Source organism: Artemia sp. Qi Xiang Cuo, chromosome 14 (assembly GCF_049724085.1).
Source record: "Artemia sp. Qi Xiang Cuo chromosome 14, ASM4972408v1, whole genome shotgun sequence".
NCBI classification, from domain to species: Eukaryota; Metazoa; Arthropoda; class Branchiopoda; order Anostraca; family Artemiidae; genus Artemia; species Artemia sp. Qi Xiang Cuo.
Genome location: NC_142807.1, coordinates 157,968 through 270,590, shown reverse-complemented (window position 1 = coordinate 270,590; position 112,623 = coordinate 157,968). Strand labels below are relative to the sequence as shown.

The 112,623-nt window shown below is 36.6% G+C and overlaps 2 protein-coding genes and 1 long non-coding RNA gene across 3 annotated transcripts in view; all 3 read left to right on the top strand.

Moving 5' to 3' along the window:
• Positions 1-5,084, top strand: part of LOC148944024 (uncharacterized) — a 16,262-nt gene extending 11,178 nt beyond the window's left edge. The window contains exon 3 of the long non-coding RNA XR_016142858.1: positions 3,307-5,084. This is a non-coding gene — a long non-coding RNA (uncharacterized LOC148944024). The remainder of the gene's footprint in view (positions 1-3,306) is intronic.
• Positions 5,085-29,280: 24,196 nt separating this feature from the next.
• Positions 29,281-82,355, top strand: LOC148944022 (uncharacterized). The gene is made up of 5 exons (XM_089099706.1): positions 29,281-29,348; positions 60,359-60,477; positions 72,295-72,465; positions 73,473-73,643; positions 78,262-82,355. The coding sequence occupies exons 2-5, from the start codon at positions 60,432-60,434 to the stop codon at positions 79,113-79,115; spliced, it is 1,242 nt and encodes a 413-aa protein (XP_088955832.1). The 5' UTR covers positions 29,281-29,348; positions 60,359-60,431; the 3' UTR covers positions 79,116-82,355.
• Positions 40,657-41,154, top strand: LOC148944023 (protein CFDP2-like). The gene has a single exon (XM_089100573.1). The coding sequence runs from the start codon at positions 40,657-40,659 to the stop codon at positions 41,152-41,154; it is 498 nt and encodes a 165-aa protein (XP_088956699.1).
• Positions 82,356-112,623: the final 30,268 nt, after the last annotated feature.

Below are 112,623 nucleotides of genomic sequence, written 5' to 3'. Positions count from 1 at the left end.
TATTGATTGTTTTTTTTTGCTTTTTTAGATTCCTAAAAAGTCTTCTTGTATTAAAAACTGGTTTTTAATAACAATTTTAAAAAAATGAATTTTAAAGTTTTTTTTGCTTCTTTATAGAATATATGTCATGTAGGCTAAGGCTGAACTGCTGCTTTTTCATTACTTTTGGCTGCTCTTTTGGATATTATTCATTTTTTCTTTTTTGCATTCATTACAAATTATAAACTGATAAATACCTAATATAAGTCAAATTATAAACTGAATCTAAAGGGAGTAGATTTATCAAATTGAAAAAATACATGATGAACACTTCGCATGAGAACACTTAAATTACAATAACACAAAAAACACTTAATAGTTTATTCGCTATGAAGAAGAATTAAGTGTCAGCTATTTTCTTAGGTAACAAATACAAAGCTCATACGTTTTAAGTGTAATTAAATAAAATAATATGCAGAATGAAGTAGCTCCAGGAAGATGCTGAAATTTTCATCCTAGTTCGTCACTTTTAATCCAAGCAAAATGTTAGGACACTTAGTATCAGTTATTGAGTTTAAGCTTTGATTTCCAAATGCTCACAAGAATTGCCAAATTTAAGAAAGTCGCAACAATAAGTCACCTGTGGTCAAAATACGAGTACTCAGACTCCTCTTTGATCCCCACCCAGACTCAAAGCTTCTGCTATGGTCATTTCCATGGAAATCTCCAAAGAGTTTCTTTTTAAAATAGCTTCCAAGCGTAGTTAGGCGTATTTAGACTTTTTTGCTTTTCTTCAAAGCTTTGAAAAAAGTGTTATAATATTCCAAATGTTACATTTGTGCATATTTTTGGTAATCATTTGTGGGGTGATCGAATTATCTAAACCACTGTAGATACGTAAGAACGTTGCAACATCTAGTACCCTGAGGTCATAAGACTATCAAAGAACTTCCCTCCTTGAACTTCCCAAATTGAAAGCTTTTATTATGACCTGGCCTTTTAATGTAACTTGGGCACTGGACCAAGGGCGCCATTGTTACTCTAGCGCAACGTTAGGTGGGGATGTCGATATCGCTTTCGTCACACCAATTCGTTTTATTGTGAATCTACCTGGTACATATGAATGAATGTTTTCAAAGTAAACCCGTTTCATCAATAGGAAAAAAAACCGGATTGGACGCATATGTCCCTTTCCCATTGGACCATAAAACCATGCAATTGCTGTATCAAGTACAACTCACGAAAATCTTGTTAATTTTGTCAAGTTTTCAACTTTTTGGAATCCCTGCTTTCAATAGAAAAAAAAATCAAGGTACTATCACTTAAATATAATAACTCCCTATCACCCCCTGCTGGTGCCCAGCTTCATAGGCGACCGTCTCTTCTTTAAATAAAAAAATAATTACCTTATTGTCACCCCTGCTCTCAAAAAAATATATATTATCATTTAAACATTATCTCTCCATACCCCCTCCCCCCTTCTGGATAACACATTGATATGAGGCCTTATCTTATTTAAATTAAAAAATATCAACTGTTTTGGATCAATGATATAAATAAAAAAAATTTAGAGCTATTATCATTTAAATATAATACCCCCCCACCTCTGGATACCACCTTGATAGGATACCGTCTCAGCTTTCATTAGAAAAATAATTTAGTTGATAAATAACTAGGTCACTATACAGTTCAAACTACCACGCAAAATAACGTTAAACAGCTTAGTGTTCCTTGAAAAAAAAATTGAGGCCATAAGTAAAGGGGTACAAAGACAACAACAAAAAAGTCGAAATTATTTAGATATACCTCAAATTTTTTGCAAAATGAGTGAGAGATTCGCCATGGCATTCAATAAGATACAAAGAATCTTATAAAACGCGAGCACACACCACCGTCGAATACGGCCAGTAGCCTATGAGAAATTGCAAACTACCCCCCACACGGACCACGGCCCAATGGGGGGGGGCCCTGGGTCTATCAAAATATTTCAATGGTTTCCCAGGTTGATATGTTGGTTCAATGATTGATATAATTTTCTTCTGTCTCCACTTTAAATGAAAAAAATAATTATCTTTTTGGCACACCTGCTTTCAATAAAAAAAATGAGATATTATCATTTAAAAATGATATCCCCCTACCCCCCCCCCCCGGTTGGCAAAAAATTAAAATTTATTTATTAATAAAATTTTTGGGGAAAATGCCGTGTAAATATTTAAGTACCCTCCCTTTTACATAGCTTTTTCTTTAGATAATTTTTTTCTCAGCCGAAGGTTGTTTTTGTTTTTTTTTGGGGGGGGGGGAGGGGTTAAAAAATTTAAAGAAATAATATTTTATTTTTTATAAGGCGTTAAATAAGTTATTATTAAAAATTAAGAAAATATTATCTAAAAACAGCAAAAAAAAAAAAAAAAAAAATATATGCAAAATTAAAATTAAGCTTTATAAAAAAAATGTCGGCTATCAATTTCAAAATCCAACAAAAGGCTGAAGCTGTATAGTAGTGAATGCGTTCTATAATTCTATTCAACTTGAAAATAAAATTCTTCACTACAAATGATGTAAGAAATAGCGAATGGGAAACTACATTCAAAATGATTTAAACTCATTTCATAAAGACGATACTTTTTTGTCAACATATGAAGAACTGTGTATATTGCAATATTTGTAATAGCATATTGCATCTGTCTGGTTTTTATGCAAAGTAATAAAAGAGACGAAAATTAATGAACAAGAGAGTAGTAAAGAATTAGGGTATGCAAAGTAATATTTGACAGAGAAAATCACTGGTGATAAATCATTAGGGGTGGCACCGTGATGGCGTGATTTTCGGAGATTCGGGGAACCAATTTTTTTTCGGGGCGACGCATAGATTTTCGGGGAAATGCCCGAAAATTCGGGGATAGTGCAAGCTCTGCTTGATTTCTAATCAGGAAAATCGAAATACTAAACCACACGAGAAGGAAAAGCTCCGAGTTTGCGGTTGACGCATTAAAGAATTGCCGCAAAAATAATTTAAAGTCGACCGAACGCCGCCGCCTCTGCCGGCGGTGGCGTGCCTGCGGCGCGGTGGCGGCGTTCGACCAGGCCTCTCGTCGGCGGCGTTCGGTCGATCTGTCGGCGTGGCGCCTGGGTCTCTATATATATATATATATATATATATATATATATATATATATATATATATATATATATATATATATATATATATATATATATATATATATATATATATATATATATATATATATATATATATATATATATATATATATATATATTATATATATATATATATTCTATTAATTATTTTTGTTATTATCGTTCTAGATGATCAAACAGAGTCGTTTATTTTGCGATCATTCTTTGCAAGATTTGGAAGCTTGTAGGCCAAATATTTGTGCAAACAAATCTGTAAAATTAAAGTGTGTGACTTCGGAGAAACGATACGGCTGTGAAACATGCTGTAAGAGCTTTTCCTGTAAGTCCGGTTTGACTACTCATCAAAGAATTCATACTGGCCAGAAACCATACGTTTGTGAAATTTGCAGAAAGAGCTTTTCTCAGAGCTCACATCTGAATGTACATAGTAGAATCCATTCTGGTCAGAAATCATACCAGTGTGATAATTGCGGGAAGCTTTTTTCTATTAAAGCAACATTGGATGTACATTTGAGAAGACACGCCGATGAGAAACCGTACCGCTGTGAGATTTGCAACAAAATATTTTCTAATAAGTCATCAATGAATAGTCACGAAAGAAGGCATACTGGTGAGAAACCATTTCACTGTTATATATGCAAAAAAAGTTTTTCTGAAAAGACAGTTTTACGTAAACATGAACGAAGCCATAGTGATGAGAGACCATTCCAATGCAAAATATGCGAGAAAAGTTTTTCTTTTAAGTCAGTTTTGTCCTTACATCAAAGAATACATTCAGATGAGAAACCATACCAGTGTGAAACATGTGACAAGACTTTTCTTCCAATCAACAGTTGGATGTGCATAAAAGAATCCATTCAGGTGAGAAGCCATACCATTGTCAAATATGCAGAAAGAGTTTTTCTCAAAAACCGCATTTGTTGGCACATCAGTTACTTCATACTGGTGAGAAGCCTTACAAGTGTGTATTGTGCAGTAAGAGTTTTACTGCTCAATCAAATCTGATTACTCATAGAAAGATCCACAATACCAAAAAAGCTATGTTAAATTGAAACATTTATTCAAGCATTACTGCAAAACACTGTCACAAACCGAGCGTAAAAATGAGTCAGTTTTGGGTACACCTACCCATTCTTCAATAGATTTGCAGGGAAAGTTTTGTGAGAAGTTTTAATTAATAGAAATATATTAGAGTATATTCTCTTGGTAAGCGAAATTACAGTGGGAAAACGATTGTTTGCGTATGAAAGCATGGCCATTTTGCGGTTTTCATTAGTATTTTGCTACCTAACAAACTCCTTTTTTCCGCCCTATTTGTGTATTTCAGCCCATCACTTTTTCTTAAAAAAAATTTTGATGTGATGACAAAAAATGTTTTGGGGGTTGCTGTACACCATTTTCTGGGCACTAGTGCTCATACGTTTATTATAAATATAAACATGCCTCTTTGACATATCCCATTTGGATTTCAAAATATCCTGTTTTGGTACTGTTTTGGTATTAATATTTTAATAGGCTGGGAGAGCGTGTGTCTGAATTTACGACAGGGTAAAATTATTTTCCACCATGCATCGCCACCCCTCATCAAACTGAATCAAAGTAGGCTGTAACATTAATAACTTGCAGTAATTACTCTAGGCTCAAACAGAAATAAAAAGTGTTACAGATAAAGTAAAGATAGTTTCTTAAAATGCTAGCCAATAAAATAAAAGCTAAATGTAAATACGTTGAAACTTCAAGCTATCAATCAGTTTGCTATCAAGCTATCAATCAAGCTATTGATCAAAGCGGCTCAAAAATGCACTGCTTTTTTTTTAATGAAGGTTTTTTCTTATGGGCCTATGGAGTAAATAAATAACGATTTAATTTTCAAACGCCATAAAACGGTCATGCCGATCAGTGACAGTTCTTGTCATAATAAGGCACTAAACATATAAAGCATATGAAAATCACAGCCATATCCATTCATCATGCAAATTAAACATTGATTTCAAATATCACAGATTCAAACTAAACAGAGTCAAAAGAATAAAAGAATAATGAAATAAAGAAACTAAATATATGCAATTATTGACGAGCGGGTGCAGAATTAAAAAACTTGACAAACGAGGGAACAAAACTACTTGCATACGGCATATGCCGTGCTGGTACCGGCTGGGCTACATGTCGCGGGAGCCTTTGGTGCAAAAGGAGATGCTCAGGGGGAGGATTTCACGAAGCCGCGGATTTTTCAAAATACCGACACGAAATTTAAAACACAATTCTTCACGGCGTGTTGGAAGAGTGTACGAGCACACAGTGTACGAGCTTGTAGCACTGGTAAACACTACAGACTTCATGCTCCGAGCTCTTAAAAGCAGTTCGGAGTGGTTTATAAACTGAACTGAAAAAAATTAATATTCAGATCCAAAGAGGCAATAGCAATCACTCGAATAGAACTTGTTGACAAATTTTCAAGGTAATCAGCTTCGATACAGCGTGGACGCAAACTTTGAATCTGGAAGGAAAAGTCAAAGAAAATTGAAAAAATGCTTTTATTTTGTTTGTCAACTGTAAACAAATTTAATCTTAGAATATATAAACTTCAGAAGGCTTAACTTGAAGTAAATACTTTCATTACCTGTGTAGGTCAAAATATACATGAAAAAGGGTTGATGTATAATTGGAGATTTGACCATTTTTGTCTACTGTTATTGTGTCAGGAGCAAGAGTATAATTAAAACTTATTCTTTGAAAAAAAACACTTTGCGCCGAAACAAGTCTCGATTTAGATAAAACAGTTAAATATTAGTCATTCCTTTAAAAATTGAAAAAAAAGTTCAAACGAAACTAAAGAGTTACATTAAATTCAAAAGAAACAGAAATTATTCTCTCATAGACCCTTCTCTGAAAGGAGATGAGAAATTTATATCAGCCAGAAAAAATTCCTTCAAAATTTATCCGAAGTCTCATGGAGAGTTAAAAATTTGTGCGTAAAAATACACTTTGGGGTTTTTGTGCATACAACCCCCATTCCATAACTTCAATAAGTTACATCGCTGTGTAAAATTTCCTCCAACTTAATCAAATGAAGTTCTAAAATAAATATCTATTAGCCATTTATCGTGTATGGGCCGCGTGCATCTTTGGGAGCGAGTTTCTCCACCGGGTGGCAATACTGCCTCTGAAATTAGGAAGCTCAATATTTGTCTTTTCGATAATCTTGAATCTATTGGCTGTCTTACAATTTTCAATCAATAGTACTTTTTCCCTCTTTTCTGCCAAAAAATGGCCGACAACGTTACTTGGTTGTGGCGCAATATATTTTCCCCAGAAAAGGAGGTGTAATAAATTGAATATTGTTATATTCACCAGGTGTGGTAGAGTCGATATTATATGACCCCTAGAGGGGGTAAGTCTTTAGGGGGACTATTAAGTATGGTAGCGTCCTAATTCAGGGTTTTCCTTAACTAATTATTGGAGACGACTCCTACTGGGCATGTTCGAGAAGTCCGATATAAATTATTGATTACTTCTAATGAACTGAAACAACAACAGTACAAAGTCTGAGTACTTGTCAAAACTAGGTACCAGGAATCTTGTATCAACAGATTTAAAAGCGCAAGATAAAACTTAAAACTAAGTAATTACGGACACTTACAATATTCAAAGCTATCCAAAGATTTGGCAAAGACCAGTGGTCAAAAACATATCTGGAAAAACAAGAGCAACTGTTGATTTTATAGGATAGGCCCTACCACACTTGTCCAGACCACACCTGTGCTTATGCCAGGATGTGGGTATTTCTCGATTTCCTACTCTAACGTACATATATCCTGGATTCCAAGATATATGGTTATGTTGTGGTTGTTTTCCAAACTCTTATCTTATTAAAAAGTGGTAAATTCAAAACTTCGTAATTTGTATTTTGCGTCTTAATATTTTATTTTACTAAAATTGATTTCTGACTTGATTGGTCAGCTTACTACAGACGACTAAAACTTCTACTTTCTTTTCGAATTACCCTTTTCTCAAATTTCTAGGATTGTTCTTTCGATATGGTCACCCTTGGGGATGAAACAAACAAATAAAGATGCCTCTGTAACCATTCTTTTTCTTCTTCAAGAAACGGGCTTGAAACCTATATGGTAGTCCTTTACCTGTTATCCCAAATAGGTATATTTGATTTGATGGTGTAACTTCCATCAAGATCAATCGTCCATTTCATGGTGTTTGGTATGATTCTGCTTATATATATATGATAAAGATTTAAACATGCTTATATACATAATAATTATTCAAAATTCAGTTGGCCAAAGATCTTATTCTGCATATATGGCAAAATAATGTATCTGAGCAATCAATGATGCAATCAAATGTGCTTATCTTATTGCTGCGCATCCAAGTTAAACATGATAGCAACAGAAAGTCGAAATTGTAGTTTCTGGGTGGAACAATATAGTTTGGACGACATTGGCGCTCACCGGGATGACGGAGAAATGAACGTTCTACATTCTTCTGAGTCAGCTGCTTCTGGAGAACATATGTATTGGGCTTTGCTAGCAAAACAGATTGAAATTGTGAACAAAAGTTTACTAAGAGCCAATGATTCTAACTATGTTGGAAATAAAATTTCATAGACGAATCAGGCAGTACCGATAAAACCATCGTTTTCTAAAACCTTCTATCACATTCTATATAGCAAAAATTGCAAAGCAAAATTAATGGCGTTTACTGGAATGGCACCTACTCTATTGCAGGTTGAACAAACAACACACAAGAGATTTTGCCTGTAAGCTCTTCTTTCATCATATCCAATTTCCAGCATAAAACCTGGTTCAAAAGAAGCAATAGAATTGGCTCAAGTTGACGTTATACTTATGGATGAGGTACCGATTTTCCCAAAGTATGATTTACAAAATATGAGTCAGTTGGTCTACTGCAAATCCAAAATTGCCATTTGAAGGGAGAATTTTAGTTTCTGTGAGAGGATTTCCGTCAGTGCTTACCTGTTCAGTTTCAATGCAACCGTGGTGAAATACTTGACTTCTCGATAAAAAAAAATCATCTCTAGAAGTATTTCAAAACATTTCGTTAGAGAAAATATGCGTGCCTATCCTCAACAGGGCTTAATCGCAAAGTATATCCTGGAACCAGGAAATAAAAATCTTCCCAAAAAAAATTCTCCACATCAATGAAATTGAATTGGCGTAGGATGCGATTTCCTGTAGTAATTTATTTGAGGAAGTATTTGGAATTTACCTTGCTAATCAAAATTTCAATAGAATGAAAGAACGCGTAATTTTAGCGCCCTCAACAAAGAAGTAAATAAAAAAATGCAAAGATTGTCACTTGCCTCCCTGGAGGGTACAAATCCTCTAAAAGTTATCAGTCTATGAAGAGTAAACAGGAAGGAGGGAGGTGTTTAACTCCCGCTAGAATTTGAATATTGAAGTTGAAATGCTGATATACAACCCCATGCCTTAAAATAAAGGAACAGTACGATTATTATGCTTAGGCGTAATTTAGATATTTAAGAAGGTGTGTGTAATGTAACACGTCTGGTTGTTGCTGAATTATGTAATAATGTAACTAAGGCAAAAATAATTACTGGGGGAAAAGCTGAAAAAGAAGTTCACATTGCTAGACTCCAGGAATGGTCTTTATGAATGTACAACACAATAATTTCCACTTCTACTACAGTTTTTGATAATAAATCACAAACATAAATCACAAACTCGCGAATTTGTAGGTGCCGACCTCCCTAAACCCTTCTTTGATCACAGTATGTTGTACGTAGCATTTCCCCGTGTTATACGACAATATAGCTTAAAAATTATACTACCACTTGAAAATAAACTTAGAACCTATAATTTTTTGTTTAAGGACGCATTGAACTCTCCCCAAGAAATCCCTTGTAATTAATATTTTACAAATTTTATTAATTAAACGAGCTATAATTGTGTGTATAAATGTATACATTTTTAAAGATAATTTCTTAAACCACATTGGCCTGACATAACACAGAATTCCTTGTTCGTATGGTCTTTGGTATATCGGAAGAACTGATCAGCAGCTTACGGATAGATTAACTCAGCACTCTACGTCAATTAATAATACACTTAAAAAGCGGAAAAAAAACAAAAAATTTTGACTCTGCCGTTAAAGAGCACATTTTTGAAAACCCAGACCATACTATTTTGTTTAATCAAGCTAGCCTAATTTCGCATGACAAAGGTATTGTGCAGCACTACGGAAAAGGTGTTGAAATTTGAAAAGAAAAAGCAAAACTGGCAAGAAAAACAAATACAAACGGAAAGAACTACATAATAACATAACTATTCGAGAGGGTGGGCCCACTCGTGATCCAGAAGCTCTAGTTTTTTCACGTAAATCTGAATACCTCCTCCACGGCACTCAGAGGCTCAACAATTCCATATTTCGCAACAATATGGCGGTTTCTAACAAAAGGCGGCACTTGAAGAAGATATCGGGCATATTTGAAAAATACCGAGCTTATGTCTTTCTTGTTTCGTGCACCCGGGAGCTTCCAAAAAGGAGACAGGTACAAGACATGAGGCAAAGCTACTGCATTATAAAGACGAGCCAAATATTTACGGCTTGAATTGTGACGGGTAGTGACAACACCCGCATAGGCAATGTGCACTTTTTTTTATAAAGGTGCTCAATAAGCAAAGACTGGGTCTTTCGAAGATTACGACCAATCGGCAGGCCAAGGTACGAAATGTGACTAGACGGTGTTACGGTACTTCCACCAAGCCTGACTGTAGCATTATCTTCAGGGCAATTAAAAAAAAAACAGCAGACTTTTCTAAATTAAACTGCAAACCAATATCAGCATAACTTTTTTCAAGACGCGAGAAATTATTTTCTAATGAAGAAAGCAGCCGAGACAGATTTAAAAGATCATACCCAGAATTGAACCCAGAGAACCCAGAATTGACAAGTCAATATGCTTGCAAATGTAACTCGGAGAGATAACCTGTTGCGCATCATTATCACTGTTATTATACAAAGTAGGAGTCGTTATAACCCCTTGATTAATTACCTTGTATACTGATATCTCCCGACTAAGCTCACCATCTTGCAAACGAACACGAAGCTTGAGGTTACTATACATATCACGTAGTGACCTTACAATAGAAGAATTTATAAACACCAACATTTACGTCTAGCTTTGAAAAAGGATTCAGGTGATTTAAGAATAAATGAGTCGTATTCCGGTTTTCTCAAAAGAGAAGCCGATACTTGAATAGTCCCATATATAAACCTTGTAACACTTGCCCAATCACTTAATCAGACACGTCAACAACATCTTAAGTCTCAAAGAGTTTCTGCAAGGAATACAATTATTAAAATTAGGAGTCAGATGACACAGCCTTCCAACTGATTCAATGCTGTTTCGTTTTGGTTTGAGTGAATGAATGTTTTTCTTTTATTTCTCAGTTATTCGCTAGTACCCGTCGATGGCGGTTTAATTTTAAATTTCTTTGCAAATCACGGATACTGGTGAATGACTCACTTTTATTGTTCATAGGTATTTGGTTTTAATTCTTACAATTTTTTTTTTATTTTTTTTTATTATTTTTTTTATTATTACAATTTTTATTTTTTTTATTATTTTTTAATCATTGGGATTTTCTCACATTCACATTGACTTTCCGCATTTTATTTGTTGGTTTACTCTTCGGCACTCGCATTGATTATATTTTTTCTTTTCGCGCTAAAGAAGAGAGGCGTTTGTCCCCTCGAAATATTCGCTTTGTTGTGTTTTTTCAGTATTTTCATTTGACCTTTTAAAACCCCATTTTTGTTTGTTTTCTTTCGTTACGGTATATATTTTTTCTCAGAAACACCTGGATAATACTTTCTTAAAATTGGTACGCTGACGTATTTTGGCCTTAAAGACGATCTAGATAGGTTATGACTTTGAAGGATAAAAAGTTTTCTCCCAGGGTGATCGTTTCGAATCTTTGATGACGTCATAAATTAATGCAGAATTCACAGTAAAAATGATGGCTCATCCTTTATAGCAATCAATTTTCACAATATTTGTAGCTTTAAAGCAGCTGGATAAGTTTAAGACAAAATGAGTACAGGGACAGCGAAAATAATAGTTGTGCAAGCCTTCCGCGTAGGCAGGCCTAACCTATACTAGTACGAGGAACCTAGCGAAGCTCGGTCTCTTGTGATCGCTTCCCAAGATAATACAAACCCTTAAAAGTTATGATTATATGAATATAGGAGGGTAAAGGTAAAGGATGCGGCACTAGACCCTTAAGGTCCAAACCGGCGGTGCTGATCTCCGTTTCGTGGCCCTTCAGCCAGGAAGTGCAATGGGGGGCTGGGGGCCAGCCAACCTATGCTTTCGCAAACCATTTCTGTTTACCTTCCCCAGATTTCTCCAGGTACCCATTTAGAGCTGGGTTGACTCTGGCTAAGCTTACAGGGTCACACCACTGACCCGCGTCCCAAACTAAGAAACTGACCACACCAGGGATCGAACCCGAATTCTCGGATTCTCAGCCCAGCGCGCGTCCACTTAGCCAGAACTTCTTATATATGAATATAAGATGTGATTAAATAAAAAAAAAATCAAATGATAGTAAAGAGCAACATTTAAACTCAAAACCTACATAAATTATTCCGTTTATGAAGGGATTGCCCCCTTCCTCAATACCTTGCTCCTTATTCTAAAGTTTTTCGAACTTTGAAAGAAGTTTCTTGTTCTAATTAAACGGTCCTCGTGTTTCAGGAGTCGTTTTAAAAAAAATTGGGACAAACAGTCAAACTTTAGCGTAAAGAGCAAGGTAATGAGAAGGGGGGCAACCCCTCCATATACGGAATAGCTTCTGTTCGTTTTGTGGTTTAAGGCTGCTCCTTACTTTCAGTTGAAAAAACGTGTTGTTTTTTGTTTGTTTTTTCATTTGATTTCAGACCATTTATCAAATAATGTTGGTAAATCTGGCTCACATTCCACCAAAAATTCCCTCCCTTCACTGGAAACTTCTTCGTTGAAAGTACCTCCCACGTAAAGTACACCCCCTCATAATTCTTTCGGGAAAATTCCATCCTCGCCGAAAATTCCCCCCTTCCTCCATAAAATTTCTTGCAGAAGTTTTTTCCTGAAAAAATCTTCTTAGCACACTTTCACGCTGACAATTTCTCCGGAAGATCTCCACGTGCAAAATTGAGTAGGCAGAGAGAAAGTAAGACAAATAAAAAGAATTTTGTACAGGAATTCCGTCAAATCCCCTAGTGTAAAATTCTCCTGGGAAGTTCATCTCCTGAAATTTCCCTCCAGACGGAAAATTATTCCCGTGGAAACTCACTCAAGTCACAAAATGCCCCTGCCCCCAGTGTCTGTATACTTCCCAATAACAAATATTATACGTAAACAATTGGCAAATTTTAAATTTAATACGTATCCCAGGGACTGGGATGACCATGTTCCATGTTCCATCTCCAAAGGCATAGTTTTGGGACTTTTCAACTATGGCTATTTCAAAATTTTGATGGGACCATTTTGGGGAAAAAAGGGTGTGGGAAAGGGGCTAGTTGCCCTCTAGTCTTTTTGGTCACTTAAAAAGGACGCTAGAACTTTTAATTTCTGTTTAATTGAGGTCCCCCTGGACGTTCTAGGACCATTAGTTCGATTTGATCACCCTGGAAAAAAAATAAATTAACGCATCCGTAGTATTTCTTCTGAAAAAAAAAATACAAAATTCTACATTTTTGTAGATATGAGCTTGAAACCTCTACAAAAGGGTTATCTGGTACGCTGAATCTGATTGTACGATTTTCATTTAGATTCATTGAATTATGGTTTCCACCCTGCAAAGAGACATCATTCTGAATATTAGGCAGGGATAGTTTCCTTGTCAATCGCTCGCTAGAGTTTGACTTTAGTGGGGACTTTTATGGTAAAGTTGGCTTTAGCATAACTTAGCTCTTTCTGCTAAAGTCTGACTTTTTGTCCCTATTCTTTCAGATCTGTAAAGGCAAACACAAGAAACGTTGAATTCAAATAAGAAGTGCATGTATTTTTAGAGCACTATAGCGCTTTAGCTTAAAGATTAGGGGATTGAGGAGAGGGTACCCCCCCCCCACCACCTGATGTTCGGAATGACTGCTGTTCGTTTCAAGTTCTAGTGTCGCGTCTTTATTTTATTCAAGAAAAGTTGTTTTTTAATTTAAAAAGAGTCCATAAATAAATGAGTATCAAAAATTAAGTCTTAGCTATTATTGTTGGTGTTGATGCGTTTTAACATTTGCTTTTCTACTTTAGCATGTTCTACGGAAACAGATTTTCTGTGCTCAATATTGTCATTGAGCTTGTACTAACTGTATAATTAGGATTTTTAGATTGGATTTAAGGAAAACTACTTATAGTGGAACACAACTCTAGCATGGGTGCCCATAAGGGGGGCTCCAGCCCCCCCTGGCTGAATCACGATGCCTTATATTTTTATATTTTTGTTCTGAGATTTCTACTATTATTAGTTGTATTATTTATTTAAAATCCGTCTTTGTTTAAAAAGAAAATGAGTGAGTACTACATAGAGAGAGAGAGAGAAAAAAATAATCAAAATATCACTATACAACTATAACAAGGTAAGTATAGTTGAAGACGTTGGCTCTAAGCATATTTTGAAATCCCGCGGTTGGGTTTCTCCATAAGTTTAGGAACAGCTGTAATAGGATCTGCTATGTGAAGACTGTTGATGAGCTTTGAATTGCGTGTCTAAGTTGAATATCTCAGTAGGTATTTTGCGAAACGATAAAAAGTGGAGTGGATTTTTAATTTATCAACATTTGTAAGAATCTTCCAGAAGGGTGCAATATAGAGGATGTGGGGAAAGCAACAGTATTGTACAGCGTTGCGAGCTAACGGCGATGGAAATGAAGCTTAGCAGAGACTATGGAGGCATAGGAAGCTGATATGCGGCGTTTGATGACTTCTGTTCGGAGATGACGAGTATTAGAAATGGTATTTCCAATGGGAATACCAAGATAAACTATTGGTTCAGACGGGCAGATCTTTGAACTCTCAAGTTCAGTTTGTGGGCCTTTCCAGTTAAAAAGCACGACGTCGGACTTTGCAGCCTTAAATTCAAGACCAGATTTTAAATATTCTGCTTGCAGTTTTTGAAAAGTTTCAAAAATTTTGTCCAAAGTTAGGCTAGTGTTAAAAATGTCATCAGCTTAAGTGACTAAGGAGATATTGAGGACAGAGAGAACACAAGACATCTCACACTGGTCCTGAGCTTTGAGGACATAATTACTGAAATAACAAGGTGAGGCAATTGCACCTTGCCTGGCTCCTCTCTTAACTGGTATAGACCTATCCAGTGGCCTGCCATTTAATCTTGCTTAAGAGGGATTTTAAGACGGACTCGTAGCTTAGCAAACATATCTCTTTGAGACCTAGTGATAGCTGGATTTACTCCTGTTTTAACAGCCCTTAAAAGCATAAGGGTATAGATCAAGGGAGTCAAAGGCGTGGCGATCACCATGAACCGCCAAGGCGAGTGAACTACCTTTACAAGAAGCATCAAGCAGAGCATTAGCAACAACTGCAAGGGCGTCTGCACATCCAAAGCCTTATTGAAAGCCAAATTTATGTGGAGATGTGTAAGATTCAAGCTTTTCAAGCTCTTTTATGAACAGTAGTTCATAAAGCTTTTATAAACTGGTTGATATAGTTACGGGCCTGAAAGATGAGTAATTGATTGGAGGTTTTTTGCTTTTTTGGAATATATGACTAGCCCCAGGCGTCGTGTCGATAAGGAAATGTTGGCGGCAATGGGGGTAAAAATTGCAGCAGTAGCGTGCCGCTGGCATGATCATTGTTGACTGCAAACATTTTTGTTTAGATCAGTCCTTTCCAAAGCTCATCAGAGGACCATCAACCATCCAGAAGAAATTTGAAAGGTATATTCACTTTCAATCTAAATTGTTTTGATAATGAAGATCTGTGCTCTTAAATAAAGACCAACCAAATGTTTGTTAGCCCATGAAGCTGGTGGCAAATTGCCAAGTTCATCAGAGGTTCTAACTCCAACCCCATCCCTTCCTGCACTGCCATCCTCTCACCCAATGATTTCAGTAAGCCCTGTGCGTTGAAACAGTTATGGGCCTGAAAGATGAGTATTGATTGGAGGTTTTTTGCTTTTTTGGAATATACAACTAGACCCCGGCGCCGTGCGGATAAGGAAAAGTCGGCAGTGATGGGGGTAAAAATTGCAGCAGCGGTGCGCCGCTGGCACTATCGTTGCTGACCGCCAACATTTTTGTTTGATCAGTCTTTCTCAAATCCCAGCTTTAATTTACATCAGATTTGGGCTTATTCACGAGTTAGAAACTTCGTGAGTCGCTGGCTGGACGCTGGTCTTCTTCTTTATTCATCAAGAGAAGTCAAAAACGAAAAAAAATCCGGAAAGAAGAGAGAAAGGAGTATAATACAAGTTAGTGAAAAAAAAAATATAGATTATAATGCAAATACTTCGGTCAAAACCTTTCCTTGACCGTCCTCAGTGCACAATATTAAAAAAAAAGAAAAAATACGGATAAAGAGCCAAAGATAATATAAAAACCTCGAACGAGGACAATAATGGAGGTGTTGTCAAATAAAATGAAATGGTGTGGATTGTCATAGACATGTTGAGCCAAGGCGGAAGCAAAAGTCTCAGGTTTTTGGCGTAGTCCCATAACTTTGGGGATTGAGGACCTGTGTTTCTACAACCTCTCCCCCAACTGTTGGTGAGTTCTTCAAATATAGAAACAACCGCAAGAACAGGGAACCCTATACCACTGCTCAGTTTCATTTTACTTGGCAACACCCCCATTATTGCCCCCGTTAAAGGTCTCATACAAGTATTCAGGGAGACAGTTGAGACAAAAAAGTATATTCATCGAAAGGTAGCTCTCAATAGAGACACTGGAGAAACCTATTTAAGCCCCATTTATAATGAACTACTTATTCTGATCGTTTTTTATATAAATCAAGAAAATACTATTTTGTAACCTAACAGAATCTGTGATAATATCTTACATGGGAAGCAATTGGCTTTCAATTATGCTCTGCATAAATTAAAAAATTGAACTGCCATTCTGTTGTTTTTTTTTCAGTTGTCCTTTCACCGTTACTTTGAAAGGGTCTTCATATTTTATTTTTTTGCGTTTGTTTTAAGGTTTTTTTTATGTTATCTTTGGATTTTTATCAGTATTATATATTTTTTCAATATTGTGCACTGAGAACGTTCAAACAGAGGTCTTGACTGAAATATTTGCATTATTATACACGTTTTTCACTGGCTTGTATTATCCTCGTTTCTCTCTTCTTTACGGTTTACGGTCTTTACGCCATTGTGGTCTCAGAAATTCTTTATCAAAAGAAGCAGAAATCTGGTAGCAACGAAATGGCTGTGGCATTATAGAACTCTTGCATAATAATTGAAATACATAACAGCTATGTATTCCTAACAGAATTAATTATCAAAATTAGTAGTATTTTTTTTTTCATCCAGCAACCGACACCATCGAGAAGAACTGTCACCATTTACAACACAGCTGAGTTAGTAGGAAAATCTTTCTTCTTATCCTCCATACCATCAAACGTCCAGAAGGAATTTGAAAGGTATATCCACTTTCAATCCAGGTTGTTTTGATAATGAAGATCTGTGCTCTTAAATAGAGACCAACCAAACGTTTTTTAGCCCATGAAGCTGGTGGCAAATTGCCAAGCTCATCAGAGGTTCTAACTTCAACCCCGTCCCTGCCTGCACTACCATTCTCTCACCCAATGATTTCAGTAAGCCCTGGGATTTTGCAGCCACTGTGAAATAGGATAGTCACATCTGAACTAGTACAACTACATCTCAGCACCATCAAGAAATCAAAATGCTTCAAGGAAGAAAGGAGTGCAGAGCCAAAGTGTTCACTGATGCATCAGTGAAAGCCAGGATTGAAGCTGTCTTTGCTACAAGGAAGGCAAAGAAGGGGTCGAGAAGAAAAAATTTAAGCAACAAAAGCAAGAAAAACAAAGAAGTAGGCTGTGAAGAGATTTGATGAGAAGACAGCACTGAGGGTGAAAATGAAACTAAAAAGGTTCAAAGAGTGACTGTTGATAACAACTCGGACAGTTCCTTGGGTAAGATAGTGAAAAGGAATGCGAACTTATTTTTCATTTTGGTTGCAGTTGGCAACTTAGTAAAAGTCATCTATGAGGTCCATTAGGAAGAAGGTAGAACCTACTGCAGAGGTCAATGTGACGACTATGAGTGGTGAGAGAGGTAATGTGTGAAAGTGACTGGAACAGGCAGATCATATTTACTACATGAAAGAGGATTTAGGGTAAAGACCCCAGTACTTGGACAGTGTGTGACCTCGTTTGGTAGGGGAGGACGTCATAAAAAAGGATTTAAAGGAAATGGGAATTTCGTGGGAGGGTGTGAAAAGGGAGGCTTAGAATAGATTGGGTTGGAAGAGGAGCGTGTGCAGGCCTCAGGCGGCTTGGTGCTGTGGTGAGTTGTTAGTAGTAGGGGTACTAGTAGTAGTAGTTCGATCTTGGACAAGTGTTTTGACTGAAATGTATCTTCTCTAAATAACGACAGCAGGTTCATAGTCAAGGACCTGATGCAGATAATTGGGACTTGTTACATCTGCATGGATTTATTATGATAAGAACTAATAAATGGGTCAGTAAATGAATATTGTAGTTCTAAACTTTTAAACATGAGATCAAAATGTGTAATCAAGTTTCAATTCACAAAAGTTTTTCTTCGTGGAGGTTTCTCTTTCGATGAAAGTACAAAGTAAAGGTATTATTTCATTGAAATTATATAATATGTATTTTCGAAATCTACAAAGAGGTGGAGGGAATTAGGCATTAATCAGAATATTTAAATCATCTGTAGACCATATTTCGATCATCTACAGAATAGTCATTTTTATCATCTTGGCTCTATAATTTGATTTAAGGTAAGCAATAAATTGTTTGCCAAGCTTTATTGAATTTTATACTTTTATAATCTTTAAAACCGTCAACTAGCCTTTCATTGAACTAATTTTTAAAGCATTTAATATAAGACAAAGTTTGCAGCTAAATTGTCATGCATCTTCCTGGGTCCTAGTTTAGGCTTTCAGTATGAGAAGCTGGCCCGGCAGAAAAAGGGGAACGCTTCTCTTTGGACTCCGACATCTTATCAAAAAATCCGGCCTCACTTATCCGGGAGCCTTTCTGTTTTCTTGTGCTGTCTGCTGAATATTAATTTTTTATTAGATGCCAGGAAAGACACCAATATTTTATTTTTAAGTGTTATTTTACAATCACAATTTGAAATAAAAATAGGCTAAGGATTGTCACTTTTGTTTGATCTATATTATTTTATGTAAGGCAAGGGGGTGTCCTTTTATCCCTATAATCCTGAATTAAGAAAAATGCAGATTAAATTTTAAATATCTTAGCAACGTTAGCTTTTTGTGTGTGTGTGTGTCTGGGGGGAGGGGGTATGTTTATATGGTACAAACATTCTATAAGGCGGTTGCATATAAGGATTTTCATTATACCATATTATGAGGGAATTATTTTGGATTGATTCTTTTTTAACTTTAAACTTATGCTAGCAGAACCTATGTTATACTGTAGAAGCTTTGTTAGATAAAATCTTAAAGATGAAGTGACTGTTATTTTCATTTTTTGGACATGTTTCGAAAAAGTAAAATATTGTTTTTGTAATATAGAAGATATATTGAATATCTTGTTATAAAATTGTGTTTAATCCAAAAGGACCTTTTTTTAGCCTCAATTTACTTTATTGTATTAGTCAAAAATATTTTCGAAAATAGATGAATTAAAAAAAACCATCAATATATGTTCCAAACTATTAGTATAAATATCAAACCCAAAAACTAGAAGATTTTTTTGATGAATGTGGCAACACAAAAAAACGTATGAGAAAAAAAGTAAGGGTTCTTATGTGACAACACAAACAATTATGTGTGGAAAAAAGCAAGGGTATGTATCCTTCTATGGATTGAAAAATAGAAGTTCGCAGAGTTTTATTTAGGTTGCGTCGTCCGATGTAGCTCAGTTGAACAGCACGTGGAAAATTCCCTATTTCTATTTTTACAAATCCGAAGTATACCCGCAACGACCCTGATATTTTCGCCTGTTGATTCCTCCCCTCCCCCTGTGGTTACTAAAACCTTTTAATTCAGTTTTTTCTTCTACGTTATCAGCACGAATGCATATGGAGGGATCTTGGGGCCTCCCCCAGGCAATTCAGCGTGTTCCCAGGTGGCGATAGGGGAACGCCCCACAGATATGTAGGGTACCTCCATAGGAGGCACGGACCAAGGGGGGACCTTGTCCCTGGGGGTCCATAATAGAAACTGGGGCACCCTCGCCCGGGGTCATAAATACAGGCGGAGGAGGAGGAAGGCCCCTCAAATGTACACTCAAAAGGGCAAACTGGTTTGTCCACAAGTCCCAGGAATTACAAACCTTCTCCCAGTAATGGGTTAAATTGCATGGTAATGCAGAACACCATCGCGGGAGGATCTTCTATAGGAGGACAACTGCGGCAGGGCGTAAGATCCAGGTCTATGGACAACGGCCTCTGCAAAGGGCTGCCTCAACCTTTTTTGGGTACCTGCAATACTAGGGATTTTGTACTCAATTCCAGTTCCGCCGAGAAAGTGGCGCCCTTCATTAAAATTAATGCCTAATGGACGACTTAGCCTTCCCATAAAACTCTGATTAATTGACATTTCATCTAGTATTCATATGCTTTAGCAGCTGTCGTTTGGTGGAAAAACCGCCTCCAGGCTGATTTATCTATTATGGGCTGCCTCCCCATAGTAGCATAATGTTTGTAGGCATGAATATATAATGAGTCGGAGGTAATAGGCTTGAGATTGTCTGTGCAGGATTTCGACTCTTGTTGTTAGAAGAGCATCGCCAAGTGCTGAAAACCATGTTGTGACCAAGATGGGCCCAGGATTGCACAAAGCCTCTATTCATGGAGGTCCCAGGGACTTCTTGATGTCCGGTTCTAAGCCGGCTTAAGGACTTCGGTGTAGGCTTGAGAAGATATGTGATCCCCGTCCTGCACTGGTATCCGGGATCGTTGCTTTTCCTGAGGCGAAAATAATTTCAATCATTTAAAGAACATAAAAATTGGAACTTGGAATGTTACGACGATAAAAATGACTATCGTATCGACATTTTGACTGACGAATTCAGAAGATTTGAACTGGATTTAATAGGAGTTTCAGAAACTCATATCCCAGGGGTAGGAAGTATGAAATTAGGTAATATATATTTTATTTACTCTGGTAGGAAGGATGGGGGTATATCGGCAGGGAGTAGGGCTCATAATGAATAGGAAGCTACCAAGTCTTGTATAGGTTGGGAAGGTATTAATAATAGAATACTAATCGCTCATTTTATGACTAAAAAGTTCAGAGTATCAGTCATAGTATTATATGCCCCTTTATGACCGACTGACGGAGATACTAGTGACTCAGATGAATTTTACTTACAGTTACAGGAGCGAATAGACAGGGTCCCAGGTAGAAATACGATGTTTTTACTGGGAGATTTTAACGCCCGGGTTGGTAGAAATAGGGATAGATGGTACCCTAGCCTAGGTAAATTTGGTGTTGGAAAAGAAAACAGTAATGGATACAGACTTTTGCAATTTTGTAGCTATAACAATATAGTTATAACCAATACGGTGTTCGGTCATAAAATTGCTCATGAGTTAACATGGTATTCACGTGATGGTAAGACAGCAAACCATCTTGATTATGTTATTGTAAACAAAAGACTGGCGGGACCATACTAGATACTAGGATATATAGGAGTGCCGTTATTGATATTAAAAGTAAAGATAACCATCTAGTAGTGTCAAGAGTTAGTTTAAAGCTGAAATATTGGAAGGGTAACTACCTTCTAGAAAATTGAGACGCTGGTAGACTCCAGGATAGGAATTTGACAGAAACTTTCCAGGAACAGTTGAATATTATACTTGAGACTTTAAAATTTGATAATGTGGAATAAGGTTGGAATAATTTTAGAAAAATAATTTGTCAAGTTGCTGAAGGTGTCTTAGGGAAGAAAGCTAGAACTGCAGCTAAGAATATTAGTGAAAAAGCCTAATATTGGACAGATAGGAGAAAGTATTTGTACAAGAATTACCTTAGTGATGCATTACATGAAAACAAATGGAATATAAATAAATTGAAGAAAACATTAAAATATGAATCAAGGGGATTTGAAATGGAGGCCATGGATAAAATTGCCGAGGATCTGGAATATGCAGCTAGACGGCATAATAGTAAAATATTGTACTGGCATGTTAACAAATTGAGAGGCATTGGTCAATGCGGACTTGGTCCAGTTAAAGATAGTAATGGGGCCGCAATTAGCGATAAGGAAAAAACTAAAGAGAAATGGGCCGAACATTTTGAGAATTGGCTTAACTGAGATAGAGTTGAAGGAAGAGATATAGAGGAAAATGAAAAAGTTTGTAATACCTTGGATGTGAAGGAAGATGTGTTTTGTGAGGAGGAATTAGCGACAGTACTAAAAGGACTAAAAAATAATAAGGCTCCAGGTGCTGATAGGGTGGTAAATGAGTTTTTTAAATATGGTGGCTCTGAGGTTAGAAATAAGTTCCTGAAGATTATGAATATGATTTTTGAAAAAGGGGAAGTACCTAACGATTTTAGGAAAACCTTAATTAAGCCACTTTATAAGAAAGGTGATAAAAGTGAGTGTGGTAATTATCGAGATATTAGTCTGGTCTCTGTAGGTAGTAAATTACTTAGTAACATGATACTTTTTAGACTGAGGGATTCCGTAGACAAATTTTTAAGAGAAGAACAGTGCGGTTTTAGAAAAGGTAGAGGATGTGTCGACCAAATTTTCACTCTTAGCTTAATAATTGAGAAGTGCCTGGGTTTTCAAACACCTTTGGTCCTCAGTTTTATAGATTATGAGCAAGCGTTCGATTCTGTTGATAGAAGAGCTTTAGTAAAGGTTTTATCCTTGTCTGGTATACCAGACAAATACATTAAAATGATTAGTTCTATGTACGAGAATAACACTGCTGCTGTTAAGGTAGGAAATAAGGTTAGCAGCTGGTTTCGTATTAAATCAGTAGTTAAGCAGGGTTGTGTTCTATCCCCCTTTATATGGATCATTTTGATGGACTATGTCTTAAGGAGCACAGGAAAAGCAATGGGAGACTACGGGATCAAATGGGGAGGAAAAAGTCTCCTGAACTTAGATTATGCTGATAATTTAAGGATCCTAGATGAAAGTGTGAGAAAAATGAATGAAGTTTTAGAGGTTTTGCGAGTTCAGGGTACTAGAATAGGTTTGAAAATTAATGTTAAGAAGACTAAGTCACTAAGGCTAGGAATAAGTGAAGATGAAAAGGTGGAGTTGGGTAATGAAAAGATTGATCAGGTGGACAGCTTCACTTACCTTGGTAGTATTATTAGTAAAGATGGTTGGAGCAGTGAAGATGTCAAAAGTAGAATAGCCAAGGCTCAGGGTGATTTTTCACAGTTAAAAAAAGTTTGAAAAAATAGGAGATCGTGCCTACGAAATAAAAATAGAATCTGAACAGCCGCGATGCTGACAGCAGTCAAGTAAGATTCGAATATATACGTGCCCAGAACGACGATTGAGGGTCCGCTAAATGTTTTCAAGAAGACGTACTTACGGATGGCTCAGTTCACATAACCGACCGTTTACAATCCAATGAGCGAACTATGCGAAAAATTTGGTTCAATACCGCTCTCTAGGGCTATAATGAAAGAAAGGTTGAGGTGGCTAGGGCATGTTTTGCGGTTCAAGGATGACAGATTGCGGAAGACTGTTCTTTTCGGCAACCGTCTAGGACTAATCGGATAGCAGGTCGTTCTCGTCTGGGGTGGGAGGACGTTATAAAGAAAGATTTAAAGGAAATGGAAACTTCATGGGCGGGCGTAAAAAGGGAGGCTTTGAATAGATTGGGATGGAGGAGGAGCTTGCGTAGCTGTGTTGGACTCAGGCGGCTAAGTGCTGTGGTGAGTTGTTAGTAGTAGTAGTAGTAGTATTAAATGTCTGTGTATTTAAAATAGTTACCATCGTATGTGGGTGAAATATTCAAACTAATGAAATACCTATTATGAAAATTTAGACAGACTTAGTAGAGAAAAATAAATTTTTCAGGTTGTATAAAAGATATAACTATTGAGATGGTGATTAGGGAGACCTATATATGTAGTTTCCTTCCCATTCCTTTCTGTCGATGTCTGAAATAGGTCCCCGTCCTCTAATTAACACCTCCTAGTGTGCTCCTAGTATTAAACCTACAGTGATTTTATGACAGATAAGGAAACACATTACTTGTCTTCGATGTTAAATTCAAAATCTAACAGTTAGGAGCTTGAGAATTTTCAGAACTTACCGTTTCAAGTAATGCTGCTTTGTCACTTAATCAAAACCTCAGTATTTATAAACACCTGCCTACGGCAAGGACTTTAAAAATGTTGATTTTTTTATATACCAAGGTGTCTTGAAATAGAGAGGTCCTTAAATCTCAAGTTTCTACCTGGAATTTAAGTTGGTGTCTCTTGGAAAGACAATTGTCTATTCAATAGATGTGCTGCAACAACTAGTGCTGAATAAAAACTCAGCCTGGAAGCATAAGAAATTTTTGCAAACTATTTGTGTGCGTACTTGATTGTTAAATTTTGAAAACCACACTTGATTTCTAAGCAGGAAAGTCAAAATCTGTATCCACCCCAAAACAAGAAAAGTTCTAAGATTGAGGTTGACTTAGTAAAGAATTGGCTCAAATTAATTCAAAGTCAGCGTAACACCTCCACCTCGGCCGGCAGTGGGGCGCCGGTGGCGTTACAACACTTCGGTGGCAGTCAATCGGGCCTCTCGTCGGTGGCGTTTGATGCATGCACCGGGGAGGCACCGGGGTCCATATCCAACATTGGAAGTGCCGATTAGACCAGATAAGCCACCCCCTAAAATCCAGCTTATGGGCGCCCGTGAACTCTGGTGGTTGGGTTTAATGATTTTAATGGCAAGTATTTCTAAGACATAGTAGTTTACAATATAGATCTCCAGTTCTTCTTTTCCAGTGTTCACTAGCTCTGTAAGCAACAAGCTGCGCTTGAATCAGCTAAGCGCAAACTAACATTTTTTTTTATATGAAATCAAGCTTCTTATATTTTCCTTGTTTATTTTTATAAGAGCCTTCTTCTCAACACCAAGCTGGTACTTAACAATGCTAGAAACAATTTTCCTATGACAAAGGATAAAGACCTATTAGTTAACAAAAATTGTTTACTCTCAATTATTGAATGAGAAAAATAAAAAACATCAAGCTTAGAAATAAACTTGAAAATTTCAAAGACTCTGTAATAATCATGAAAACTCTATTAACGTTAGAGTCATTAGAACTAGTCCTTTTTAATTGCTCTATTATTTGTTTTTTGAACATTATGCTTGAAATTCTGCGAAAATTTTCTTCAACGATGATTCGATTTGTTAGACTCTGAAAATGTTAGCCAACAGTATCTTTTTGGATGACGGAAAAGAACCTGGAGCCTGATTGTAGACCTATAGCCCGTTCAGAGACATGCGTAAACAGTTGAAAACCGATAAGTACCATAGGAAAACAGATCGGTTTAAATTACTTCGTCATCTGTAGCTACGGTTACAGATGGTCTTTAACTCTGGTCTTGTTCCACATTTATTTTGTAGGGGGGTAATTACACCGATACTAAAAAAGGGGAAAAATCCATCTGAATGTTTATCGTACTGTCCTATAACCGTGTCACCAGTTTTATGTAAATTAATGTAACTACTTGTAGTGGATCTGCTCATAGATAAGTGTTCTACTCCCGACTCCCAGTTTGGTTTCAAAAAGGGGGTTAGCCGTGAGAATGTACATTATATTCTTGCTAATGTAATGGCAGAAGCACATGACTTAAATGAAAGATTTATACTCGCAAGTCACGACGTGCGCCGGGCTTTTGATTCGGGGATTCATTCCCAGCTACCCCTGTCGGCTCTTAAGTGCGGGGTTGACCAGTCTGTGATATTAGCATTTAGAAATATGTATAAAAATCTTCAAATACCAATTAATATACCTTCAAATGAGGGTCCAGTTTTATCTTCCCAAATAGTCCAAGTGAAGAAGGGTATTAGGCAGGGTGCAATATCATCACTTTATAATAACAGCATTACAGAAGCGCAAAAGTATGTTAAACCAAGTTTTATATTTCGTGGTGTAGATATAACGTTATTAAAGACGATATCAAACAGTTCGTGGTAACGAACTGTAAGTAAGGAGCGACCCGGCTCAATGGTAGCCGAAACTCTAGAAAACGGGTTTTTGATACCAATAGATACGAGTACATCGACCCATACATCAAAAGAATCAGATTTCATTGCTGATTTCAAATATATAACTTTCATCAAGTTTAGTGCTACCCATCAAAAGTTAAGCTTCTGAGAAAATTTGGCTGATTTTCAAAAAAAGGGGGAAAGACCCCCTAAAAGTTATAGAACCTTACTGTAAATCACACCATCATATTCAGCGTATCAGAGAACCCAACTGTAGAGGTTTCAAGCTCTTATCTACAAAAATGTGGAATTTTGCATTTTTTGCCAGAAGAAAGACATAGATGCGTGTTTATTTGTTTTTTTTTTTTTTTTTTTTTTTCCCCAGGGGTGCTCGTATCGACCCAGTGGTCCTAGAATATCGTGGGAGGGCTCATTGGAACGGAAATTAAAAGTTCTAGTGACATTTTTAAGGGACCAAAAAAATGGAGGGCAACTAGGCCCCCTCCCACGCTCATTTTTTTCCAAAGTCACCCGATCAAAATTTTGAGATAGCCATTTTGTTCAGCATGGTCGAAAATATGATAACTATGTTATTTAGGATGACTTAATCCCCCGAAGTCCCCGGGGGAAGGGATAAAAGTTATGAACTTTACCCAATGTTAACATATATTATTGGTTATTGGGAAGTATACAGAGATAAAATCCTTTTTAATAGACAGTGTATAATAAATTTCACAAAAAATACCAGATATTTCGGTAACATATACAGTGACCGTCACCAGTAGTAAAACTAAACTAAAACAATTTAAAACAGAAGTTTATATACTAAATCAAATAAAACTACATATTGTTTAAATCTCTAATTCTTTTCAAAGCAAAGGGGGAAGCTAGCCTCTTTGACCTTCTTGGATTCGGTTCATTAGCGTTCAATGATATAAAATTTGGACAGAGGTCAACTACATTGGGTGAATTGAACTTTACTCTGTCAGATTTTAATAAATTATCATAGATAGAGTTTAGCCCATTTTCACCTGTATCCCGATTCAAAGCAATATTCTTGAATAAGATTTTCTTTATTTCAAGAGCTTTACGAAAATTTTGCTTTAAACCCTGATCCCTAGAAATCAAAGAGACATTCTCGAACAAAATAAAATGGTCTGGAAAATTAAATTTATGTTCTGAAAGGGCTGAAGTAAAATTTTCAGACTTAGAATCTTGCTTTAAAGCCGAAGAAATAGAATCTTTATGTTGTAATAATCTAATTTCCAAACTCTGGTTAGTACGTCCCAGATATGAGCTTCCGCAAGTACATGGGATCTGATAAGCCCCACTTTGTCGCCCCAATGAAGCTGTTAAGAAATTTGGATTTGATTAGTGGCAAAACAGATTTGGAAGTTTCTGTAATTATGTATTTAGTAAGGTTGTGCAATACAAAAAACAAAAAACATCCTTCTCCCGAGTTGTCTCCAAGACTTCCTTAGAGATCTCTAGAAACCTTTTTCTTCTTTTTGAAAAAGTCTGGTATTCGGGATACATGCTGCTTATTAGTATTTTCCTTAGAAAAGACAACCCCTTAACAAATTTTGGAGAGCAAATACTAAAGATTTGATCAGTTAAAGAAATTATCAAACCAATTTTTACTTGGCAAGCGTGACCGGAACTATAAGACAAAAATCTATTGTTATTTTTCGGTTTTCTGTAAATTTTAAAATCCAGACTATTTTGATTTTTCAAAAGAAGAACATTAAGAAAAGGAAGTTTCCCATTCTCTTCCAATTGAACAGTAAACTTTAAATCCCACCCCCCAAAAAAATTAAGATGTTCCAAAAATCCTTTTAATTCTTCCTCCCCATAATCCCATACTGAAATAATGTCATCCATATACCGGCCCCAGAAAACATGTCTAAAGAATTATGAATCCAAGGCAATTATTATAATACTCTTCATAAGGATATTATCTAACAAATTGGGTACATGGGCTATCATATGTAAACCCTTTATCTGTCCGAAACACAAAACCCTGGATTGAAAAAAAAATAAGAGAACATATTGAGAAATAACAATAAATTCATTACTACAGAAACATTCAAGTCGGTTTTGACGCTAATCAAATCCAAATTTATGAACAGCTTTCTTTCTAGAAGAGTTTCAGCTGCTTCTACGTCAATATTTGTGTACATTGATACAATGTCGAAGCTTGAAAGCAAAGAATTCGAAGAAATTTATACTTTTTTCAGTTTTTCAACCAAATTCGAAGAATTCTTAATATACAAAATTTGTGTAGACAAAAGTGGTTTACAGATTGACACTAACCATTTGCTCAAAACACTTGTTGGTGACCTTGTACATGACACAGTTGGTCGTAATGGTAGGTTAGACTTATGAATTTTGGCAAGTCCATATAATTTAGGGCACAAGGAACTGCGTGGCAGGCATTTGTAATAAAGTTGAGGTGTAATTTTTTCTTAATCCTTTAAGCACTTCATTCCGTTCTTAAACTTATTTGTAAAAGAGTCTGTTGGATTATACGATAGCTTCTTGTATGTTTTTTCATCATTTAGTAAACTTCTTAATTTTGATTTGTAGTCCTCAGTATTCATCACAACTAAAGTGTTACTCTTATCTGCTTTTGTAAAAGTAATTGTACCATCCTTTTTCAAGTTTTTAGGAATTATTATGTCTTTGAAGATCGTACTAGGAAATTCCGGTTTCAATACAAAATTAGACAGGGTTTTACGGTAGAAGCTCTTACTAAGCTAACATCTTTTATTAGATTTGCGTTTTTATGCAAAGATGTTTCTATTGAAGAGATAATGTCTTCCACGGGGACTTTATCCGGTTTAAAACAAAATTTCGGACCCTTTTCAAGCACTGATTGTTCTTGTATCGTTAAAGTTCTTGATGAAAAATTAACCGCACCTGGTCCAAGAATTGACGGAGGTATTACCGCATTATTTGTTGATAATTTCGAAAACTTTTTTAGCAATCTTTCTCTGGAAAGGCGAAAGTCATGATTGAAGTAATTTTTTCCTGTTTGTTGAATAAAACAAAAGTCACTTACACTAACCTTTTTGATATAAAATTTCCCAGGGAAAGTTTATCTCTCACTATTAAAGCTCTTTTTCGACTTTTATCCTTAATAATGTGACTTAAAGTCTTGAAATTTAAGCTTCGTTTAAACTTTTCTTCCTTGAAAGTTCCCAAATGTAAATTGAATTTTAGTGATGGTCGCAAAATTCTCATCTTCTTACATCGCAGCAAAAAATCCTGCTGGTTGATAATATGTGCGTGTTTTTTCTGAGTGTTTATATATTTGTCAACATTTTTGGTCAAATCATCCCCATAGATATGACGTAGATAATATCGGAGACCACACTGCCTTTCCATGACGATAAAATAAAAGTTCAAAATAGGGATAAAATCCTTTTTAATAGACAGTGTATAATAAATTTCACAAAAAACGATTACGAGGGAAAAAAGATACCTGGCACGCTTTTAAATTTTCTCCCAAACTTTTGGCCTCAGAAAACGTGCACAAGCACATGTTATCGGTAAAATCTTTTATTTTTCAATTATTTTCTTGTACTTTCGATCAAGCACTTTTTGGAGAAATCTTGCACTTGTTGTTTGAAGTTTGAACACTTTTCCTCCGTACTGATCGATTTTTCTCTATTTGTTTCCCTTTGCGTCTAAACGAGCTGTTAGGCTAACTTTAAATTTGGGAATTGTAAGGATAGATGGCTTGCTCTGAGTTAATTTTCAAAATATGTACGTGACGTTAATCAAATCGATTAAATATTGACTATTTGGCTATTTACATTCAATGAATATATGGACAAGGTAGGTTTTACGGCTAATAATTTTTTAAGAATTCATTACACTAGCTTATGTCGCTAAACTCTATTCTCTTAAACTTCATCTGACCAGTATATGATTCAGGCTAGGCCTTAGAAGCTGCTAAATGAATTTCTTGTTTTTTTGTTATTTTTTCCAGTGATACAGTCTGTCCACTCTTCTCTTATTAATAAAAAAAGCCACATTTTTTTAGCAAATCAATGCATTACAATCTTACTTATTTTGACAGAAAACAATTTATAGAAGTTCTGAAGACTCTGATCCTACCTGTTAGGCCATTTTTTTATAACATCTTTCTTTGTTCTACTCTGATCAGTGGTGGAGAAGTTTGATGCAGTTTTTGTCAAAGTTCTTTCATCAGTTTTCTGTTTAGAAGAAGTATTTGGATTTTTGATAAGATCACTGAGCTGTAAGATCATAGCACTTCCATGAAGCCAAAAAAAACAGGCTACTGTTTGACAGGCAGCCTAGTGGCATTCCATAGGTTATAAATAGAAGCAACTTTGCTGGCAATGTCATTGGTTTAGGCTAGCCTTCATTTAGATATCAAATAAAGAAAAGGAGGCAAATTTGGAGAAAACTCATTAGCTATTTTAGCTACTTTTACTCATTTAGCTACATTAGGCTGCTTACAAAAGGACAAGGTGAATATCCTTATGTGGTGGACTGCTCATACATTTACAACCATAATTTAGTGGGTAAATTTCTCGTGGGCTATATAATTTATCTAAGATGAAAATGAAAATGTCATTTGATGCCTTTTTTATGCTCTTTCATAATATGTTAACCAGGATTATTATGCATATTATGAAGTAAGAATTGTTTTTCTTAACATTTCTCCTTATGACCAGTACTGATTGTAAATTTATACCATTTAAAGCCCTTAAACAGACCCTAAAGTAACACCTAATTCCTCTTACTACCAAACAATTATAGTGACAGCAAAAACAGTGTATTTACATTGCTTATTTTAAGCTTATTTTCAGTGTAATAGCTTTAGCTCTGACAGTACAACCTGTCCCTTCCTGCTAGCTCTATATATAACACTAATCAAACATAAGCCTATCTTTATTGTTTATTACCTTAAATTGCATTGTCCAGCAAATAAAGAATTATCCTGTTGGTGCTGGTTAGTGAAGATCTTGAGTCAATGCATTAGCTGCATCCCATTCTTGAAGCCATGGGTTGCATGACCAATCTTTGTCCACAGCTCCCTTGAATACCTCCACATTTGGGGCTGATTCATTAAAACTACTCCAAGATATTTCAGTGCAACTTTTTTAATTAAGTGTCACTTTAGGGTCCAGCTAATGACTTTAGTTTTATATTTGTATGTGAGATGCCCATTATATTTAGAAAGAGCATTAAAGGCATCAAGTAGTCTGACTTGCCTCTATCTAAGTAATGCAATATTTCCTAAAATTACCAAAACAAATACCTATATTCCATTTTATTCTCTATTCAGTGCTCTTTCCAAATTTAATAACATCTGCCATCACAATTGCACCCAACCCTCCCCTTAATGAGGCCAGGTACAGGCTATGCATGTAAGTTTACTGATTTTATTTCTCTTTTCTTTAAATTCACTTCATTTAGCACTGCCAGCCAACATGCATATATAAACTTAGAGTAGGCTAGGCTATTAACACCAATTAAGTAAATTTTATGGTAACTCCAGAGGAGAATTCTTCTGAAGGAAAAATGTCATTAAAATAAAAATAGTAGCATTATATTCATCAGTTTGTGCTCCTTTGCAATAAAATAGTTATAACACTGACAATGGACATCTCCCTGTTGGTTCCATATAGCGCCCTAATAATATATTTCTCCATTCATTCAATCTAGTTGAATCTCTTTTAAGAAGTGGATACTTAATGGAAAGAAACATGATAATTTGATGGATAGAAATATGCTGTATATTGTAAAGTAAGAATTTTGTTGTTTTTGTGTTTTCTTCTAGTTTTATATACCCTTGAGCTATATCTGGGACTAGCAGGAAGGGAGGGGGGAACACCATCATGGTAACAACTATATTGAAAAGGCTCATAAAATAAGGACTTTAAGGAAATACAACATGTTTCTGCTAATTATATGATTATATTTTCTTCAGTTGTTATGATCCTTCAAACATTATTTCAAATAGTATTTGTAGTTCACAATTAAATTTTTCTCACTTGGGCAAAACTAAATATAACTTGCATCTTTAAACAAGCAACTGTGTATGTATTTATGTATTAATTTAAAGAAAAATCAGAAAAATATGTTTTTCAAAGAAAAGTAAAGACCATATTAAACTTCAGATCAGCAGATAAAAATTCCTGTTAAAATTCAAACTAGAAACAACAAGAAATTACTATTAAAGAATAAGTGAAACCCAAAGCAAACTTAAATTAAATAAAACAATCATGGCAAAAAAACATACAATAGCTACTTATATAAATGAATAAATTACAGGAAATTACTATTAAAGAATAAATGAAACCCAAATGAACAGAAATTAAATAAACAATCATGGCAAATAAACATAAAATAGGTACTAATATAAATGAAAAAATAAATCTTCAAACAATTAAAACTTAAATTGAGTATGCAAATCAAGCTTGAAATAAAAAAAATCACTGCAAGCAAGAGTTTGTGTTTTAATATAAATGAATAAATAAATGAATTTAGTACTAATATAAATGAATAAATTACAAGAGATTACTATTAAAGAATAAATGAAACCCAAAACAAACAGAAATTAAATAAACAATCATAGCAAAAAAACATACAATAGGTACTTATATAAATGAATAAATAAACCTTAAATGAGTAAAACAAACAAAAATCACAGCAAACAAGAGTTTGGGTTTTAATATAAATGAATTTAGTACTAATATAAATGAATATTGAATAAACTACAAGAAGATACTTTCATAGGCAGTGCAATAACACTGCCTAAGTAAAGAACAATGTTGGCATAATCTATTATTTTTTTTTTCTTTATACCAGGGCACTTTGTATCAAAGGAGTTTTTTGTAGAAACTTTGAAAAGGGCTCATTAGATTGGAAATTGGAGTGGCCTGTGCCCTTTTTAATATTCAAAAGTGATTGGAAGGTAACTAACACCACTTCTATGCCCAATATTTCCCCAAACACATCTAATCAAAATTTTGAGATAGCCATTTTGCTCAGCATAGTTAATTTCCATATAGAAATTATGTTTTTGAGGAGGACACTCCCCCACAACCCTCAGGGCAAGGGTTGTAAGTTATGCCCTGGGGGCATATAAGATTTTATAGAAAGCATTATCCTAGAAACTTCAAAAAGAGCTCATTCGATTGGAAATTCAAAGGGCCAGTGCCCTTTTTAATAGTCAAAAGTAATTGGAGGGCAACTACCCCCCCCCCTCACACCCACCTTTTCCCCAAACACATCCAATCAAAATTTTGAGATAGTCATTTTGTTCAACGTAGTTGAAAATTCTGAAAATTAGGTCTTTGAGGATGACAACGCCCCCACAGCCCTCAGGGTAAGGGTTATAAATTATGCCCTGGAGACATATAAGGTATTCATAGAAAGCATTGTTGTAGAAACATCAAAATGGGCTCATTCAATTGGTAATTGAAATGGCTAGTGCCGTTTTTAATAGTTGAAAGTAATTGGAAGGCAACTAACGCCCCTTCCATGCCCACCATTTCCCCAAACACATCCAATCAAAGTTTTTAGGTAACCATTTTGTTCAGTGTAGTTGAAAGTTTTGGATATTATATCTTTGAGCAGGAAACTCCCCCCACAGTCTTCAGGGCAAGGGTTATAAGTTATGCCCTGGGGGCATATAAGGTTTTTATTGAAAGCTTTGTTGTAGAAACTTCAAAAAGGGCTCAGTCGATTGGGAATTCAAAGGGCTACTGATATTTTATAATAGTCAAAAGTGATTAGAGGGCAACTAACCCCCCTATCACACCCACGTTTTCCCCAAACACATCCAATCAAATTTTAAGATAGCCATTTTGTTCAACGTAGTTGAACGTTTTCGAAATTAGTTCTTTGAGGATGACAACCCCCCCCCCCCACAGCCGGCCGGGGCAGGGGGAGACGTTTTGCCCTGGGGACCTATACGGTTTTTATAGAAAGTGTTGTCATACAAACTTCAAAAAGGGCTTATTCAATTAGAAATTGAAATGGCTAGTGCCCTTTTTAATAGTCGAAAGTAAGTGGGGTGCAACTAACCCCCCTCTCAGGCCCACCATTTCCCCAAACACAAACAATCAAGATTTTGTGATAGCCGTTTTTTCAACATAGTTGAAAGTTCTGGAAATTAGGTCTTTGAGGATGACAACCCCCCACAGCCCTCAGGGCAAGGGTTGTAAGTTACGCCCTGGGGGCATATGAAGTTTTTATAGAAGGATGTTGTTGTAGAAACTTCAAAAAGGGCTCATTTGCTGTGAAAGCCATTTTGCTCAACATAGTTGAAAGTTTTAGAAATTAGGTCTTTAAGGATGACACCCCCCCCCCCCCCACCCACAGCCCTCAGGGCAAGGGTTGTAAGTTATGCCCTGGGGGCGTATAAGGTTTTTATAGAAAGTGTTGTCATAGAAACTTCAAAAAGGGCTTATTCAATTGGAAATTGAAATGGTTAGTGTCCTTTTTAATAGTTGAAAGTAATTGGAGTGCAACTAACCCCTCTCTGACGCCCACCATTTCCCCAAACACATACAGTCAAGATTTTGAGATAGCCGTTTTTTCAACATAGTTGAAAGTTCTGGAAATTAGGTCTTTGAGGATGACAACCCCCCACAGTCCTCAGGGCAAGGGTTGTAAGTTACGCCCTGGGGGCATATGAAGTTTTTATAGAAGGATGTTGTTGTAGAAACTTCAAAAAGGCTCATTCGATGTGAAATTGAAAATGCTAGAGCCCTCTTTAATAGTCAAAGGTGGTTGAAGAACAACTAACCCCCCTCTCATGCCCATCATTTCCCCAAATACATCCAATCAAAATTTTGAGGTATTCATTTTGTTCAACGTAGTTGAAAGTTCTGGAAATTAGGTCTTTGAGGATGACAACCCCTCCCCCCACAACCGTCAGGGCAAGGGTTGTAAGTTATGCCCTGGAGGCATATATGGTTTTTATAGAAAGTTTTGTTGTAGAAACGTCAAAAAGGGCTCATTGGATTGGAAATTGAAAGGGCTATTGCACTTTTTAAAATTCGAAAGTGAATGGAGAGCAACTACCCCCCCCCCTCAAGCCCACCATTTCCCCACCCCATTCAATCAAGGTTTTGAGATAGCCATTTTGTTCAACGTAGTTGAAAGTTCTGGAAATTGTGTTTTTGAAGACGACAAACCCCCGAGAGCCCCCTGGGCAAAGGTTGTAAGTTATGCCCTAGGGGCAAATAAGGTTTTTATAGATAGTGTTGTCGTAGAAACTTCAAAAGTGGCTCGTTCAATTGGAAACGGAGAGGGCTAGTGCCCTTTTTAATAGTCGAAAGTTATTGGAGGGTAACTAAATTATTTCTTTGAGGATGACAGCCCTCCCCCCATAGCCCTCAGGACAATGGCTATAAGTTATGTCTTTGGGACATCTAATGTTTGTATAGAAATTTCTGTCATAGAAGCTTCAAAAAGGGCTCAATTTATTGGAAATTGATATGACTAGTGCCTTTTTTATTAGTCAAAAGTGATCAGAGGGCAAACGTCTCCCTTCACGCCTATCATTTCCTCAAACACTTCCAATCAAAATTTCGATATAGCCATTTTGTTAAGCCTATCAGAAAGGTTCGGAAATTATGTCTTTGAGGATAACAAATCCCCATAACCCTCAGGGCAAGGGTTGTAAGTTTTTCCCTGGGTACATATAAGGTTTTTATAGAAAGCGTGGTCAAATAAACTTCAAAGGGGGCTCATTGGATTGGTAATAAGATGCTCTAGTACTCTTTTTAAGAGTCAAAGTGATCAGAGGGCAGCTATCCTCTCCCCCTTACACACACGTCATGTTGTTCCGAAATGCGTCTAATAGAAATTTTTGAGATAGCAATTCTATTCAAAATAGTCTAAACATCATATAACAAGGCTTTTGGGGTTGAAACAAACCCCAGAGACTAGGGACAAGGGTTGTAAGCTATGCCCAGGGGTTATTAAAGGTTATTATGGAAAGGATGGTTTTTTAACTTCAGAAGAGGCTCACTCTTTCTCCCTGAAAAAGTCTATGTCAATATAAAATGAGCAGAAATTAATCAAAAAACTTTTTGCAGAAAATAAGTTTTTCAAAAAATTAAAGAACTCTATTAAACCAAAAATGAACGAAAATAGAATCAAATAATCTTCTACCAAGCATACAACTACCACAACTCAGTATTAATAAATAAATGAAACCCAAAACAAACAGACATTAACGTAGGTCAAACTCAAAACGAGCAGAAATTGATCTGAGTAGGGTTCTAAACCCTATGATTTCTAAGAGCCAGAATATAATTTCTACTTTACTGAAAAAAATTCTTTTAAATGTTTTTACTTTTATAACTTTAAGAAATCAAAAACTAATCAAGATTTTAAGGAATAAATATCAGCATATGTACAATATTAAACTAACAATGCATATTTTTTTCAGTAAATTCATTTGAAATTTGGTCTTTGAGGATGGTATCCCCCCCCTAGCCCTCAGGGCAAGGGTTGTAAGTTATGCCCTGGGGGCATATAAGGTTTTTTATAGAAAGTGTTATCATAGAAACTTCAAAAATGGCTTCTTCTTCTTCTTCATTTTATTGGGAATTGAAAGGGCTAGTGAATTTTTAATAGTCAAAAGCGATTGAAGGGCAAGTAACGCCCCTCTCACGCCCACCATTTCCCTGAACACAGTCCAGCAAAATTTTGAAAATTTTGTCAAAATTGATCAGAGGCTGAATGCCTCCCCACGCCTATCATTTCCCCAAACACTTCTGATCAATATTTTGATATAGCCATTTTGTTGAACGTAGTTTAAGGGTCTTGAAATAATGTCTTTTGAGTATGACAACCCCCTTTCCCCCTACAGGCCTCAGGGCTAAGGTTGTAAGTTATGCTCAGGGGGCATATAAGGTTTTTGTGGAAAATGTGGTCGTAAAGCTTCAAAAAGGGCTCATTCGATTGGAAATTGAGAGGACTATTGCCCTTTTTAATAGTCGAAAGTAATCGGAGAGAAAATCCCCCCCCCCCACGCCCATCATTTCCCCTAACATTTGCGATCAACATTTTGATATGGTCATTTTGTTCAACGTAGCTGAAAAGACTGGAAATTATGAATTTGAGGACCACAACCCCCCCCCACCATAGCCCTCAGGCAAAGGGTCGTAAGTTATGCCCTTGGGGCATATATGGTTCTTATAGAAAGTTTTGTCGTAGAATCTTCAAAAAGGGCTCATTCGATTGAAAATTGAGACGATTAATGCCTTTTTTGTTACTGGAAACTGATCAGAGGGCAAATGCCCCCCCCCATGCCCATCATTTCCCCAAACACTTCCAATCAAAATTTGAGATAGCCATTTTTTTCAACGTATTTGAAAGGTCTGGAAATTATGGACCACAACTCCCCCCCATAGCCCTCAGACAAAGGGTCGTAAGTTATGCCCTTGGGGCATATATGGTTCTTATAGAAAGTTTTGTCGTAGAATCTTCAAAAAGGGCTTATTCAATTGGAAATTGAGACGATTAATGCCTCTTTTGTTACTGGAAACTGATCAGAGGGCAAATGCCCCCCCCCATGCCCATCATTTCCCCAAACACTTCCAATCAAAATTTTGAGATAGCCATTTTTTTTCAACGTATTTGAAAGGTCTGGAAATTATGTCTTTAAGGATAACAAATCCCCCCAGCCCTCAGGGCAAGGGTTGTAAGTTAGGCCCTGTGGGTATATAAGATTTTTATAGAAAACATGGTCATATAAACTTCGGAGGGGGCTCATTGTATTGGTAATCAGGCGCTTTAGTGCTCTTTTTAAGAGTCAAAGTGATTGGAGGGCAGCTATCACCTCCCCCTCCACACACACACGTTGTATTGTCCAGAAACGCATCAAATAGAAATTTTGAGATAGCCATTTTATTCAAAATAGTCTAAATATCATATAACAAGGGTTTTGGGGTTGAAACTAACCCCAGATATTAGAGGTAAGGGTTGTAAGTTATGCGCTGGGGGTATTTATGGTTTTTATGGAAAGGATGGTTGTTTAACTTTAGAAGAGGCTCAGTCTCTTTCCCTGAAAAAGACTATGTCCATATAAAAGGAACAGAAGTTAATTAGAAAAAACTTTTTCCACAAAACAAGTTTTTTCAAAAAAAAAATAAAGAACTCCATTAAACCAAAAATGAACAAAAATAGAATGAAATAATCTACCAAGCATACAACTACCACAAATCCGTAGCAATAAATAAATGAAACCCAAAACAAACTGAACTTAAAATAAATAAGAGAGTCAAACTCAAAACGACCAAAAATTAATATGAGCAGTGTTCTAAACCCCTATGCTTTCTAAAACCTAGAATATAATTTGTACTTTACTGAAAAAAATTCTTTTAAATGTTTTCATTTTTATTACTTTAAGAAATCAAAAATTAATTAAGATCTTAAGGAATAAATATCAGTATATGTATATTAAACGGACAATGCACATTTTCCCAGTAAATTCATTTGTATTTTTGTTTTAATGGAGTTCTTACCTTTAGAAAAAAAACACTTTTGTGGAAAAAGTTTTTTTTAATTAATCAAAGTAAAGAAATCATTTAAGTGAACAAGGTATCAACGTAAACAAAGTATAAAAGTAACAATAAGCGAGTTCCATAACGCAGAGATATTTCCCCTGGACTGGAGGGGGGGGGAGGTGTAAACCTGAAAATATATTTATTTGGCCTTTGAACTATTTTGAACAAATTGGCTGTCTCAACATTTAGACCAGATGACTTTTGGGAAAGTGGGGCGTGGGCTAGTTGCCCATTGATCACTTTTGATTCTTAAAAAAAGAACTAAAAGTTTTGATTTTCGATCGAATGAGCCCCCTCCAAAGTTAATACGACCACTCCTTCCACAAAAAACTTATATTCTAATAATGAGCAACTTACATAAGCTGCAATCCTTTCCCTGTGGGCTATGGGGGATCTTTCAATCCCTAAGCTATAGCAACTAATATCTAGGAATATTTTGAACAAAATTGCTATTTCAAAATTTTTATAAGATGCTTTTGGGAGGAAAAGGCACAGGGGGGGGGGGGGGCTTGTTACTTCTTTATCATTTTCAATTCTTAAAAAGGGCACAGTAAATTTCGATTTCAAATCAAATGAAATTCCTCCAAAGTTTATAATATCAAGCCTTCCATAGAAGTTTCATATGTTAACGTTGGGCTGCTAGTATAACTTAAAGCCCTTTCCCCGAGGGCTTGGGGGATTGGGTTTAAAACCTGTAACCATAATTATTTGATATTTGTACGATTTTGAACAAAATGGCTAGCTCAAAATTTTGATTGAAAGTATTTAGAAATAAAGGCGTGGGGGTGGGGGGTTCGGTTGCCCACCGTCTGATTACTCTTGACTTTTAAAAGTAGAGCTGGAAATTTGAATTTAGTCTACACGATTACCCCTTCAATAAAAACTTTATATATGAACAATGGACAGCTTGCATAACCTACAGCCCTTGCCCTGGGGGCAGTGGGAAGTTTTATCAACCCTTGAGGAATAATTTTAATTGCTTAAAATTATTTTGATTACTTCACCTCTTGACTATTTTGGACATAATGGCCATTTCAAAATTTTGATTGGATGCGTGTGGGGAAAAGAGGGCCTGGAAGGGGGGGGGGCTTGATGCCCTCCAATCCCGTTTGACTCTTAAAAAGGGCATTAGAAATTATTATTTTCAATTGAATGAGCCCCCTCAGAAGTTTATAACACCATCCCCTTGCATATGAAGTGCCTCTGGAGCCTCGTGGCCTTGGGGTTGGTGGGGGGAGGCTAGTTGCCATCATATCACTGTTGACTCTTAAAAAGGGAACTAGAACTTTAAGTTTTTAATCATGTGAGTCCCCTCCAAAGTTTATACGACAACCTTTTCCGTAAAAACTATATGCCCCTGGGGCATAAGTTACAACCCTTCTCCTGTTTTTTTAGGGGGGGTGGGGGGGGGTATGTGGACCCCGAAGTTTTGTCATTGGATCGTTGAAACATTTCAGACAAAATGGCTATCTCACAATTCTGATTGGATGCATTTGGGGAAAAGAGGATGGGGGGAGGTATATGCCCGCCTATCACTCTTGATGACTCTTAAGAAGGTAAATAGAAATTTCAATTTCCAATCAAATAAGCCACCTCTGATGTCTATACGACCAACTCTTACAAAAAACCTTATCTGCCCGCAGGGCATAGGCTAAGTTACAACACTTCCTCTGGGCTCTTGGGGGCTGTGTTGACCCCTAAGTTTTTCTAATTTGATCTTTAAACTATTTTGAACTAAACATAATTTTTATCAGATGCATTTGAGGAAAAAGGGGCCTTGGGAGGGGGGCTTGCAATCCTTCAATCACTTTTGACTCTTAAAAAAGGTGCTAGAAATTCTGATTTAAAATCGAATGAGCCCCTTCCGAAGTTTATACTAACCCCTTCCATACAAACCTTCTATAACTCTGGGCCATAATTTACAACAATGGCCCCCCGGGTTCTCGTGGGCTATGTTATCCCTGAAATCTTTGTAAAAGGATCTTTGGTAGATTTTGAACAAAATGGCTCTATAAGAAATTCAATTGGATGTATTTGTGGAAAAGAGGGTTTGCGGGGGGGGGGGAGGCTAGTTGCAATTTGGTCAGTTTTGACTCTTAAAAAGGGAATTAGGACTTTCAATTTCTAATCATTTGAGACCCCTCCGGGGTTTATGCAACCAATTCTTCCATAAAAAAAAACTTTATATGCCCCTTGGCCAGTGGTCGGCAAACTTATTAGCCAAAGAGCCGAATATGAACATTTCAACAATCTTTGAAAAATTTGGAGCCAAATCTGCTTGTTTAGCAAACTTTTTTCACTAAATAAGTAGTACCTGCTCGCGGTACCCCTGCTTATACTAATCTAAGCTGACCATTTTGTTCCAATTCGTTGGTTGGTCGGTGGGCTAGTAACCCGCCACCGTAAAAACTGATTACTCAAGAAACAGCAACAGATAGCCTCGGATTGACTTCTTCTTCTTCTGTGATGACGACTAATGAACGCCCCCGGACAGGATTCTTGAAAACGGCCGAGTGTTTTCGTATTGGATACTTGAATGTTAGAACAGTTAATCAAGAAACATAGCCAGGGAAACTCAACAGTGGTATGAGAACCGTTGATAAGTTCCGCATTGACGTTGCTGGACTTTCTGAGACCAGGCTGACTGGTTCTGGGACTTTGAAAACTGAGATTTGCCACTCCTTGTGTTCCGGACTTAAGACTAGAAAAGAAGCAGGTGTCGCAATGGCACTAAAGTATCGGGCCAAAAAATGCCTAGTGGACTGGGAACCAATTAGTGAGCGGATTCTTTGTGCCGGTTTCGCCACTTCACAGGCCAAATTGACAGTTATTGTAGTGTACGCCCCAACGAATGACGCCTGTGATCAAACCAAAGACGACTTTTATCGTGTGTTATCGAATGTTGTTGCAAAAACGCATCGTCATGATATTGTGACTGTGTGTGGGGACTTTAATGCTAAAGTTGGAGGTGATGCTTCTTATGCCCCAACTATCCTCGGTAAACATGGACTGGGGGAAATTAATGACAATGGTGTGCGACTAATCGATTTTTGCGCTACTCATGAACTTATCGTCGGTGCCTGATGGTGTAACACGAAATGAAATAGACCATATCCTAATTGCGAGGCGCAGGCGACGATGTCTAGAGGATTTTAGAACCTTCCGAGGTGCCGACTGTTATTCCGATCACCAACTTGCTGTTGCCAAGTTCAAGCTGAAACTAAAAACTGTGACAAAGCCCCAGCGGCCAGTGAAAACCTTCAATTTGAGGAAATTGCAGGACCCGAACGTATTGCAAAAGTATACTACAGCTTTGTCAAACAAGTTTTCCCTTCTAAGGGACGAAGTGTCGCTTGACAGTCAGTGGGAAAAAAATTGCAGAAACCGTGAATTGAGGTTGCACAAGAAGTTGTGGGCTACAACAGGAAGAAGAAAGAGCAGTGGATATCTGAAAGTAGTTGGGATATTATTGATCAAAGGGCACAACTCAAAATCCTCGTAGATAAGTGTGACCATAGCACGACTTGTTCTAGAGAATATGTAGACAACCTGAAAGCGCAGTACAAGCGTCTCCATAAGTAATTCAACGCAGCAACCAGGGAAGATAAGAGGATGTACCTAGAAAATATGGCCGAACAGGCTGAGGCAGCCGCAAGACGGGGAGATAGCCGAACTGTGTAAGCCATAGCAAAGCAGTTGGTGGGTATTTCAAAGGCGTCGTCGACCCAAGTTGAAAGCAAAGATGGCATTTTATTAACCCAGACTGATGACATAGTCTGACGCTGGAAAGAGCATTTCTAGCGAGGTACTAAATCAGATGCCTCCCACAACTATTTTAAATATCCCTGAAGAACCACTGTTCGATCTCGGAATATGTTCCGGACCTCTCATGCTTAGTGGAGCCAAGGAGGCCCTAAAGACTTTGAAAAACGGAAAGGCTGCAGGCAACGATGGCATATCACCAGAATTACTGAAGTACGGTAGAAGCACCCTAGCCAAACCCATATTTAAACTTCTTTCCCGTGTTTGGGATGAAGAAAAAGTCCCTAGTGAATGGTCGAAGGCAGTAATTGTAAAACTCTTCAAAAAGGGACAAAAGACTAAGTGTGATAATTGGAGAGGTATTGCTTTACAGTCTGTTGGCAGCAAAGTCCTGTGCCAAATAATTCTTAACAGGATTCAAAGTAAAGTGGAGAAAGTTCTGAGAGATGAGCAGCACGGATTCCGCCAGAATAGATCATGTTGTGACCTGATATTTAGCCTGAGAGTCCTGCTGGATGAATCCAATGAATGGCAAGTTCAGCTATTTATAGTATTTATAGATTTTCTCAAAGCCTTTGACTCGATACATCGCGGAACCATGTGGAAGATTTTAGTGTATTATGGAATTCCGACCAAAATTGTAAATATAATTGAAGCGCTATATCATGATATCATGTGCGCAGTACAGACAAAGGATGGCCTAACGGAGTGGTTTTTTTTTCAGTCAGGGGTAAGGAGGGGCTGCATTCTATCACCATTATTCTTTGCCATAGTGATTGAATTTGTTCTCCGTGAATGCAGTTTTAGTGGTGGTCTACAATTAAATCCACTGAGAGAACTCAATGATGGTGATTTTGCTGACGATGTTGCACTTATTACCCACGACCCAGAAGATATGCAACGCAACATTAATGAACTCGGTCGTATGGCAAATGCTGTCGGACTCTCCATAAATGCTAACAAGACCAAATCAATGTCGAATGCACTCATACCTGACTTAGCCGAAGGACTTTTGGTTTACAACGAGGAAATTGAGGAAGTGAGAGAGTTCAAGTATCTCGGCAGCATTCTTACGCAAGATGCCAATTCCGAAAGAGAAATACTGTGCCGAATAACATTGGCTGGGTCTGCTTTCAGCTACCTTAGAAATGTTTGGAGAAATAATAAATATTCCCGGAAGTTAAAGCTTAAAATTTATAATAGCAATGTGGTCTCTGTCCTTACGTACGGTTGCGAAACTTGGAGCATCACTGCTCAGCAAGAACGACGACTCCAGGCATTCGACAATAATTGGCTAAGGTCTATCCTAAATATACATTGGACGGAAAGAATACGAAATGATGAAATCTATCGTATGACAAATCATACCCCCATCCTTGATCTCATTAGAAAGCGGCGATGGATGTATTGGGGGCATATCATATGGTGCGAATGGGGGAAGGAAGGCTGCCGCACGACGCATGGTGTTGGACAATCCCGGTCTCCGCAAATCAGGGAGACCGAAAATGCACCTTGGCAGGTCGCTAATGAAGGAGGCGAAGCTGGCGAGGTCCTCGTTGGAGGAGCTATGGTTGAAGGCTCAGGACAGGTCGTCGTGGCGAACCACTGTTGCTGCCTTATGCGCCCCCAGGCGTAGGAGGACCTAAGTAAGTAAGTAAGTACTTACATCACAAGATAAATAGTGCCGTACAATAATAAAAAAAAAAAAAAAAATGAATCGCCAATAACAATTAAATAACAAAAATATTAAATAAAAAAACATTAATAAAACAAACGGATCAAACCATGGTGAGGTGACAAACGCCTATACGCTGTTCCTGAAAGTCTTTCGTGCAAACCAGTCAGCTTCTCAGTAATATTCTGATATATGCTTTACAAGGATATGCTTGCATCTTCTTGTAAAGTTTAAGTCATGCAGGGCTTGTATGTTGTTACTTTTAATTTTGGTATGATTCAAAGTTCTCATCAATATGGCGACTTCTCAGTTTACTCTTGACTATGTTCATGCTCGAAAAAGATTGTTTGCATATATATCCAGGACCGAAAAGAAAAGAACGGCAAACGCAAGCTATTCCAGCTGATCGTAAGGATCAGGAATACTATTCCAAGTGTTGAAACTGCTCACGTCTTCCTTCTCCAGGTCATTCACAGCAGACGACTTATGTTTTGATCTACGATCCTATTTTTTTCTTCTCCACTATCTCCAATTCAACGGATGGGTTTGGGGAAAAAGGGCGTGGGAGACGGGGGGGGACAAGTAGCCCATGGATCCCTTTTGATTCTTAAAAAATGAACTACAACTTTGAATTTCCAATTAAATAAGCGCCCTCTGAAGTTTATACGAGCATCCATTCCATAAAAGACACATATTCCCCAACATATGTGTTTATGTGTCCCAGACACATATGTCCAATTCCATAAGGACATAACTTACAACGCCTGCCCCCGGGCCCTGGGGGTTTGTTCCGATACCGGAGTTTTTTGTTATCTAATATTTGAACTGTTTAAAAAAAATGGCTATCTCAAAATTTTTATCGGATAGGTTTGTAGAAAAAGGGCGTGGGGGGGGGGGCTAGTTACCCTTGGATCTCTTTAATTCTTAAAAAATTAACTAGAACTTTCAATTTCTAATCAAATGAGCCCTCTCTGAAATTTATACGAGCATCCATTCTGTAAGAGCCATATATGCCCCAGGGCATAACTTACAACGGTTTCACCCGGGCCCTGGGGGATAGTGTCGACATCAAAATTTTTGTGATCTGACCTTTTTACTATTTTTAACAAAATAGCTATCTTAAATTTTTACCTGATGCATTTGGGGAAAAAGGGCGGGGGCTAGTTGCCCTCCGATCTCTTTTGACTCTTAACGTGAACAAGAACTATCACTTTTCAAAGATATGAGCCCTCTCTGAAGTGTATACGAGTATCCCTTCCATAAGAACCATATATACCCTCTGGGCATAACTTACAACGCCTGGCCCCAGGACGGGGGGGATGGGGCTGTGTCGACAAAGGAATGTTTTTTATTTGACCCTTGGACCATTTAAAAAAAATGACTATCTCAAAATTTGTTTCTGATGCATTTGGGAGAAAAAAGGCGTGGGAGGGTAGGGGTAGATGCCCTCCGATCACTTTTGACTCTTAAAACGTGAACAAGCACTATCACTTTTCAAACAAATGAGCCCTTCTCTGAAGTTCATAGGAGTGTTCCTTCCATAAGAACCATATATACCCCCGGGGCATAATTTACAACGCCTGCCCCCAGGCCGAGGGGGGTCGACACAGGATTTTTATTTATTTTACCCTTGGATCATTTTTAGAAAAATGGCAATGTAGTTTAATCCTATTGGTAAATCGAGTTTATATGCCCTCTTGCGTGCTCATTTTTTTTCAAATAGTTTGTTGTAACGAACTTTAAGTAAGGCGTGACATGGCTCAATAGTAGCCAAAAATCCAAAAATTTCGAAATTTTCATATCAATAGATACATAAAAAGACAAGATTCATTAAATAAGTGTTACCCATCAAAAGATACGAGCCTGAGAAAATTTGCCTGATTTTTGAAAAAGGGTGGAAACACTCCTTAAAAGTCAAGGACTATTAATGAAAATCACACCTTAAGAACCATCATATCAGAGAACCTATCATAAGGGTTCCAAGCTTCTATATACAAAAATGTAGAATTTTGTTTTGTTTCTGCCAGAAGAAAGATCACAGATGTGTTTTTATTTGTTTCTTTTTTTTTTATCAAGGGTGATTATATCGAACTAATGGTCCTAGAAGATCGGCGGAGGGCTTATTCGAATGGAAATTAAAACTTCTAGTGGTCTTTTTAAGTGATAAAAAAGATTGGAAGGCAGCTAGCCCCCTTCCTTTCAAAGTTCTCTGATCAAAATTTTGAGATGGCCATTTTTTCTGAGATGGCCATTCTGGGGAAAGGGCTGTAAGTTATGCAAGATGCTTATTGTTAACATCTAAGGTTCTTATTAAAGGGGTGGTCGTATAAACTTTGGAGGAGGTTCATTCGATTGGAAATTTACAGTTCCAGTGGCCTTTGTAAGAGTTAAGAGTGATTGGAAGGTAGCCTACCCCTCCCTGCCTTTTTCTTCAAGTGCATCCAATCAAAGTTTGAGATATCCATTTTATTCAAAATAGTCCAAAGGTCAAATAACTGTGCTTCCAGGATTTACAATCCCCCAGCCCCAGGTGGTAGGTTTGGAAGTTCTACAAGTTACCCATTGTCAGCATATAAGATTTTTTATTAAGAAAAGAGATCATTTTTTATTCTGGATCTCCAAAAAGCTTAAGATATGAAGGTGAAGCTTTTAGGAATTCTTTTTGAGGGATGCCAAAAGTAGAATGGCCTTATTGAGCCCCACCACCCCTGCAGCCACCTACAACTTTTTTTAACACCATATATGGGCATAGACCCACGGGGTTTATGGTTTTTGTAAATGAGAATGAAAAAACAGGAATTTTGTCACATTTATGTATGTTTTCTTGGATGGTTATGTGTGTTGGTGGATTTATTTTATGTTTTTCATTGATGTTTAATGGTTTTTGTCAATCGGAATGAAAAAACATGAACTTTGTCAAATTTATGGATGTCAACAGCAATTCATGTCTGTTTTATGGTTTTCTCACTGAGAATGGAAAAACAGGAATTTTATCACATGAAAAAATGTGAATTTTGACACATTTATGGTTGTTTTCATGGACTGCCATTCGCGTTTGTCATTTTATGCGAATTTTTTATAGATCGTCAAAATCCAATTAAGGATTTTATTCTGTTTTTATAAGTGTGAAAATGAAAAACAGGATCTGTGTCAAATTTTTATCTGTTTTCATGGTTTTGTAAGCGAGACTGGAAAACCATAAACCACGTGGTAATGTTTGGACTCAATACGGCCTAACCTGAGAAATTGATTTACATAATCACTAGGGGAAATTATTGATTCACGAAGGGGAGAATTAAGAAATATTAAGGCTTCTTTAATCTTAGGCCTGAGGGATAAACGTTCTTTAGGTCAGAGCAAAAAATTAATATTCTATTTTTAAATAGGGCTTCATCGATCTTTAGTGTCAGGAATTATAAATGAAATCACTTGTTATCTTGGAATTATGCGGGGGTTTAAAGAGATAGAAATTCTATTTTTAAATACGGCTTCACGGAGCTTTAAGTCGGAGAGAAAAATTGATATTCTAACGAAACCATAATAGTTTAGCTAGGAAAATTTATGAGATGAAGAGATTAACGTAGGAAAGGATTTCCTAGAAGTTTGAAATGTGTTGGCTCAGAGATGCCATACAAAAGGCACACACAGAAATTACTCTTAGGGATTATTTGGGTTAAACCGTTTTATCCATTTTATGGGATTATTTCGGCGAAACAGTTAGAGACACTTTAAAAGATGATTTTAGGAAAGGTTTTAGAAGAGGTTTTGAGTGTGGTCGTTATAATACACAAGTTCCTTTTGAACAGTGTTTTGAGGTCCTCTACCCCAACCCCAAAGGGCCCCGATCGCCCTACCCCGATCCAAAGGGTTCCAATCCCCATACCCCAATCCAGAAGGAACCCCCGGTCCCCAAAGGTTCCCAGGGCTCTCAAAGGACCCCCCAGACCCTCAAAGGCCCTCACCCGGTCCCCAAAGCCCCAAAGACCCTCCCTAACCTACCCTAACCTGACCAATCGGTCCTCAAGTGCCCCCCGAGACCCCCAAAGGCCATCCCTGTGCCCCAAAGGCCCTCCCCCGGTCCCCAAAGGTCCCCCGGGCCAGAGAAGCGCCGCCGGGATGCGTCGTGGGCCAGGAAAGCGCCGCAGGATGTGCGGCAGGGATGCGCCACGGGTCAGGAAAGCACCGCAGGGGAGGCGCTACAGGGAGGCACCACAGGAAAGCGCCGCAGGATGTACCGCAGAGATGCGCCGCAAAAAAGTTTTTTTTGTGGGTTTAATGTTTTGTGGTTTAGTAAGTTTTTGTGTGTTTGTAAGTGTCTTTGTGTGTTTAAGTTTTTTGTGTGTGTGTAAGTTTTGTGTGTAAGTTCTTTTGTGTGTGTGTGTAAGTTTTTGTGTAAATTTTTTGTGTGTGTGTAAGTTTTTGTGTTTGTGTGTATTTTTGTTTGTGTCTTTAATTTTGTGTTTATTTAAGTTTTTGTGTGTGTGTGTAAGTGTGTGTGTGTGTGTGTGTAAGTTTTTTTGTGTGTGTGTGTTATTTTTTGTTTGTGTTTCTTTTTAAGTTTTTTTTTGTGTTTAATTTTTGGTGTGTTTGTGAGTTTGTTTTTGTGTGTGTTATTTTTTGTGTGTGTGTAAGTTTTTGTGTGTGTGTTAGTGTATGTGTGTGTGTGTAATATTCTGCTAGTGTTTAAGTTTTTTTGGGCATTTAAGTTTTTTTGTTTTGGCAAGTTTGTGTGTGCTCGGAAGTTTTTTTTGTTTGTTGTTGTTCTTGTGTGTGTTTAAGTTTTTGTGTGTGTGTAAGTTTTTGTGTGTGTGTATGAGTTTTTTTGTTTTTAAGTTTTTGTGTGTGTGTGTAAGTTTTTGGTGGTTAGAAAATTATTGTGTGTGTGTAATATTTTGTGTGAGTGTTTATTATTTTGTGTGTTTTTGAGTTTTTGTGTGTGTGTTATTTTTTTTGTGTGTTTAAGTTTTTTTGTGTGTATGTAAGTTTTTATGTGTGTATGTAAGTTTTTGTGTGTGTGTAAGTTTTTTTAGTGTGCCCATATCAATTCTATTTTCATAAAATAATATAAAATTTTCGTGTGTGTGTGTGTGTGTGTGTGTAATAAGTTTGTGTTTGTGTGTTATTTTTTGTGTGTGTGTTTGTTTTTTTGTGTTTTAGTTTTTTTGTGTGAGTTAGTTTTTTTGTGCTTGTGTAAGTGTTTTTGTGTGTTTTAGTTTTTTTAGTGTGTGTAAGTTTTTGTGTGTGTAAGGTTTGTTTGTATATGTAAGTTTTTATGTGTGTGTATTATTGTGTGCGTGGGTATTTTCTGTGTCGTTGTGTTTAGTTTTTGTGTGTGTGTAAGTTTTTTTGTGTGTGTGTAAGTTTTTGTGTGTGTGTAAGTGCTTGGGAGAGTGTGTTAGTTTTTGTGTGTGTGTATTTTGATGATATGGATCAGGTTTTTGTGTTTGTTTAAGTTTTTATTTGTTTCTTAGTTTACGTGTGTGTGTAAGTTTTTATGTGTGTTTAAGTTTTAGTTTGTTTGTAATTTTGGTGTTTTTGTTTAAGTTTTTTTGTGTTTGTGTTAGATTTTGTGTGTGTGTTAGTTTTTTTGTGTGTGTAATTTTTTGTGTGTGTGTGCAAGTTTATGTGTGTGTGTGTGTGTAAGTCATTGTTGTGTGTAAGTTTATGTGTGTGTGAGTTTTTGTGTGTGTGTAAGTTTTTGTGTGCGTTTAATTTTTTTTTTGTGTGTTTTAGTTTTTGTGTGTGTGTAAGTTTTTTGTGTTTGTTTATTTTTTTTTTTTTTTTTATGTTTATTTTTGAGTGTAATTTTTTTTTTCACTTTAATTCTAAATGTTTCTGTAAATTCTGTGTCTGACGTTTTCGCATAGAGATGTAAATTTTTAATTGTATAAGTTTCTGTGTGTCTAAATTTTTCATGTGTGAGATAGGAAAATGTTATACATTGTGTCGTGTAATATTCAAGTTCTCTTCTGAATTTTACCAAAGAACATAACTCAATTCTAATTTCTCCAGAGAAAACAAAAAGCTTCCACTTCAGTTTTAAGTTGACCAAGACAAAAAATTTAAAGTTCAAGCTCTAAAATTTCTGTAGAAAATATGAAATGTTATACTATGATTGTGATTATTTTCTATGAAGATAAACAGTTTCATTTTAATTCTAAATTTTCTTAAATTCAATTCCAACTTTTCTCAATGAAAATGAAATAAGTTATTGATCAATTCTATTTTCCCAAAATAATATAAAAAGTTTCCACTTCAGTTCAGATTTTTCTCAAAGAGATGAAAAAATTTTAAATACTGTTCCAAATTTTTCATAGAAGATAGAAAAGTTCAAGTTCTCTTCTGAATTTTACTAAAGAACACAATTCAATTCTAATTTCTCCAGAGAAAATAAAAAGCTTCCACAGATTCTTTTCCATGAAGATAAAAAATTTTCCATAGAAGATAGGAAAAGTTATACTATGATTGTGATTATTTTCTATGAAGATAAAAAGTTTCACTTTAATTTTACATTTTATCAAAGAATTGAATAAAAGTTCAACCTTTATTCTGAATTTTCATAATGAAAATTAAATAAATTCTTGATCAATTCTAGTTCCAGAAAATAATAAAAAAATTTTTCACTTAAGTTCAGATTTTTCTCAAACAGAAAAAGAAATTCAAAATACTGTTCCAAATTTTTTCATAGAAGATAAAAAGTTCAAGTTCTCTTCTGAATTTTACCAAAGAACATAATTCAATTCTAATTTCTCCAGAGAAAATAAAAAGCTTCCACGTCAGTTTTAAGTTCACCAAGACATAAAAAAGTAAAGTTCAGTTCTAAATTTTTCCATAGAAGATAGGAAAAGTTATACTATGATTTTGATTATTTTCTTGAAGATAAAAAGTTCCACTTTAATTCTAAATTTTCTTCAATTCAATTCTGACCTTTCTCAAAGCGATGAAAAAAATGAAAGTTCTGTTCCAAATATTGTCCCGGAAGAAGAAAAGTTCAATTTCGATTCTGAATTTTCTCAAAGAAAATGAAATAAGTTATTGATCAATTCCATTTTCCTAGAATAATATAAAATTTTCCTCTTCAATTCAGATTTTTCTCAAAGAGATGAAAAAATATAAATATTGTTCAAAATTTTTCATAGAAGATAGGAAAAGTTATACGTTGAGTGTGAATATTCTCCATGAAGATATGGATCTTCACCACAATTCTGAGTTTTCTCGAAGAAGTGTAAAATATACAAGTTCTCTTCTGAATTTTCTTAGAGAAGAGAAAAAAAAGTTAGCTCAATTCTGAAATTTACCATTGAAGATGAAAAAGCTTCCATTTCAGTTCCTAATTTCTCAAAGACAAAAAAAAATTTAAAGTTCAATTCTAAATTTTTCCATAGAAGATAGGAATGGCTATACTATGATTGTGATTATTTACCATGAAGATAAAAAGTTTCACTTTTATTTCTAATTTTTCTTAAATTCAGTTCATTCATCTAACCACCAAAAACAATAAGTTAGGTTAGGTATAAATAAATATTAATAAATAATTAGAAACATTTCTCAAAGTTTAAATTAGGTTAGGTTAGGTTAACTTATCATGAGCGCTCATGATACACTAACCTAACGTAACTTAAACATGGTAGAAAGATTAAATTAGGTTAGGTTAGGCTAGATTAAGTGAGGTTAGGTTAAGTTAGGTTAGGTTAGGTTAGCCACCGTACGCGCGCGTACGTAGGCTAACCTAACCTAACTTAATCTAGCCTAATCTAACCTAATTTAATCTTTTTACCATGTTTAAGTTAGGTTAGGATAACTTTTCGTATCTTCTATGGAACAATTTAGAACTGAACTTTAATTTTTTTAGGTCTTGGTGAACTTAAAACTGACGTGGAAGCTTTTTATTTTCTCTGGAGAAATTAGAATTTAATTTGGTTCTTTGGTAAAATTCATAAGAGAACTTGAACTTTTCTATATTCTATGAAAAAATTTGGAAGAGTATTTTAAATTTCTTTTTCTGTTTGAGAAAAATCTGAACTTAAGTGGAAAATTTTTTTATTATTTTTGGGAAATAGACCTGATCAATAATTTATTTCATTTTAATTACAAAAATTCAGAATCCGAGTTGAAATTTTCTTCACTTCTTTGAGAAAATTTAAAATTGAAGTGAAACTTTTTATCTTCATAGAAAATAATCACAATCATAGTATAACTTTTCCTATCTTCTATGGAAATTTTCTTATCTTCATGGAAAATAATCTGTGGAAGCTTTTTATTTTCTCTGGAGAAATTAGAATTGAATTGTGTTCTTTAGTAAAATTCAGAAGAGAACTTGAACTTTTCTATCTTCTATGAAAAATTTGGAACAGTATTTAAAATTTTTTCATCTCTTTGAGAAAAATCTGAACTGAAGTGGAAACTTTTTATATTATTTTGGGAAAATAGAATTGATCAATAACTTATTTCTTTTTCATTGAGAAAATTCAGAATCTAATTTGAACTTTTCTTCTTCCGATGACATATTTGCAACAGAACTTTAATTTTTTTCATCTCTTTGAGAAAAGTCGGAATTTAATTTAAGAAAATTTTTAATTAACATGAAATTGTTTATCTTCATAGAAAATAATAACAATCATAGTATAACTTTTCCTATTTTCTACAGAAATTTTAGAACTTGAACTTTAAATTTTTTATGTCTTGGTCAACTTAAAACTGAAGTGGAAGCTTTTTGTTTTCTCTGGAGAAATTATAATTGAGTTATGTTCTTTGGTAAAATTCAGAAGAGAACTTGAATATTCACGATCAAAGTATAACTTTTCCTATCTACAATGAAAAATTTGGAACAGAACTTTAAATTTTTTCATCTCTATGTGAAAAGTCGGAACTGAATTTAAGAAAATTTAGAATTAAAGTGAAACTTTTCATCTTCAAGAAAAATAATCACAATCATAGTATAACTTTTTCTATCTTCGAGGGAAAAATTTAGAACTGAACTTTAAATTTTTTATGTCTTGGTCAACTTAAAACTGAAGTGGAAGATTTTATTTTCTTTGGAGAAATTAGAATTTAATTCTCTTCTTTGGTAAAATTCAGAAGAGAACTTGAACTTTTCTATCTTGTAAGAAAAATTTGGAACAGTATTTAAAATTTTTTCATCTCTTTGAGAAAAATCTGAATTGAAGTGTAAAATTTTATATTATTTTAGGAAAATAGAATTGATCAATAAATTATTTCATTTTCATTGAGAAAATTAAGAATCGAAGTTTAACTTTTCTTCTTACGGGAAAATGTTTGGAACAGAACTTTAAATTTTTTCATCTCTTTGAGAAAAGTCGGAATTGAATTTAAGAAAATTTAGAATTAAAGTGAAACTTTTTATCTTCATGGAAAAAAATCTGTGGAAGCTTTTTATTTTCTCTGGAGAAATTAGAATTGAATTGTGTTCTTTGGTAAAATTCAGAAGAGAACTTTAACTTTTCTTCTTCCGGGAAAATATTTGGAACAGAACTTTAAATTTTTTCATCTCTTTGAGAAAGGTCAGAATTGAATTTAAGAAAATTTAGAATTCAAGTGAAACTTTTTATCTTCATGGAAAATAATCTGTGGAAGCTTTTTATTTTCTCTGGAGAAATTAGAAATGAATTGTGTTCTTTAGTAAAATTCAGAAGAGAACTTGAACTTTTCTATAATCTATGAAAAATTTGGAACAGTATTTTAAATTTTTTCATCTCTTTGAGAAAAATCTGAACTGAAGTGGAAACTTTTTATATTATTTTGGGAAAATAGAATTGATCAATAACTTATTTCATTTTCATTGAGAAAATTCAGAATCGAAGTTGAACTTTTCTTCTTCCGGGGAAATATTTGGAACAGAACTTTAAATTTTTTCATCTCTTTGAGAATGGTCGGAATTGAATTTAAGAAAATTTAGAATTAAAGTGAAACTTTTTATCTTCATGGAAAATAATCACAATCATAGTATAACTTTTCCTATCTTATACGGAAAAATTTAGAAGTGAACTTTAAATTTTTAATGTCTTGGTGAACTTAAAACTAAAGTGGAAGCTTTTTATTTTCTCTGGAGAAATTAGAATTGAATTATGTTCTTTTGTAAAATTCAGAAGAGAACAAACATAAAAAATTTTGTGTTTCACACACACACAAAAACTTACACACACAAATAAATTTACACACACACAAAAAAACTTACACACACACACAAAAAAAGAAACACACACAAACAAACAAACACACACACAAAAACTTACACACAGATAAAGCATACGCTCACAAAATCATTTACACACACACAAAAAATTACACACACACAAAATAATACACACACAAAAAAAATTACACACACACAAAAAACAGAGCGAACACAATGCACTTACACACACACAAAAACATACACACACACAAAAACTTCAAACAACCCAAAAACATACACACACACAAAAACTTAAACACACACATAAAAATACACACACACAACATAATAAAAAAAAATAAACAATTAGAAACAAACACAAACTTACACACACACACAAACAAACAATTACACAAACACACAAAAACTTACACACACACACACAAACACAAACAAACGCAAAAAAAAACTAACATACACAAAAACTTACACAAAAACAAAAAACTAAACACACACACAAAAAAATACACACACACACAAAAACTTACAAAAAAAATTACACACACACACAAAAGAACTTGAATTATGTTCTTTGGTAAAATTCAGAAGAGAACTTGAACTTTTCTATCTTCTATGAAAAATTTAGAACAGTATTTTAAATTTTTTCATCTCTTTGAGAAAAATCTGAATTGAAAAGGAAAATTTTATATTGTTTTTGGAAAATATAATTTATATGGGCACAAACACAAAAACTCACACACACACAAAAACTAACACACACAAAAAAACTTACACGCACAAACAAACTTACACAGACACAAAAACTTACAAGCACAAACAAAAATACACACAAACACAAAAAATTACACACACAAAAAAGCTTACACACACAAAAAAAAATTTACACACACACACAAAAAAAAACACACAAAAAAAAAAACTAAAACACACACAAAAAATAAAAAACACAAAAGAAATAAGAAACACACATAAAATAACGCACACACACAAAAACTTAAACACACACAAAAAAATAAACACATAAAAAAACTTACACACACACAAAAACTTGCACGCACAAAAAAACTTACAAACACATAAAAAATTACACACACTGATACAAATTTACACACACACACAAAAACATACACACACACACAAAAACAAACAAACACAAAAAAACTAAAAAACAATTACTATAAAAAAAACAAACAAAAAAATACACACACACACACACAACCTTAGACACACAAAAAAACATACACACACACTAAAAATTACACAAAAAATTACACACACACACACGAACATACACACACACACAAAAAACTACACACACAAATGAAATAAAACTAACAAAAATAAACTTACACACACACAAATTCTTACACACACAAAAAAAATTAAACACACACAAAAAAACTTACACACACAAAAAAATTAACACACACAAAAAAAGTAACACACACAAAAAAAATAACACACACACACAAACTTACACACACACAAAAACAACAAAAAGCATAAACACTACTTAAACACACAAAAACTTAAACACACACAAAAACTCACACACACACAAAATTACACACATATAAAGACTTACACACACACACACCCATAAACTTACACACACACAAAAACTTACACACACACAAAAACATACACACACACACAAACTCGAGTACACTCACACAGAAACTTACACACACACAACAAACAAACACAAACACAAAAACTTACACATACATAAAAACTTACATACACACGAAAACTTACACACACATAAGAACTTACACACACAAAAAAACTTACACACACACAAAAAAATACACACAAACACAAAAACTTACACACACAAAAAAAAACTTAAACACACACAAAAACTTACACACACACAAAAAAAATAACAAACTAAAAAAAAATTAAACACACACACAAGAAATTACACACACACAAATAAATACACACACACAAAAACATAAACACACACAAAAAAACTTACACACACACAAAAACCTTACACACACACAAAAAACTTACACACACACAAAAACTTACACACACGCACACAAACTTACACACACACAAAAACTAACAAACAAACAAACTAACACACACACAAAAAATATCACAAACATAAAAACTTATTACACACACACACACACACACACGAAAATTTTATATTATTTTAGGAAAATAGAATTGATATGGGCACACAAACAAAAAATCACACACACAAATATACTTACACACACACACAAAAACTTAGCAAAAAACAAAAACATACACACAAAAAAAAACTGACAAACACAAAAAAAATTACACACACAAATAAAATTACACACACACAAAAACTTACACACACAAAAACATTCGCACACACAAAAACATACACATACACAAAAAAAACTAACACACACACAAAAAATATACACAAAAAACAAAAATAACAAACACACAAAAACTAACACAAAAAAACAAAATTACACACACAAAAAAAACATAAACAAACAAAAAAACTTCCAAACACACAAAAACTTACACACAGACAAAAACTTACACACACAAAAAAACTTACACACACACACACACAAAAACTTACACACACATAAAAATTTACACACAAACAAAAACTTACACACACACACACAAAAAATTAAAAAAACATAAAAACTTACACACACAAAAAAACTTACACACACACACACAAAAAATTACACACACACAAAAATAAACACACACACACAAAAAAACAAACACACACACGCACTAAAACTAACACATACACAAAAACTTAAAAACAAAAACAAACTAACACACACACAAAAAAACAAACACACACAAAAAAAAATAACACAAAAACTTACACACACACACAAAAGAACTTACACACAAAACTTACACACACACAAAAAACTTACACACAAACACAATCTTACACACACACAAAAACTTACTCAAAAACAAAAACTTACACACACAAAAAAAACTTTTTTGCGGCGCATCTCTGCGGCGCATCCTGCGGCACTTTCCTGCTGCGCCTCCCTGCGGCGCATCCCCTGCGGCGCTTTCCTGACCCGCGGCGCATCCCTGCAGCACATCCTGTGGCGTTTTCCTGGACCACGACGCATCCCGGCGGCGCTTCTCGGGCCCGGGGGACCTTTGGGGCCCGGGGGAGGGCCTTTGGGGCCCAGGGATGGCCTTTGGGGGTCTCGGGGGGCACTTGAGGACCAATTGGTCAGGTTAGGGTAGGTTAGGGAGGGTCTTTGGGGCTTTGGGGACCGGGTGAGGGCCTTTGAGGGTCTGGGGGGTCCTTTGGGGACCGGGGGTTCCTTCTGGATTGGGGTATGGGGATTGGAACCCTTTGGATCGGGGTAGGGCAATCGGGGCCCTTTGGGGTTGGGGTAGGGGACCTCACAACACTGTTCAAATGGAACTTGTGTATTATAACGACCACACTCAAAACCTCTTCTAAAACATTTCCTAAAATGTTCTTTCAAAATGTCTCTAACTGTTTCGCCGAAATAATCCCATAAAATGGATAAAACGGTTTCGCCCAAATAATCCCTAAACGTAATTTCAGCGTGTTCCTTTTGTTTGGCATCTCTGAGCTAACGCATTTCAAATTTCTAGGAAACCCTTTCCTACGTTAATCTCTTCATCTCATAAATTTTCCTAGCTAAACTATTATGGTTTCGTTAGAATATCAATATATCTCTCTAACTAAAAACTCAGTGAAGATTTAATTAAAAATAGATTGTCCATCTGTTTAAACATCCGCATAATTTCAAGATAAGAAGTGATGCCGTTTATAAGCCTCGACATTCATGATTGATGTAGTATTATTTGAAAATAGACTAGTAATTTTTAGCACTGACATAAAGAACGTTTATCACTCAGACCTAAGATTAAAGAAGCCTTAATGTTTCTTCGTTCTCCCTTTCGTGAATCAGTAATTTCCCCTAGTGATTTTGTAAATCAATTTCTCAGGTTAGGCCGTATTGAGTCCAAACATGACCACTTGGTTTATGGTTTTCCATTCTCACTGACAAATACAATAAAAACAGACATAAATGTGAGAAAGTTCCTGTTTTTCAAATTCTCACTGATAAAAACCAAAAAACATCCATAATTTGATGTTGACATCCGAGAAAAACATAAAATAAATCGAAAAACAAAAATAACACTAAGTTGAAACAACCATAGATGTGTCAAAATTAACAGTTTTCCAATTGAAAAACTTCCTGTTTTTTCAGTCTCAGTGATAAAACAATAAACCAAACAAGTCTTGCTGTTGTTGAAAACAGACCTACATAAGTGTGAAAAAATTCCTGTTTTTTCATTCTCACTTAAAAAAAACATTAAACATCCATGAAAAACATAAAATAAATCGAACAACACACATAACAATCAAATAAAACATCCATAAATGTGACAAAATTCATGTTTTTTCATTCTCATTGACAAAAACCATAAACCACGTGGTTCTATGCCCATATATGGTGTTAAAAAAAGTTGTAGGTGGCAGCAAGGGTGTCGCGTGGGGCTCAATAAGGCCATTCTACTGCCAAACACAAACAATACATACTTTGTCCCTACAGGTTGTGAAAAGAGTATATCAGCAATATCTAAGGAACGAATGATTATATTAGGTTGAAACTTTAGAGATATGTTGAGGGGATACCAAAGAGAGATTGGAAGGGAACCAGCCCCCCTCCTCCTCTTTCTTATGCCCCCTCTCTTCAAACTGCGTAATTTTCATTTTGTTTAAACTAGGTAAAAGGTCTAATAGATATGCCTCCAGGGACGCAACGTCCCCACAGCACCAGGGCAAGGATTGTAAATTATATAATTTATCCATTGCTTACATACAGGGTTTATCATTAGGGAAACGGAAGAGTTTTGATTCTGGGTTTATCCGAAAAGGCCAAGAGTACTAAGGTAAAACTTTGGATATTGTTGAGAGATATCTTAAACTAAATCAAAAGGCACTGTGTTTATCCAGTTTGTCAAAAAGGATCCTCAATATCTGTAGAAAAGCGGAAGGTGGCAAGTTGAAATTTTCAGGACTTGTTGTGAGGGATGTCTTAAAGTTGCTGGTGGGCCATCCTCTCACCATGCCCTCATCAGCTGCCCTCTCCAAAAACATTCGATCGAAATTTTGAAATAGTAATCTTGTCCAAAACAGTCTAAAAGTCGAATATGTATGCAAATATCCAGGAATATGGGGATGACATAACTCACACAGGCTTTGGAGAGGAATGCCGAACACCATCAAAACATACTATATGCATGATAGTTGTCAAAGGGGCGTATCAGCAATATCTAAGGAGCGGCTGAGGGTATTATGTTTAAACAGACAGGGTATGTCAAGGGGGATGTTGAAAAGTAATTGAAGGGCTACAATCCTTCTTGCCCTGTACCCTTTTCTGAAGCCCCACCCAACCATGATTAAAGTTTGGAAGAAAACGATTTTGTCCAAAATAAGCGAAATATCTAGTAACTATACCTCCAGGGATGCAATTCCCCCCAAAACCCCCTGGGCACGGATTTTAAAATACGCAATTTGGGGGCATGTTAGACCCTGAGCCTCCAAAAAGGCTAAGGGTATGAAGGAAAACCCTCTAGAAAGCATTAAGGGGGATGTAAAATGAAATCAAAATACGCTATGTGGAGGAGGGCCGTCAAAATGGGTATAATAGTAATATCCATGGAATGGCTAATAGTATTAAGTTGGAACTTAAAAATTATGTTGTGAGGGAAGTTGAAAAAGGAACGTAGGGCAGCTACTCCCTCCTCTTGCCCTTTTAGAAGATATGCCTCGGAAGATGCCATGCCCTATAGCCCCGGGGCAGGGATTGTAAATTTATTCAGTTGTCCATTTTTAACATTTATCATTTGAAAAGGGGAAATGTTTGATCCTTGGTTTCTCCGAAAAGACTAAATTTAAGATGAAATGGAGATGAAATTGATAAAATTTGGAATTTCCGAGTTTCCAGGAATTACTGCCGTTATACGTTCATCATTTCAGGTCATTTTTTTCCAGTCATCTTTATTATTATGATATTTTTTTTTGTCGTCGATGTTTTGAAAAATAAAACCATAGTATTGAAGGATAGTTTTCAATAAAAACTGCAACACCAAATATAAGCAGCCAGGTTTTTGTGGCAAGTTAAATATGTGGGAAGAAATAGGAAATTATGCATTTTCCTCTTCACACTGAGATTTAGGTAATGGTATTCAGTTTCTTCTTTCCACAATATGTATTTCAAGTAATGATGGGATTGGCGTGCTAGTACTTTTTAAAGTAGAAAATAATCACCTTAGAATTTTCAAGTTTAAATTCCTATACCGTACAGTCTTTTTTTTTTTTATAAATAAATACAGGTTTGGCTGCAAGGCTGGCCTTCTGAAATTTCAAAAATGTTCAAATGAACTTAACTTTGGCACTAGCTCTAGGATTCTGCTAAATCTTGTTAGAAGTGAGTCCAGAAACTGGCCCATTTTTGCAATTAGCTATATCTTATAATTGTAGTAATCTTGATAATTAATGCTTATGATTAGTTTCTAATTAAAGGTCTAACAAAACAAAGAAAGAAGTTGTAAAATGCAGAACTTGAACAGCATAAAAAAAAAAATATTGTCAAATATAAAAAAGGAAAGGTTAATTATTTTATCACTTAATTTAGTATAATGTTATATCTTTTAGGTAGTGTTGGATGCTGTTTGGCTTTGAGAAAGTAACTTGCCAAATCTACCCTAGAAGTTTTATCTCAGATTTTGAAAATGACACAACAAATCAACTCTTTTGAGCTAATTTGTTTCAAAAAGGGTAAGTCTAGTAGGACACTTTCCCCTATTTACATTATAGTTATTAGTTAAGAAAAGATAATTGTCATCCGTTATTCAACTTGTCAAGTAACTACCATTGGGCTCCAACTATCAACCCATCTTGATTGATCGATTGATCTGTTTCATTTTTTCAGTTTTCAAAATATACTGTTTTTAGTAGCCTGTCCTTTGTCATTGTACCACAACAGAAAGTAGGCTGCAAAAGTAGGACTGCAGATAAACTGGACTAAAACGAAAATTATGGCCATTGACCCATCCTCCCCTGCTGCCAATCCTTCAGTTAGCCTGGATAGCACCACTAGTATCGAAGTTGTCTAACGTTTCACCTACCTGGGCTCCATATTTCTTCAGATGGCTCGCTTCTTTCTGAACTATAAACGAGAATGTCAAAGGCGTTTTCTGCCATGGGCAGACTAAACCGTTACCTTTGGCGAATCCTAAATGTCAGTCACACAGCAAAGTTGTGGATTTTAAACGCCCTGGTTGGCTCTATGTTGCTCTATGGAGCTGAGACATGACACGCTTCAGCCGCAACCCTCAAGGCAATTGATTTCTTTCAGTCGAAGAGCATGAGGAGAATCGAAGGTCTACAAAATTTGTCAGCAATGAAGCTGCTGCACATCACCAAGCAGTCTCGGTTTTCGACCCAAGCAGCCGAGCGAACACTACGATGGTTCGGACACCTACTTTGAATGCCTCCACACATACCTGCGAAAACGATCCATGACTTCGACCCTGTCAAAGCCGGTTGGAAGCGACCTCGCGGCCGACCAAAAAAACGATGGTCTGACAGCCTGTCCGAGTTCCTGACTATGGCAAATATTAGGTTGAGCGATGTGCAAACGCTTGCCATGGACCGAAGTGGATGGAGGAGGCAAACGTCACTCTCTACGCCGAGCAGCTCCCGGCAGGAGACATAAGTCAAGTAAGTCAAAGTCAAGTCACAACAGAAAGTTCTAACCACATGTATATTTAATGGTATTGATGTTGAGAGAATTGAGGAAAATTTTGAAATTATCGATAGGGAGTAAGTAGAGAGGGGTCAGGAGGTCCGAACGGGGCACCAAATATGGGCATAGAATACGGACGGGGCTCCATATATGGGCATGGAGTCATTAGGGAGAACACGTGGTTAATGGGGTCAATGATCTAAATTTCACAACAACAACATCGACCTTGACATTCGCTGAGAGCGTGCACTTACAACAACAACAACATCGACCTTGGAACACCTGTGCTGTCGACCTCAATTCACCTATCGTGAATCAATAATTCCCCTTAGAAACAACAAATTAATTTCCCCTTTCTTGACAGATCAATCAATCAATGACATCATCTGTCAGACTTTAAAAATTTTCGCTTAGAAACATTTCTCCAGGAATAGATTCAAATCATTAATGTCTTTGCCTCGGGAACAACTCTTTTGGTCGAACTCCAATGGATATTAATAACCAAAGGTCATGGAAACAATTAGGCAAGAAAAATCCTAGCGATGAATTGTTTTAGCGCGCGAAAAGGTTTCCTATTAATTTGAAATGCGTTAGCACAGAGATACCAATAACAAAGGAACACGCTGAATTTGCGTTTAGGGATTATTTGGGCGAAACCGTTTTAGACAGGTTATGGAACTATATATATATGTGTGTGTGTGTGTGTGTGTGTGTGTGTGTGTGTGTGTGTGTGTGTGTGTGTGTGTGTGTGTGTGTGTGTGTGTGTGTGTGTGTGTGTGTGTGTGTGTGTGTGTGTGTGTGTGTGTGTGTGTGTGTGTGTGTGTGTGTGTGTGTGTGTGTGTGTGTGTGTGTGTGTGTGTGTGTGTGTGTGTGTGTGTGTGTGTGTGTGTGTGTGTGTGTGTGTGTGTGTGTGTGTGTGTGTGTGTGTGTGTGTGTGTGTGTGTGTGTGTGTGTGTGTGTGTGTGTGTGTGTGTGTGTGTGTGTGTGTGTGTGTGTGTGTGTGTGTGTGTATGTTTGTGTATATGTGTTGATGTATATGTATGTGTGTAAATGTGTGTATGTGTGAGTGTGTATGTGTGTGTGAGTGAATGTGTGTGTGTGAATGTGTGTGTGTGTGTCTATTTGTGTGTGTATGTGTGTGTGTGTATTTGTGTGTGTCTGTGTGTGTGTATCTGTGTGTGTGTCTTTATCTATGTCGATGTCTGTCTCGCTCTGTTTGTGTGTGTGAGTGTTTGTCTGTGTCTGTGTGTGTGTGTCTGTTGGTATCTTTGAGTGCGGCTGTTTGTCTTTTTTTATGTGTCTGTGTCTATGTGTGTGTTTGTCTATGTGTGTCTGTGTCTGTGTCTGTGTGTGTGAGTGTGTGTTTGAGTGAGTGGGTGAGAGAGTGTGTGTGTGATTGTCTGTGTGTCAAAGAGAGTTAATTAGAGTCAGTCAATGTGTGTGAGGCTCTGTGTGTGTGTGTGTGTGTGTGTGTGTGTGTGTGTGTGTGTGTGTGTGTGTGTGTGTGTGTGTGTGTGTGTGTGTGTGTGTGTGTGTGTGTGTGTGTGTGTGTGTGTGTGTGTGTGTGTGTGTGTGTGTGTGTGTGTGTGTGTGTGTGTGTGTGTGTGTGTGTGTGTGTGTGTGTGTGTGTGTGTGTGTGTGTGTGTGTGTGTGTGTGTGTGTGTGTGTGTGTGTGTGTGTGTGTGGTGTGTGTGTGTGTGTGTGTGTGTGTGTGTGTGTGTGTGTGTGTGTGTGTGTGTGTGTGTGTGTGTGTGTGTGTGTGTGTGTGTGTGTGTGTGTGTGTGTGTGTGTGTGTGTGTGTGTGTGTGTGTGTGTGTGTGTGTGTGTGTGTGTGTGTGTGTGTGTGTGTGTGTGTGTGTGTGTGTGTGTGTGTGTGTGTGTGTGTGTGTGTGTGTGTGTGTGTGTGTGTGTGTGTGTGTATGTGTGTGTGTATTTATGTGTGTGTGTATTTGTGTGTGTCTATGTGTGTGTGTCTGTGTCTGTTTGTGTGTGTGTGTGACTGTGTGTGTGTGTGTGTGTGTGTGTGTGTGGGTGTCTGTGTGTGTCTGTGTGGGGGTGTGTTTCTGGTGGTGTGTGTGTGTGTGTGGGGTTGTTGGTGTGTGGTTGGGTTTGGTTGTCTGGGTTGGTGTGTGTTTGTGTTTATGTGGGTGTGTGTCCGTTTGTGTCTGTTTGTGTTTGTGAGTTTCTGTGTGTATCTTTGTGTGTGTGTCTGTGTCTTTGTGTGTCTGTGTGTGTCTGGGTGTGTCTTGTTGGGGAGGTGTCTGTATGTTTTGGGTTTGTGTGGAGGGTAGTGTCTGGTTGTGTCTGTGTGGGTCTGTGTGTGTCTGTGTGTGTCTGTGTGTGTCTGTGTGTGTCTGTGTGTGTCTGTGTGTGTCTGTGTGTGTCTGTGTGTGTCTGTGTGTGTCTGTGTTGTTCTGTGTGTGTCTGTGTGTTTCTTTGTGGTTCTTTGTTTCTCTGTGTGTGTCTGTGTGTGTCTGTGTGTGTCTGTGTGTGTATGTGAGTGTCTGTGTGAGTCAGTGTGAGTCTGTGTGTGTCTGTGTTTGTCTGTGTGTGGCTGTGTGTGTCTGAGTGTGTCTGTGGGTGTAGGTGTGTGTATGTGTGTGTCTGTGTGTGTCTGTGTGTGTCAGAGTGTGTCTGCGTGTGTATGTGTGTGTCTGTGTGTGTCTGTGTGTGTCTGTGTGTGTCTGTGTGTGTCTGTTTGTGTCTGTGGGTGTCTCGGTGGCAATGAGTGTGTCTGTGTCTCTCGGTGGGGGCCGGTGTGGGTCTGTGTGGGACAGTGTGTGTCTGTGTGTGTCTGTGTGTGACTGTGTGTGTCTGTCTGAGACAGTGAGAGACTGTGAGAGACTGTGTGTGTCTGTGTGTGTCTGGGTGTGTGGCGGTGGTGCTGTGTTTGTGTCTGTTTTAGTGATAGTTGCTTGTATGGTGTGTGATGGTGTGTTTGTGTGTGGGTTGTGCTGGATTTGACTGTGTGATACTTTTAGAGTCTGTGAGTGACTTTTTTTGTATTTGTTTGTAGTAGAGAGACGGGGATGGTCTTTTAGTCTCTGGTTGTGTCGTTGTGGGGCTGTGTGGGTCTGTGTTTGTATGTGTGTGTCTGTGTGTGTGTGTGTGTGTCTGTGTGTGTCTGTGTGTGTCTGTGTGAGTCTGTGTGTGTCTGTGTGTGTGTGTGTGTGTCAGTGTGTGTGTGTGTGTGTGTGAGTGTGTCTGTGTGTGTGTGTGTGTGTATGTGTGTGTCTGTTTGTGACTGTGTGTGTCTGTTTGTGTCTGTGTGTGTCGGGGTGTGTCTGAGTGTGTATGTGTGTGTATTTGTGTGTCTGTGTGTGTCTGTGTGTGTCTGTGTGAGTCTGAGTGTGACTGTGTGAGTCAGAGAGTGGCTGAGTGTGTCTGAGTGTGTCTGGGTGTGTCTGAGTGTGTCGGTGTGTGACAGTGTGTGTCTGAGTGTGTCTGTGTGTGTCGGGGTGTGACTGTGAGTGTCTGTGGGTGTCTGTGTGTGTCTGTCTGTGTCGGTGTGAGTCGGTGTGGGTCTGTGTGTGTCTGGGTGTGTCTGGGTGTGTCTGGGTGTGTCTGTGTGTGTCTGTGTGTGTCTGTGGGTGTCTGTGAGTGTCTGTGTGTGTATGTGTGTGTATGTGAGTGTAGGTGTGTGTCTGTGAGTGTCTGTGTCAGTCAGTGTGTGACTGTGTGTGTCTGTGTGTGTCTGTGGGGGTCTGTGTGGGTCTGTGTGTGTCAGGGTGTGGCTGTGAGTGACTGAGTGTGACGGGGTGGGTCTGTGTGTGTCTGTGTGTGTCTGTGTGTGTCTGTGTGTGTCTGTGTGTGTCTGTTTGAGTCTGTGTGTGTCTGTTTGTGTCTGTGTGTGTCGGTGTGTGTCGGTGTGTGTCTGTGTGTGTCTGTGGGTGTCGGTGTGGGTCTGAGTGTGTAGGTGTGTGTCGGGGGGTGTCTGTGTGTGTCTGGGTGTCTTGGGGTGTGTTGGTGTGTCTCGGTGTGTGTTGGTGTGTCTCGGTGTTTGTTTGGTTTTGTTTGGTTTTCTTGTTGTGGGTTTTTTTTTGTTGGTGTTTGTCTTTTCCTTCTTTGGTTTGTCGTTTTTATTTTTTCTGTGGCGTAGTGTTTTTTTGTTTGTCTGTTTTGGTTTTTATGAGTCTTACTGTGTTTGAGTGTTTCTTTGAGTCTTTGAGTTTGTCGGTGTGTGTTTGTGTGTGTCTGTGTGTGTGTTTGTGTGTCTGTGTGTGTCTGTGTGTGTCTGTGTGTGTCTGTGTGTGTCTGTGTGTGTCTGTGTGAGTCAGTGTGTGTCTGTGTGTGTCTGGGTGGGTCTGTGTGTGTCTGTGTGTGTCTGTGTGGGTGTGTGTGTGCCTGTGGGTGTCTGTGTGTGTCTGTCGGTGTCTGTGTGTGTGTGTCTGTGTCTGTGTCTGTCTATGTGTGTGTGTCTCTCTGTATGTGTCTCTGTGTGTGTGTGTCTGTGTGTCTGTGTATCTGTGTGTCTGTGTGTGGGTGGGTGGGTTCGTGGGTGGGTGGGTGGGTGGTGTGTGTGTGGGTGGGTGTGTGTGTGTGTGGGTGGGCGTGTGTCGGGGGGTGTGGGGGGCTGGGGGGGGTTGGGTGGTGGTGTGAGTGGGTGGGGGGGGGGGGGGGGGGGGGGGGGGGGGGGGGGGTGTGTGTGTGTGGGTGGGTGTGTGTGTGTGTGGGTAGTGGGGGGTGTGGTGCGGGGGAGTGGTGTGGCGGTGTGGGGGGGTGGGTGGGTGTGGGTGTGTGTGTGGGTGTGTGTGTGTGTGGGGGGGGGGCGCGGGGGTGGGGGTGGGGGCGGGGGGGGTGTGTGGGGGGGGGTGGGTGTGTGTTGCTGGTGGGGTGGGTGTGTGTGTGGGGGTGTGTGTGTGTTATCCCGGCGGCACTTCTCTGGTCCGGGGGACCTTTGGGGGCCGGGGGAGGGCCTTTGGGGCACAGGGAGGGCCTTTGGGGGCCTGGGGACATTTGGGGACCGGTGGAGGGCCTTTGGGACCCCGTTGGTCCTTTGGGAGCACGATGGGCCTTTGGGGGGGGGGGGCGGGGCTGGCCATTGGGGGTCTGGGTGGGCCTTTGGGGCACAGGGAGGGCCTTTGGGTGCCTGGGGGACATTTGGGGACCGGTGGAGGGCCTTTTGGACCCCGTTGGTCCTTTGGGAGCCCGGGGGCCTTTGAGGACCAGGGGAGGGCCTTTGGGGCAGTTGGGGGCCGGTGGAGGGCCGTTGGGACCCCGTTGGTCCTTTGGGAGCTCGCTGGGCCTTGGGGGGGCCCGGGGATGGCCTTTGGGGGTCTGGGTGGGCCTTGGGGGGCGCCAGTGGCCCTTTGGGAGCTTGGGGGGCCTTTGAGGGTCTGGGGGGACAGTTGGGGACCTGGGGGACCTTTGGGGACCGGTGGAGGGCCTTTGGGAGCTTGGGGGGCTTTTGAGGACCGGGGGCTTCCTTTGGGGTTGGGGTAGGAGGATTGGAACCCTTTGGGGTTGGGTTAGAGGACCTCACAACACTGTTCAAATGAAACTTGTGTATTATAACGACCACACTCAAATTCTCTTATAAAATCTCTTCAAAAATCTTCTTTTAAAATGTCTCCGAAATAGTTCCATAACCTGTCTAAAACGGTTTCGCCCAAATAATCCCTAAACGCAAATTCAGCGTGTTCCTTTGTTATTGGCATCTCTGTGCTAACGCATTTCAAATTAATAAGAAACCTTCTCGCGCACTAAAACAATTCATCGCTAAGATGTTTCTTGCCTAATTGTTCCCATGGCCTTTGGTTATTAATATCTTTTGGAGTTCGACCAAAAGAGTTGTTCCCGAGGCAAAGACATTAATGATTTGGATCTATTCCTGGAGAAATGTTTCTAAGCGAAAATTTTTAAAGTCTGACAGATGATGTCATTGATTGATTGATCTGTCAAGAAAGGGGAAATTAATTTGTTGTTTCTAAGGGGAATTATTGATTCACGATAGGTGAATTGAGGTCGACAGCACAGGTGTTCCAAGGTCGATGTTGTTGTTGTTGTAAGTGCACGCTCTCAGCGAATGTCAAGGTCGATGTTGTTGTTGTGAAATTTAGATCATTGACCCCATTACGTAATCACGTGTTTTCCCTAATGACTCCATGCCCATATATGGAGCCCCGTCCGTATTCTATGCCCATATTTGGTGCCCCGTTCGGACCTCCTGACCCCTCTCTACTGGAGTATAAACGTATAGGTCTTCGATTTAATGAGAGTAAGACTGAGTTCCTGGTGTTCAATCATCGTTCAGATTGCCCGACAAATGTTCATTTAGGTGAACATGTATTAAAGCACAAGATACACTGACGTATCTTGGTGTACCAATTGGGTCAAATCTTCGCGCCACGCGTTAACTCTTGAAAAATGTTTTGCCAGAAAAGCTAGGAATGCATATGGTTTACTAGTTGGTTAAAGTTTAAATTTAACCGCCGTATCTTAGCTAGCGTTTATAATGCATTTGCTGTTCCGTTCTCCCTTGCACCATTTTGGTCTCTTCTTACTGCTTCAGATATTAGGGATATACGGAAGTGTTTCTACAAATATGCGAAATATTTGCTAAGGCTGCCTCTCTGGACTAATAACAGCTCACTATCCTTGCGGTATGGAGTTGCAAGTCCAGTGTCCGCGGTACAGAAAAGAAATGAAAGATATCGGAGGCAGATTATTGGTGAAATCACCTCTGAAATTGTCCGTCTTTTTTAATAGGTTTGTTCTCACATATAATTGCCCCTATTTGTAATTTTTTTTTCTTCTTGTCTGTTCTTCTTTGTTTTGGTTCTGTTTGTATTTGTCAGAATTTATTTGCTTTTTTTCCCCCATTTTCTTTCTTTATACTCCATCAGTGTTGTATTTTACATTTATGATGGGCAATAAATTTATACATACATACATACATACATACATAACGTAATAGCCTTGAATCTTGATAATATTTAAAAGATATAGTTAAAACGATGTGTAAATGTATATGAATTCATGTCATTCATTTTGAAAGATAATTTCCTAAATTAAAGTTCTAAACAGATTTCCTGCCATTTAAACATTTGCCTCTCAATTACTTGGACTATCTGTCTTGGCTTTTCTCTGTCTACAATTACCCAGCGTCTTGATGCAACCTATGCAACCTATTACAAAATACTTGATAACTTCAATTCAAAATCAACGGTTCAATCAATTCAATTCAAAATCAAAATCTGTGATAAACAGAAGTCCATCGTTTTTACAGGCAAGAAAATGCGTGGAGTGCCAATTTTTTGAACAACAATATCAAGGTTTTCTTTTAAGAAAAATAGTTTAAAAAACGTTTTCTACAAAACAAGTTTTTCAAAGAAAAGTAAAGAGCTCCATTAAGCCAAAAATCAAGTCAATTAATCTTCCAAGCGTGAAACTACCACTATTCACTATCAATAAATAAATGAAACCCAAGATGAACAGAAATTACAATAAATAGCCCCAGTCAAATTCAAAACGAGCAAAAATTAACATGAGTAGGGCTGATAACCCCCATGCCTTCTTAAGACCAGAACACAATTTGCGCTTTAGTGAAAACAAAATACATTTGAAATGTTTTCACTTTTCTTACTTTCATCAATAAACAATTATCAAAACTTTAAGGAATGAATATCTTTATATGGCAATATTCTTTAACTGACAATTCACGGTCATTTGTTTTTTTTTTCAGTAAAGTACAAATTTTGTTCTGAATATAACACAGCTGAATACACGATAGCTAATGAATATACCATAGCAAAAAAGACAACAAATGACGATGGATTGTCAGTTTAATTGACATATGCCGATATTTATTCCTTCAAGTTTTGATAATGTTTGATTTATGAAAGTAAGAAAAGCGAAAACATTTCAAAAGTATTTCAAATTAATACCCCCAGTCGTTCTCAATATATTCCTGAGGCGTCTTATTGCTGAGGCGGCAAACATAAACACAATGCCTTTTGATTTATTTTAAAGCAATATAAAGTTTTAAAGCATAATGGGCCAATTGCATAATTGTGGGGGTTGATATGCCTAATAATACATAGTTGCTGGACCGTTCTACTATGCTGAACAAAATGACTGTCTTAAAATTTTGACTGGGTGCGTTTGGAAAATGAATGGGCTTGAGAGGAGGGTTGCTTGCCCTTCAATCTCTTGTTACTCTTAAAAAGGGCACCAGAACTTATTAATTTTGAATTGAATTAGCTCCTTTAAAAGTTTCACGATATTTCTTGCTATTATAGAGTGTGGTGCCTATGACTTTTCTAGTTTTTTCCTTTCATTGAAACTCCTAAACGCTCCCCAAAAGTTTCATCTTAATACCTTGAGCGCCATTAATTACATTAACTGTAGTGGCAGTATTAAAAATTTACATTTAGTGCTTTCTGGCTAGTGCAAAATCCCCCACAATTTACCCTTAAAGGTCTAAATTAATAAAATAAGTTATTCTTCAGATATTGTTTTGATTTAGTCCACATGCTCAAAGTTTGTTTTGATTTAGTTCAACATCCGCCTAAGCATTCCTTAAAAGCGTCAAATTAATACCCTTAACTTTCGCAGTAGCAATAGTTGTAGCAATATTAGTAGTAGTATGTGAAAAGCACCTTGGTTTCTCCAACACCCGTTTAACACACGCTGAAAACTTCAGCTTAATACCATCAACCATTCCTGAAGCATTTCTGTTGCGTCCGCTTGACAACCTGTGGGCATAGTGTGTTTCGATTTAGTTCCGTACAGTTTCTATATACCCCTAATTTTTGCCTTCATATATTTAGCTTTAATAGCAGTAGTAGTAGTAGTAGCAGTAAAGTTAATAGTAGTAGCCATAGGTTCAGCGTCACTAGTAATAATAGAAGTAGTAATAGTAGTTACAGTAACAGTAGCATGGGTAATAGTAGTATCACTAGGTAGAAAATATCTCATGTTGGTTGGTTAAACAGCCCCCACAACAAGCCCTGTTAGTTTAAACTTCACACACCAAACTGTTGCTAAGATATTGCTGTTACACCCTATTGACAACCTGCATACAGAGGGCGTGTTCTGATATACTTCATCTTCATCCCTAAAAATTTCTTGAAAATTTCACCTTCATGCCCTTAGGCACAGTTGTAATAGTAGTCACAATAGTAGTATTGATATTGCTAGTAATATTTTTTTAGTATTTTAGTCTTCTGTTAAGAAGACTAAGTCACTGAGGCTAGGAATAAGTGAAGATGAAAAGGTGAAGTTGGGTAATGAAAAGATTGTTCAGGTGGGCAGCTTCACTTAACTTGGTAGTATTATTAGTAAAGACGGTGGGAGCAATGAAGATGTTAAAAGTAAAATAGCCAAGGCTCAGGGTGTTTTTTTCACAGTTAAAAAATGTTTGGAAAAATAGGAAGATAAGTCTGCAAACCAAGATTAGAATATTAGAAGCTACAGCGATGACAGTGGTCAAATATGGCTCTGAAACATGGGCGCTCGAAAAGCGGATGAAGATTCGCTTGATGTTTTCCAGACAAATTGCTTAAGGATTGTTCTGGGTACCCGGCTGACTGACCGTATTTCCAAAAATAGGCTGTACGAAAAATGTGGGTCAATACCGCTCTCTAGGGCTATAATGAAAAAAAGGTTGAGGTGGCTAGGGCAGGTTTTTGTGGATGAAGGATGACAGATTGCCAAAGACTGTTGTTTTCGGCCAACCGTCTAGGGCTAAACGGAAAGCAGGTCGTCCTTGTCTGGGGCGGGAGGACGTCATAAAGAAAGATTTAAAGGAAATGGAAACTTTCTGGGAGGGTGTAAAAAGGGAGGCTTAGAATTGATTGGGATGGAGGAGGAGCATGCGTAGCTGTGTTGGCCTCAGGTGACTTGGTGCTGCGGTGCGTTGTTAGCAGTAGTAGTAGTAATAGTATTGAATAGCATAGTACTACTAGCATCATTGGTATTAACCTATTGCCTTTTGTTCAGTTGACCATCCCTCTCGTCAAGTGCTGTAAGTTTCAACTTAATACAATTAGCCATTGCTATGAAATAGCTAATATGTCCTTTTGATAACCTGTAAGTTCATATACTTCTTGAAATTTTTATCTCAATGCACTTAGGCCTACAAGTAGTTGCAATAAAAGTTGTAGTATTAAATGTAGCAGTAACAGTAGTAATAGCAGTAGTTTGCACATAATGCCTTTTGATGAGAAGATCTTCCCATTTGAGTATTCTCTGAAAGGACTAACTTAATACCCAAATCAATTCTTGAGATACGCTATTTTGACAATGTGTATGCACATAGCGTCTCTTTATTTAGTTAAAATTTTCCCTTAATACTCTAAATAGAGTAGTGTGGTAGTAGTAGTGGTGGTAGTAGTATTGGTAGCATGCAAATATTGCATTCTTGATCATCTTCCTTAGAATAATAATAATAATAACAATTCATTTATTACCCACTGTGAACAGAAAAGAAGTGGAGTATATCAAGAACAAAAAACAAAAAAGTAAACTTGCATACTTAGTAATTAATTACATAAAACGACGTAAATTATAGTGCGCAGTAAGACCCGCTGATTCCGACAGCTTTCCCGCAAGCACGGTCACTCTTTTTCCATAAATCAGGTAGGCTGAATCACGATATTAGATGCCGGTTCCGGAACCACGGAGGGAGGCACAGAAGATACCGAGAAAATTGAGAATAATAAGTCCGCAGAGATTTGAGATCTTAGGAGAGGCTGAAAGAGAAAGGATGATTCCTTTTATTGACGAATTTTTGGACTTTCTCCTCCCCAAAAGGCGCCCCTGCTTCTGATGGCTACATAAATTTGTGGATTCAGAGAATATGTAGCTTCAGAGAATATGTAGCTGTAAATTATTTATGTTTTTAGAGCCAGAGGACGAAATTGAAGCTTATACCAATGAATTCGTTGAGACAACAAATCCAATGTTGTTACCTAAACTTGAAGATGCTTCAGCAGCTGCTTTGTTCTGTGGTTCTGTACACTTGGAATTAAGTGGGGATTTTCAGAAGAACGGTTCAAGTGTTGATGGTGATGAAGGTAGGTTTTATGTTACTATAACTCCTAATTCTAATAAATCTGACAATTTTAGGGAAAGAAGTACGCTTCATTTTGTCTGACTATCCTGTTCATTATTTCCGATTTTACACAGATGATGCCCCACCCCTTCAAAAAAATGTGATGCTTGTCTGATTCCTTAATATTTCTGATATATCTAAATATAAATTTGATAACCATCCGTAGCACTGAGTCAATCATTAATCTGCAGTTCTGAAGAAAATTACTTAAGGGTGTCTAACAAATAGCTGAAGCCAAGTAATTAGTAACACTGAGTCAATCACTAATCTGCAGTTCTGAAGAAAATTACTTGATGGTGTCTAACAGATAGCTCAAGCCAAGTAATTGTCTTTTCGTTATATATACTGCCTATAGGTTTAATTAAAATTAATATGAATGTTATATGCAGCTTTGACAAGTCTTCGATTTGATGTCTCATGGGGGGGGGAATTACGCCGAAACTTTCGGGAAAAACTGTTTTAGGTCGGATGGAGGAGGCAGAGCTGGAGATTTTGTTTTTGAATTGGGGAGAAATTGGGGCCAGGTGCTGTTTTCTAATACTTACAAAAGAGTGCACGTTTCTTCTTCTTGTGACTGTCTTCCAATGTCCTCTGCTACTAGTTTCTGTTTAGCACTTCTGGTTTTGGTATATTACATCCCCCTCCCATGCCTCAACCGAAGTAACTCTTGAGTGTCTAACTCTGAGTAACCATTAAAATTGCTGCATTATTGGCAACATTTGTGGAGTCGTAGTGGTTTTTGGGAAAGAATATGTCAGTTTCGTGTAGATAAAATAGTATAGATGACGAACATGATTATAAATTAACTAATTTTTGTATCTTTAATAAACCTCTTATTTCAAATATGCACATAAAATAAATAACTAATGTAATAACTAAGCTTATCAGAACAGATTTTAATTCCCTTTTTTAAATTGCTGAACAGGAAGAGAAGATCTAATGCTGAACTATCTTATAATTATTTTTCAGAATCAGAAGAAGAAATTCTGGCTTATACCAACAGTCCTATTGGATCCACAAATCCAGTTTTGTTTCTTCGTCTTGAAGACGCTCCCACAGCTACTCTGCCCTTTGTCCATATACCGATAAAGCTGGATTCCGATTTTCAGATAAAAAGTTCAAGTGAGAACAATGATAACGGTAATTTTTTAGCTTATTTTAACTTATAATCTTGATAACTCTGGGAGTTGTCTGGGATTAAAAAATACTTCATGTTGTCTGATGTTCCCCGCATCACCTAACAATCAAAATCATACCGATCTTTTCGGTACCTCATCCAGGAATTACCACTGAATAAAAAATATTTTCTCAGTAAAAATAAAAAAAATTTAAGTAGCAATAAAATAATTACTTCTATGTTTCAAGGTTAGACATTTATTTTGTATTCCTGTTTGTATTCCTCTGTGTGAAAAATTACTTTACGTTATCTGATGTTGCCTTCATCACATAACAATCAGAATCATACCGATTATTTCCGCACCTCGTCGAGGAACTACCACGAAATAAAAATACCCAATATTTAAATAGTTCTTATGTGTCATTTACTCCTAATAAAAGGCTTTTCGTGTGTTTCCTAAGGAGTCAAGTGTTCAGGACTGCCGGATCAGCAGGAATTGAGTTCAAAGCACACTCCATAGTCACAGCCAGACCGAAGTCTGAACGAACTGAAGGAATTCCTGGAACCATTACATCATCCCGGTTACAAATTGTGTAGGAATTTACTTCATTCATTAGTTGACGCAGTCATGAAAAGCATGATGGGAGCTATATGTGGAACTATTGGTACGCCAGCGAAGATACTGATAAAATATATATGTCCTATTCTTCAGAAGATTAACACGAGTTAAATAAAAAAGACTGAGGATAGAAAAAGTAAATACTTGCTTAAGTTTTCGGATGATTCCAAGTCCATGCAGACCTTTGAGATACTTGTATGATATACCCACTGCCCCTCAAGTTGTTCATGCATTGACGCATTGTAAACCGGTTTCTTTCGCTAGTTTCTTTCACCTTAGTAGAAGTGACAGAATAGATGGGAAATATATAGTGTGGGCTATACATTTGCATATGAGGGGGGGGGGAGGGAGTAAAGTATTTAGATAGTGCGAAGTCAGAAAACAATTCGTACTTCATAATATGCAGAATAGTTGTAGCTTACAAATTTTGCATGCAGACCCGCTGTACTTTACCTCTACTCCCTAGTGGGCAAATACATAGCCGAAATTTCTTTCTAAAGTATTATATTTGTGCCATAAATAGGTATATTTTATTAGATTAACCTAACTGCACTTTTTGAGTGGTAGTGGGTATATCATACAAGTACCAACTTTGACTCTAATTAACTGAATATGCCGCTTTAATGATAGATTTTAATCCAGAAGAATTTGTAACAGTCCCTTCTGTTTCATTATGATTGTTTCAATACGATAATTCAAACACAACATCAGAAAAGAGAATAGTTTCCAGATTTAAAATTGCTTTCACTCAAGGGATTTCTCTTTCCCCCATTCAAAAATAATAATTAATACAGAAATAACTCGCTAAATATTTAAGACTACGGTCACATTTAATATGCTGCAAGTGTCCATATCTCCTTCATACCTAGGTATTTTCATAGCTAACTCATGTAGGAAAAGTTTTTGTGGTATTGCATATTGATAACGTTTAGAACATAAGTAGGTGGGATAGATTTCGTAACCTATACTTCAAACCCTAGCATATCACGTATACGAAACTTTTGCGGAAACCTGTAACGGAAAGCGGAAGATAATCAGATAACTATTTAGTTAGCTGATTATATTATATGATATAGTTATCTGATTATCTGTATGACTTCTTTGATTTGTTTTGTTACGAAGTTTCTGGGCATTTTCAAAGATTTCTAGCTTCCCTTCCTTAGATTCCTTCACTCACTTCCTTAATTTTCAGGCAATTTTTTGTCGAGTTCACTTCGACCATTGAACATTTTGGATTTAAACTCATTTTCAAGCCTTGAGATTGAATGTTTTAAAAAGATTTTTCCCAATGTAATTATCCTTGGCCAAACCATTTTTAGCAATGCTATTCCTATCCTTTTTATTACTCGTAAGAACCTGTTAATAGTAGGCTTGAAGTGTAAGACTTGAAATTATTACTTTTGTCTCTCAGAAACCGCGTTTGAAGTTTTAAACGGCGAGTGTCTGATTCATTTTCTCGGACTTAAAACGGTAACTTCTTTTATTGGTTAATGAGTCAGAGTAACTAATTTCAAGATTCCGTACTTCATGCTTGTGCAGATATCGGCAAGAGATTTGCATTGTATTGCATCGGATTAACGAAGCTTCTTGACTACGAAGGTCCTTGCGTCGGCTCTCCAGTGTGTTGCTGTATCTGGGTTTTATGTCTAGGTCTAATATTAACAAGCTGAGGTCAAATCCACTGCGCCATCACAGGACCTAGGCAAGACATTTCGACTTCTCAGCAAGAGATCTTGAGTTTTCTCCAACCGTCAACAACACTTCCGACAAACTTTCAGCCGAAGTTTTCAATGTTGTGCCTTCAGAAAACGTAACTGAAATCTTAGACAAATCCAGAGATTGTTCGTCTTACTTTCGTTCCTTATGGCCCATCATTCCAACAACAAATGTAACAAAGATGGCTATTGTAGGTGGCCCCATTGTTTGGCTTTATTTCTGTTTTAGCGCACAACATTCTACATCGTTAATTTTGAATTAAATCATAAGCTAACAGTCAACAAAAAGTTAAATTCGAACAAAGACTAATGAAAGTTAATTATTTCACTTTCAGAAATAGATAAAACAAGGCTCATCAGTGGAAATTGATAGCGTTCAATAGTGATATTTATCCAATTCTATATATTCTAATTCCACATACAAACTTGATTGACACGAAACTCTGAACACAAAATTGATCGCTCTTCTATTGCTACCAGAGAAACCTGGTGTGTTGTATATGATGGACGTTTGCATCCACATAACCTACTACTACTATGTGTCCGTACTTCTCACATAAATTAAAAGACAATTGAAAAACAAATAACAAAATAAAAATACATATAAAAAGATAATAAATTTGAATCTAAATCATTCAACGAATTCCCAAAAGGTAACGTTTCAACCGACTCTTGAACTGGCTAGGTGAATACTCCTAGTTTCACACATTATCAACGAAGACATTTTTAGCTGGTTTTGAGTCTAAGCTCCGCTCCTTACTTCCATCATGAAAACTTTTTTTTTAAGATTATGCTGGTAAAGCGCTATTAGTTTTGTCGCGTTTGGGACCGAATGTAAATAGTCGTACCTTATTAGGTGTTGGGAATGAAAGGAATAATGTGCAGGATATACGATAAAATAAGAAGAAAAAAACAGAAATATCATTAAGCAACCCAAATTTCAACGATGGTAATTTGCAGCCGCTGAATGCGAAGGAAATATAACGCAAATATTACAGCAAGTACCAGTGCTAAGCTGTCTTTAGTGCAAATGAAAAAAACTAATCTTTTGAGGTTAACTAGAAAGGACGAACAAAACAACTGATCACGGTGACGAAATCTTCAGTCAGTCGTTTTGTTCTTCCTTATTGGTTAACTTCAAAGGCTCGGCTTTTTTTATTTATTTTTTTTTTGCACTGAGGACGGCTTGGTTCAGATTTCTGCTTAATATCTGCTTTATATTTTCATTGTATTAAATAAAAATAAAAAAATTTTATAACTGAAAGTAAGGAGCGACATTAAAACTTAAAAACGAACAGAAATTATATCTTATATCAAAGGGCCTGTCTTAAAAAATTGTTTTAAAAAATTGAGTTGTGAGAAAGAACTTTAGCGTAAAGAGCGAGGCGTTGAGGAGGGTAATTCTCTAGTACTTGGTGAAAGAAAGAAATATCCTGGGAGGTAAATGGTTCTTATTCATACCCCATGCGTGAAGAAACTCGTGAGGATCTGCTTCAGTATATGGTTCTTTGCCCCGATTTGCAGAATTTTAGGAAATAAGTATTTTCTATTAATATGGCCTCAAACCAGTGGTTCGTTTCAGTACTAGGATCAGATGATCATTATTAAATAGGATCATTATAATATATTATTATAATATGTATCTATATATCATTACAATATATAAATCATAAATATACATTCGGTATCTGTTTGCTAAATGAGCTATTTTAGAGGCCTTTTCGTTAACTTCACTACAAAGCAGAACTTTTTTATAACTTTTTTTATTGAAGGATTGATGGACTCTTAAATTAAAATTCGACAGAAACGAAAAAAAAATTACAGTCAAATTTTCAAAAATTCACAAATTCTATTGAAATGCTTACAGCTTGTATTAAACTGAATCTTTGGGATTACTTAAGTTTTTTTCTCTTAGCCAAAGTTTTACACCTAAATAAAAATAGTCATAACCTCTCTTTCTAGGCTTTAGTTCATCTTTCGTCCTTAATAACATGTACGTTCTTAAATCGTTGAATGAAAATCTGTTTGAATTATTTTCTAAACTTCAGCATCTTGGTTTAAAAAAAGGCGTCGGTTAGAACCATGCAATAAAAATGAGTTTAATCCATTCAATCTCCCTTGTTACTCTGAAACTCCTTCAACTCGCTCTTAAAAAGTTTTGTCATTTTCTTAACTTGGGTGAACAAGCGTCTGAGTGGATTATTTCTGAATTTCAGCATTTTCAAAAATTTGTGAAATGTAAACGAAATCTCGAATTAGAAAGATACAATTACAAGGATCTTTTACTAGTTTTGTTTTCAATTTTAGACCACGTGATATCTTCCTCACTCCATGATGATCCTTTGCGAGATTTGGAAACTTCTGGGCCAAGTAATCCAGCTAATGTCAATGGAGAGAAACCTTACCAATGTGAAGTGTGTTATAAGTGCTTTTCTCAAAAGTCATATTTGAAGAAACATTATATAATACATGCAACTGATAAACCTTACATTTGTGAAATATGCAAAGCGAGTTTTTGTCGGAAATCACACTTGGCTGTACATCAAAGAAGTCATACTGGTGAGAAGCCATATCAGTGTGAAATATGTGGCAAAGGTTTTTCTTTCAAGTCGTACGTGGCAGTGCATCAAAGAAGCCACACAGGGGAGAAACCATACCAGTGTGAAATATGTAGGAAAGATTTTTCGATTAAGCAACAGTTGGCAGTACATAAAAGAATCCATACCGGTGAGAAACCGTACCACTGCCAAATTTGTGGAAAGAGCTTTTCTCAGAAGTCTCATTTGAATATACACAACAGAATCCATTCTGGTGAAAAACCACATCACTGCAATATATGCGAGAAACGTTTTTCTGAAAGGACAGTTTTGCGTAAACATCAAAGAATCCATACTGGCGAGAAGCCACATCAGTGTAAAGTATGTGGGAAGAGTTTCTCTGATCAGTCTTACTTAATTGTACATCAAAGAGGTCACAGTGGTGATAAACCATACAAGTGCGATGTGTGTGGAAAAACGTTTCCTAATAAGCAGGGATTGAATATACATATGCGAATCCATACAGGTGAGAAACCATACGCCTGTCTAGTTTGTAGCAAGAGCTTTGCTCAGAAACCACACTTGAAAATACACAAAAGAGTTCATTTCGGTGAGAAAGTATAACTCTCCGTAACATCCTGGAGCGGATTCTCTCTATCCTGGAGACCTCTTTATTTTTAACATTTGAAAGTACTAAGGTTTATTGATATGATCATAGCATATGTACCAGTGAAAAACTCGTATCGTTGTGAATATTTGAAGTGTTCAGAGACTGCGTAGATTTCTGTTACTTGTTACCTGGTCGCCCACAACTAATTTGGCAAGATGTTATAGAGATAACACAACTACTGATTGTATTGGGATAGGTTTCCTCATCACTAACAATCACAGTATAAGTATATATAAACAGTAGCGAAAAATTTGCTCAAAAATGACACATATTATAGCGCGCTGACTGGGAAGTTCCCTGTACGTCACATCAGTAGTTTCAGTTGCTTCTTGGCATTTAGTCAGATCACAGCATATGTAATGCGCTAAACATTTGTCATTTCGTGTGTGCTAAGAGGTGGAGTCATGAAGAGAGGTCTAGACTGATATGTGTCAAAAATCTTTAAGTGAGACTATAGGACTTTTCGCTACTGGTTATATATACTTATACTGTATTGACAATTAACGCTTGATAACTAACAAGAGTCAATTGTGGTGATAAAATGTATCAGGGCTACAGTATTTTATCCACTTATACTGATAGACTTATGCACAGGATCCCATTCGTATCAAGGTAAAATACGAAAATAGTTTTCTGAAAATATGTTTATGTCAACATAAATTAAGTCATACTAGTAAGAATTAACGGCACTATAAGTTATACAGAAATAGCTTTTCTCAAAGCACAATATAATTCATCATGAAAAAAGAGCCTTTGTAGCTTTTGATCGGAGATTAGGACTGAGATTTTTGCTGTTGGATTGTTTTTAATTGGTATCGTGATAATGCGCCTTTGCAAACAAGCAGCGGAGCATAAGACTTCCGATGAAGATTGTTCCTGTAGCTATACTTAATTAATAACTGTAAAATTCGTTTCTAGGAGAGATTGTGTGCTGATGTTTAATATTATGCCTTTATAAATTCAAACAAGGCTTTACAATTTTATTCTAAGCATGTAATTTAAATACCTATCTGTAATTTAACTAAGTTTCAATAGTTGCTTGTAAGTTGTTGTTTTGTGCCCAAGACGTTAATTGTGTGAAAATTCTGAATTGCAATATTCAATTAAGGAATACACAAATTTAAAAAACTTTAGTTGAGTTCAATTAATCTTTTGATTAAGTCAATTACTGTTTTGTTTGAGAGAAAGTCATCTCTTTGAGCTAGAGCGAGTTCTATCCATGTTAAAGAAAAACATATCCAAAATTAAACAATGCATATGATAAAGGGCAAAACGAACAAAAAACTGTTAATAATGTTCCATATAGTAATGGGTACCATGCTATAAGATAACAAAGCGAAAAAGCAGAATAAATTAGGCTATCTTTCTTATTTAAGCTTCATTTATTTAAAACAGCTTTCATAGTATTGGCAACGGCCTCAACTAAACTACGCTGTCTCCAACACAGGAAAAAAAAAGAAGAAAAAACCTAAGCATGATTACTTGTTGCAATCATGCCACTTGTTTTATACTCTTGTATAAAACGGAATAAAAGAATTGTTGAATCAATTCGTTCTGCATCTTATTGGCTCGAACAAGTTGAAGTGTCGAGTATTGGTTTTGGGGGGCAATAAGAGGAGGCAACACCGTACTGTTTTTTTCACTAGCAAGGAGCGACTCTCCAAATTTGCACATGAGATGGAATCTCCGTTCTCTCAGTTTTGGTTTTTTCAGCGTTGCAGTTGCAGTCGCATACGTGTCATATTTGTGGCCCAGTATGATTTTCGTCGCCCGTTTTTGAATAGCCTTGAGATCATCACTTAAGTAGTCAATGTTGTGCACTTGTGGTCCCCAAACAGGGCGTGCGTATTCTAGCAAGGGACGTATGTACTAGATATTAGATAGTTTTAACTGATTCACTGGGAATGTCTTCAACTTTATATCTTTTGTTGTAGAAAGCTATCTATTGTTATGGAAAAAACATCTTTTTTTAGCTAGAAGAAGTTCTGGCAATATCCCCAAATTGTCCTTTACGTCCTCAAAAGCTCTTTCTTGAGTGAAAACGAATTTATCGGATAAAAATGAAAAAAACGCTTAATTTAAAGAAAAAATTAACTTAGTCTGTCGTTGCTTATAAAATTTGTTTTTTTCCTCTCTTTTTTAAGGTGTTGTAATTTTATCTGTGGTTCACAATTTTAAGTCGTCTTTAACTTCTCGTTGAGTACGGCTTTGTCATCTTTCCTGTATTCATAATATTGATGTGATAATATCAACAATTCTAATAGCAAGAATCTTATTATTTTTTTAACTTTGGGTTGCGTTTTCATCAGTGCTTCCATTCTACTAATGTGGGAATAAAGTATTTAAGTGCGAAAAAAAGAGTAGAATTATAGTAGAACACAATCCGGAAGTAAGTATGTTATCGTGCTTACTATTTGAAGAGGAATGTTAACAAAATTGATTCTTACGCTATATTACCAAGGTTTCCGCTTAAAATTTTTTCAATCCCTAAAAGGCTTGTGGAAAATACCTAGAAATCCCTGTTTTCAATACCAAAATCCCTAAAAGTTTCCTCATTTTCTGACTTCTTTCCAAGTTACAAGTAAAGGCTTATTAGGCTGACTTTTAATAGCATTTGTTCAAGACGACTTATTTTGCAACTTAAGACCTTTTACGTTTACCAAAATATCTTCTTTTGACGTTTAAAACAATGCTTTGTATTTATCAACTAGTTTAGTTCGGTATTGATTTATATATTCTGGGTCCAGATCTCAGATTCTGGACCATATGAATATATTTTGTTTATTTGTTTTTCTTTGCCATTATTTTTTCCGTCTCTATTACTACTTTTGCAACACCCTCAATTTTATTTGAATTGGTACGAAGGATTGGCATGAATGATATCCAACCGGTCGCATTTTCACGCATTATTTTTCTTTTTACTTTTTATTTCATATTGAATGGTTAATTTGAATCGGAGTATAGTAGCAAAAATGAATCACTTAAAGTTTAATTTAAGGACGGCGCCTGGATTTTGATCTTTTGAATTATGCGATTTTAACTAGTGTAGACTGCTACCTTCCTCCCAGTTTTCAGAAAACGTCGAATGTAGACGCACTTTAAACTGTATTCAGAAAACTTTTATGAGAACTACCAAATAATACGATTTAAAATAAAACACCAAATGCTAAGATTAATACCCCGAGTCATCGTTGTCGTCGCCATCCCCATCGTCCTTCCCAATGCCTAAAAAAGCGATGCATTCGCACGCAGTCGCATCGGATTTTACAGACTTCATTTTTTTATTTAAACTCCCGGTGAACTTAGGGGGGCATTTACGCTTCATCCCATACTTGAAAGAAATTGTTGCAGCCAAAGATTTTCGAGCCCATTTCTCTTTTTATTTTTTTACTGTTTTCAGAACGCTGAAAAGTCTTTCCACAACTACATTTGGGCAAGGAAGTCCAAAACTAAACCGAATTACATGAAGAACGCTAGTGAACTTTAGCATTCCACTTGGCGTCTTGATGGACGTTACGCAGTTCTAAAAATCAATCGGATTTCTGACACTAAGCAAACTGTCGTCTGGACTAAGCAGCATCAATGCCCGCCACTCTTTTTCAACCAGCCCAAAATCCCACGAGGGGTGCCCAAACTTTTGGCAACAAAGCCGTAACGATGGAATATCACCATCCGATGGGACTTTTGGGTCTACTATTCTATAAAGTTGTAAATATCGTGATAAAATGGAAAGCGGTCGACTAGTTAGGACACAGCTTCAATATAAAATTTCTGGGCAATATCCTTGATGCTCTTGCATTTCTCCATGAACTTTGTATCTTTTCCTTATAAGGAAAACAGAAGGGCGGTCGCTTCTGGTTCCAAGTAGGAAGAACTCTTCTCTTTGAGGGTTCACAGACTGAACAGTCTCAATTTGTTTCACACAGTCTTTTACAATGAAACTGTGACAAAGGCTCTTCGTAACTTCTAGCACTTCTTTTTCGAGCAAGTAAAATCATGGCGCATCTGCCTGGCACAGAGTATTAAAGTCATTGAATACGCCCAAAGCATACTCAACAAATTCGAAAAGAATCCTTTGGTATGGATTCTTCAGGGTCAAAAGTTTCTGGTATATATATATATACATATATATATATATATATATATATATATATATATATATATATATATATATATATATATATATATATATATATATATATATATATATATATATATATATATATATATATATATATATATATATATATATATATATATGTATATATATAGGAGATGACACTGGTTGTTCTGCTATATGAGACTGGGGTCTAGCATAAGAAAATTACGTTTATCACCAAAGAATCCAAATAACCAAGTGTTGCTTTTTTCTAAGGAAATATAGGGGGAGGAGGAAAAGCTCGTGAACATGAAATGTGGTTCCCTCCTCTTTTTTACTGGTATGATTATGGGCATTAATGTGCAGAAGGGAAGGGGGGTTATGGAGGTGCAAGATTTGACAAAAGGATCCTCTGGGTAGATTTGACTCATGAATGCTTTTTTCCTTTATCTGCCCCCTTCCTTCAGGCAAACGTTGTATTCTCTTAAGTGTTAGTCCTGATGTTTGCAACATTTATTATAGGTATAACACATTTCTTCAGTTCTTTTTTTGATGGTGATGCTCACTAGATAAAGGTTTGGGTGCATCTCATATAATCAAGAACTGATGATCTTCTTTTCTGATCTAAAGGGCATTTATTGCAAATAATTTTTTTTTTCTATCTGATTTACTAGAAATTTCAAGACCAAAAGTGACAATATATGGTGTTTTAAGGTTCTACTTTGAAAAAGAATAATGTTTTAGCTAAAAGAAAAACAATAATAGCTGATCTCCGAATTTCAGATATTAATTGCAACCATCAATTGGAAACCAGAGCATGAACACCTGCTTATTTATATTTGCAAACCAAAGATTATTTATTCTTGTTGGAAGTTTCAAAGTTGTTGTATTAATTAAAATTTTTTGTTTGCTTATTTCATTTTACGATCGAAGAAGGTCCCAGAAGTTTTTACGAAATATCTGCTCTGCTATAACCTAATTCGCCTTTTTATATTTTCACTTTTGTTGGTAACAATATCCCATTGTTCTTTTTAAGAAAACAATAGTTCAGAAGGACAGCATAGCCTTAGACTATATTTAAACTCTTAAATATTTAGAGTATGGCAACCCATCATTTAACATTATGACAGTGATGTGAATAGAGCTGCACCTAGGAACTGTCTGGTGTGTGCCTGATGAAGCCTGTTGCAAGGAAAGGTAATTTGTGATATTTGTTTTCTTATGGTGGCTCTGTGGATTGATTCTTACTTGTTAGTAAGAAAGCCCGGGTTCGATCCCTGCTGCTGCAGGGCTAACGCAAGGGCCTTTGCAGTCAAGAAGGATTGTTAATTCATAGGCTAGATATTTTTATCTAAACCTGTTCTCTGAATTTTTTTCTCAATTACGGCTGGGTATCAAAGACTATGCTCCAGCGACGCCTGTAGTAAAGAGCCATAAGTTTTCAATGCATCAAGTATTTAGTTTTTCCTAGAGCTACTTTATTATAATATAGTGGCCGTAGAAACCTTTGAGGCGATTCATTCGATCGGAACTTAAAAGTTCTAGTGCCTTTTTCAAGAATCAAAAGTGATCGGAGGGGAACCAGCCCCTTCCCTAGCCCTTTTTTCTAACTGGTCCCTTCGTACCCTGGAAAGACATTCGAACAAGATTCTGAGATAATTTGTTTTTGTTCAAAATCGTCAGAAGATAAAAAATATGCCTCTGAGGGACCCCACAGGCCCTAGGGTAAGGGCGATAAACAATGTAAATTGGCAATTGCTTAAACATATGTTTTACAATAGATAAGGAGGGCTTATGCAATATTTCAGGAACGGCTAAGAATATAAAGTTTAAACTCTCAGGGAATGGTAAGGGCGATGTTAAACTAAATAAATAAATAGAAAAAAAATACTGTGTACATCCTGGTAGTCAAATGGCATACCTCCAAAATCAAAAGAACAGCTCAGGGTAATAAGTTGAAAGTTTTAGGAAATTCTGAGGGGTGGTTTGGAAGTAAATAAAAAGACACCACATGTATCGAGGTTGTGAAAAGGGTGTGTCAACAATATCTCTGGAACAGCTAAATGTATTAAGTTTTAACTATCAAGGGATGACGAGGGGGATGCTGAACTTGGTCAAAATGCACAATATGAATCTTTGTTTTCAAAAGTCCATATCTGCAATATTTCTTGAATAGCAAAAGAAATCTTTTCAGCGGTGATAATTTATTTTCCAAATAACACAAAAATAATCAATCAGTCAGTGGCGGATCCAGAGGGGGGGGGAGAGGGGGCGCGCGCCCCCTAACGTAGTCTAAAGTAGTGTAGTATACTTAATTAACGCAAATTTGTGTTAATTAAACTTGCTCCTAACGCAAGTTTATCAGATTGACCTATTTTGCCCCCCCCCCTAAAAAAATCCTGGATCCGCCCAGTACGCCAAAAGGGTTTCTTAGCGAGGGTCTACAATTTACAAGAAAATAATAACAAACACCAATATAAAGTACAAGGAGTTGGAGGGTGAAAATTTTTGCCTAGAAATAAAAAAATGAATAAAACCCCATTTGGGTCACAACAAGGTTTTCCACACTTGTTTATTCTCTTCTATAAACAAGAGTTGATATTCTGCACAAGCAATCTCATGCCTAATGTCTCCTACTCATTATATATTCATGCTTACAAATATAAGACTACTATGGAGAGGCAGCCCATAATAGATAACTTAGATAGGGACAAGTCTTTCAGCCCAAAAGAGCCCAGAACAAGCAAAACCCAAGAGAGCTATCCATCAGTTAGAACCCAGTGCAAATGCTTTGTCCTTACTGGGCTGTAATTCTCTCAATGAGTGCCACTACTCAAGGTCACCCTTCAGTACTGTTTGTAGTCACGATTCTGGTTGGGTAAAATCCTGAAAGTCCTACCCTGCGGTCACGTGGCCGCAGGGTACAGGGACGGAGAAAGGAGGTGATGTTGGAGCAGAGACATCAACCCATTTTACAGCACCAGTAACAGCAGATTTCCTAGACTAAAAAAGAAGAAAAAGAGGTTTTGGCATATAAAGTTATTTCCTTTATCTACAAAGAGAGGGCAACGAAGTAGTATAGATGTTTTTAAATTGGTTTAGCCTTAATGGAAGTATATGAAAGGGGTGAACTCTACAAAAAAAAATAATAATAATAAAATGTAAAAAAATGACGCCTTATTTAATGTAACTGAGTTGTATGTTATTTTATTTTTTATTTTTTTGCTGTTGTGAAAGTAATAGCTAATGGGACGGGGTAGTTATTCCTCTGGGAATTTGACATCCAAAACCATGTTTAATCGTTGATGCGCTATATATAAACCTTTCGACTGGAAAGCGGAATCTCAATCTTAAGGATTTAAATATGGCCTGTCATGTTCTCGATTCTGACTACTTTTTGGGACTCCTATATGAAAAGTTAGCTTACGATCATTTGCGAATATCCGCAATTTCCATGAAGTAAAATCCAATAACAGATTAAAAGTATTTCCGTAAAAGAAGCATATGCTTTGATTTCGGTTCTGGCTTCCTATGGAGCCAGATTCCGAAATCATGGAATAAATGTGTTCGTAGAAATTTGGCTCTTGTAAATTCTCTGGAAGAAGGGATCAGGCCCTTCGCGTAGCTTGGAAACTGCAATAAAAGATCCTTACTATACAGCTATGGGCATAGAATATATTCAGAGAGGAGGTTGCCCGGTTTGACCCCCCCCCCCTTGAAATTTTGTCTGACTCGTGCAAAAGTAAGAAAAAACATAAAAACAAATTTTTGCATACGGAAAATTCCATAATCACTTATCTTGTTTTGCAAAACGTCCCCCACGTATTTTTGAACAACCCCCCCCCCTCCCACCGCTAAAAAAATCGTTGATACGGCCGAGGTGATAGATCTCAACATATTCCTCAGAATAACCCACATCCCAACATACGAAATTTGCCGGATCCAGAATCAAGAAAAATTGACCTTTTGAATTTTATGCCTTCAAAATTTTTTTGTCAAACTTCAGTATTTCTGTTGGGGAGGGGGGTCCTCCGGTTACATTTTTGACCTCACGGCTCTTGGTTCTAACGCTATAACGGACAAAGAGGGGGCAGAAACTGTATCATTGTGGCCCATTCCCACAACTGGAACGCGCAGGCATTGATCTGTTTACCCAAAATATACCTCCAGGAAACCTTATTTTTATTCAATCATTATGCACAATTTCTGTAATAGTCAAATATATGAGGACTGGTGCAGGGTACTATACGCTAGTTGTTCAAGTGCTGCCAGAAACACCAACATGCGGCCACTTGTTTTTAAGCATGCAGAAAGCTGGTTGAAATTGGTGAAATGGGGGATGTTGGGCCACTTCTCACTCGGTTGGTCGGTTTCAAAGGGTTTCATAGAAAAGATTCTTAAAATTGATTTCTTTGCCGTCAGAATGATTTGTTTGACGTCCCTTTTAATCGGTTTTCTATTATTTGTATTTAAAAGATTATATTAAACAAATGAGATGGCTAATGAGCTTCTTTATAGGCCTATATTTTTCTAGGATTTCAAGATGCTTTTAGAGAAAAGGAAAATTAAGCTAGTGTCACCTTAAAAAGATCCAAAATGTGAGAACAGAAAAATTCTTTAACATCGGTCGTGCAAACGTTTATGCTTATTTGGTATGAGCAGGGTTCAAAACCCTTATGATTTCTAAAAGCCAGAATATAATTTTTACTTTACTGAAAAAAGTTCAGACGAATTTACTGACAAAATGTGCATTGTCTGCTTAATATACATATGCTGATATTTATTCCTTAAAAAATGATTTCTTAAGGTTCTAAAAGTGAAAAAATTTGAAAGAATTTTTTCTGTAAAGTACAAAATATATTCTGGGTTTTAGCAATCACTTGGGGTTTGAACACTACTCACGTTGGTTTTTACTTTTTTTGAGTTTGACTCTATTATCTATTTTAATTTCTGTTCGTTTTGGCTTTTATTTATTTATTGATACGTATTTTTGATAGTTGTGTGCTTAGTAGATTGTTTGATTCTATTTCCGTTCATTTTTGGTTGATGGAGTTCTTAACTTTTTGTTGAAAAACTTATTTTGTGAAAAAAGTTCTTTTAATTAATTTCTGTTCGTTTTATATTGACATAGTCTTTTTCAAGAAAAAAGAAAATAATAGTTTGAATGGTTTTCTTTAAGTATGTATTGTTTAGCCTGCTATTTATATGCTGGAGAAACTTTTTCAGAAATTTGTAACAACATAAACTTTTTTTAAAATTATGACACAAATAGTAGTGTTTAATTTGTGATTTCTTCAGCTGATTTTACGAATTAGCTCTTTTAATACGTTGAACAAAATGGCTATCTCAAATTTTGATTGGAAACGATGAGTTTGGGGAAACGATGTGTTTGGGGAAACGATGGGCGTGGGAGGGTGGCATTTGCCCTCTGATCAATTTCGACTAATAAAAAATGCACTAGTCCTCTCAATTTATAATCGAATGAACCCTTTTAGGAATTTCTACGAAAAAACTTTCTATAAAAACCTTATATGCCCCAAGGGCATAACTTCCGACCCTTGTCCTGAGGGCTATCGGGGGGAGGGGCTGTAATCCTCAAATTTCCAGACCTTTCAACTACGTTGAACAACATGAATATATTATATTGATGATCAGAAGTGTTTGGGGAAATGATGGGCGTGGAGGGGGATTCTCCCTCCGTTTACTTTCGACTATTGAAAAGGACAATAGGCCTCACGATTTCCAAAAACAATAGCCCTTTTTGAAGTTTTTACGACAACACTTCTTATAAAAACCTTTTATGCTCACAGGGCATAACTTAGAACCTTAGCACTGAGAGTTTTGGGGGGTTGTCATACTCAAAGACATAATTTTTGGACCCTTCAACTACCTTCAACAAAATGGCTATATCAAAATGTTGATCGGAGGTGTTTGGGAAAATGATAGGCGTGAGGGGGGGGGGGGTATTCGTCCTCCAATTCCAGTTCTAATTTCCAGAACTTTCAACTATGTTGAACAAAATGTTATCTGAAAATATTGATTGGGTGTGTTTGGGGAAATGGTGGGCGTGAGAGGGGGGTTAGTTACCCTCCAATCATTTTCGACTATTAAAAAGGGCGCTAGCCCTCTCAATTTCCAATTGAATGAGCCCCTTTTGAAGTTTCTACGACAACGCTATCTATAAAATACCTTATATGCCCCTAGGGCATAGCTTACAACCTTTGCCCTGGGGCTCTGGGGGGTTTGTCATCCTCAAAAACATAATTTCAAGAACTTTCAACTACGTTGAACAAAATGGCTATCTCAACAACTTTGATTGAATATGTTTGGGGAAATGGTGGATGTGAGAGGAGGGTTAGTTGCTCTCCATTCACTTTCGACTATTAAAAACGGCACTAGCCCTTTCAATTTCCAATCAAATTTACCCTCCTAATAAGTTTCTACGACAAAACTTTCTATAAGAACCTTATATGCCCCCAGGGCATAACTTAACGATCCTTGCCCTGAGGACTCTGAGGGGGTTATCATCCTAAAAAACCTAATTTCTAGAACTTCCAACTACGTTGAACAAAATGGATATCTCAAAATTTTGATTGCATGTGTTTGGGGAAATGGCGGGCGTGAGGGAGGGGGTAGTTGCCCTTCAATCACTTCGACAAATAAAAAGGGAACTAGTCCTTTCAATTTCCATTCGAATGAGCCTTTTTTGAAGTTTCTACAACAACATTTTCAATAAAAACCTTACATGCCCCCAGGGCATAACCTCCAACCCTTACCCGGAGGGCTGTGTGTGTGGGGGGGGGTGTCATCCTCAAAGACCTAATTTCCAAAACTTGCAACTACGCTGAACAAATGGCCATCTAAAAATTTTGATTGGATGTGTTTGGGGAAAAGGTGCGTGTGAGAGGGGGTTAGTTGCCCTCAAATCACTTTTGGCTATACTTTTAAAAAGGGCACTAGCCCTTTGAATTTCCGATCGAATGAGCCCTTTTTCAAGTTGCAATGACAAAGCTTTCAATAAAAACCTTATATGCCCCCCAGGGTATAACTTATAACCCTTGCCCTGAAGACTGTGAGGAGAGTGTCCTGCTCAAAGATATAATTTCCAGAAATTTCAACTGTGTTGAACAAAATGGATATCTTAAAATTTTGATTGGATGTGCTTGGGGAAAGGGTGGATGTGGAACGGGTATTAGTTGCCTTCCAATCACTTTCTACTATTAAAAAGGGCACTAGTCATTTCCATTTCCAATCGAATGAGATTTTTTTGAACTTTTTACGACAACACCTTCTATAAAAACCATATATGGCCCCAGGGCATAACTTACACCCCTTGCCCTGAGGGCTGTGTGTGTGTGGGGGGGGGTAACATCCTCAAAGACCTAATTTCCAGAACTTTCAACTACGTTGAGCAAAATGGCTATCTCAAAATTTTGATTGGATATGTTTGGGGAAAAGGTGGGCGTGAGAGGGGGGTTAGTTGCCCTCAAATCACTTTCGACTATTATAAAGGTCACCAGCCCTTTGAATTTCCAATGGAAGGAGCTTTTTTTGAAGTTTCTACGACAATGCTTTCTATAAAACCTCATATGGCCCCAGGGCATAACTTACACCCCCAGCCCTGAGGGCTGTGGGGTAGTGTCCTCCTTAAAACATAATTTCTGTCGAGAAATCAGCTACGCTGAACAAAATGGCTATCTCAAAATTTTGATTGGATGTGTTTGGGGAAATGCTTAGCGTGGAAAGGGTGTTAGTTGCCTTCCAATCCCTTTCGACTATTAAAATAGGCACTAGCCATTTAAATTTTCGATCGAATGAGCCCTTTTCGAAGTTTCTACGACAACTCCTTTGACACGAAGTGCCCTGGTCTAAGACCAAGAAAAAAAAAATGCATTGTGCCAACATCGTTCTTCGGTCTCTACATTGTGCAGACAACTTTGAGTCGAATGAGCCCTTTTTGAAGTTTCTACGACAACTCCTTCGATACGAAGCGCCTTGGACCAAGACCAAAAAAAAAAAAAAAATACATTGTGCCAACATCGTTCATTGTTCTCTACATTGTGCAGACAACTTTTCATCATCCAAAAGCGAATACTAAGGGGATTGGCAGCAAACCATTAACGTATGGTGACGTGCAACTATGTACGGTAAAAAACTTGAGTGAACTTGGACTATATGAAGGAGAGACATCACATAATGTAAGATCGGGTGCCATTGAGAGGGTGAACGCAGGAGTCCCTCTTCAGGAACTTCAGATTTATGTCGGCTGAGGGTTGGCGGAGATGGTAGACTTATATACTGGAAACTCAATGTATAGAGCCTTCAAGCCAGGTCTAATTACCCCCCCCCTACAAGTTGAAAGAGGTGTCGTAACTTCGCTCGTGGATCGTGCTTGAAACATTTGCTTGGAGGCTTACGGCACAATAGAATCAAATTGTATCAGAGACATACTTTTCGGAAATGCGTTATCCTATGCCATTTATTGATAATACAATTAGCTAAAAATACATTTTCATAAAATAAAGGACCTCCCATCATGTGAAGCTTCACATACCAAAAATTAGGACGAAGTTAAAAGAAATTTTGTGCACAGGATACTATGTAAATAACAAGTAATTTCAGAGTCATGAGTATCCTGAAGTCTGGTAAACATAAGAAGTTTGTAAGATAAGACCCTCCCACAAAGTTCCCATTTCCTTTAAATCTTTCTTTATGACGTCTTCCCGCCCCAGACGAGGACGACCTGCTTTCGGTTTAGCTCTAGACGGTTGGCCGAAAACAACAGTCTTTGGCAATCTGTCATCCTTCATCCACACAAACGTGCCCTAGCCACCTCAACCTTTTTTTCATTATAGCCTTAGAGAGCGGTATTAAACAACATTTTTCGTACAGCCTTATGTTTGAAATACGGTCAGTCAGCCGGGTATCCAGAACAATCTTTAAGAAATTTCTCTGGAAAACATCTAGTAAATTTTCATACGCTTTTCGGAGCGCCCATGCTTCTGAGCCATATTTGACCACTGTCATCACTGTAGCTTCTAATATTCTAATCTTGGTTTGCAGACTTATCTTCCTATTCTTCCAAACTTTTTTTAACTGTGAAAAAAACACCCTGGGACTTGGCTATTCTACTTTTAACATCTTCACTGCTCCCACTAGCTTTACGAATAATATTACCTAGGTAAGTGAAGCTGCCCACCTGAACAATCTTTTCATTACCCAACGTCACCTTTTCATCTTCACTTATTCCTAGCCTTAGTGACTTTGTCTTCTTAACATTAATTTTCAAACCTATTCTATCACCCTGAACTCGCAAAACTTCTAAAGTTCATTTATTTTTCTCACACTTTCATCTAGGATGCTTATATCATCAGCATATATCATCAGCATAGTCCAGGAGACTTTTTCCTCCCCATTTGATTCATCGGTCTCCCATTGACTTTCCTGTGCTCCTTAAGACAAAGTCCATCAAAATAATCCACATAAAGGGGGATAGAACACAACCTTGCTTAACTTCTAATTTAATGCTAAACTAGCTGCTCACCTCATTTCCCACCTTAACCGCAGCAGTGTTATTCTCTTACATAGCACTAATCACTTTAATGTCTTTGTCTGGTATACCATACAAGGATAAAACCTTTACTAAAAGCGCTCCTATCAACAGGATCGAACGCTTGCTCATAATCTATAAAACTGAGCACCAAAGGTGTTTGGCAACTCAGGTACTTCTCAATTATTAACCTAAGAGTGAAAATCTGGTCGACACGTCCTCTACCTTTTCTAAAACCGCACTGTTCTTCTCTTAAAACTTTGTCTACGGCATCTTTCAGTCTAAATAGTGTTTATATTACCTTTGATTTCCTCTAAGAAGCCATATTTTCAAAACCATAGGCACAAATTACAAAGCTTTAGATTGTTATAGTGTTTCTAGTTCCTTTGATTTGGCTCTAAGAAGTAGCCCCCGAAGCCGTGTCGAAAACCGGCGGCGCAAAGCCCCAGAAATTTCAAGTGCCGAATTATTTCGGAGATTATTGAGAGGCAAATATAACGCAAAACCTGCTATCTAACAGTATATGCAAAAATTTTGGATCCTCTCAATATGTTTTTGAATCTACTCGTCAACGATGGACTTTATATTATCATTCACTTGTTTCTGTCCTCTTCGTTACACTGTAATATTTTCTAATTAAAATAAGTTTTGACTAGCCATGATATTCCTCGAATACCTTATTTGTAAATGTTTTACCATATGTAAAAATGCAGCTATTCTACAAAGGCCCGAAAGCAAGGTGGAAAAATTTATAAGTAATACCCCCCCCCCCTTCCCCCAAATGTTTTATACATATGTACATAGAAGTATGTGCAAACTGGAAGCACTAAACTTATATACACATTCTTTGTCTTCCGAACAACCTTCTTGAAAAATGAAATTTAAAATAGCAATAAATTCCTTAAAAGATTGTGTAATTTAGATGACGTTCTTTATGGTAATGTTCAGTAGCCCAATGTGCAGGTTGCTGATGATCTGCCTCCTATGTTACCAAGATATGAACAATGCAGGTCCCTAGAACGGGATTTGACCACAAGATGAAATGCAACATATAGTATGATGACAAGTATTATTCAATGCAAAGGCCCTCTCGAAAGTGTTTCGTGTAAAATTGGGAAACCTGACCTTGTTCCAGCTTCTAGATGATGAGGAATATGAACTAGCGCGTGACCTTTGCTCTCTACTACCCAAATTTTTACACTATAATCGAGGCTATTGAGGGAGAATTCTCTCCCACCCTAAATGCTGCTCTTCTCTGTCGGGGCCTCCTAAAAGGTCACCTTGAGGAGCAACATAATGATAGCAGCAGCAATTTGCTTTGAAAGAAAATTTAAAAGACAAGTTTGTCTTTTGCTTCACAAAGGATGATCTCATGGTGACAACTGCACTTTTGGACTTGGAAACATGCAAGATAAATGAAGTTGATGAGCATCTGAACCTTCTTGATGGTTCACTGGCAAGCAGGGAATTCTTGTTAAAAATGGCTAAGCCTCTATTGCTGGTGGCTGAAATAAGGTACTTTATCACATCTCCTGTGAACCGACTTTGTCCAATTAACACTTCCGGTCCCTCCACTACAACCTGTAATGAACATTTTAGTGCGGTAGAAATTCTTTTGCACGAAGAGGAGAGGGCCATCGAAAAGTCCGAAGAGGAGGTTGTATTTTCTGGCCCTGTCAGTGGAGCAGCTGCCCCAATCAGTTGTGTGAATATGGCTAGTGGGTTTTCTGAGAAGAGCTGAAACTCTAAGTCTCCTCATGAACATACATGAAAAAAAAATGAAGCTGCTCGATAAAATAATGTGTCAGAACGACAATGCAGAACAGGATGAAAATGATGATGTGATTTGGCGCCAAGAAGATTTATATCTGGGCTTAGCCGCACATGCCAGGAGATCAAAAGATCCTGTCATAGTTCATGTAATCAATCCAACCATTGCCTCCTGGAAAAGATATTCTACTCGGCTGCCATGGATTGCAGCTTTGGCAAGAAAAGTTATATCGTTGCCGGCAACAAGTGCTGCAGTAGAAAGGGTTTTCAGTGGTGTAGGACTGATTGTTGCAGCTAAGCTCTATGCTATATACTGCTCAGTTCTATGTTGGCCCCACACTGTGTAAACACGCTGATTTTAATACATGATTAATTAAAAACAACTTTCCGAAAAATAAGTTTTTCAAATAAAAGTAAAGGTTATTTTAAACTTAAGCTCAGCAGATAAAAATACCTGTTGAAATTCAAACTCAAAACGACCAGAAATTACTATTAAAGAATAAATGAAACCCAAAACGAACAGAAATTATATAAACAATCATAGCAAAAAACATACAAACAGTAATAATACAAATGAATAAATAGATCTTAAAGCGAGTAATACTTAGATCGAATATGAAAATCAAGCTTAAAATGAAAAAAAATATTTTGCTATCGAAGTATAAATGAAACTTAAAACGAACAGAAATTAAATAAACAATCAATGCAAACAAACATACAATAGATATTAATGTAAATGAATAAACAAATCTTAAAACGAGTGAAACTTAAATTGAATATGCAAATCAAGCTTGAAACGAACAAAAATCACTACAAACAAGAGTTTGGGTATCACCTCCTTCTCTCACTGTAAAAGTCTAGAACCTACTGCGTCATTGGCGCTTTACAGAAAACTATATGCTTCTTGAACAGTCTTGGAAAGTATAAACAACACCAAATAGAATATTTGATGTATAATGATATTAATTGTTGAAAGATCCATCCGTTCAGGAATTTATTTCACTGTAGTTTTATTTTTATTTTCAATGCTGTAAAAACTGGAAAAGAAAATATTTGTAATATAATTCGTTATCAGTTAAGCGCCAATGACACAGCAGGCTTTTGGTTTTTATTTACAGTTAAGGAAGGGGGCAGTATCCAAACTCTTGTTTGTAGTGAAACTATATTCATCTTGAACAACTTTAGAAAGAACTAATAAATTAAACTGAATATTCAAAGCCTCCCTTTTTACACCCTCCCACGAAGTTCTCATTTCCGTTTGGTTTTTATGACGTCCTCCTACCCCAGACGAGGATGACTTGCTTTCCGTTTAACCCTAGACGATTGGCCGAAAGGAACAATCTTCGGCAATCTGTCATCCTTCATCCGCATAGCGTGCCATAGCCACCTCGACCTTTCTTTCATTATAGCCCTAGAGAGCGGTATTAAACCACATTTTTCGTACAGCCTGTTGTTTGAAAAACGGTCAGTCAGCCGGGTATCCAGAACAATCCTTAAGAAATTTCTCTGTAAAACATCTAGCAAATTTTCATCCGCTTTTCGGAGCGCCCATGCTTCAGAGCCATATTTGACCACTGTCATGACTGTAGCTTCTAATGTTCTAGTCTTGGTTTGCAGATTAATCTTACTATTCTTCCAAACCTTTTTTAAATGAAAGACATCCTGAGCCATGGCTATTTTACTTTTAAGACCCTCACAGCTCCCACCAACTTTACTAATAATACTACCAAGGCAAGGGAAGCTGCCCATCTGAGCAATCTTTTCATTACCCAACGGTACCTTTTCATCTTCACTTATTCCTAGCCTTATTGACTTAGTCTTCTTAACAGTAATTTTCAAACCTATTCTATCACCCTGAACTCGCAAAACTTCTAAAGTTCATTTATTTTGCTCACACTTTCATCTAGTATGCTTATATCATCAGAATAATCTAAGTCCAGGAGACTTTTTCCTCCCCATTTGATTCCGCAGTCTTCCATTGCCTTTCCTGTGCTCCTTAAGACAAAGTCCATCAAAATAATCCACATAAATGGGGATAGAACACAACCTTGCTTAACTCCTGATTTAATACAAAACCAGCTGCTAGCCTCATTTCCTACCTTAACCGCAGCAGTATTATTCTCTTACGTAGCACTAATCACTTTAATGTATTTGTCTGGTATACCATGCAAGGATTAAACCCTTACTAAAGCTCTTCTATCAACAGGATCAAACGCTTGCTCATAATCTATAAAACTGAGGACCAAAGGTGTTTGACAACTTAGGTACTTCTCAATTATTAACCTAAGAGTGAAAATTTGGTCGACACGTCATCTACCTTCTCTAAACCCGCACTGTTCTTCTCTTAAAACTTTGTCTGCGGCATCTCTCAGTCTAAATAGTGTTTATGTTACCTTTGATTCGCCTCTAAGAAGCCATATTTTCAAAACTATAGGCACAAATTACAAAGTTTAAGATTGTTATAGTGTTTCTAGCTCCTTTGATGTGGCTCTTAGAAGTAGTCCCTGAAGCCGTGCCGAAAACCTGTGGCACACCGCCGCAGAAAACGCTTCGCGGCACCGCCGCCGATACTGTCACTGGCGGCGTGCCGGCAGAAATTTCAAGCACCGAATTATTTTGTAGATTATTGAGAGGCAAATATAACGCAAAACCTGCTATCTAAGAGTAGATGCAAAAATTTTGGATCCTCTCAATATGTTTTTGAATCTACTCGTCAACGATGGACTTCAGATTATCATTCACTTGTTTCTGTCCTCTTCGTTACACTGTAATATTTTCTAATTAAAATAAGTTTTGACTAGCCATGATATTCCTCGAATATCTTATTTGTAAATATTTTACCATATGCAAAAATGCAGCTATTCTACAAAGGCCAGAAAGCAAGGTGGAAAAAATTTATAAGTGATAACCCCCCCCTTCCCCCAAATGTTTTTATACATATGTACATAGAAGTATGTGCAAACTGGAAGCACTAAACTTATATACACATTCTTTGTCTTCCGAACAACCTTCTTGAAAAATGAAATTTAAAATAGCAATAAATTCCTTAAAAGATTGTGTAATTTAGATGAGGTTCTTGATGGTGATGTTCATTAGCCCATTGTGCAGGTTGCTGATGATCTGCCTCCTATGTTACTAAGATATGAACAATGCAGGTCCCTAGAACGGGATTTGACCACAAGATGAAATGTAACATTTAGTATGATGCAAAGTCTTATTCAATGCAAAGGCCCTCTGGAAAGTGTTTCGTGTAAAATTGGGAAACCTGACCTTGTTCTAGCTTCTAGATGATGAGGAATATGGATTAACGCGTAACCTTTGCTCTCTACTACCAAATTTATACTACAATCGAGGCTATTGAGGGAGAATTCTATACCACCCTAAATGTTGCTCTGCTTTGTCGGGGCCTCCTAAAAGGTCACCTTGAGGAGCAACATAATGACAGCACCAGTAGTTTACTTTTGAAAGAAAATGTGAAAGACAAGTTTGTTTTTCGCTTCACAAAGGATGATCTCATGGTGACAACTGCACTTTTGGACTTGGAAACATTCAAGATAAATGAAGTTGATGAGCATCTGAACCTTCTTGATGGTTTACTGGCAAGAAGGGAATTCTTGTTCAAAATGGTTAAGCCTCTATTGCTGGTGGCTGACATAAGGTACTTTATCACATCTCCTGTGAACCGACTTTGTCCAATCCACACTTCCGGTCCCTCCGCTACAACTTGTAATGAGCATTTTAGTGCAGTAGAAATTCTTTACACGAAGAGGAGAGGGCCATCGAAAAGCCCGAAGAGGAGGTTGTAATTTCTGGCACTGTCAGTGGAAAAGCTACCCGAATCAGTTGTGTTAATATGGCTGGTAGGTTTTTTCAGAAGAGCAGAAACTCTAAATCTCCTCATGAACATACATGAAAAAATGAGGCTGCTCGATAAAATAATGTGTCAGAACGACAATGCAGAACAGGATGAAAATGATGATGTTATTTGGTGCCAAGAAGATTTATATCTGGGCTTGGCAGCACATGCCAGGAGATGTATAATTTATAATGCATTAATGTATAATGTATTAATGTATAATGATATTAATTGCTGAAAGCTCATCAATTCAAAATTTAATTATAATTCTAATGTTTATTATTAATATTAAGTACAAAAGAAAATATTTGTAATAAAATTGGTTTTCAGTAAAGCGCCATTGACGCAGTAGGTTTTAGACTTTTACAGTGAGAGTAGGAGGCGATACTAAAACTCTTGTTTGTAGTGATTTTTTTTCGTTTCAAGCTTCATTTGCATATTCAATTTAAGTGTCACTCGTTTAACGATTTATTTATTCATTTAAATTAATATCTATTGTATCTTTGTTTGCATTGATTGTTTATTTGATTTCTGTTCGTTTTAAGATCCATTTATACTTCGATAGCAAAATATTTTTTTTTCGTTTTAAGCTTGATTTTCATATTCAAACTAAGCATTACTCGCTGTAAGATCTATTTATTCATTTATATTATTACTTGTTGTACGTTTTTTGCTATGATTGTTCATTTAATTTCTGTTCGTTTTAGGTTTCATTTATTCTTTAATTTTAAATTAATTTGGAAAGTTTTTTTTTTAATTAATTTTTGTTCGGTTTTGATTGCAAAAAGTTTCAACTTTTTAAAAATTCCGTATTTCAAAATCAAATTTTTGAAAAAAACATCAGATGTTTATCAAAGTATCAAAACTGGTATCAAAGTAACAATATCAAAGTGAAAAAATGGGTTTGTGTCAACCTCGGAGTTTTTTTTAACTATTTTTTTACTTTGTTTGAACTATTTTTAACAAAATGGCTATCTCAAAATTTTTTATCGGATGGGTTTGGGGAAAAAAGAGCATGGGGGGGCTAATTACCCTTCGATCTCTTTTGACTCTTTAAAAGTGAGCTAGAACTTTCAATTTTCAACCAAATGAGCCCTCCCTGAAGTTTATACAAGTATCCCTTCTATAAGAACCATATATACCCCTAGAGTATAACTTACAACGCCAGTCCCTGGGCCCTGGGGGGTTGAGTCGAACCTGGAGTTTTAATATCTGAGGGTTGAACTATTTTTAATAAAATAGTCATCTCAAATTTTTATCGGATGGGTTTATCCAGCCGTATGGCCTTTATAAGATTTCGAGTTTTTGATATCTGAACTTTGAACTATTTTTAACAAAATGTCTATCTAAATTTTTTGTATCTGATGCATTTAGGGCGTGGAGGGGGGGGGGGCTAGTTGCCCACCGATCTCTTTTGACTCTTAAAAAATGAACAAGAAATTTCAATTTCCATTCAAATCAACCCTCTCCAAAGTTTATACGAGCTTCCCTTCCATAAAAACCATATCTGCCCCCAGAGTATTACTTACAATGCTTGCCTCCGGGCCGTGGGGGGTTGCATCGACATAGGAGTTTTCTTATCTGACCTTTCAACAATTTATAATGAAATGGCTATTTTTAAAATTTTATCGGATAGGGTTGGGGAAAAAGGGTGTGTGGGGGGGGGAGGGGGCTAGTTGCCCTCGGATATCTTTGTACTCTTAAAAATTGAACTAGAATTTTCAATTTTGAATCAAATGAGCCTTATCTGAAGTTTATACGAAGGCGTTGTCGTAGAAACTTCAAAAAAGGCACATTCGATTGGAAATTCAAAGGGCTAGTGCCCTTTTTAATACTCAAAAATGATTGGAGGGCAACAAGCCCCCCCCCCCCCAAGCCCATCATTCCCCCAAACACATCCAATCAAAATTTTGAGATAGTCATTTTGTTCAACGTAGTTGAAAATTCAAGGAATTAGGTCTTTTAGGATGACACCCCCCCATAGCCCCCTGGGCAAGGGTTGTAAGCTATGCCTTGGGGGCATACAAGGTTTTTATAGAAGGTGTTGTCATATAAATTCAAAACGGGCTCATTCGATTGGAAATTCGAAGGGCTAGTACCCTTTTTAATAGTCAGAAGTGATTGGAGGGCAACTAGCCCCCCCCCCCCACGACCATCATTCCCCCAAACACATCCAATCAAAAGTTTGAGATAGCCATTTTGCTCAGCGTAGTTGATTTCCAGATAGAAAATACGTTTTTGAGGGGGACACTCCCCCACAACCCTCAGGGCAAGGGCTTTAAGTTATGCCCTGGGAGCATATAAGGTTTTTATTGAAGCGGTTGTGGTAGAAACTTAAAAAAAGGCTCATTGGATGGCAAATGAAAAGGGCTTGTGCCCTTTTTAATAGTCAAAAGTGATTGGAGGGCAACTAGCGCCCCCCCACCCACGCCCATCATTCCCCCAAACACATCCAATCAAATTTTGAGGTAGCCATTTTGTTCAGCGTAGTTTACTTCCATATAGAAAATATGTTTTTGAGGCGGACACTCATCCACAACCCTCGGGGCAAGGCTTTTAAGTTATGCCCTGGGGGCACATAAGGTTTTTATGGAAGGTGTTGTCGTAGAAACTTCGCAAAAGGCTCATTCGATTGGAAATTCAAAGGGCTAGTGGCTTTTTAATAGTTGAAAGTGATTACAGGGCAACTAGCCCCCCCCCCACGCCCATCCTTACCCCCAACACATCCGATAAAAATTTTATGATAGCCATTTTGTTCAGCGTAGTTGATTTCCAGATAGAAAATATATTTTTGAGGAGGACACTCCCCCACAACCCTCAGGGCAAGGATTAAAAAGTTATGCCCTGGGGGCATATAAAGTTTCTATTGAGATCTTTGTCGTAGACACTTGAAAAAGGGCTCATTTGATTTGAAATTCAAACAGATAAAACCCTTTTTAATAGTAATAAGTGATTTGAGGGCAACTAACCCCCCTATCACGCCCACCTTTTCCCCAAACACATCCAAGTTTTGGAAATGAGGTCTTTAAGGATGACAACCCCTCCCTCTACAGCCCTCAGGGCAAGGGTTGTAAGTTATGCCCTGGGACATATAAATTTTTTATTGTAAACATTGTTTTATAAACTTCAAAAGGGCTAAATCTATTAAATATTGAAAGAGCTAGTGCCTTTTTAATATTTGAAAGTGGATTGATAGCAACTAACATCCCTCTCATACCCATCACTTCCTCAAACACATCCAATCAAAATTTTGATATATCCATTTTGTTCAATGTAGTTGAACGTTCTGGAAGTTAAGTCTTTTTGGATGATAACCCCCTCAGAATCCTCAGTGCAAGGGTTGTAAGTTATGCCCTGGGGGCATATAAGGCTTATATAGAAAGTAGTTGTATCAATCATAGGCAGCAGGATCGCGCTGCCTAAGTAAAGAACGGGAACACTCGAGAACGAGACAAGACACGGGGACTAAGTAAAGAGGAGGACACTCCCCCATAACTCTCTGGGCAAGGGTTTTAAGTTATGCCTTGGGGGCATATAAGGACGATGTTGCCACAATGTATCATTTATTAATTTTTTCCTTTAGAGCAGGCCACTTCGTATCGAAGAGGGTGTCGTAGAAACTTCGAAAAGTGCTCATTCAATTGGAAATTTGAGTGGCTTGTGCCCTTTTTGATAGTCAAAAGTGATTGGAAGGGGACTAACACCCCTCTCACGCCCAACATTTCCCCAAACATATCCAATCAAAATTTGAGATAGCCATGTTGTTTAACGTAGTTGAAAGTTCTGGAAATTCGGTCTTAGAGGATGACAACCACCCTAACAGACCTTAGGGTAAGGGTTGTAATTTATGCCCTGGGGGCATATAAGGTGTTTATACAAAGCGTTGTCGTTTCCAAAAGGGCTCATTCGATTGGAAATTGAAAGGCCTAATGCCCTTCCTAGTAGTCGAAAGTGATAGAAGGCCATTACCATTTTTATAGTAAAAATCGAAGTGGGTATAATGTATTATTTTTTATTTTTGTTGTTGTTAAGACCAGGGCACTTCGTATCGAAGGATTTTTCGTGGGAACTTCGAAAAGGGCTCATTCGATTGAAAATAGAAAGGGCTGATGCCCTTTTTAATAGTCGAAAGTGATTTGACGGCAACTAATCCCCCTTCCAATCCCACCCTCCCACGCCAACCCACCCATTTCTACTCTTAAAATTTAACCAAATCAAAGGAGCGTAAGTGTATCCAAGCTATCAAAGAAAGTAAACAGATTTTTTTGCGAATGGTATCAAGTTTTCCATTTCAGGTCAAGTAGAGGAGGTAAGAAACTAAATTAAACAGTACTATTTGTGTCCAAATTTTTAAAAGGGTGTATGTTGTTAAAAAATGCTGAAAACTTTTCTCCAGCATACAAATAGCAGGCCAAACTATAAAGTCTTAAAAAGCGAAAAGATTTAAAGTATTTTTTTTTCTTTTTCCCTGAAAAGACTATGTCAATATAAAACCAACAGAAATTAATAAAAAAACTTTTTCCACAAAATAAGTTTTTCAAAGAAAAGTAAATAACTCCATTAAACAAAAAATGAGCAAAAATAAAATCAAATAATTTACCAAGTATGAAACTACCACAAATCAGCATCGATAAATAAATGAAACCCAAAACGAACAAAAATTACAATAATTAACCGAGTCAAACTCAAAACGAGCAGAAATTAACATAAGTTGGGTTCAAAACCCCTATGCCTTCCCAAAACCCGAACAAAATTTGCACTTTACTGAAAAAATACAAATGAATGTTCATTGTCAGTTTAATATACAAATACTGATATTTAGTAATCTAAATATAGATATTTAGTAATCTGATATTTAGATATTTAGTAATCTATTGGTGAGTCATGGAATATCTCTTATTTATTATTTTGTTGTTAAACAGGTTTATTCCGATTAATGTACCGGGTTTTTGTCATTCGACCTTGTGTCTCCGGCGTTTACCCTGTATTTATGTCTATTTTGTACAGATATTTTAAAATTAAACCTTGAAACCTTAAATGTTAATATTATTTGATTTATTTAAGTTATAAAAGTAAAAACATTTATATGGGGGCATATATGGTTCTTAAGGAGGAAATACTCTTATAAACTTCGGAGGGCTCGTTTGATTGGAAATTGAATGTTCTAGTTCACTTTTTAACGTAAAAAGATATCGGAGGGTAACAAGCCCCCTCCCTCCCCACGCTCTTTTTTCCCAAATGCATCCGATAAAAATTTTGGGATAGCTATTTTGTTAAAAATAGTTCAAAGATCATAAAACAAAAACTCCGGTGTCGAAACAACCCACAGCGCCCGGGGGCAGGCGTTGTAAGTTGTGCCCTGGGGGCATATATGGTTCTTATGGAATGGATGCTCGTATAAACTTCAAAGAGGGCTCATTTGATTGGAAATTGAAAGTTCTAGTACACTTTTTAAGAGTAGTTGAAAGTTCTGGAAATTAGGTCTTTGAGAATGAGAACCCTCCCCATATAAGGCTCTTATAGAAATTTTTTTCATAGGAACTTCTAAAGGGCTCATTTAATTGGACATTGAAAGAGCTAGTGCCCTTTTTAATAGTCGAAAGTAATTAGAGGGCAACTAATCCCCCTCTGACGCCCACCATTTCCCTCCAACACATAGAATCAAAATTTTTAGATAACCATTTTTTTCAACGTAGTTGAAAGTTCTGGAAATTATGTCTTTGTGAGTGATACCCCCCCCCCCCCGCCTCCACACACAGCCCTTGGGGCAAGATTTGTAAGTTACGCCCTGGGGGCATATGAGGTTTTTATAGAAAGAGTTGTCGTAGAAACTTCAAAAAAGGCTCATTCGATCGAAATTGAAAGGGGCAAAGCCCTTTTTAGTAGTCGAAAGTGATTGAAGAGCAGCTAACCCCCCTCTCACGCCAAACATTTTCCCAAACACATCCAATCAAAATTTTGAGATATTAATTTTGTTTAACGTAGTTGGAAGTTCTGGAAAGTGGGTCTTTGAGAATGACAACCATCCCCATATAAGGCTTTTATAGAAAGTTTTTTTAATAGGAACTTCAAAAAGGCTCATTTGATTGGAAATTGAAAGGGCTAGTGCCCTTTTTAATAGTCGAAAATGATTGAAGGGCAACTAACCCCCCTCTCACACCCACCATTTCCCCAAACAAATCTAATCAAAATTTTGAGATAGGTGTTTTGTTTAACGTACTTGAAAGTTCTAGAAATTAGGTCTTTGAGGATGACAACCCCCTCACAGGCCTCAGGGTAAGGGTTGTAATTTATGCCCTAGGGGCATATAAGATGTTTATAGAAAGCGTTATCTGAGAAACCCAAAAAGAGCTCATTCGATTGGCAATTGAATGGGCTAGTGCCTTTTTTAATTGTCGAAAGTGATTGGAAGGCTTGACATTTTTATAGTAAAGATCGAAGGGGGTACAATTTATTATCTTTTCTTTTTTTAGACAAGGGCACTCCGTATCGAAGGAGTTGTCGTAGGAATTTCAAAAAGGGCTCATTCGATTGAAAATAGAAAGGACTAATGCCCTTTTTAATAGTCGAAAGTGATTGGAGGGCAACTAGCCCTTCTCCCACGCCCACCCGCCCATTTGCCTTTATGTTTAAAAACTAAATGTTGCCTTAAGATTAAATCAAAATGCACTGTGTTAATGCTAATTTCCAATAAGGCATCTCAGCAGTATCCCAAGAACGACGAACGACTGAGGGTATTATGTTCAAACTTTTGGGGATATTTCTGCTCTTAAAATATAACCAAATTAAAATAGCGTAAGTGTATCCAAGCTATCAAAGAAAGTAAACAGATTTTCTTTGCGAATGGTATCAAGTTTTCTATTTCAGGTCAACTAGAGAAGCTATGAAACTAAATTAAATACTACTATTTGTGTCCAGATTTTTAAAAGGATGTATGTTGTTAAAAATTGCTGAAACTTTTTCTCCAGCATACAAATAGCAGGCCAAACTATAAAGTCTTAAAAAAACAAAAAAATTAAAGTATTATTTTCTTTTTCCCTGAAAAGACTATGTCAATATAAAACGAACAGAAATTAATAAAAAAAACTTTTTCCAAAAATAAGTTTTTCAGAGAAAAGTAAAGAACTCCATTAAAACAAAAATGAGCAAAAATAAAATCAAATAATCTACCATCCAGATAAATCAAAAAATCCAGAATGGAATCAAACAGTCTTCAAGACGGTATTGCCCAAACAGTGGAGACTTTCGTCACTAAAATTATTAGCTCTTTAACCCTTAAACCTCTTTTTCCATTTTATGTAAAAGAAAAATATATTCTGTCATAAAATATATATATATATATATATATATATATATATATATATATATATATATATATATATATATATATATATATATATATATATATATATATATATATATATATATATATATATATATATATATATATATATATATATATATATATATATATATATATATATATATACGGGTAGTGAAAGAATCAATGGAAAATTAATTGCTCCCTAAAGTACAGCAATAACCACGGGATGACCTAATTTTTTTATTTTCCAAGATGGCAGCAATTTGTTTAATTTTAATTATTCGTAACTAAAAAAGTTGATAAAGTTAGTCCGGTTTCAAATACAGGTAACAAAAATTAAATGATTGCTGCCGTTAGAGCAAATATAAAAACTTAGTTCAACCGTTAGTTATATAATTTACGAAAAAAACTTAAGTTTTATTAATTCCTTGATTTCTTTTACTTCTTATATTTTTGTTCATAACTGATAGCAGGGCCGTATCCAGGATTTTTGTTCAGGGGGGGGGTTTACTAATTTTTTACTTTTTTTGGGGGGGGGGGTTTACTAATTTTTGACTCAGTTTTCGACTAATTTTACTGATTTTTACCTAGGTTTTACTAATTTTCAACTTATTTTCGAGTCGATCAAAAATTTCGGGGGGGGGGGGGCTCAAACCCGGTAACCCCCCCCCCCTGAATACGGCCGTGACTGATAGCATTTCTTTTTTTTGTAGACCCAAGTTAGAACAATTCTGGACTGCTTCTTAGTTGCCCTTCCATATTAAAGGCTCTTACAGTTTTGTTCTGATTGATCCAACAAGATTTGCTGGATGAAAGCGGGAGATGGGGGTTATTTCTGAACCAAAATCTCCTATATAATAATAATAATTTATTTATTACCCACTATGAACAAAAAGAAGTGGAGGATATGAAAAATAAAAAACAAAAAGCAAACTTGCACACTTAACAATTATTTACATAAAACGGCGTAAATTATGGTGCGCAGTAAGACCTGCAGATTCCGAAAGCTTTCCCGCAAGCACAATCACTTTTTCCCGTAAATCAGGGAGGCCGAACCCACGATATTAGATGCTGGTTCCGGAACCACAGAGGGAGGCACAGAAGGTACTGAGAAAATTTAAAATAATAAGTACTGAGAGATTTGAGACCTTTAGGCTTCAGAATTGGAATAAACCCCAGATAAAAAGAAAATAGAATGATCACAAAACGAAGAATATAATTTCCCAAGCGTTTTTCCATTGTACCTCCCTCTGTTTGTAACAATTTTTGAATAGCCAATCTGAATTTTTTTTTCTTAGCATTCGAAACTGTCAGAGCCCGAAGTGTTTTGAGATTATTAGTAATGGGAAGACCAAGCCACCAAAAAGAAGATACAGGGAATAGAGGAAAAACCTTTATTCCTTGTGAGGGAATAGAGGCTGTGAGGAAAACTTCAAGAATATTATTCTTGAAGTTTTTTTTTTCCAAATGAACTAATGGGATTTATCCCCTAAAAGCCTTTAACTTGTAGAAATATATTTAGCTGAGCGCTTTGAATTGTAAGTGGGGTAGCATTCTCTGCTATTAGAAGATGTTAGGGGTTTAACAACGAGGATTATATTTCTTAGATTGTCTCGACTGATTGAGACAATGAGACCAAAATCTTCTCCCTAAGGGTGTTTTGGGCTCCCTCCCCTCCATCCTCAAAAATTTCCAGTTAAGAGTAAATTAAATATAGGGTAAAGTAAAGGCGCTGATAGGTAAGACAACCCTTCCATCTTTTTTATGGTAATTCCTTTTCGCTTTACGTTTCAGCTACGCTCTTTACTTTCATGAAAAAAAAAAGAAAAAAAATTAGCTGATTCCTTTCGAATTGGTCAATTCCATTCATAAGATAAGATAAGATTTATTCATAATCAATTAATCATACAATAAAATACTTTGTGCTAATCCCCCAAAGGCTCCTAGGCCTGTAATAGAGGGGGAATACATACCGTTTAAATCAAACACTAAATCAATAGAAAAATATTAAAATAGGCCTACATTGAATAATCCAATCAATACATAAAATCCGTTCACAACACTCCTAATCCCCCTCGAAAGGCTCCATGGCCAGGGATACAAGGGGGAATGAGAAAAAAAAAAGGAAATACAATATATCCAAACAACCATAAAAAAGAAATCAATCGCCAAACAACATTTAAAATTAAAAAGAGACCATACCTAAGGCCTGGGAGTCATAGCGCAGAGAAGATCCCCATAAAACAAAACTAAACATTCAGGGGACATCAACTCCACAAAAAAAAAAAAAAAAAAAAAAAAAAAAAAAAAAATTATTCAGTTTGATTCTTAACTAAATGGTCCTTAAGAATTCTCTTGAAAGTGCCAAACGAGTGGCATTTCTGTACTGAAGAAGGCAGGGAGTTCCAAACCTGATGACAAGCGATGAGGGGATTGAAATCTGACCGCACAGTGGGAGTAGGAGGAATGCAGATATTAATCGATATTAATCGACAGACTTATCGATCTCTTTTATCAAAAGTCAAATACAGTTTCACTGTCACTCTTCTTTCTTTTTTGGACTATTACTATGTTAATAATTGTACGAATAACGACAATCATAATGTCCAAACTATTTTACATGTTTCAGTTCCTCTTTAGTGTTGAATTAATAATAAAAAATAGTAATAAACTGTTCAAAGGCTGAATAAAAAGTGAATTATGTCTTTTTTAAACAATTACAAATCAGAGATGTTATATAGTTCTATTGACGAAAAAGCTTTCTCCAGCATTAAAACTCAAAATAGTTGTTAATGTCAAAGGCTTAACTTTAATAGGGCATAAAACATTTCATTTCCAATTGGAGTAACCTTCAGTAAGAATTGCAAGAAGGTTATAAATTTCTGTTGCTCCTTAATTGAAAAGAATAAACGAAACGCAATAAACCCAAAATAGATCTGAAAAGAATGTTAAGTTGTAACGATTATACTAAAACCAAAGGTAAGAACCAGTTTTTTTTTTCGCTATTCTTAGTGTCCAGATATTTTAGATTTTAGTTATGTCTTTTGATAATTTACTAGTCCTTTGCAGAAGGTCAAGTCTTAGATATTAACCCTTCGTGGTGGGATTTTCACCTTTATTTTAGTGCCCCATCTATTTTTGTCGATTCTTAAGAGAAAGATAAAATATTTTCACACAATACACCGCTAATGTCCAGAATAAAAGCATAAAACACTAATTCCGCTGTAACGATTATTGAGCCCCAAAGGAAATAGCTTATTTTTCGTTTTCCATTTTTTCACTAATTTTAGCTGCCACTTAGCTTCCAAATGAGACCTGAAGAAAGACCAAGAGCTTGATTTTATTTTTTTTATTTTAGAATTTTATTTGAATAGTTTTTTCTTCACACTTTATAAAACCCCTCTTTACAAAACTTCCCCCTCTAGCAAATTCTACATTAGCAATAGGGAAAATTGCTCTCAAAAGTAATTATTTCATTGATTACAGAATTCAGATGTTTAAATGACCTTACTTGAACATGAACTTGAACCAGACTTTTTTCGTCTAACCAGGCATGTAAACCTCAGATTTTTCGCTGGAATTTTTTTCACCGTAACCTGTCCAAACTCACAGTAGCTGAGCCTGCAAAATCGCACTACTGACCCCCCCCCCCCCCAAGCCAAAGTATCAGGATTTGAACTTTTATCCAAAGGGACGTGATCCAGTTTAAGTGGCCTCGATCAAGTCCAAAATAAAATTATATTTTTTCACTGTTTTCACCTTTATTTCAGCTACTTGTTAATTGTTCTTTATATTTCATTTGCTCCTTAAGAGCATAATAAAAATACCATAAGGTGTTAACACCCAGAAAAAAACGAAGAAAAAATTATTTCCGCTGTAATGAAAGTTCTACCCCAGAGAGAATAATTTGTTTGGGAAGTTTTTTACTTTTTCAGTCATAACATTTGCCCCTTTACTAGCCCTTTACCAAAACAAAAACTGTAGATTGATCAAGATTAAGACATTTTAGCCTAGGACAGCCATGACGACCACTGTCGTCATTTGGCAAACAGTTTAAATGGCCTCTACAGTAGGTCTAGCCCAAGAGGAAAACGGGTACTCCTATGTTAAACGGGTAGCCTACTCCTATGTTAAACGCACTCTTTTATATACTGCAATGCAAACCAGTCAGCAAAAACCTGTTTTTGACGGGTTAATTTAAGACACCGCTATAGGGTAATACAGTGTATAGCGTGGTTTTTATTGTGTATACGATATTTAAACTGTGCTTTTTTGGGTTTTAGGGGGGGGAAGGTACCTAGGTTAGGTCAAGTTAGGTTACGTAATAATATATGCTCTGCTTTACCCCCCCCCCGCCCCTAATGTGCAAATATATAGCCCAAATTTGTTTCTAAACTATTATATATTCATCATATTTTATTTTATTTCATTAGCATTAACCAAACTAGCACTATATAAAAGAGTGCGTTTAACATAGGAGTACCGGAAAACGTTTAATTATTGATTTTCGTTTCTATTTAAAATTTAAGATATGAAATTCTTTATTTCACTTTTAATTTACTCATATGTATATTACAGGGTCCAGCTAACTAACCATGCCGAATGGGACAACTCTTAGCATCCTCGATCGAACCCTAGAATCTTAATTTTTATTTACAATTCCTTTTCTCCTTAAACGCGCATTCACAATGCAATTTTCTGATACCAAGATTCAAGAAGCGGTAATTTGGGCCAATCACATTTTCAAAGAATTTTCTACTCGGCCCAAAAATTCTGAGAAAAATTCGGACTACCTCAAATTAGCAAATCTAAATCTTGGGATTAGTAAAATATCATTGCGAATTGGCCTTATGAGCAAAATAAATTACAGCTCACCTTAAATAATTGACACTCAGAAACAAAGCAGAAAAGACTTAAAAAAAATTGTATGACCGTTTTCCTCAAAATAATATGTAAATATATGTAAAATTGCAAGATATTAAAATGGGTATAGACTCAGAAGAATGAGGTAGCATGCAACAGATCAGCTAAGAAAATAAAATGATTTCTGGTGTGGCGTGTCTGGAATCAAAGGCTATGCGCAAAGTATGGGAAACTGATAAGAGATGGAAATTAAGTTTTACTAAGAGAAATTTTTGTCGGAGAAATAAAGAATGAAAAATGATATTCTCATTAGTATTTTAAAACCTAGTGAAATACCTAGTGAAATTTTTTTCTACCCTAGTGAAAGGGTAAAAACCTAGTGAAATTTTTATCATCAATTACTCTCTACTTTTTAATTTTTTTTTATTTTGAGACTCTAAAGTATGATTTCCATGCAATTCTTGGTCCCGTGTTGAGTTAAGTTGAGTTAACTAAAAAACTTTGTCAAATATGTTAGCACTTCTTTTCTCTTTTCTTCATTTATTTTCCACTGAGCTAAAGATAAAATAAACACTTTTACAAAAAGGGCACAGTAGGTTCTTAAGTTAATTTTTTTTTTCAACTAGCCAATATTCTGCATTGAAAACTAGCTAAATATTTTATAATCAGTAAAAAAAGCTCAAAGACAAAAGCATTTGCATCCAAAACTTCAGCTTAGGTCCAAATATAACTTTGAGCTCTAATTAAAAATAACAAATTTGTTCCTTTTCAAATAATCATTGCTCCTTTTCGGAATAGAAATTTGTAAATTAGATACCAAAAGAAAAACAACATAAATTATCTACAAAATTTAAATTGTAATAAATTCAGACCTCAAACCAAATATTTGACAATTTACTAGTTCTTCCCGAAAAAAAAACTTGGTTACGAATTTGCTTTGAGTTGCCTCTTTCCTTGAAAATTGATTTTCAAAAACGTTTTCAAACAAGGTGTTTTTCAATTAAATGTGAAGAACCCCCTTAAAGCCTGTGACAAGCAAAAATAAATTCCAATAATAATTCAAACTTGAAATGAACAGATTGCTACTTTCTTTGATAAAAAGCAGCAAGGCTGAAGCCAAAAGTTTTTGAATCATTACGCAAGTATTTAAATTTCAATTTTAATTTCGACATCATATATCAAACAAACAAAAATTAACACATGGCATATTTCCTATATATGCCAGGGTATGATATAGAGGAAGGGGCAAATAAATACGCAAAAATAGAAAAGAAAATTTTCCTTTCTCTTATAAAGTGGATTTTCGAATAACCTAACAATTAAAGCATAACTACCGTTATCAAAATACTTGATACTCAGTTCCTTCCCTCAAGTGCACACAACAATATTATTTTTGTTTAAAGAACAGCCGTAGCTTGTCAGATAGGCTACAGGCTTCATTAGTATTTTATTCTTCTGTTTATTGAATTTTTTTTTTGCTGTTTTCGTCTTATAATTTATTTTCTAGTATGCGTTTAAATTAGTTCAAGCTTTCTGTACGTTTTATTTTAGTTGATAAATGGTTTTGGACGTGAATATGAAGCATCAGGACTTGTAGATATATATATATATATATATATATATATATATATATATATATATATATATATTCAACAAGAATTTTTCATAGAATAAGACAAAAGTGACAAAACTAATGCTACAATTCCATTATTATAGGCCTGTTTTTTTCACTCATCAATGTGCTGAGATCTTAAATCTTTTGTCAGAAAACGCAAATCTTTGACAAAGATCTTACATCTTTGGTCGTTTTTGTGCAAACGTCTTTCATCATTCTGCTCTGATCAGCGGTCTGAGAACAATGATGAATATATCATCAAAGTTCTCTCATCATTGTTCTATATGGCAAAACAGTGGCGGTCTTCACATTTTTTGCTAACATCAGTGAGCTGTAAGATCTTAGAACAAAGATGAGTTAAAAACAATAATCTTTGCAGAAAGAT

Excerpts from the sequence above, each read along its gene's own strand:
- LOC148944023 (XM_089100573.1), top strand. The coding sequence starts at position 40,657 with ATGAGAACCGTTGATAAGTTCCGCATTGACGTTGCTGGACTTTCTGAG.
- LOC148944022 (XM_089099706.1), top strand. The coding sequence starts at position 60,432 with ATGACACAACAAATCAACTCTTTTGAGCTAATTTGTTTCAAAAAGG. Across the intron at positions 72,466-73,472 it reads AAGTGTTGATGGTGATGAAG|AATCAGAAGAAGAAATTCTG; the intron begins GTAGGTTTTATG and ends ATTATTTTTCAG. Across the intron at positions 73,644-78,261 it reads AAGTGAGAACAATGATAACG|ACCACGTGATATCTTCCTCA; the intron begins GTAATTTTTTAG and ends TTTCAATTTTAG.